Source organism: Melitaea cinxia, chromosome 4, assembly GCF_905220565.1.
Source record: "Melitaea cinxia chromosome 4, ilMelCinx1.1, whole genome shotgun sequence".
NCBI classification, from domain to species: Eukaryota; Metazoa; Arthropoda; class Insecta; order Lepidoptera; family Nymphalidae; genus Melitaea; species Melitaea cinxia.
The window spans coordinates 18,884,903-18,992,543 of NC_059397.1; the positions used below are offsets into that span (position 1 = coordinate 18,884,903).

General features: G+C 34.1%; 1 protein-coding gene across 1 annotated transcript; it reads left to right on the forward strand.

The window, feature by feature from the left end:
- Positions 1-28,386: 28,386 nt before the first annotated feature.
- LOC123670467 (protein O-mannosyl-transferase TMTC1-like) lies at positions 28,387-96,594 on the forward strand. Its single transcript, XM_045603961.1, has 3 exons — positions 28,387-28,676; positions 96,014-96,191; positions 96,580-96,594. The coding sequence occupies exons 1-3, from the start codon at positions 28,387-28,389 to the stop codon at positions 96,592-96,594; spliced, it is 483 nt and encodes a 160-aa protein (XP_045459917.1).
- Positions 96,595-107,641: the final 11,047 nt, after the last annotated feature.

The window sequence follows — 107,641 nt, forward strand, 5'->3', positions numbered from 1 at the left end:
AGGTCTATATCTACACTTATTTGCTAGTTATCATATACGTACACTTATTTCCTAGTTACCAGATACGTACACTTATGTTCTACTTACTATATACACTTATGTTACTGTTAGTAAGAGATTTTTTTATTATTATTTCTAATGTACTTATTTATATATAGTTATTATTTATATTTATCTATTTACAATTTATTTATATAATACGAACATTATTATAGTCTTCCTTTCTTAAAACGTTAGTTCTAGAGGCTAATCGAAAATATTATTTAAATTGGGATAGGTTGTTGGATATTCAACAATCGCTGACAAACTATATAAAATTAGCGATCTTAGACTGTCTAAATGGCTTATATCAACTGTTCAATTTAAACACCGTATTTCGATTTATTATAGCTTGATAAGGGGCTTGTTTAAGTTCCCTGACAGCGATGATACAGGATTTTTACTAGGCCTTTGGCGCGGTTTGTAGTGGCCCTGCTTTATGTCCCGCGGGTTGCGGGTTCGATTCTCGCCTGAGTCTGGGTTTGATATTTGTATTTATATTTATATATGTATAATTTCTATGTATATTTATCAAAAAAATTGTCATAATAGTCGGCTGTTACCTGTAACACAAGCATTAAGTTGCTTACCATAGAAACAGACGACCGTGTGTGTTATAAAAAAAAATTATCTTACTATGTTACTTTCTTTATGCAAATAGACAATAACTATGTATACATTTTTTTTAGTAAAAGATCTCTCATATAGGCCCGCTTTTGCATATATTATAATATACTAGCTGCGCCATGTGGTTTTACCCGCGTAATTTCCGATCCCGTGGGAGTATCGGGATAAAAAGTAGCTTATGTGTTATTCTAAATCTCCAGCTATTTAGGTAGCAAGTTTCACTGAAATCGGTTAAGTAATTTTTGTGTGAACGATTAACCAACATACATACATACATCTAACACTTTCACATTTAAAATATTAGTACGATTATTTTTTTATTGTTTTTTAAATGCAGTTTCTGTAGTTTCTTTATTTGTGGAATGAACCTTAAAAGTTATTACCTTCGATGACAGCAAAAATTTCATTTTAAAAATAATAAAGTTATCCGTGTAACCGTCGAACGGTTATTGGAACCTAATAACTACAAGATGTGAAACAATTTGTCAAATTGCGTCCCAAATGTGGCCGACAAATGGCTCGTAACGCTCCCGAGCTCGCCTGCTCTGAATTAGTCCAATACGTATTGGATATCTATTTAAGATAATCGTGTCTTGACTACAGTCGTTTTATCTTCTAGGAGAAATTAACTGGTAATGGTTAAGCGTTTACTTGCCTGTATAACCAATTTAAGAAGTGGGTAATTGTGGTGTGATTATGATGATGCTGATTTTAATGATGATAGACTATAATAGTTATACTATTTAATACCTAGATTTTGTTTGTTTAGATATAGTAGTTTTGTTGTATTAGATTACACTAAACAAACGAATAGAAAAAGGTGATTTTTTCTTCAATTTAATAAAATTACTAGAATGGCAAAATTATCATACTTTTCAACCGCCTTCAAAAAAGAGGAGGTTCACAATTCGACCGCATTTTTCGAAGTAAAAGTTCTTTACGCACGCTTGACTTGGGAGTCAGTTGGTGAATGCGTGACGAGAGGGTTACGAAAAGTGCGATCGGGTAAGTTGAATGGAAGTTGAGAGGGAGCGTTTCGTAAGTTTTACTTCAGTTGTGTGGTCTAAAGTACACTCGTTTTTTTTTTAATCGGAAGATAGCGCTTTTTGTGTCGACCCATTCAAATTTAAATAGGATCTAACAAGTACCTTTTGATTTATCCCTAATAATGCGTATTTACTTTATTTTTCATCAATCATTACAGCCTATACAGTCCACTGCTGGACATAGGCCTCCACAAGTTTACGCCAAAAATAACGTGAACTCATGTGTTTTGTCCATAGTCACCACGCTGGGCAGGCGGGTTGGTGACAGCAGTACTGGCTTTGTCGCACCGAAGACGCTGCTGCCCGTCTTCGGCCTGTGTATTTCAAAGCCAGCAGTTGGATGGTTATCCCGCCATCGGTCGGCTTCTTAAGTTCCAAGGTGGTTGTGGAACCTTGTTATCCCTTAGTCGCCTCTTACGACACCCACGGGAAGAGAGGGGGTGGCTAAATTCTTTAGTACCGTAGCCACACAGCACTTTATTATTTTTACCTATGTTGTATTATTGGTTGATGTAAATCAAGTTTTTTTTCTGTTTGTAGGTAAACGCAATCTTACCCTCCACTTATTTTCTTATATAACTTCTACTCCCTTTATTGGCTTTAGCCACAAAATCACTTTCCAACCTGCAATATTATGCAATATTATAAGATAATAGACAACCTGCTGGCGTTAACTCGTTATTTCCAAAAACAAAACTAGCGAAACAATTACCTCGATCCTTACCATCCGATCAAAATTCAAACCTAATGTAAACAAAGTAACAGCTTAACTAACTGGAGTTATTAAGCTGAGACCTAAATTACTTGAAGCTAATTAAATTTAATCTAACCACAAACTGATGCTAGATAGTATAACTGAATCTGAGGTTTAATTATTTTAGGGAGCTCTCTACTGGGTGAAATCCAGGTTCACTGCACCGAACAGATTCACTAGATACAGGTTATCTTGGTCTAGATTTACTAACAGATCCAAGATCTTAATTACTAGAATTGAACTGAGGCGTCTTCGTAAGTAATTTAGCTCACTGCGAGCTACTAACAAATGGAATGATTTCACGAATTGAAACCAATTGGAAGCTGTACGCTCTGTGTTCAATTTTATAAGCTATGTAGCTTATGTAAGCGGAAGACTACAGTTTTGGTGTGCATCTCACCTAAATTATGGCGGTTGCACGTTCGAGACTCAGGGTAAATATTTGTATTTCTATAATAATATATATAATGAATGTTTCTGTTCTGAGTATATGTTGTGGTGTCTCCATCGTGCCTTATAGAGTACGTTATCTAGACAATTAATAGCGACTTTTGGTAGTAGGTAGCAAGTTTGCGGACAATATCGTCTGCCTGATTATGCTACAAGCCTTTTAAAATCATTGCCAGCATTTTTTTAGGTAACGTCACAGGCCGAATCAATCGATCATACACAAATTTTTTTAATTAAAACTTTTATTTAAAACGAAAAATTTCAATTTCGATGAACGATATTTTTAAGAAAAATTATAATGAATTTTTTTTAAAATATTAATTAGTTATTGATGTTATGGTACAAGTAAAGGCCAAGTGGAATAATGAAAAGAATGTTGTCAGCATTTTTCCGTTTTATCATAATTTCTTTTTAGGGCATAAAATAAACTAACTCTCTTGGGTGTTCACTACTGACTTAAGCATTGTAGAATAATTTAACTCATCTCGAAATCAAAATCAAAAATAAGTTTATTAAAATAGGCTTCAAGAGCACTTTCAAATCGTTATTTTACAAATCAAAACTTTAAAAATCAATTATTATATTTGTAGAAGTAAAGCTACCACCGATTCGGAATGTAGATTCTGCAGAGAAGAATCGGCAAGAAACTCCGCAGTTACTCTTTTGAAATTAATAAATAAACTGTGTTACAAAAAGAGTAATGACATCAATCATCATCTGATGATATCTTGCATGAAATACACCGTAACAAAGTCTATGCATCACTATCAACTATATAATCCTGTAACGATTAATACGCTTTATCTATTACAAATTATTAAATTTATGTTAAGGTAACTGCAAAAATGTTTGTGGGACTTTATTATACATTTATTAACAATGTATATATTACAGCAATAAAAAATTGAACCTCTGTTGCTTATTGTACGTATGTATTGTATCATTACGAAAACTATGTCAATGTAGTAAAATTAGACAAAGTTATCCTAATTATATTCCTGGAAGACTAGCTTAATATATGGCCTACCTAGGCCTTATCTTAATATATAGGCCAGATTTAGTAATTTAACCATTAATGTAAGTTACAGTTCAATTTCGAATTCCACGTCGTTTGTAAAAAATAGTATTTCCCTACAATTCAACACAACGTTAATTTAAAGCTATAATTTTTAAATATCATAATATCACCATAATTGTATCTACCAATTGATTCACCAAGCACAAAATGTACAAAACAATTATTTACGTAACAAAATGTCTTTCAATATCTCCAGTTCTCCAGGTATAATGTATTTGTCCGAAACATTTCAACTCTGAGACAAAACCAAATATCGTTTTCACATTACACAGAACAAAAGTTCCGAACGCGTTAAATTCAAAGTGACAGTATCACTGTCAATTACCAGTTCAAAAATTCTCGCACGAATTATTCCCTGGCGCGGCACGTGAAGTACAGAATTGGGTCAGGTACATTTGGCATGAGCGTTGCAATTTAAAGAAACCTCACAGCTCCGAGCTCTGGTCAGCCGAGCTCGTGTTTTACACTATAACAACACAAATATTGGTGTTCATGCTCACTGTATCAGAAAGTCATACAGTTTCGTGTTTGGTCCAAGTTAGAGGTAAGTTGGCATACGATTTAGGTAAACTTTGTTTAGTTTTTAGAACAGTTTAAAGGAATATTGGAACATTACTACAGAAATGTAAATTTTGGTACCGTCTCTCACTCCCTCAATCTCTGTGCTAACATATCTCGGTATAATTTGACGACTACCCCACTCACACAAATCAAAATTACGTTTTTACAAGTACATGGTTGATAAGTATTGTTTTTGATTAGATTGAGAATGACAAATAACTTTGAATTTATTTTAATGTTCTCATTAACTTTTTGATTTGAGGTAGGATGTACTAGGAAACATTTTGCTTCAAATTTGGAGCAATTCTAGTTGGTAAAAGTCCCAATCTTGTTAAAAATCTCGGCCAAATATTGCCCTTCTCGAAATTGAATTTAATATTTGAAACAATCAAAACAGCCAGATTTTAGAGATGACCTGTTTTATAGCGAGGTTAAGATCTGCCTGCACCTTGCATGTGATGCTTCTGATGTTTCAGAAGTAAATAGGCTACGGTAACCATCAATTATTAGGTGAACCGTAATCTTGTTTACGCGAATGGTAAGAAAATATATCATTAAATAATAATAAATGGCTCACACTCAACGGCCTCGACTGGGATTATCACGGCACATGGCAAAGACTTGTTTGCCATGAGTTGTTATCGAGTCAGCGTTTACATATATTTAGATTAGACCTACATCTTCAACTAAGGCACAGCAGGAATTTCCTGCTCAAAATTTGGAGCAGCCCGACTGGGGTAGTACCTCGACCTTACAGAAGATCACAGCAAAATAATACTGTTTTCAAGCAGTATTGTTTCCCTGTTGGTGAGTAAGGTGACCAGAGCTCCTGGGGATTGGGGATTGGGTCGGCAACGCGCTTGCGATGCTTCTGGTGTTGCAGATGTCTATAAGCTACGGTAATCGCTTACCATCAGGTGAGCCGTACGCTTGTTTGTCGACCGAGTGACATAAAAAAAAAATATATAACTAACGGAAATGATGTCCTCCCAAAGTTCCACTCTTACGTCCGTCGCCAAACCGTTCGTCCGTATAACAGATATGAGTCGAAGTTTGAATTGCAAAACTACGCCGGATCTCGCCTCTCCTACTCCACTGCGCTTTGCACACGAGTGCGTTCGAACGTCAATGATACGTGAAGTTCTTTTGTTCCACTTACAATCTAACCGAACTGCTTTTGTTGGTTCGCTTTGTCGTGTAAACATAGCTTAGTTTTCGATTTTGAATAACGGTTGGCGGTGTTTGCTTCGAAAATACGTGATATAAGCGATCATTTCGCTTTTCACTATTTAGGATATTTTTTGAGTTTTTTGGAATAGGTAACTGTGTGTAGTTATGTATTTATGTAACTAGTGTTGTGTATGTACATTATACGAGGATGTATGTACGGCACTATGTGTATTATCTGGTATGTATTGCATTGTCATTATATCTATAATAATATTATAAAGAGGTAAAATTTCTCACTTTGTTTGTTTGTTGTAATCTTCGTAAATACTGATCGGATCATGAAAATTCTTTCACTAACAGAAAGCTACACTATTCAGGAGTGATATCAACTATATTTTATTGTAATTGAACAAAAAATTCAGTGAAAAATAATAGTGTATGTAAATAAAGTCAGAGAAATGCGGTCGAGATTAATGCTTTACCGATGTGCGCAGACTAAACGGTTCAGTATAGTAAAATAAAACTCTAAATAAAATTATAAACAATGGACCTGATGAACCTGATAAAACTTAGTATTAAAAAAAGTATACAAGATAATTGTATCACAAAAATAATTAACGCTAAGCGAAGTGGGCACGGGTCGGCTAGCAATAGTATATAATTACATATTAATTCTTCAATAACCTGCCCAGCGTGGTGACTATGGGCAACACACATATTTTCACGCCGTTTTCGGCGCAAACTTGTGGAAGCCTATGTCCAACAGTGGACTGCGATAGACTGAAATGATAATGATAATGATGATGATGAATAACCCTGAAGTATTGAAAACAAGACTACTGAACTTTTTTAGTCTGTTTTATAAGATAAATAAGTTTTTACTACTGCAGGTTAGTTGGAAGAGATCTCTTCTAGAGTATTAAAGCACATAAAAGATGTAATACACATACTGTAATTATTGTTTTTTTACTGTTTTTACTGTTTTTTTTTTTTTAAAGTGAAGTAAAGAACGTGTACTGATCATTAGAAGTGTAATGAATCCAGAAATAATAACAAAGTATAGGTTAAAGGCGACTGTTACACGTTTTTTTAAATAAATATAATTAATGAACCCTACGCCCAGACTCCGGGGTCAATAATCATTGAATACACGTAATTTGTTTTGCTATAAAATATAAATGTCACGCTTAGCATAATTAAATGTTAACTAAATTTTTATATACTTCTCAGAAACTGTTGGTAATATTCAATTATATTTTAGTGTAATTTAATATTTTCGACATTTACATCGCATATTTGTCCTTCGTTTGAGATGTGAAGCTATTTTTAATTTTGACATTGTTTACGAAAACTGTGAACTTTTATTTACTACTTTCTATTTTAATTACGTTTAATTTAACATTTATAAAGAAGTGTAAACGTTAAGCCGTCGGTCCCGGTTGTTATCATGTACACCTGATAGCGATCGTTACTCATAGTAGGGAATATATCCGCCAACTTCCATTATTTTAAATATGGCTTTTGTTATTACAATTTTTAGTTTTGTTAGTAATCGTTACTTGGTACCTAAACTACTGCAGCTTACATTAAGAAAACCAATTATTCTATCTTAGTGTCCCTAATGCAGACGTGTGTCCACCGAATAAAATTACGCTAACTTAATTGATATCTTACATGCAAAAAGATATAGATTTTTTTTCTTCAATATTGTTATTTTTATTTTTATTTATTTATTAATTGCACCTTACCTTAATTATTATTGTCATTATTATTATCCTGAATGTCACTCCGCCCGCCCAATATATAATAGATACATAATAGATACATATATTATAATAACTACTTATATAAATAATATAGTAAATTTACTTATACTTACATATATAAATATAAGCGGGTGGAGGAATACGCCCCGGCAGGGAGATCAAACGGCCGGGGGTTAGGGCTGTAGGCTGAGAAACCGGCGGACAATCCTAGCCGAGTCAAGTAACACCGCCTTCTGCATCCTGGCTGCGAGCGAACCGTCCCGGATCCCCAGTTGCCTCAGATGGTGAGCGAGGCTAACCGGGATCAAACCGTTGGCAGATATTACGATAGGGATTATTTCAGCAGACCCCACACCCCACATGTCGACAATCTCGTGCGCCAGATCCAGATATTTACGTTTTTTCTCAGTCTCGGCTTTCACGAGGTTCTCGTCATGCGGGACGGTGATGTCCACTAAAAATACCCTCGACCGTGCCCTGTCCATCACCACGATATCAGGCTTGTTCGCCAGTATCGTCCTGTCTGTGGCGATAGGCAGGTCCCAGTAGAGCCGGACTCCGTCGCGTTCGAGTACTGGCACCGGTGAGTATTGGTAATACGGCATCCTCTGTTCCAGGAGACCGTACATAAGAGCAAGCTCTTGGTGGAGAATCTTGGCCACTTGGTTGTGTCTGTGCAAGTACTCAGTATTAGCAAGCGCGGAACAACCCGAAAGCACATGCCTGAGTGACTCACCGGGATGACGACAGGCTCGACAGAAGTTGGGAGTGCCATCCTTCAGGACGTGCTTTCGGTAGTTGTTCGTCTTGACCACCTGATCTTGTATTGCACAGACAAAACCTTCGGTTTCCCCAAAGAGGTCGCCGAATCGCAGCCACTGCACGGAGGCCTTACTGTCGACGTGAGGCGCGTGAAGCGCCTTGTAGAACCGTCCATGCAATTCCTTCTCCATCCATACGGTCTCCCGGTCAGAGGTGCTCAGTACGACCGGTTTCTGCCAGTTCTCTTTGGCCAAGGCTAGGGGGGTTAGTCCTTTGTCACACATTGAAACGTCGCCATGCAAAGCGCTGTCCCGTCTCGTCTCAAAGTAGGCCCTGAGGCTGCACACCTCGCGGTTATGCATGGTCTTAGCGCTTAACATGCCTCGACCACCACACTTCCGCGGGATGTACAGTCTCATGACCGACGACTTAGGGTGATGCACGCGATGGTACGTCATAGTTGTGCGGACTCTTCTGTCCAGGGCGTCAAGTTCGGTCTGAGTCCATCTGAGTATGCCAAAGGTGTACAAGAGAGTGGGCATGACCCAAGCGTTATAGGCTCGGACCTTGTTGGCTCCAGACAAGTAGCTCCGGAGAACTTTTGTCAGCCGTCCAAAAAAGATTTCACAAACTGCCTGTTTCATGTCCACTTCCTTCACCCCTATGCATTGTGACATGCCCAGATACCGGTAAGATTCAGCTTCGGAAAGGGTCTTGAATGATGTTAATTCGAGACTAAGCTGCGACGATTGAGTCACCTGACCCCTGTCCACATGCACGACCGCACACTTATCCACTCCAAGCTGCATCCTGATGGAACTGCTGAACTCCGTAGTGATTTTCAGCAGTTCCTGCAGGCGTGCAGCGTTAGGTGCCAGCAATTTGAGGTCGTCCATGTAGAGAAGGTGGGAGACTTTAGTACCTCCTCTCCGAAACTGAAAGCCTGTTCCCGAACGCTCCAGCAGGGTGCTTAGAGGGTTCAAGGACAAGCAGAACCATAGCGGACTCAGGCAATCACCCTGGAAAATACCCCTCCGTATCCTGATTGGGTCACCCGCACCCGTCAGTCGCTCGCCCTGGAGACATAGGATCGTGCTCCATTGCCCCATACATACTCCGAGGAAGTCTCGAACTGCCTGGTCAATCTTGTACAGCTCGAGGACCCTCAGGAGCCATGAATGAGGCACCGAGTCGAAAGCCTTTTTGTAGTCGATCCAGGCGGCCGAAAAGTTCCGACGGTTGCGTCTGACAAGCTGGCCCGCCACAGAGTCGATGAGAAGGAGCTCCTTTGTACCGCGACCGCCTCCACGACATCCGTTCTGAGCTGCAGACAAGATATTAAACTCACCAATATGTCGTGAGATCTTACAGCTCAGAACGGACGTCAGTGTCTTGTAGATGGAGGTCAGACACGTTATGGGGCGGTAGTTGGTGGGATCTGCGGTGTTGGTGGACTTAGGAGCTAAGTGAGTGATCCCGGTAGTGAAAAGGTTCGGGAGTGTCTTCCGATCTATTGCCTCTTGGTATTGTCGAGCCAAGGTCGCATGGCAGACCGAGAGCCCTTTCAGCCAGTAGTGATGCAGACCGTCGGCCCCCGGACTTTTCCAGTTCGGAGCCCGCCGGACCGCACCACTGACGTCCTCCGTAGAGATGGCGATTGGGTTCATCGGTTCGATTTTAGCACATGCGTCCTGAACCGCCGCAATCCAAGGGCCCTCCTCGTGCTCCACCTCCCCTGACCATATGTTGCGCCAGAAGGCGACGAGGTCAACCGTACTCGGTTTTAGGGAAGCAGAGCCCGATATCGGGTTCTCCAGCTTTCTATAGAACCTTTTCTGATCACTCACGAAGAGGCGATTTTGTCGAAAGCGCTCAACTCTCTCAGAGTACCTGCGAATGCGCTTTCCCCATGCCGCGATTCTCTGCTTCAGGCCGTCGATGCGCTCCGTTAGTTTATCGGCTATGTCAGGCTGATCGAGGCTGATGCCTAGCCCGTTGAAGGCCATTCTAACAGAGCGCACAATCCTTGGCCTTGTGTTGCCCGACCTGAAAGCTAGCAGCCTACCAATGAGGGCCCTGGCCAGGTTGATACGGCGTTCTATTCTCCTCTTCCAGGCTGGTACGTCGCTATTCTTATGAGTAGCGCGTCCAGACTCCTGGGTCTTGGCTCCGACAAGGCGGTGCACCGCTAGAGCGGCGCCGAAGAGAATAGAACCCGTATCCTCCAAGCTGAAGCTGGTTTCCAAATAGGGAGGCAACAGCCTGTTAGCTGCCTCAATGGCATGCCGCGTCGCGGCATTGAGGGGGAGGCGAGAAAGTCGCGGTCTCATTTCCAGAGGAGCGCCTCGAGTCTCGGAAATCGCCTCGTGCAAGATCCCTCTCATCTGTTCTACTTTTTGGGCGACTGCTCCCTCAGTGATCGCCTCCACAGGCGCTTCGCTACGAACGCCTTCTTGTTGCGTTGACACTTCGTTGCGCACCGTGGACACGGGTTCGACTTCAGGAGCAGCCTCACGTCGAAATCGTTCGAGCTCGGCGGCGTCAAATATGCCCTTTCGTTGGATGTACCGAGCTCGATCTGCCAGGTTCTGTTCCGTGACAGTTAGCGTAGGCTCAAGCAGTAGGAACTCGCGGTGCATTACTGCCCGGTAGCCAGTCCGCCCGGTCTCTCGTCCTACAGCCCTATAGTACGCACGCATGACATTCTCATTCATCTTCGGTGTCCATCTCATGCGACGTACTCCACCAGCGGCGGGCAACGAATGCTGAGTCCCTTGGGACTCTGTCGTCGCCAAGCCAACTGGTAGGGATGGTGGATAAGCCGACATGTCAGGTGGTGGTGCCGGTCGGCGGGGTTGGCTGGCGGCCCGCATGCTGCCACGTCCAGCGCCAGCTCCAGACGCGCCCTGGCGTCCCCCAGGCAGCGGCCCTATGCGCCTTTCTAAATTATCCTCCATCATAGTATTTTTTTGAGTGCTAATATACTCACTTGGAGAGGCACTCACGCTCTCCAAGGAGGCTGCGCGGGTGTTATGCAGCTTTTGTTGCCCTTAGTCGCCTTTTACGACACCCTAGGCGTAGGAAGGGGTGGTCCTATTCTACTCTGCCGGGAACCACACGGCTTTCATTATTATTATTATTATTATTATTATTATTATTATTATCTATGTTTATATATACACTTACTTGCTATCTATAATATAATTATGTACACTTATTTTCTAGTTACAGTATACGCCAACTTCCATTAGAGCAGCGTGGTGGATTAAGCTCTGATCCTTCTCCTACAAGGGAAATGGTGTTATTACATAGTATAGGTACCTAAGTTAATATCAAAAATATCTGTTAATTATAAACTTTTTCAAAAAATAATTTCAAGCTATTTTTGTTAAAAAGTTAAAACTGTAATGGTTTTGGTTTTCGACTTTATCTGCGACAACTTTGAAACTATATTGATATGATCCTTAAAAATACGCTAGGTTTACAAACTATTAAAATTATATAGAGAATTCGTTTCGGGAAAATTGTCTTTTTTTTAATTCTTTACCACAATCTTAAAAATTTGCAAAATTACCCTTTTTTATTTTACATGAAAATTAATTTACGACGGGTCCAGGTCTATTACCTTATAAATTTTTGTAGAACTCGGGACTTTTGTGTTTGTGTTTTTCTGAACTCCACACAAAGTCTCATCCTACTGAAAACGTTGAGCGTTTATTTATGTAGTAGAAAACTACGTTTCACCTATCAACTAGACTAAAATCGGTCGCGCATTTTTTGTTTACGCGGTTGGTCGCGTGGGGTCTCTTAAGACCCCAAAAATAAACTGCCTAAAAAACTACTATCTAATTAAATTTTCTTAATTATCTTAGCAAATTATTGGTAATTAACCCAATTACAATATAACTACAACGAGTTACGTAAAAATATTCTTATATTTCTGCCTTCAACTTACAATCTAAAAGTAGGAACCTAAATTTCTCTCCTTGAGATCACAATCACAAAAAAAATGTTTTAATATAACTAAATGCAGGAACTTCTCCTTTTAATAAATCTATATACAATAACACTAAAATAACAAAGACAGTTACGTGAAATTTGGAAAACACAAACAAAAAAAAAAAACATAAACTTTTACCAATTGAAGTCAGTCATTTTTTTACCGATTATCTTTTTGGACACAGTCGGTGTTTACCTCTTAATACGTGATAGGCATATGTTACCCTTACAATAATGAACAGAGAAACAGATTTGAATTTTCGATCTGATGATCTTGGACAAGGAATGCAAAGGTGTCTTCCTCATTTTTTTTCTTTTTTTTTTATGTCACTGCAATTTATCAATCAATTTGCAACTTATTTTGTAGGTCCCATTTCTCTCCCTCTTTTTGACGATGAAAAACTTTTGTGACGATATATTTATCAATGGCTCTTCATCATCATCTTTATACGAACTTTTCAAATCTATGTGTTGTTTATTCGATTCCACAAACACATGCTGTTCGTCCAACGATTCCAGAACCTGACGATGCTCACGCAAAGATTCCCAATTCTCAAGCAGTTCGTCCCGAGATACCTCAGATTATTCTGTAGATTCATCTTCACATTTCTGCTCAGAATCAGTGTTATGCTCACTCCTTTTATCCGGATATATACCGCCTTCACCATCTTCATCATTACTACCACCGTAAACATCGTTATTTTCATCATCTAACCAGCTTGATATATGACGTTGTTGTTTTTCGTACATTTTACCAGTTAATTAAATTTAAAATAACTAAAAAAATACATAAAAATATGTTACAAATGAAATCTAAACTAAAAAAATCAATTAAATTTTACTTACGCGGTTAGTCGCGTAGGGTCTTTCAAAGCCCGTACGCACAAAACACGTTTGTATCTTACGCCACTTACACACGAACTGAAGTTAATGGGTATACGCAGCAAGTATAATCCAAATTAGGAGGGTACCCAAAATATTGAATCGCTGATATGGTTTTAAATGTTAACATTTTACATTTCTGTAACTTAACCTGGGCTTTCAAAGACCCCACGCGACCAACGGAGGGTTAAAATAGATTTTTTTTAACAAGTAACAGATAAACAAGAGTGAACCCTTTATTCACGTAATAAAGATCTGAATAGATTGTTTTACAAACAAAAAGCGATATTTAACAATAATCTAGGTCCTAATTGGCTGAAAGGCAATTGTATCGCTGAAATTGATAAAGAAGGTAATTTATCTTTTGTTATTTATAGCGTTCTGCCAAGGTTTGGAAGTCGATTGAATCTAAAGCCAAAACAGTTGATTTTATTGATCGCTTACAACGAAACCCTCATTTGAGCAGTGATTATCTCGTAACGAATAGGGATAATTGTGTTAGCTAGCAAACGAAAAAAATCGACTTTAATTACATCGACAAGTAATACAACGTAGGTAGACGAAAAAATTAACAAACGCACTAGTCGTCACCACGATTTTAGAAGGTCCCCCTATATTTCTCTTGAATGTCATCATCAGATCCTGGTTTCGTTCATCATAGTACCACTCTTGGATATCTTCTTTTCTTCGTTATTTGTTTCGTTTATTTACCATTTGATATGGTATTAATCTTTTTCTTAGACTAGTAAGCCTTTTTGTGTCTATTTAGACAATCGATCTGAGGGAGTAAACTCCAGTCGTGGGTCGGAGCTGACACATATTTTTTTTTAATATATTGCCTAAATACTTCAAATGGGAAAGTTTCTAATCCACGCCGGATCCAGTTGCTCTTATTTACTCAGCGAGTCCGGCTGTAACAGAATGTTACTATTAACTGAGGAAGCTCGTAACCTGGAATGAAATTCACAACATTAGCATTTCAAATCGAGTTCTCCGAGGGCGAGAATGTTTGAACCTGATTCATCAAAGCGTTGAGATAAAAGTCAAGAATTTTGAAACTTGCATTAATTTACGAAAATTCTGTCTATTTGAAGTTAGATTATAAATTACTTAATTATAGTAAAATAGATAAGTGTTAGAGTTTTTGTTTCTTAATATTATCTTGAGATTGTTAAACGTTATATTATTTAAGTTACAGCGGTTTTGTGAATAAGTTACATAAATTAGGCTGTATTATGTAAGTTTGGATTTAAATTGTTGTAAAGTTTACAACTGTAATAAGATAAGGCGAATTTTATCATGTTTCTGAAGTTTAGGATATTCTGAATAATTAAACGTTTTTTGTACAAGTTATTCTAGATAATTTCTGTAGTGAATGATACTTCTTTTTCTATTTCTGTTTTCGTATTTATAGTGTTTATATTATTTATCTTGATAATTATATCTTTTTTGTGTACATTATTGTCAGGAAAAGGCTTTAATTATGAAAAAAAAAACGAACGCGCGGAACGAAATTCGGCAGATAAACTAACGACTAGTAGATATATATATATATATATATATATATATATATATATATAAAGTATAGTATAAGCCAGCATAGGATTTAATTTTTATTTGTTGGACATCATTATACGGTCGTAATTTTATTTAAATACTTGACACACTTCATATACAACTTTACTTAATTTATATACTCGTAGTCCTTATTTATTTTCGTGGAAGTGAGACAGCTGAAATAGATTGCATTGTATTCTGATTAAATCTTTCTGAAACACTTTAGCATTAGTAAATCGGAAAGCTATTTGGCAAGCTTAAACATTGTGCATACGTTGCCAACTGTCACACCTAAGACAGAGCGGCTCTAGAGACTGTGAATGGGAAGTGAAGTGATCGCTTATCATCCCGTATCTATAACAAATATGTGTTAAATATAAATGTTCTGTTCTGTTTATGAAATTACGATCTTATTTGAAATGATATACTTACCCGAAAAAATAAATAATTTTGTTGATAGGTTTTAGAATAGTAAAAAGTAATAAAGTTAAATAACTAGTTTGCATTTTTTTTCTATAACTAGGTCAATAAACAAGCGTACGGCTCACCGATGTTAAACGATTACTGTAGCTTATAGACGTCTGCATCACCAGAATCGCAAGCGCGTTGCCGACCGTATCCTCAATTTTCCCCAGGACCTCTAGTCACTTTACTCGCCAACAGGAACACAACACTGCTTGGAAACAGTATTATTTAGCTGTAATCTTCTGTAAGGTCAAGGTACTACCCCAGTCGGGCCGAAAAAAAATTGTTCAAAAACACTACTACAATATTTTTATGTACAAGATGATCCTATGCAATTTTATTCTTAAGATTTTTTATCCTAGCATACTAAACTTTTAAAATAAATTTGATTTTTTAACTTATTGACTCCTTTGTACGTATAATAAAAACAACGCCTCCCTACGTATTACGAGTGATATTTATACACTGACATTTAAACTTTCCTTAATATAAATGCCAAAGAAAATTTTTCAATTAATATTATATATTTAAAATAAATTAAAATTTCATCAATCAAGTAGGCTTCAAAGCAATATTTGATTGCCACTTTATATATTGTTATTACAATATTGAATGTGGTAGCTTTACATTTCCTTCAACGATTCGCTATCATATATTTAGAACATAAAATCTTTAAAAAAAAATCGACCAAAAACTCAACAGTTACACTTTTTTTTTGAAACTACTGATAAGATAAATTCTGACTGATAGATACTACTACTGATAAGATAAATTCTGACTAAAACTGATAAGATAAGATAAGAGAAATTTCTGGAATTTCAAAATGAAAATCGCGATAGCAAATAAAAAATGTTTACAGTTACTTTTTTCAAAGCAAACTGTCAAACATTTCAATTTAAAAACAAATCTAGTATCAATTAACCTTTCCGTGTCGGTTTCACCAAAATCCGGTAAAGTATTTGAAACAACGACGACATCTGAGGACTTTGTTTACAGTCACGATCGCGACGTAAAACGGAATAAATTACTCAGAAGAGATTTGTTTACGTCGTTTATCTTAAATGAAAAAAAAAGTGCGATCATTCTCGCTAACGATGCTATTGACGCTGAGTTACTATTTTTAGATGGAATTTATCAATCTCACTTTGAAGTTCTTGAGATTTCTGAAACATTTTATACCTTCATAATTATATAACATGGTACGTTAACGAGTCTTCTTTTAACATTTCGTACAAAAGTTGTTTTTTTTATATAATATTATTATATATTCAGATTTTGGAATGAGGATTATAATATTTGTTATATAAGTTTTGAATCCTTTTTTTTAAATCACACTCAATGAGCTTTGAACTAAAAGACGTTTTGGACCTTAACAATTATATCTACCTAATCTGTTATCTTGGTTTTGATTTAATACTTGTCTAATACAGACACATAAATATATACAAAAATAAACATCGTCACACACACACACACACTTCAGCCTAATACAATCCACTGCTGGACATAGGCCTCCACAAGTTCGCGCCAAAAACGGCGTGGATTCATGTGTTTTGCCCATAGTCACTACATCGTTATCTTTAGGCTATTACAGTAGTTACGGAACCCTGATCCCACGAAAATGCTGACGAACCAAACTGATGGAATCTTCCCAGGTGACCACCTAGTGACCACCCTACGAGCTTCCCACATTGGCCGAGTTCCCCGTAGTAGCCTTTCAATGTCCCAATGTTTTAATTTTTAACTTTATTGTTATTTTTAACAATCACTGTATTGTTTTTTTCAACATCCTGACTGTCGCAAACGTAATTCAGTTCACTACTGGATGTGAGCTTCTTCACAAGGTACGCCATAACACGATCACCCACTTTAGCTGTAGTCTCTACCCTGTTCAAATCGTTGGTTCATCTGAATGGAAAACGTCTAACACTACGTTTGTTGACCATAGCCAGAAATAAACAAACAAGTCTTTATCGATAAATACAGAGAGATATAAATTGTATTGTGAACAATACATTAAGTTACGTTTGGTTTTAATTAAACCCGACAAAAATACCACCATTAGCAAAATTCATAGGCTCATCTGCTGTTAATCGAAAAACTTGTATAATAAGCAAGATCGCGGTACCGTTTAGTAATCAGCCCGAACAAATGAGTGGAGTGATTGATCATGTTCCTAGCGTAGCGGACGTTGGTGATCCCCGCGCTATATAATAAAATACGTACATACGGGTTAGAGAAGTATTGCGTTTAGTTCTTAATGTTACTTCAAAATTATTACATTCATTTTTAGTCGTATTATAAACCCGTAACAGATTCAACTTTGTTGATTGTACAAAAATACCCTATAATCAATATTTAAGTAAAATGTTACTTTTTAGGGTTCCGCACCCAAGAGGTAAAAACGGGACCCTATTACAAAGACTTCGCTGTCTGTCTGTCCGTCCGTCCGACCGTCCGTCCGTTTGTCTATTACCAGGCTATATCTCAAGAACCGCAATAGCTAGACAGTTGAAATTTTCACAAATTATGTATTTCTGTTGCCGCTATAACAAGAAATACTACATAAAAAATAAATATTTAAGGGGGGCTTCCATACAATTAACGCGATTTTTTTATTATTTTTTGATCGATATCAATAAAGGAAACAGATAGGCATTTAAAATATTCACAAAATACTCCGTTTTATTTTTACTTTAATAATAAATAATAAAAGTAAAATAAAAAATATGTAGTTTAAGCTATCTGTTCTATAAAGATTTCACTATAGACGGCGCCACGGTCGCTTGGGACCGAATATAAAATCATCATATCAAAAGTTTCGATCTAAGGGGGGGGGGGGTTGTTCCATAGTTTAATTGGCTAAAGCACCGACACAATCAGTCGGAGATGCAGGTTCGATCCCGCTGGAACGGTCAATTTTTGATATGATATTAAAAATTGTTTGAATTCCCTAATGTGTGGGTAACACAAAATAAATCGTACGAATTTAAATCTGACAGTGGAGTTGAGTGCAAACTCACGTAAGCCATATAGTTTCAGGCTACTATTTTGTGTTATAAAACGAGCGTAACTTTTATTCAAAAATATATCGATACAAGCTAAGTTTCTCTTAACTTTAAAGATTTATTTAATTTCACAAGTGTCCATAGCCGCTAAATTCACAACTGAGCGGTATAGTGGAAAAAAACTTTAACCTTCCTCCGTAATATGAGGTAAGACTTATTACCAGCATTTAGACGTTAACTGACAATCACAGAACTATACTATACCTTTTGATCTATAGGAAAAAACTGGCCAAGTGGGAGTCGGACTCGCGCAACGAGGGTTCCATCCAAACCTGTAGGTATATAAGTAAAAGTTATGGTATTTTTATTGCTAAATGAAATATATGCGTTTCGCAATTTTCCCTTTATCTGTGCTATAAGATGTTTCTTCGTACAAAATTGCAAGATTCTGAGTTCACGGGAAGTACCGTGTAGGTTTTGATTCCCTTTCGAGTGTCGAAAATTTGCAGCATAAACGGCTATATCTTTTTATTGCGTTGGCTTAGAATTTTGGTTTTTTCACAACTCCAAGGGACAGTAAACTTGAGTATTTGAAATAAATTTCACCATGATAAGTTCAGTCCATGCATTCCTGAGAAAAATGGTCTTGGGGGACAGACAGACGGACAACAAAGTGATTTTATAAGGGTTCTGTTTTTTCCGTCTGAGCTTCGGAACCCTAAAAATCTTACTAAGTATTTGAGACAGGGTTGTCACAGGGTTGTCGATCGGAAATCATAAATCTAATTAATCTTCTGTAGGATAAGGATAGTTCATAATGTTTTAAAAAAGACAGGGACAACTAAGAACTCGTGAATAACATAAAAAATATACTTTAATATGTTTTGTATATCACATTCGTATTTTGCGTCTGTTTTCACTTTTACGTATTTCATCATATTGCTAAAATGATAGCATAAGTAAGCACAGAAAAGTAACATCATCTCCGTTAGACCATATTGAGCTAACAAGAACAAAATGAAAGTAACGTAATTTGTAGACGAATTAAAATTTTCAAGTCGTCTCACGAACGGTTTTAGACGTTTCTAGAAACGCTCGAAATTAAATGGGAATTGTAATTAGTAATTTTGCAAGTTTAATCGAATTACGAAACACTTCCTGATTAACATCTTCCGAGGCTTCAGTTACAGACACCGAAGATTAATGTGGCTAATGGTCTTTCTAAATCTTACTTGGTTGAGAAATTTATATAAAGGGTGAGGTCAGAGTATCGCAAAACCTTTTACAGAACATATTAATATGTATTAGTAGGGAATGCGTTTTCCAGTGTGGCACACGCTCCATCTTGCTAGACTGACGATCTACGTAAGATTGCCGGTGTAGGCTGGATATGGTAAGGGTAAGCCGGGATGTCTGGCGCGAACTTCGGGAGGCCTGTCCAGCAGTGGACTGCAATAGGCTGAATTAACTAACTAGTAGGAAATTATTGGAGGATGGCTGAAAAAATAGGTCAGGTTTTGTAGTAAATAAAAATCAAAATTCGAAATAACTTTATTCAATCAGGCTTCAAAAGCATCTTCGAATCGTCATCTCACAAAGTTTTAATTAAGTATTTTTAAAAGTGAAACTATCACTGATCCAGAATGTTGAAAAATCCTGCTCAAAATCTAGAACAGATGATTGGTAAAGTACCTCGACCTTACAGAAGATCACAGCTAAATAGTACTGCTTTTAAGCAGTGTTGTGTTCCTTAGATGAGTAGGGTGACTAGAAATCCTTGTGGTGATTTAGGAGTAGAGTTAACAATGCACTTACGATGCTTTTGGGATTGCAAGCGTCTAAAAGCTACTGTTATCGCTTACCATCAAGTGCACTTGTTGCCAACCTGCTCAGCGGTTTTTCTGTATATCACAAACCTAAAGTATTGAAAGCAATTAATTTATGTAAAAACATACAGTGGAGTCTCGAATATTCGTTTAATACTGTATTCGATTTTAATTAAAATCAGCGGATAATTAAAACGCGTTAATTACATTAACCATAATTAACACCGCACGATACTATTTAAAGACCAAAGCATTATATCATCGGCTGTATAAAATATTATTTTAATACTAATTAATAACAGTAATTATAAATGAACAATATATCTTTAGCTGGCTGTACTCTGCGGTTTCACTCGCGTTCATTTGAGAAAATAACGTACCGTCTTTCTCGGTAAATGGGCTATCAAACACAATATTTTTTTTCAATTCGAACCAATAGTTCCTGAAATTAGCGCATTTCAACCGGCTCTTCAGCTTTGTAATATTAGCATAGATATTATGTAGCAAAGGTGAATTGATTCAGCCTGTAACATCACACTGCTGGGCTTAGGTCTCTTTCCCCATGTAAGAGAAGAATAAAGGTGAAGAAAGAAGGATAAGAGAAGGAAAAACGTGAATAGCTCGGTTAGTAAATTTAACGAGTTCATTTAAAGAAGAGAAGTATAGAGAGTTTTTGTAGTTTTTTCTCAGTAGAATCTTCATTCGGAATCTGGTGGTTACTTAGTGTACTAACTATTATTTAACGTTTATTTAACTATTATTGGAACGAAGTTCCTTACGGCAGGCTTGACATTTGGCTGGGCGACCGAATTGAAAAAAATGTGATACACCGTAAGAAAAATATATAACGGAAGTGACGTAATATCACTCACACGACTATATAATATGACGTTTGTAAAACTAAAATATTACTAGTAAACTTTTTTAAATTATTTATGTAATTTTGTACTGTCGACAAAAAAAATAAAGACACATGTTTTTTTTATTTCACTTAATAGTTTAAATATTATTATTATTATTATTTTGTTTGGTTTATTCTATTTTACGGTATTTGTTATTTTCTAAAATACTAAATTTCCTAAACACTTTTATGTACTTAATTAAAAACCAATCAACAAAATAAAAAAAATTAAGAACTAGAAAATATATAAAAAATTCAACTTTTTTTTTTTCAAATTGTGTCGCTTCTATACTATCCGAAGGAACTTCGTTACTACCTGGTGACACCAAATAATTTTTCAAAGTATTTATAAAGCCTATATATGCTTAAGATATTTAAAAAAATGTGTATTGAAAATATAATTTGATTGTACAGCTATCAAAACAATTTTATGGAAAATTAAACGACACACTAAAGTTTAGAAATAATTTTTATAATTACTACAGTAATTTCAACAAAAAATACTATTTTAACGATAAAAAAATGAGGATTAAATAATTTCATAAACATTAAATGAAAAGTAACTCAAGCTAACAGAGGCTTATTCTAATTATATTTGCCGTAGCGTTTCATAAAGAATTTCCTAACAAAGGACTTTATACACGGTTTCATAGATCAAAGAAATTAACTTAAAAATTTGTAAATTGTGGTTGACCGTCCTTTATCTTGTATTTTTGTCTGTATTGTGAATCAACTGCGGTCTCACGATTTTAGTAATGTACGGAATAATTATAATTTGTATTTAGTTAAATGTTTTATTTTTTATGAAAAAAAAATAATAATAATAATTTAAAGTTTATTTTAAATTATTGTAGTTATAAGTATGATATTATTATTTTATTTATACACGATTTTCTGTTATAAACACAAGAGGAATATTTTTTAACAGTTAAGTCAGTAATTGATATGCATAGTTTTAATGACAAAAATAGTACAATCAATATTTTAGGTTGTCTACAGCCGATGGATAGATAAATGTGTGTGGTAGTAATGTTTAAATTTGCATGAGGAAATTTGTTATGAGTTTATTTGCAAAGTTTTTGACAGTTCTTCTTTACAGAATAATGATAATTCAAAGGGCTTTTACAGATTACTCAAAAAGAAAAAAGAAAAACATATTTATACATGTATAATAGAAATATAATTACCTCTAAAATGCACATTAATTTAATACAATTAAGGCTAAATTTGTAATTACTCAAACTTGATTAGAGCTCATGACCCTCGATTCAAAGCCAGGTGTTCCAACAAGTGGGTCACACCGTCTCTAATATTCATAGTTATTACCGGCACAATGAAATTGTCGTATATTACCGGGCCAATCTCAAGAGGTCCAAGTTTTCCCATCAGCCTCGCATTTCCCACAAACTCTCAACTTTATCAAGATAAGCGATTTTTAAAAACAATTTACGGCAGATAACGCTTCAGAAATGTTCGACGTTGAGTTTTCTAGTTCGATAAAGTTTTGTAAAAATGTTGCATGTTTTTACTTTTATTTTTTATTAGCAATAATGGGTGAAAAATATTTTAATAAAATGTAGTTTAACGAAATAGTAATTCCTGCAGTTTTATAGGCAGCGTTGCAATGGCTGCGGTTCTGATATTCATTAGTCAGACCATGATACTATACTGCCTAAGTTGGTACCGGTAATGACTTATTGCCTATATGTTACTACATGATAATGTAATTACGATTCAGTCTGTAACATCCCACTGCTGGGCATAGGCCTCTTTCCCCATGTAGGAGAAGGGATGGATCTTAATCCACCACGCTGCTTCAATGCGGGTTGGCAGATATATTCCTTACTGTGAGTAACGATCGCTATTAGATATTAAACATAATAACGGGGACAGACCGGCACAGTGAAGTGACCTACAAGGACAGTCATTCAAACCGGAAAGAAATATTTTATATTGCATGTTTTAAAGTTTCAAATAAATAAATTAAATAATTTTTATTAAGCTCGAAACTATATATATATACCGTGTAATACAAAATCGATAATGTACTGTGGTATGAGATGAAGCCTTCGAAACAGTAAATTGCTTTTCAAATATAACTGTTTAACGTTATTGACACTGCGATTGACCTGAAATTCTGCTTATATTGCAGTTTCAATCAAAGCACTATTCGATTCGTTTCCAAGAGTTGAAATATTCATTATTATTTTGTAAATAATCATTTGCGATTGTGAAATTTCGTATTGACAATTCGTTATTGAAGTTCTATTGCAACGTATATCAAAATGACAAAAGAGGGAAGATCTGTATAATGTATATTGACACCATTAAATTCTCCAACACTTTTTTCTTTACGTTTGATTGCAGCAGTTTCTTATTATTTGTTAAAAAATCGTTTTTCGATTTTCTAGCAACCGATATTGAAATGTCAAAACTTAAAAAAAATATCTTGCCCGCAGTTGGAAGTTCATCAACAAATCACAATTTCTTGAGTTTTGAAGAAATCGTCCATTTTCGATGGCTTTATTAACAACCGCTCTGGTGTTGTGGTGCGTGTATTTGCCTAAAACATTGACGGTTTGCAGTTTCGTCTCGTAGTTTCGACTTGTTTGAACGTGTTGTTTAATTAGTGTTGAAACAAAAATCTTATTAGCCTTCTTTAAGATTACACTGTGTGGCTACGGCACTAAAGAATTTAGCCACCCCCTCTCTTCCCGTGGGTGTCGTAAGAGGCGACTAAGGGATAACAAGGTTCCACAACCACCTTGGAACTTAAGAAGCCGACCGATGGCGGGATAACCATCCAACTGCTGGCTTTGAAATACACAGGCCGAAGACGGGCAGCAGCGTCTTCGGTGCGACAAAGCCAGTACTGCGGTCACCAACCCGCCTGCCCAGCGTGGTGACTATGGGCAAAACACATGAGTTTACGTTATTTTTGGCGTAAACTTATGGAGGCCTATGTCCAGCAATGGACTGTATAGGCTGTAATGATGAAGATTAACGACTGTTAGTAGTGTCAAAAGAGCAGAGAGGATTTGTTGAAGGAGATTGAAAGATGAAGTCAATGTTACAACCTGACTTAATTCACATAAAATATATAGGAAATAATCAATAGTCTACTCTACACCAAACAGCAATAATGACGTCACTTTGTCAACCCCGACAATTAAATTAGTAACTTATTACTAAAACAATACAGTTTTCCAATAAATATAGATATTAATATATTCCGGAGAACGGACCCCAACATTAAAGACGACGCGAGACGCCGTCCCCAACTCTTAATCAATCATACATAATCCGATATTGCCCGTAACAGTAATTTAGAGTTGATTTATATAAATGTACTTTGATTGTTATGTCGTTTGTTACTATATGGACTGGGTCAAGTTATCTTTGAGTTAATCGATTTCGGAATAGAGAGGAACTGTGGTAACTATGTGATTTAATGGGTAGCAAGCAGATGTTGGTCATACACAGGCCGAAGACGGGCAGCAGCGTCTTCGGTACGACAAAGCCAGCCCTGCGGTCACCAACCTGCCTGCCCAGCGTGGTGACTATGGGCAAAACACATGAGTTCACGTTATTTTTGGCGTAAACTTGTGGAGGCCTATATCCAGCAGTGGACTGTATAGGCTGTAATGATGAAGCAGATGTTGAACTGTAATTTTTTTGGAGTTACACCTTGAGAATCGTATAATATAAAGCTCCGGGTATGAAAAAAATATGAGGAGTTAAATCTACTGAACAATGACCTCATTATGTTTTTGTGCGCAACCTATTCTGAGTACCTTTCACTTTTCGGTACGTACGCGTCGTTTTCGTAACGCCATCTATCGGAACCCTATGGACACACACACTTTTTTTCGATTTTTGTTGAGTGAATTTAACAGGTGAGTATGGTCTTTTACATTTCAGGTGCAGTAGTGTGAATGCTTTACGCCTGTACCTGTGTACCAGTAAATTGTACAAATTTTGTGGTTTTCGTCAAACAAACGTTTTCAGTTGTTATTACAGAAACCTGATAGTGTTAGTTATTCAAGTTGATCGGAAATATACGCCAACCCGTAGTGGAGCAGTGCGGTAGTTAGGGTCAACCGTATTCGGTCAACTGGAGTTGGACGTATATTGGCTAATTCATGTTTTTGATTCAAATCTGGATTTTTAACTAACAGAAATATTCCCCTTTAAATCGATGACAACGATATATTGATTTTTAATAAAATAAATAAAACGTATTAATATTTTGCTTCTAGTAATTACAAAAATTTATAAATTGTGTCTATTTAATTGATTTGTGAAAATATTATGTCTGTTTTCTGCTTTCTTTGACATTTATTTTATTTGAATGTAGCAGCTAAATATTAATCTATTCCCATCCCTTGTTTCTTTTGACATTTGATAGTCTGTTGATTAAAAAAGTTTATGACGCATAAAACTTACGGTATGACTAAAATTCGGAACAGTAACTATTAACGGCAACTAATTTAAATTCATCTTATGTTCTATGTACTTTCTCAGTAAAAAAATAAAAAATAACGCTCTATATCAAGTGCTCCTCAGCAGCCTATTGGACCACTTGACTTACGCCAGACACTCTAGTCCATAGGCCACATTTTTTGCGTACAGAGAACGAACTCGCCACCGCGTAATAGTCCGCGCAATTTATATCTAATATATAAAAATATGAAACGAATTTACAACGAACTTCATTTCAATTGTTTTATTAAGGTATACTTAATTATGTTTAAATAATGATTTAAAACAATACATACTGATGTATGAAACTATACTCAACATTTTGTTTTTTAAACGGTTTTATTTAGCTCACCCCGTTTGTTTTATTTTTTATTTATTATTTATTCTTGGGTCAAATTTAGTAATTCAAATTTCACCCTCTTCCTGTCAACCGATTAATCTGAAATTTTGTATACACTTTGGATTTTGGTGACAATACAATTATGTTTATTCATTATCATTATAAATTCAAGATGGCCGCCGCTACAAAATGGCGGATAATTTATGTTTTATTAATCCCATCAATATGGGTATCAAATAAAAGAGCTCAACAAGCAGAATAGAATATACCATAAAAAATTGAAATCCAAGATGGCGGCCGCTACAAAATGGCGGATAACGTAGGTTTTATCAATCCCATCAATATGGGTATCAAATGAAAGGGCTTAACAAGCAGAATACAATATACTATAAAAAATTGAAATACAAGATGGCGGCCGCTACAAAATGGCGGATAACGTAGGTTTTATCGATCCCATCAATATGGGTATCAAATGAAAGGTCTCAACAAGTAGAATACAATTTACTATGCAAAATTGAAATCTAAGCTGGCCGCCGCTACTAAATGTCTGATAACAATTTTTTATCAATCCCACCAATATGGGTATCAAATAAAAGGGCTTGACAAGAAGAATACAGTGCACTATACAACCTCAATATTTAAGATGGGCCTTGCAATAATGAAGCACTAAATGAATTAAACAGAATGCGAAATAAAAACTAAAAACTAGAAAATAAAAATAGGTAAAAAAACTTTTTAAGTTAAACGGTTTTATGTTAAACATACATTGCAATGTTTAAGATAAATGTACTAAAAACCAAAAAATAATAAAATAGATACAGTCGTGGGAATTATAAACACATGCATAGACTAGACTAAAATAAAACCGTGGGGCACGTCAATTGTCTACAAATTATCGACTTAATGTGCGATAGAAGAATCGCTTAATTCGTCGTTAAAATAGGCAGTTGGCCCGCAGACGGTGAGGAAATTACTTACTATTTTCTTGCTCATGGAAATTCCAATAGTTATACACTCCATGTAAATAAAAGAGATGTTTCAACTAGTTTATCGTTGGACATTCACACTGCTGGCTGGCGAGGAATCGTTTCACTGCTCGTAGTTTGTCTTTAATCGACAAAACATATGATAAAAGTACTACTCGCTCACCACTATGAAACCCTAAAACTCGCTTATAATCGAGCTTGCTAGCTTGTTTCCACATTCTAGCCCTACTTATCACACGTCCATCTTTGTCGGTTGAACAACTGCCTAATTATAGTGTAACATTACAAAAAAAACATTTTAATCAACGATTGTAGACAATTGACGTGCCCCACGGTTTTATTTTAGTCTAGTCTATGCATATGTTTATAATTCCCACGACTGTATCTATTTTATTATTTTTTGGTTTTTAGTACATTTATCTTAAACATTGCAATGTATGTTTAACATAAAACCGTTTAACTTAAAAAGTTTTTTTACCTATTTTTATTATGTGATAATTATACAATAGATCAGTCTATGTGAGATTTTGTATATTGGAGACCTAGGTTAAAATAGACTACATTTTATATCATAAAAGACTTTAATCGTAAATGAATATTGTGGAGTGATTTTTACTGAAAAAAAAAAAAAAAACTTGGCGCTCAAAGCCGTAATTAAAATTTTGATTTAGCTAATAAATCGCGATAAATTCCGAAAAAAAAATGTTACATTGTGATATTTAAAATTTGCGTAAACATTATAACACAATATAAAAAATATAAAATAAAGACAAATCGACCTTTTGTACCCTTGTATTATTTCAAATTACTAACAATGTTAAAGTTTAATTTAAATTTCTGATCAAAATTTTAATCAAATGCACTTTACATTACCTAATCAAATCGATCAAATATTCATACAAACTTGAATCGATTTATCGTAAGTATCGAATATCGAGTCGTATGGTTACTTCACTGTTTATGTTCCGATGACAAATGTCAAAACGGGCCTATATTTTGTGACGACTATAGTAATAAATAATTTTGTGACAGATGTCTAGTTAGGATTTTAATTATAACAAATTGAAAATACACCACAGACACGCTATTTTTAAATATTTTTTTTATTTACTTCGAAATAGCATTTTAATTTTTTTTATCTTTAATTTTTTTTTAATAATGGTAGTAAATACGTACACGTTATTAAAAGGATTTAATTTATTTTATTTTGACAATAAACAAACTTTTTATATTGCCGTCTAAATATTTTTTACGTTTACTAAACTTAATCTTTCTTTGTTTCAGATTAACTCCAAGGAAGACAATTTATTAGATTTCGTAACAAAACATCAAGTTGAAGATATCATACAAAAACTACATATAGAAAAGGGCCCGTCTTCCCGGCCATCGTTTAGCTTCGTTACTCATGAATATGACATCAGCGGTCCTCTGATCCAATGTTGATTTATGAGCCGGTGATCTATCATACTTGACAAACGTACCCCTAACTCTGTACATATCAGAAACTTTTAGATAAATCTACGTGATACTACCCGGATTTAAACTACCCAGATTAGAATAATCCAAATTTCAATTTCGAATTAACTAGCCAAACATTGTCAACCAAAATATGATCTTTCGATTTACAAAAAAAATTCAATTTCGCGTTTACGATTAATTATTTTAAATATGGAATAGAAGTGCCATAATGCGTCGTCGTCCACTACCGGTGCGTGAAACTACTACCAAATCGTGGCGTAACTTGTGCGAGAACGAATGGGCGGTGTACGCCATTGTTGCGTCAGTTGGTGCTCTGACGTACTCGAATAGTTTGAGCGGTGAATTCGTACACGATGACATTCCGGCTATCGTGACGAATAGTGACGTGACGGGTGCGAATCCGGTGCTGAGGATATTCGAGAATGATTTCTGGGGCACGCCGATGTCGGACCCCGGGAGTCACAAGTCATACCGGCCGCTGACTACATTGACGTTTAGGTGAGTATTACTAGTGTATACATATTATTTATGACAATTTAGTTGTCCTTTCTGATAAAATCTTAACAGTTAAAACCTGTAGCTTACCTTAAAAAAATACTTTTTGAAGGAGAATCTGATTTTGAGTCCACGGCTCTAAAACTTTCTCTCTTTCTTTCTATGATTTTTGGTATTATGTTATATATTGAGTTTAAGATAATCCAATTTTAACGTCGTTATTTGTAAATGAAATATCTAATTAATTTGTTTCAATACATTAATAAACAAAATGTGGTACGAATTAGCCTTAAGGAGTACAAGACAGTGATTAGTTCGAAACGAGAAATTGAGTAAATTACAAAACATATACATATATACACATAAACAAAAACCTAATATAATGTAATTATTTTATTATAAGCAACTATTTCAATATAAAAAATTTCAAATACCAGAAAAAATATAATTGCCCGTCATTCGAACGTTCGAGAATAAAATATGTCGTCGGAAACAAGATGTAAATATTTGCGTCATTCCTCTTTCTCGGGTCACTACAATCCTGCTAAATGTGAAAGTGTCTCAGTTTCCTGGAAATATACAATAGAGCGTACTTTTTATTTTTGTCGAATTATGTTGGGTGGGCGTTTTGTAATGAGTCCCTTTTAGTAATCTTGTGTCCTTGGTCTTAACCACGACTTCTCCCTTGAGAGAGCCTGTCTTACAAGGGTCTGTGTATATTATACAATTTGGATCACCAGAAATTAATGAATTTGTATGTATGCATGCGTTTGTTTATTCAACAATACTTTTTAAGTTTTTTAATGTATTTGGAGTAAAGTTAGGTTAGGATTCGTAAGGTCATAAGTTTCCATCGAATGTAGTTACTATAAACATCCAAACATGGTAGCTGAAGAATAAAATCATGACTTCCTTTCTTAAGGAGGAACCTGAAACTGTTTCTTTGAAAAACAATAACTAAGTACCGTCACGGAAATATTCAAGGAAATAATATTCAATTATAAAATTTCAATTGCAAATATCTTGTAAGATTTAGATTATTCGTAAATCATAAATATAATTAATGTATTGTGAGTAAATAGCATACTTAGCAATGTTTTCTGTAGTAATATTATAAAGCTTTTTCTTTGTTTGTTTAAATATATTACGTCTTCAAATAAAGGAGCAGTAAATAAAAACTGTGATCACTGTAACGTTTTCTTAATTTATAACGCAAAATTTATAAAATGTTTATAAAGGCTAAACACAATAACTGAACTTCATAAATAATAAACAATTTTTGTGTTCCATTTCATTTCATTTCTATAAACACTCGTTTTTATTTATGAATCTTCAATTGTAACTTTGAAATTTCTCGAATAAATATTTTGAAATATAAATTGTAATTTTCAGGCTATATTTTTCAAATCGGTAGTTTATATTAATGTTTTAGAACGTAACCATCAGATTATTTATGAACTGATTAAATTATTCTTATTATTATTATTATTAGGAATGTATCGAATAATATATATTTTACGCGGTTAATTAGAAAAAAAATCTGAAGCCTAACAAGTTGTATGTAATAAAAATTAATGTGGATTTCTATTTAGGTCGACAAAGAAAAAAACAAATAAAAATAAATAAATAAATTATATTCTAAAATAACAGCATTGACATAATTATCAGTGTAATTAACTACAAGTAAAAAAAATGTATTTGACTGGATACATAAAAAAATGTTTATTTAACGGCTAAAATTTTTAACTAGATTCTTTAAATCAAGAGTGAATAGGCATCTTCTAGGCAAGCGCGCACCACCTTAGGCTGCATCTTCACTTGACTTCAGGTGAGATCGCAGTCAAGCGCTAGTCTATATATTTAAAAAAAAAAAAAAAAAAAAAACTAGATATATACATAAGATAGTGTAAACAAACAATAGGAATTTAAAGAAGTTTTAGACAAATCTTACATTAATAAAATGTGTAATAGACTCTGATATCTCGACTCCTCTCCTGTTAGGTTTCTCCTACTTATAGGGTTTTCAGTTATCAAGTATCAAGAATGAAACATAATATTCCACAAAGCTCAAATGATTTTTTCCCGAGAGTTCCGAGAAATTTATTGCTACAAAACTCAACCGTACTAGTTTGGATTCGAAATTTGAACTCGTGATTATTTGAGATCCATAACTTCTGTCATGTGGATCAATTTAGCAATTAGCAGTTAATTTACTGCATTTTTCTTGCATTTGACTATTTTTTTTATTTAACAAAACTCATACATGCACAACGTAAAAAGTAACTAGTTAACAAAAAAAAAATGTAATAATAATAATAATAATAAATATTTAATATGTGGTGTGATGGGACACCAGGTAGGAACGAAGTTCCTTCGGAAAGTATAGAAGCAACACAATTTGAAAAAAAAAAATGTTGAATTTTATATATATTTTCTAGTTCTTGATTTTTTTTATTTTGTTGATTGGTTTTTAATTAAATACATAAAAGTATTTAGGAAATTAAAAAAAAAAACTATTAAGTGCAATAAAAAAAACATGTCTATTTATTTTTTTCGACAGTATAAAATTACATAAATAATTTAACAAAAAAGTTTACTTGTAATATTTTAGTTTTACAAATGTCATATTATACAGTCGTGTGACTGATATTACGTCACTTCCGTTATATATTTTTCTTACGGTTTTAGTACCTTACATTTTTTTCAGTTTGGTTGCCCAGCCAAATGTCAAGCCTGCCGTAAGGAACTTCGTTCCAATAAATAAACTGTTATACTGTTCTTACGGGCTGTATATTTACTCAAAATATACATATATTTTTTTATAAATAATCAATTCTGTGGATCACATATATAACCTACGGGACCATTGCAGGGTTAATCTCTCAAAGCGTGTGATTATAAAAATAGAAACAGGACATTTTTATTTCACACTTCTAAGTAACACCCACGCACACGCCTTTGAACCTGTATCTTACGGACTCTCGTGCCGCCTCGAACGCCAAGACAGTTTGTTTTTCAGACATACATGATTATGTTCTTAGTTTCAAACCACTTAATGTTCCAATTTTATTTATTTTTACAGAGAATCGCTATTTCTTATTCCATCACAATGACTACAGTCAACCGCGCTAAGTAAATAGTAACTCATAGCAATTACGATTCCTGTGTGTAGGGCTTACTTCAACTAGTCAATTTGAACATGGCGATCTAATTTGCCGCGATTTAATTGCTCAAAGGAGGTGTCCAATCTAAGTGATAGCGATAATTAACGGGAACATATAGACTTAATATACTATATTTCTTGTAATAAATAAATCAAAGGCTCGAATACAAATTTTAACGTTAAGCCGTGGGAACACCATTTTTATTAATTATTAAAAAAAAAAGTGTGGTGTCGTGGGACACCAGATGTGAACAAAGTTCCTTATTATAAAATACTAGCTGACCCCGCAAACGTTGCCATATATTTTATTAACATTCTCAATACCCCCCAAACTTAACACTTAGGGGTATGAAAAACTTAGGGGTATGAAAAATAGATTTTGTTCGATTCTCAGACCTACCCGATATGCACACAAAATTTCATGAGAATCGGTCAAGCCGTTTCGGAGGAGTTTAACTACAAACACCGCGACACGAGAATTTTATATATTAGATTAATTTCAAGTTCTATTCGAGGTATAAAAAAATAATTATTCGGGTATATATTTTTTATTGTGATTTATTTATTGACAAAACAAAAACTACTTTACAAAATTATCTTAACACCTTTATTTTTTTAAAATTATTTATAAAAATATATAATAATTATCAAAAGATATAATAATAATAGCAAACTGCAATAATAATAACAGTCATCACGTAGACTATACATTACAAACTGTATAGCCATCATACATGACAATACGTAAGAATCTTACGCTTTTATTTAACGTTACGGACGTTCTTGCCGGCTAGGGTACCCCTCCGCAACGCCCCATGAGGAACTTTGTTCTAAAAAACATTAAAACAAACATATCTAATATATTTAATATTATGTTCCAAAATGTCTATAAATACGAGTTTCAATAAGCAAAAGTTGGCGCATCGCAACTATTGGGTCTTTCATACTACCAACAACTATATAATGTTTAATATTGGAGAGTAGCTTGGGAGCATTTACACTTCTAAAAACTTACCACGCTATAATGAGCTCTACTAGTAACTAATATAGCTGATATTACTTTACATATGTGCTAAATTAACTGAGACGTCTATGTTAAGGGGTTTTTTGCGTGGGAAAAGGAAATGGGACGTGTAATGTGTAACTTTAGATATCTTTTTTATGGGTTACAGATAATATGGGGGTGAGAACTTTTGAAAGATACGGATTTTTTTACTGGTTTTTCTCAAATTTTCGTGATAAAACGATTCTCTAATACCTTTTCAGGTAGAATACAGAATTTGGGGAAAAATCTACGTATAGATTTTGTTGAGAAGAATCATTAAGAAACATAATAAATCTATAAAAATAAATAAAATTGGAATGTTTGTTTGCAATATTAAATTAACCGTTTTTTACTAAATGCATTGGAAAATATTATTTTGGTATATGTATCGTCTATACACACGATACATATACCAAAATAATATTTTTTATAATTTTTGTGTCTGTCTGTTGTTTCCGGCTAATCTCTGGAACGGCTGGACCGATTTTAACGGGACTTTCAATGGCAGATAGCTGGGGTAATAAGGAGTAACGAAGGTTACTTTAATTTTAGATTTTTTTTTTATTTTATAACTCTGCCAACTAAATAATAATTATTTTTATTAAATTTCACGCGGACGCAGCTAGTACATAATAAAAATGTTAATAAATTAACTGAAAATTATATTCTTAACTATGTCTGAATCAAAGCTAGCATTAGTTATCTCTACACGTCATTATTTAGGCGTGTATCATCTCGTAGCGAGCATTATATTTTAGTTATTGAAGACGTTTTTGTATAAAAATATTTATTCACCCTCATCAATGCTAAATAATTTTTTGAATCTTATTCCAAAAACGATTACCTCAACACATTAAAACCTTTTTTATTTTGAAAAATCAGAAATCTGGGTTGTTTATGTTTGAACACTAGAACGATGCGTGCAATGAGAGCATTAAAAGAAATTCCATCTACAAACTAAACACATTTTGATTAGGAATATATTATTTTATTTTCTTGGCCGCTTTGTGATAGTGTACATTTTGTATTTATCGATTTTTGTCAGTAATTTCAACCTTATTTGTAACGTATTAAAGTTTATATTTTATTCAACGTGACTAACTTCGCACTGACCCAATAAAGAATGAAGCATATTAAATTTCTTTCGTGTGAAGGTTTCTTTGAAGGCGCTGATAAAGAGCGAAGCTTTGTATGAAGGTAGCGTAATTTCAAGCTAAATTTCCATATAATGTTGTTTACCGTGACGGTTATAAAGACTTTGTAAATAGTATACACCGTGACTCGTCTAACGTTAAAGGTCAAAGGCTCTTATCAATTTTGTCGGCTTATTTGCTTTCAAAATATATAGTCATGTAAGAGTCCGTGGAAATTTCACCGACGTAGAATGGAATTTTTTATTTATTATTTCATATTATTAGATTTTTTCGAATTTATTTTGTCAATCTCATTTGCATCGGTTTGTTAAGTACACGTATCCAAAACTTCATATGAAATATTTTTTGGGAGTCTGATTTAAAAAAGAGGCGACCTTTTGAAATTGAATGAAACATTTTGGTGGACCAATAAGGGAGTCATCAGTCATTATTACTTCAGCCTGTCGCAGTCCGCTGCTGGACATAGGCCTCCACAAGTTCGCGCCAAAAATGGCATGAACTCATGTGTGTTGCCCATAGTCGCCACGCTGGGCAGGCGAGTTGGTCACCGCAGGGTTGGCTTTGTCGCACCGAAGACTCTGCTACCTGTCTTCGAAGATGCTACTGCCCGTCTTCGGCCTGTGTATTTCAAAGCCAGCAGTTCGATGGTTATGTCGCAATCTGTCGGCTTTTTAAGTTCCAAAGTGGTAGTGGAACTGTTTTATCCCTTAGCCGCCTCTTACAACATCCACGGGAAGAGAGAAGGTGGCTATATTATTTTTGGCTGAAACCACACAAAAAGAAAGTAGACGTGTCAAAAAGCAAAAATTATTTTATCAACTTTGCGGGTTCACAAGTATAAAATGAATATATCCATTAAAATGATAAAATATTAATTTGGAAAATTGAGACACATATTAGGAAGGAATACAAGAATTCTCTGAACTAATTATCAAGAACGCATAATTATTTACTGAATACATACAACATCCAACTTTGATGTTCTGCCATCTTTGTCATCCTGATCTCGACTTTAACTAAAACAAATAGAGTAGCTTTTAGTTTAAACGGTATTAGACAAAAAACTGTAAGACTCAAGTATGAGGAAGTAGGTCACAGAGATTCTCAAGACAATGGTCGTGAAACGCTCTGTGATAAACGACACGGTGATGAGTAGGTGGAAAACCCTTGGAAATTAAATACGTTACAGTGATAAATGAATGCTGCTGTCGACTAGTTTTTTATTTAATTCAATCGGATTTTAACGGATTAAAACGAACAAAATAAAATTGTATTTGTGGAAACATTAGGAATCTTTAGATGTAACATTTTAAAAAATAATTTTATTGTTTTTAGAATAATAAATGATTTTACTCGTAGAATAATAAATGACATTGTAAAAGGAATTGACACAGGATTAGGTTAACATTCATCCCGAAATTATATTTCATCATTCTAAGATCGAAGTATAGATTTGAAGGAAATAATTGTGATCACAAATTATTCTTTCGTATATGTGTATGTGTGTGTGCGCGCGCGCATTTGTGTGTATGCGTCTTTGTGGGTGTATGTGTGTGTGTGTGTGTGTGTGTGTGTTTTTTCGTGTGTGTGTGTGTGTGTGTGTGTATGTGTGTGTTCGTGTGTGTGTGTCATGTTATGAATCGTTTTGTTTTTAGATTAAATACTGATATTTAGGGGTAAGCAATGACTGACAAAATTTTAATGATTCCAAGAATCAGCGTACCAAAGTCTGCGTTCCAGATTCTAGATAAAATCTAAATTTCATATCCTCTTACGGCTTTGTCGATTTTTTAAATTAAAACCCCAATAAGTTACTCGGCTGAAAATATCAATATGCGACATCGATGTTAATTAAAATGAATTTAACAATATTTACATAGTACGTTGAAAACAAGTCAGTTTGGCGGATTAAGCTTTATACAAAAATATATTTTCAGTTTTTGTTTATGTATTTAAGCTATTTACCTACTGAACTGGTTGTTGTATCGGGAATCGCAATGCGGTAAGTTTGTAACACGCGATTGTATTAACATTACGTACTTATGGGGAGAGGTAATCCTTTTCATTATTTCAAAACTTTACCACAATATATAATAAAAAAATGTGCGTGTGTCCGCTGCGACGTACGACTGGAGTTGACTCCTTCTGATCGACTGTCTAAATAGGCACAAAAAAGGCTAACTAATCTAAGGAAAAGATTAATACCATATCAAATGGTAAATAAACAAATCAAATAAAGCCAGTTTCCAGGGTTCCGATAGATGGCGTTATTAGAAAACGTCTTCGTCTATAGGAACCTATTTGGTTCCGATAGATGGCGTTACGAGAAATGTAACGAGGTAATACGTTCAGTAGACTTACTCATCATACCGGGGACCTTATATGAAAATCAATTCTTAAGGAGTAAACTCAAAAAAAAAACAGTGAAATATTAAATATATGAGATACAATTATATTATTCTTATTATTTTGAATGGTCAAAAAGAAGCTTTCATGGAAAATATCTAAAGAAACAATAATAATTTTTTGTGTATAAATAAATATCTATGACAATATACACACACGGTCGTCTGTTCCTAATGTAAGCAACTTAATGCTTGTGTTATAGGTAACAGCCGACTATATTACATATATTACATGCATAGGTTGTTCGATTTTTAATTGCGCTCCTTCAAATGGAGGGTTCAATAGATGTTATAAATTACGTTCCACGCATTTTTTTTCTAATTTACTTTGTCTTAATATACGAGCCACTCTGGCAATTTCCTTCTTTTTATTTTAATTATTCATAAACAAATCAACAAAGGAAAACGTGAATACTAACTCCCGCATACAACTAAAGAACTGCATATGGGAACAAAATTTTCTTCTAGAATGTTTTTCATTGTTAACTAAAGCCACGCTTATGCGCTCACGAAAGGTATATTGCGGGACAAGTATATAAAAATATCTTGTCTTTTTAAACAACTTCAATTTTAAAAATTGACTAGATTTTTTTTCACACGGAACTTAATCTACCACACCTACAGAACCCTTTATTTGAAGAAACAGACTCAAGGTGTGAATCGAACCCACAACCCCCGGATCAGAAAGAAAAACATTATAAACTGTGCCAATGGGCTAGTTCATAATGATATAATTAAATATGTACTGGTATTTTTTTACATAGATTTTGAATCTAACCACCCAGAGGTGGACCTGTCAAATTAACCGAGCTAGTTGCGAAATAAATTTAATGAAAAATTAAGCAAAACGAGGTGGAATATGCAACGCAATGCGGTGAGAGGTCGCACGCAACCGTCACGTTGCGGATTTCCGACTGACTCCGAGGATTTTCGCTCTAATTACTTCAATGCACTTATTAGTCGAGCGACACGTACTTCGTATAATCTAATTATGATTATGACTTTACCTTATATGCCTGATGTTGTATGGAAGAGGTCACTCCTTTACCGCGAAGAATGTTTTTTTTCTTTATACACAATTTTTTGTTGTAAAATGTCCGTTTTTGGTGTGCAATGTATGTGTATTGTATACAGGCTGAATAAATCATAACAATGAGTTTATTTACTTGTTCAAAGTAGCTGAACTGAACTGATCTGAATCAGGTTATAAGCGATAGATAATTGCTTATTATAGACACGAAATTCAAGAACAGATAATTGTTTATTAAAGACACGAAATTCAAGAATAGATAATTGTTTATTATAGACACAAATTCTTATACAGAGTGGTATTCGAATCAACGATCGTGGGTGTTAAAGTGACTTTCACATACCGCTACGGTAAATCGGTTTTGAAAAGGTTTTTTTGTATTTTATTTAAATAATTTTAAACGTTTTTGAATCAAAATTTAAAAAAAATAAATTATGACTTTTATAATAATTTAAATAACGTTTTTTTTTTTTAAATTGTCTCTACAATACATTAACATATTAAGAGATTTACAAAAACTCCATATTTGTTCCTAGGTTATACTCAAAGTGCTTTTTGTAGATATTCATATCTTGATTAGTTTGAAAAATTAAATATTTATACATATGTAGTCGTTTTTCAATAAAAAATACAATTGCTTTTTAACCGACTGCCAAAAAAGGAGGAGGTTCTCAATTTTTTTTTTGTAAGTTACCTCAGAAGTTTTGATTGGAAGAACCGATTTTGATTTTTTTATCGACAGGTAATGCGTGCCACGTGGTCCCATTTAAATGTAATCGATATCTAACAAGTAATTTTAGAGCTATATCTAATAATGCGTATTTAATTGACATTATTTTCGTCAACCTACGTTGTATTATACCGCATAACTTTTCACTTGATGTACCGATTTTGATGATTCTTCTATTAATCTAAAACTGATATTTGTTTTGTAGTTTCACCGCTGATTACCTTCACCGCTGAGTATAAGATTATTTTAGTGAAGATTTTGACATTAGGGCACTTTTTTAATTTACTGACACGTGTACGATACACTGGGTTGATATATTAGGTCGCAAGTTTAATCCCCGCTCACGACAGACATTTATTTGTCGTGGTCTGGGCGTTTGTGCTTGTGTATTGTGTGTTTCCGGAGCCCCGACAAAATCCTAGTGGGTCCGTTAAGTGCGTAGCGATTTATTATTATTATTATATAGATCTACGTATTTACAGTAAACGAAGAGTTAAGCATACTAATGAATGCTTAACTTTTCGTTTCAAGGTACTCAAAGAAATTCTGAACTGTGTACTTAATTATCTGGAGTACTCCGTAACTTCACTCGAAGTGTATAGGTTGGAAATTAAAGATGTACTGAAAAGCTCGATTCATGTTAAAGAGGTTCTCGTGGAGAGATAAACCGCGGAAACACGCCTCAAAAGGATTGAATGGAAAGTGCTAGAAATCGGATTTAAAGTGCTGTCTAATTATGTTCAATTTAACCTTTAAGTACTGACGTGGGTGTCTCACAGACGGTGACAAAACAAATATGAGCCTTATTTCGACGCCTTTAAAGTTACCCCCGCGCCCTTCCCTGTAGCTTACGGATTGAATGTGACGATTGGTCAGTCGAGCGCTCGCAAGCGGCGCATCAGCACGTTCGGCTGTGGGGCTGCGCAGTGTCTCTGAGACGTAAGGTCAGTATTAATGTTTCGGGTCTGTTAGACGTCAGGTCATTATTAGTGTATATCTTTCTAAGTGTCTATTAGACGTCACCTCATTATTGATGCTATTTTTTAGATGGATCAACCAAGTACTTCAAAAAATTGTCCCAAAAGAAGAAGAGTGGTTGCAGTTACTAGTGAGGACTTCGAAAATACTCTACAAACTTGGTTAGAAAAGGAAACGGAGGGTGATTTTAGCGACGTTGACGATGATCAGGCAGACCCAGACTTCTTCTTGCAATCTGATCACGAAACCGAATCCGAACAGTCAGAAGACGAACAAGAGCATGAGAATCAGCTACAAACTAGACCGACCAGTGTGCCTCTTGTTGATGTCAACCGAACTTCAAGATCCGAAACTACGAGTCCTATTTCAATTTTATCTGGTAATCAAAAGTATTATTACGGAAAAAATGGGTACAAGTGGTCATCTGAAGAACCTGTTAACAGATCAAGTCGTACAGCAAGTCACAATATTGTTGATATTCCACCACGTCAACCCAAAACATTCATCGACTCGGAATCTTTATGGCTTGAGCTATTTGACACGAAAATTGTTACTTGTACTAATCAAAAACTTTCACAGGTTTGCACAAAGTACAAAAATCCAGACAAAGTTGAACTTAGACCAACCGATCGCGAAGAAATGAAAGCTTTCTTGGGTTTATTATTTTATACCTCAGTTTTCAAATCAAATCACGAAAATACCAAATGCATTTTTGCTACTGATGGTTCCGGGCGTGAAATTTTTCGCTGCGTAATGTCTCAATTCCGATTTCTCACCCTCCTAAACTACATTCGTTTCGATGACAGTAACAGTAGATCACAACGCCTTGAAACGGACCCATTGGCTGCAATTTCAGAAATTTTTGGGCTGTTCATTGCCAATTGCAAGAAAGCATATACTCCCGGAGCATACTTATGTGTAGATGAGATGCTAGTTCCATTTAGAGGCAGATGTAAATTTATTATTTATATGCCCAAAAAGCCGGCCAAGTATGGCCTAAAAATTTTAGTTGTTTGTGACGCAGAAACCTTTTATGTACATAATGCATACATCTACCACGGAAAAGACTCTGATGGGCTAGGACTACCAGAAACCGAGAGAAAGCTTGCCATCCCAACTCAGTCTGTATTACGTTTGTGTAAGGATTTTGAAAAAACCAATAGAAATATTACAGCCGACAATTGGTTTAGCTCCATAGAATTGACGGAACGGTTAAAAGATAGGGGTCTCACTTACGTTGGAACACTGAAAAAAAATAAAAGACACATCCCACCTGAATTTCAAGCATCTAAAACTCGTTCGCCTGAATCGTCGCTACACGGCTTCACGAAAGACTTCACTATTGTGTCTTACGTCCCCAAAAAGTCAAAAGCAGTGTTATTAATATCTTCTATGCACCACACAAAGCAATTGGATCCACTAACAAAAAAGCCGGAAATTATAATGGATTATAATAAAACAAAAGGGGGTGTTGACGAAATCGATAAAAAATGTTCGAATTATTCATCAAGTCGTAGAACCCGACGTTGGCCTCTCGCTATTTTTTTCAGAGTCTTGGACTTGAGTGGAGTCAATGCCTATGCTCTGTACAAGACCTGCACTGCCGTTCCTAATATTTCTAGAGCTCAGTTTCTCCAGGATCTTGCTCGCAGTTTGGTCTTACCACACCTAAAACGTCGAGTGTATAATAATCGTTTACCAAGAGAGCTGCGATTGACAATATCACGCGTACTAGGTACAGATAAACCACCAGAACCTGAAATAACTGCCCCTGAAGATACAGAAGCAGCGAGAAAAACATGTAAAATTTGTCCATCAAGACTCAAAAGACGTACTAAGTACAGCTGCATCGAATGTCGCAAGGCTATCTGTCTCGGATGTTCAAAAACAGTATGCGTGGAATGTGCAGACAATAAGTAATTTTTTTTTTATATTTTTATTGATTAGAGAAGTAATGATTACTTAGGCAATACTACGATAAAGACTGATGTTAAATTATAAGAAATTTGCCAAAAAAAGTACAAAATAATTTAATACAGCCTGATTATAAATACTATGTTTCTAAGAGAGCGAAATATTAGTTGTTTGATTAGTACCTAATAAATGTTGAACTCATATGAAAAAATTGTTGTTTTTTACACTTCCTTAGTAAATTAATAATAAACGGATCATATTGCAATTAAATAATGTGGATTCAAGTGAATAGCAAAAACTCATTTTAATTATTTAAATAACCGTCTGAGAGACGTCACGTCACAATTTATGATTTGACTACACCACCTCAGTACTTAAAGGTTAAGGAGGAAAAAGATTTGATAAATTTGTGGAAAATACGTTTTAAATTTATTAATTTATACTCTTATTAACTAATTTACCGTAAGATCCTAGGACCAACTAAAGGGCAAGAGGGTAGCTGGCGAATAAAAACCAATGCTGAAAGTACAAACCTGGTGTTTGAGCCAAACATCATTGGAGTTACCAAATCCCACATCGGCTGTAGTGGCTCGGACATGTCGAACGCATGGGGGAGGATCGAGCAGTTGAGAGAGCGTATCTGGTGGGTGGGTGGGTCGCCCCAGATGGAAGGACGTGGTTGAAGCAGACTTGAGTGAGATGCAAGCCAATAATTGGCGGGAAATCGCACAAGATCGTGCGAAGTGGAGAAATCTTATTTCGGAGGCCTAGACTCACTTCGGCTCACTGAGGCAGATAAGTTAGTTAGTTATTTATACTCGTTATTGTACACAACAAAAATCAAAACAATAACATATTAATAATAAGGAACAGTGTACAAATGCAGTCTTTCAGATCTCTTCCAGACTACCTTTGTGCATGAAAGAAGGCATTGTGAACGCGGTAAGGAAGGGCACTAACAGAAGTGACGAATATTGTCAACTAGGATGATTTCAATTAGCGAGTAAAATTGTATAGACTTATATATACAACAATATATATATATATATATATATATATATATATCTTAATATATATAAATCTCGTGTCACAATGTTTGTCCGCGATGAACTCTTAAACTCTTAAACTACTTAACTGATTTTAATCAAATTTGCACACCGTGTGCAGTTTGATCCAACTTGAAAGATAGGGTATATTTTGTTTTGATATATGTAATTATTATATTTAAGAAAAAAAAATAAGGCGATACGAAGTTTGCCAGGTCAGCTAGTATATATATATATAATTCTCGTGTCACAATGTTAGTTACGATACTCCTCCGAAACGGCTGGACCGATTTTTATCAAATTTTGTGAAAAATCCACCTTGAGCGGGAATCCAACCCGTGACATCCAGTATTTAGGATGGCTTTATGCAACCCTTTCAGATCGGTTGTCAATTTTCATTATATATGTATTATGTAAAATGTATACTTAGTAAACATAGAGAAGCAACGCCTGCCTCTATCAATTATTATCAAAATACAAAATCTCTGTCGTTAAAGTGAATCGAAATGTAATTTCACGGATCGGTGAGCCGTACCAGGAGTGTAGCTCGTTTGTTCGACACTCGAAATAATGACGGTTTAGCGGCGATGTGTCAAGCTCGACACGTTCTGTGGTTACCACGTTTGTGTAATCTTTGTGTAAGGTGTTGAAAATACAGAATGCGGTTCGTTTTATATTGTAACCGTTAATAAAGTAAGATATGAGATAGCTTTTCCTATTTTCTGATGACATATATACTATAGGGTAGTATTTGTGTGTAAAGTCCACGTATAATAACCGCTAGTTTAGCCGTTTCATAGATATCAGCTGCTTAATAACGTGCTAGGTAACGTCTGCTGTGTGGTTACAGCAGTAAAGAATATAGCCACCCCCTCTCTTCCCATGGGTGTCGCAAGCGGCGACTAAGGGATAACAATAAAGGAGCAACAGTTCCACTCCCACCTTGGAACTTAAAAAGCCGACACTTTTGAACTCTTTAAAACTATATTGTAAAATTACCTTTTACCTTTCTACGAATATAATTTATTAAGTTTACATTAAAATACTTTGCCACATTATATATAAGATTCATATCGTCTGTGTCATCAAGGTTAAATTTCTCTCGTAACTATCTTAGGCTTTTAGTTTTCAACAAATATTTTAACACATACGGGGTAATGGACAAAGGGACGGGGCGAGACTGAAAGCAATAATTTACAGTCATTAAGATAGGACACGTCCGAACAACATAGCTTAACGCCAAGCTTTACCGTTTCAGATACCGTTCTGTTCGTAGCACTTGTAGCGTGGTGAGCGTTACGAGCTACGACAATCGTAGCAGTGCTACGATATAAATAAATTATTTTGCATGTAGCTCGCTACTAAGTTTTATTTTAATTTGTATTTCAATTGAAGAAGTCTTAAGTGTACACAATTTTGAGAGATGGCTGTGAATGAAATTTTCTAACATCAAAACAAAAACAAAATGTAAATAAAAGTAATTCATTTCTGTACAAGCAGTAATTATACCACTCTATTTTAAAGGATTAAATTAATAAAAATTAAGTATTTCTTATTAGAATATAACAGAAAAAGTATTAACTTAGTGTCTTATAGGTAACATGAAAAAAAAAGTATTTAAAAGCTATATTATACAGTACAAGGCTTAAAATATTATATGGCAGTGTAAAATCTCGTATAGCAGATAAAACATAGGAATTTCGTCCGCACGATCAAGAGTTTTAAATCCGATTAGCACTATTCGTGTTGAGCGGTCACGAAATAGTTTAAATCACTGTACTTGTAGAAGCGTGCACACAATAATCCACACTGAGACTTCAATCAAGAACTAGATTCCACGCTCTTTTAGAAACTAGAGTCTTGCTCACAAGTAGCCAAGTAATCATATAAATGTACATTCTCACACTTTCTATATCGGTTTTCTGCCCAAAAGTGGCTTGGAAAAAGTCACTGCATTGGCGATAAGGCCGCCTGTACTGACAACCGATACAACTGTGTCACTTACAAAAGTAATTCTGTATTTTGTCAACTATGTTTTGATAACTATGCAAAAGTTTAAATAAATTAAATATATAAATAAATGTACAGTTATTACAGAAATTAGATTTGAAATTTATATAATTATACTAACTAGTGGTCGCCAATAATCGAAAATAAAGAACCCTTTTAAAAAATTTCAATTTGAATTTAGACTTTGACAATCAACAAAAGACTATAATATGCGTGTGTGTCTATAGACTATAATATACATAGTAGTGTGTGTAATTTTTTTTATTGATTTAATATATTTTTATGCATATTTAAAAAAATATCAGCATTCTGCGCTCCTTTCTCTATATAAACTATAAGTGTACGAAATTTCATACTCCTCCGTCAGCACAATTTTTTGTAAAAAAAAAGGGTACAAAGTTTTTGCTTCACGTATTACGAGTAATATATAGATAACAGCTGAACGCCTCAGATATAAGCTTTATTTTTTTTATATATACAACCTTTATTCGCAGACAATTTCTAAATCAATATTACCTTTGTAGCTTACAAAGTAAAGTCGTAAACAAAAATACATAAAATAAATGTTTTGCAATTGATAAATTAACAATAATTATAGCACAAGTATCAAAAACGTTTTTCTAAATTTACCTGATTCAAATATTTAATCATTTTGAATTTCGAAAACGTACTTTCGTTAAGAGAGACAAGGATTTCCTTTACTTTTTGTGATAATCTTGTAATATAATTAAAAATAATTTTAGATTAAAAGTAAGTTCAGTTACTAGTAAATAATAATAGGTATTGAAGTTTCACAGCGGACATTCAAGTCTAGACCGCAGATACATTTTGTGCTTTAGCTTTTCATACTATTCATAGGTGTTCCAACTTCTGAGCAAAGTTGACAATTCCATTTAAAAACATTTCGGTTAGTTCCGAAACTAGATTTCAGAATACTGTTTGTTTTACTTTAAAGCAAGTCTTTTTCTAAAATAAATAAAATTGGAGTGTCTGTTTGTAATATTAAAATAACCGCTTTTTACTACATGCATATGGATGTATACACGGTACATATACCAAAAAAACTCTTTTTTACAATTTTTGTCTATCTATCTGTCTGTCTATTTGTTCCGGCTAATCTCTGAAAAGACTGGACCGATTTTGACAGGACTTTTACTGGCAAATAGCTGATGTAATAAAAAGAGTAATTAAAGGTACTTTTATTTGAGAAATTTATTTATTTTATAACTCTGCGAACTGAAAAACAACTTTTTTGTTAAATTTTACGGGGAAGAAGTCGCGGACATAGCTAGTGATTATCTAATAATAATTATCTTTATCATTGTAACAATATTATAATATATGTAATATTAGCGTCTATTGAAGTCTGTTGATTTTTATTGAATTAAGATATTACTAAAATTATAAATATTTATCAATATGACCATCGCTCTGGAATATCGAGTTAATCCAGTAGATAGAACTATAGTGACACCAGATGATCGTAATTTTAAGTCCAATAACTACCCTCGTATTCGATAAAAAAATAATTCTACAAAAGACAGAAAAAAAATGATGATAATAAGAAAATTTTTTCTTCTCTAATTTCGTGTTTCCTTTAACGACACTATTTACTAATTCAAACTAATCTCTACTAGTTTGAACTAAATTCATGAGCGTGCATATGCACGGTTCTAAATAGAGCAGTTTCGTCCTATTCACATCAATTTACACAATTCTGAAAGCGGAGCTCCATGAAGGACTAAGTGATGAAATGAATGAATTCTGCTTAATCAGTTCTCCGAATAGAATTCGAGATAAATCGCTGAAAGTCAGAATTGAAACGTTAAGTATTCATATTGTTATCTTTGAAGATATTTCAAGCAGTTAGTGACCATTTACTATTATTACACTATGAAGAGAATTGTGACTGTCATCATCATCATCATCACCTCCGGATCAGCTTATTGCAGTCCACCGTTGGAGATAGGCCTCCACAAGTGCGAGCCAAAAATGGCGTGAACTCATGTGTGTTGCCCATAGTCACCACGCAGGGCTGGCTTTGTCGCACCGAAGACGCTGCTGCCCGTCTGCGGTCTGTGTATTTCAAAGCCAGCTGTGACTATTACATAAGCGCCAGTTGTGACTGGCGCTAAGTAATTAAACATTTTTTTATACTACTAGGTCGGTAAAGAAGCGTACGACTCACCTAGTGGCAAGAGATTACCGTAGCTTACAGACGCCTGCAAAAGCAAAACTATTGCGAGTGCGTTGCCAAATCTACCACCCACCCCTCCCAGGAGCTCTAGTCACCTTACTCACCACAGGAATACAACACTGTTCGAAACCTATACTACTTAGCTACGATCTTCTGCAAATTCGAGGTACTTTCCCAGTCAGACTGCTCCAGTTCTAAGCAGGTTATTTCCTGCCATGTCCCACCTCAGTCAAAACATTGCATTAACACGAGAAAGAATGATAAATTTTAAAAATAAACATTCCAACTTTACTAAGTGAATGTTTTCTTTGTTGACTTAAAGTGTTCGTAGGTATAAAATTCCAACCAACAATGTTTATTATCTTTTTCAGGATTTTAAAAACATAGTATTTGCTACAAATATATAAAGTATCGAAATATTTCATGACTGCAAACTACAAAGCATTTTCCTAGTATCAGTTTAAGTTACCGTTGAATTCTGAGTTGTATCAAAATCACTCTTTGATGTGTTACTATATTATTTCCTAACTAAATGTCCATTGAGAAACTGAGATTTGTTTTTTATATTGATTACTACTTGTAGTTTAAGATTGACATGAAATTTAGAATAGTAATGTTCTCAGTGTTATACTCGTAAGTTTCCATAGGCTATCTTAGAAAACTACTCACCATCAAAATGTACGCTTGCTGGCTCTTCACTCACTTACTTCAGCCCACCGCAGTCCACTGCTGGACATAGGCCTCCCCAATTTTGCGTCGGATATCTCGGTTTTCCTCAATCCTCATCCAGCCTCCACCGGCAATCTTACGTAAATCGTCGGCCGGAGGACATTTCACACTGCGTTCGCCAGCACGCGATGTCCACTCCAGTTACAGCGGCCATCGTTCCTGTGACATAGAACAGCCTACCACCACATCAACTTGCTAATTATGAGGCTATGTCGGTTACTTTCGTTCTTTCGCGGATATCCTATCTTTGAAAGAGACCCTAAGCATAGCCTGTTCCACTGCACGTTGAGCGACTTTAAGGCACACATTAATACAAAAAAAGTATGTTTTCTTCTAACTAAACAATTACTTCTCTTTGTTACACTTTGACCATCTTTCAACGTTATTTAGCCGTGTAAAAACATACAAAGTCTTTACAACAGCTAAAGTACACGACGAGAATTTTTAATCGTGCGATAGTTCAGAGTTAAACGGAGCACTCTTTTATTAGTTGCAATTAAGTTGATTTTATCGTCTCCTGTTTTTATTTACCTGTATTTCCTACTACTAATCGATGTACCATATTTCCAAAGATATAAAGTAGTTTAATTTTTTTTTGGGAGTTTTTTCTGTGTTATGTAAATATTATCTATTTTTAGTGTTGAAAAATATAGTGTTTTGTATTTTTGTTGATATTTATTTTTGTTTACATTGATTTAGTCATTGCTACTACAAGTAATATCTATCATCATCATCATCATCATCATCATAATTATAATCATCATCATTATCATTGTCAACCAATAGACGTACTACCACTACTGGACATAGGTATCGCTTGATCCAGCGGCTGCTAGCGACCCGTTTGATGTCATCTTTCCACCTAGTTAGGGATCTTCCAACGTAGCATTCACCGATACGAGGCAGCATTTCCAACACATTGGGACCACAGTGTCCATCAGTCGTTCAAACTACGTGTCCCGCCTATTGTCACTTTTTTTTCTGCGATCCGTTGGGCTATGTCGGTTACTGTGATTCTTCTGCGTATCTCCTCATTTTTGACTAGAGAGACTCGATAAAAAAATAATATATTATTTTAATCTAAGGTTTATTTAATGTTTTATTAAACATAGTCATAAATGTGTCAGCTAGCGAACGAAAAAAAAAAAAACTTCCATCTGTATCGATAATTATTAAGGTAGTCGAAATGGAGATATATCCGCCAATCCGCATTGGTGCAGCGTGATAGATTAAGCTCTGATCCTTCTCCTATATGGAAAAGAGGTTTTTGCCCACCAGTGGGATATAACACGCTGAAGCGATAGTAGAGATAATCAAAAAGCACTTGTCAAACACGACAGTGCCTTTTTTGATTCAAGAAGTAACACACATAAAAAAATGCAGTCTAATCCATCAACTCTTTTTTTGAAGTTAGTTAAATATAAAGGCTCTGTCGTAAATTTAATTCAATGTTGCAAACGGTAAAGCGATGACAACTGTTGCTATTATGAGATGCTATATAATGAGTGAAACTGTGTAACCAAACTTATGTTATTTCGTAACTTTGAAAGAATTGAACTGATATAATTAAATATTAATAAAATGTTGTTAGATTAGTTCTGAAATTTATTAATTTAATCCCTATTAATATTATAAACGTGAATATAAGTTTTTTTTTGTTACGCTTTCACGCAAAAACTACTTAACCGATCATCATGAAACTTTGTACGCATATTTTTGGAGGTTTTAGAAATCGCTTCAGCCTGTAATATCCTACTGTTGGGCATAGGCCTCTTTCCACATGTAGGAGAAGGATCAGAGCTTAATCCACCACGCTGCTCCAATGCGGGTTGGTGGATATATTCCCTACTATGAGTAACGATCGCTATCAGGTGTATATGATAACAACCGGGACCGACGGCTTAACGTGCTCTCCGAGGCACGGTGGGGAGACCCACAAGGACGAGTAGGATACTTTGTATCAAAAAACTTTTTTCACGAAAGATAAAATCTATATCTGTTTATTTAATAGGTTAAATGCAAGCGAAGCCGCGGGTACAAGCTAGTCATTTATAAATATACATACTAAAAAGTAAATATGCAATGATTGTACATTTTTCAATTGCGACGCATATTTGAACGAAAACATTTTAAAGCTGTTAACATTTTTCATATCAAGACTCAGTTATATTTTCCTTTCAATTTGAAATGAAATACCAAAGTGGAATACTTTTATTTGACATAAAAAGGACAATAAGTAATGTTTTACTCACGTTGTAACGGTTAAAAGGGTTTTTAAATTTCAAAAAATAGAGGGTATTCAAATATAGCTTTATATTTTCCAACGTTGATACAACAATGGTTATTAACAAATAGAAAGTCGTGAAAAAATATGTATTATTTGAACTAAACTTCGTTCAATCCAATTCAGTCGACCGCAAGCACCGAAAATTCTAAATCGAGAGTGGCAAAAACATCACTGTACCAATATAGCAAAGGTTTAATTTCCTTTAAGCGTATTTCATCAAAGCGACGATATACTACTATATACTAGTGTGCTGGTTTTGATGAATGTTTGGTGAAATCCATCACTGCCATTCTCGAGTATACATACGGACTTGATGAATTATTTTAAATCTCCATATGGAATAATACTCATGTATTCTTGAATGAAACCTTTTAATATCGACTCTGCATTTTTTTTACTGAATTTAACATAATAAATAGCCGGTTAAACTAAAGTCGATCATGCTATTTGACTACCTTTCACTGGTGACTTTGTATCTCTAAAGAAGTTGTTATTTTATGGCTTAATATCATGTACCGGTATTGACTGGCTACCCTTAATTTATAAAAATATTTTTTCTTTATAGATATTTATGTTTTTAATATAATTTTAATAAAGTTTTATTGAATAAAAAATTGGCATAAAAGTAATTTTTGATGAATATGATTTATACATATGAACGAGGACAAATAAAATTTTGTATAGAGTATTGTGTATCAATAAAGAAGATAGAGCTAAATACTTTTGAGTTAAGTGTAGGTATGTATATTGAAAATTTCAACACCAACTACAACCGATTTTAATGTCAACTGAGTAAACAGCTAAAATTGGTATCTCTTGTTGGGTCTGCCATTAGTCTCTCCAGAGTGTAAGTGTTAAGGCATAATTATCATCAGAGCTTTCAGATTTATAAATATAATGTGAAAACTGAAGGCGCCTATCGTCAACGATAATGAAGGCTCTCAGAACTTTTGCTTATAATATAGTTGTATAAAAACATTTTTTAAATGTAACCAGGTCGGTAAACAAGCATACGGCTCACCTAATGGTAAGCTATTACCGTAGCTTATAGACCTCTGCAACACCAGAAGCATCGAATGCATGATGCCGATCCTATCCTCAATTCCTTAATTACCAACAGTAACACCACATTGCTTGAAAGCAGTATTATTTAGCTGTGATCTTTGTAAGGTCGAGGTACTACCTCCGTCAACTGCTCCATATTTTGAGCAGAAAATTTCCTGCTGTACCCTAACTCGGTAAAAAAGTACTACCTGAAGTGAAATGACATTTCTCTACATTTATGTTGATGCCAAGTATTTACAAAATCTAGAATTCAAAATTCAACGATGAACTACAATTAGCCTGAAGCCTGAATTTAATGTCTCTGTTACACTAGCTACAGTTACAATAGCCTTCTAATGTGATATCAGTAAATTTATGTTTTAAGGAACATATAATAAACATCCATTAGTAGTATCTGTTCAAAAGTCTGGACCGATTTTTATAAAATTTTGTGTGCATAACGGGTAGTTCTGAGAATCAGCCAACATCTATTTTTCATACCTCTAAGTCATAGGAGGGGCGGATTAAGGGAGTTAATAATATATATGGCAAAACAACGTTTACAGGATCAGCTTGTCTATCTCTAAATTAATCAGTAGCAGTAGAGATAACATGTGCCGGAGACTAAGGTCGCTTTTACTTTTATAAACCTGAGTTTAATATATGGAATTGGAACTCAATTTGCATTATACACTATACCTGCACATTTTATTAATTTGGTTGACTCTCGGCTTATTATATATTCTATTAGTGAGGTGTGAATGTATGCATAGTAGCTATTTTGATATACTTAATTTTATCAATGTACGTAATATAATACGAGAGCAATACATATTATTTTAAACACTAATTTTATTTAGAAAAATTAATCAATCAAAATTTATACCAAGCTACTTATGTGATAAAATACACTGTCAATCATTACATTCTTGCAAGCAATCGTGAAGAAAACGAAAAAAAAAGAGGAATATATCCACAAGATACTGTACCGTGTATTAATTAAAACTCTGTGTACGAGAAGCAAAGTGCCCCGTCACGTGATTGACGCCGGCGTAGGGGGCAGGGGCAGGAGTTGGGAGCCGGGGCAGATCGAGGAGCGGGGCATTTTGATTAATTCGTTTAATTAAAGCGGACGGCATCGAAACGTGTGCTCCTATATCGAGAATTAATATTTTTTACCCGAACCGGTTCGGCTGTCAATCTAATTAATGACCGTCATTGTACGGCTAAGGGTTACTGCTTTATTGGTTTTTTTACATGGTTTTTAATGAAATTAGGGAGTTTCGAAAGCAATTAATCTGTCTTGCCTCCGTCAGATACGCCGATTTGTGGGGATTTATACAGACGTTATATGTTCTTGTAATTATTATCTATAGGTGTACCTTATTTTATTAGAGGATACCTACCTTAAATTATTAAAGGTAGAGAAGGTCGGATTTTATTCAAGGTTTAGCATAAAATATTTTTATTTGATATCCAACACTTCGAGATTTTGCTCTCAAAAAAAAAAACAGTGTACAACTATTAGTGTTAAATTTATATAACATCAATTCTTTAAAGTACAGGTTGTTAGTCTCTGCTTATTTTTTATTAATTTATTTATTTATTTATTTAACATTAACACCAACAAGACATACACTAACAAGAACATAAAAAGAATGAATTTTTACGAAAATATTAAGTATAAGTGTTGTCTTAATTATAGGTGTTACACACAATTCGCAAAAAGAAAACAAACGCACAATATACAAAGTTACATAATTGTAACTAATTCATATTAAATTAAATCACCGAAAAAAAAAAATTCTACTGTATCAATCATAAAATTATTTCACAGTTATAATTATTATTATAATTATTTCACAGTTGTATATAAGCTTTTTAATCTAAACTTTTTCTTGTATCTTTTACTTTCTCGTATTTTTACTTTTTTAAATTTTTTTATTGTATTTGTGCTCTCATTGACGCCGCGTTGGCGCAACGGTTACAGCCATGGATCGTGCCTGTTGCACTGGCGGTTGCGGGTTCGATCCCCGCACATGAAAAACATTTGTATTGCCCATACATGTGTTTGCCGTGGTCTGGGTGTTTGTGCAGTCCTTGTGGGTCTCCCCACCGTGCCTCGGAGAGCACGTTAAGCCGTCGGTCCCGGTTGTTATCATGTACACCTGATAGCGATCGTTACTCATAGTAGGGAATATATCCGCCAACCCGCATTGGAGCAGCGTGGTGGATTAAGTTTCCTTCTCCTACATGGGGAAAGAGGCCTATGCCCAGTAGTGGGATATTACAGGCTGAAGTTCAGGTCAAAGATATTTATTCTCATAAGAATTAACAATTCACTTATATGAGAAATACATTAGAAAGAATACATTTTTAAATATCTACAAGTTTACAATAATTCTAGCCGAGCGTGTCGGTAATAAACAAAGTTCATTATACAATATCGTCACAAAAACCAAAAAGTGGGTAGAAACGCATTACATCAATGGTAAGACCGGTCACTATGCATTAAAAAAAAAAAAAGCAACAAAAGCAGCAAGCGACGAAACACAAACAAATACATAGATCTTCAAATGTTAAACTAGATGCGGCCAGGCGAAATATATATTTACTCGTATGTGTGTGATTTTAAAATTATATAATTAAGGTTTTTATTTATTAATTACTTTATTTTTTATTGAGATTTTGTAACCTATTTCCTAGTTATTTTAACGTTATTACTTTGATTTAAAGTGAGGGTCTTTTAAACATATACATATGTAAATAATATTAAATTGACGTTTTTTTTTTATAATATTTTTTTTTTTGCAGACTAAGAATTTTATTTTGATATTTTGTAGGTATATTTTTTTTATGTATAAATTTGTAGTTTTTTTTTATTGTTTTGCAACCTATTTCTTAATTATTATTATTATTTTTTTTTTTCATTTACGTTATTACTTCCACTCATTATTTTAGATGATAAATTTTGTTTGTAGTTTTTTTTGTTGAAGTTAAACTCTCATTGTGTTAGTTGTATGTCTGTAAGCAGTGTACGTCTCAAATAAATGTCTTTCTTTCTTTCTTCTTTGATTCGTATCTTTTCTTCAGTTAAGATTTGCAATGACAAATTTATTTGCTGTGATACAGCGATCTTTCAGTTTAGGTACCTACGTATTCCTTCCAATGAGTCGTCTCAGCTTCCAAAGTGTATCCCGGAAGTTTGTATCCGGTGCGAGTGAGAGTCGTGACGACGGATTTTTGATATCGTTGTTGTTTCAAGAATAGAAAAAGAATACGGTTGAATTTCTTGATCGACTTATTAAAACGCGAAAGAAATTGACGGATATTTTTGGATCCTTTGTTAGGAGGTCATGTTTCTTTCCTAGTTATCTTTATTTTATTTTTTTCAAATCTTTGAGTTTCAGTTTCTCATTATTATACATATTATAATTTCACAAAACGTTTCATGACAAGTTTTTTGAGGGTATCGTGTCAAAAATAGTAAAGAATATAGTTTTTATACACCTATATAAAATTCTCGTGTCACAATGTTAGTTACAATACTCCTCCGACACGGCTGGACAGATTTTTATGAAATTATGTGTGCATATCGGGTAGGTCTGAAAATAAGCTGACATCTTTTTTTTATACCCCTAAGTTATAGGGGGGGGGGTTAAGGGGGGTTAATAACATATATGGCAAAACAACGTTTGCGGGGTCAGCTAGTAATGATATAAAATTGACACAGTAGTTCTTACTATAAATTGTCGATCCTATATATAAAAACCCTTTATTTACTTCTCAAAAATTATATTCCAAAGAGCAACATTGCTTCTATGTATGTACGCGTATATCTTTACGTACATGTGTGTGGAATTAATCACAACGCACAAGTATAAGAAGTATCTACTACAAATAAAAGATGAAAGTTAAATCATCAGTATGCTAACTACAGATAAATAAATTCCTTTGATGATATATACAAATTATCTATATATTAATACGTGAAGCAAAAACTTTGTACCCCTTTTTACGAAATAAAAAGCTTTAAAAAGCGGACGAAGGAGTATGAAATTTCGGACACTTATAGTTTGTATAGAGAAGGAGCGCAGAATGCTAATTTTTTTAATTATGCATAAAAATATATTCAACCTATAAAAAAAAACACTACACACTACTACATATTTGACACACACACACACACACACACACACGCATTTTATACTCTTTTGTTGATTGTCAAAGTCTGTAGTAGAATCGAAAATTTTTTAAAAAGGTTTTTTATATTCATAATTTTTTGGTTTTTTTTAATTTATTTTTTTTAATTATAGTCGAGTTTCGACCTCTGGACGACCACTGGGACAGATAATTACGCTGCTGCGCCTATCTTTTCAGTGCATGTTTTCCTCTTTATAAAGGTTCTCTGGAAGAGATCGCTACTAAGCGATAATACCGCCTTTGTGCATTACCATATCTATGTGTAAATAACTGTTTTATTTGAGTGGTGTACAATAAGTATATTCTATTCTATATATTTCAATCTAATAAAAACACGTATATAGTCTTAAAAACTAAAAAAGTAGTAGATTTGCATTTCAATAAGCTGTTGAAATAAGTTTTACGTTTTAACAAGATAAGCAATATCTTAAACAAACCGGAATTATTAAGAAAGTTTCCTTGCGACGGAACGCCATGTTATTCATACCGGAGTGGTCGTTCCAGTCGAAGTTTTAGTTGTAGCTGACTAATATTTATTTATGTTTATTTGCTTTTGAACTCTAATTGACTTAATTTGTTTTATATTAGAATTCAAACTTGTTATGATGTTCGAAGAAATTATTATAATAATTTAAATACGTAGGATATCAATAAAGTTTCATTGTAATAAAATTATGGACGTCTTAAACTCAACTAGTCCAAGTGGTATGAGGATTCTGTCTCGTGAATCTGAAATCAAACGACATAATCATAAACGCCTAGACCTTGAGATGCATGAGTATAACTAACATAATTATTTGTCATAGGTGTCAAATCCACTACCGTCAACACTGTCAATTGATGTGACAACTCCTCCAAACTTAAGGTAAAGAAGAAGAAGAAGAACTTAAATTGTTGATGCGTTATAGATAAAAATATTCGCTATTACTCTGCCAACTAAAACAATGCGTCCTACATCTTCACCATCCATTTACATAAGTGACTAATAATCAGTCAATAATATGAATTTTGTAGCGTTATTATACAGAAATAATAAATAAAATATTAATTTTACAGACACTAATTTCAGAAGCCGACACAAATTCCAACCGTAAATTCACCTTACAAATTACTCCATAGAGTCGTTTGTAATCAACAAGATCATGAAACGCACTACTGCAAGATATTGTTGTGGTATTGGATTTGGGTGCTGCATGTTCAATCCAGTGTTCTATTGGCCTACCACTTGGAGTTGCTTGGCTGGAAACATAAAGCCAGATGTCAAATCCATTAGCGCTAAACTATGTTGCGGTTTGCCTAACATAGCTCCGACATAGCCAATATTCATAGAAATAGTATAGTTTCGTCCAATTTATTGTATAAACGTTTAAAGTATTTTTTGTTACGATATCGTGTATCGTATTCGTTTTTATTCACATTGAAATAAATATAAAAAGTATGGCTCCATTGTTTTAATGTTTTTGTATGTTATACGAATATCCATTTCGTACGAATAATAACTTTCAAATGAAATATGTTGAGCAACATGCACCTCTTCTTTACAGGTTTTCTTTAATCTGGTTTTGTCTGGGAGAAATCGTTATTTAGCGATAAGACCGACTTTGTACACCGTGTTGATTTAAAATATTTATGGCAATTCATTTTAAGTGGTGTACAAGAAAGTGTATTCTCTCTCTGTTTCTCTTTTTCTCTCGTTCTATCTCTGTTTTTTTTAATACTATAATTGTCAATTTGTAGTGTTTTTGTTATTCAAATTTTTGTAGTTAATGTACCACCGATTTGGTATGTAAATTCTGTTGAGAAAAATTTACTTAAACCTGAATAGGTAATCAAAAGTCTATTATTATCAAGTTTTTTATATTAAAAAAAAAAACGCTCTAAGATGCATATTATAATGAAATAACTCTTTCGGATGTTATCGCGGTTTATTAAGTTTTTTACATGCCCGATGTTTCGGGTGCTTTATAGCAACCATGGTCGCGGGACAACTCTTAGATGTATAAATATAATTAACCTACAGTGCAGTTAAATGTTTACATTAAACGGTTATTAAACCAAACCCAAAAATAATCAGAAATAGACTTATCATTTTCATTTTAGACAACGTCTAAATGGTATTTGGTGTACATAAGACTTCAAGCACCAAGTAGGTACAAGGTCAGTATAATAATATTTTAGCAAATAGCACGCTCCTCGTGGTCGGAGGGACTTCAGAGGGACAGAGGAGGGATGCTCGGGAAGCGACCCTATTATGTAATCTAGTTCATCTGCGCTCGTCTATGACAAGGTCGAAAGTTCGGGAACATTGTCCGTCAGCTGTGCGTATTGTCTTGTGTTGGTTTCGTTTTTATTAAACAGTCACCTCTGACATTTAGTTTCGATTTCTTGTAATGGTAGCCAATATTTTCTTTGTCTTTTTATCTTTTTTAACTGACTTCAAAAAAGGAGGAGGTTACTCAATTCGACTGTATATATATAATGTATGTTCGGGGATAACTTCGCCGTTTATGAACCGATTTTGAATTTTTTGTTGGAAAGGAGATATCCCTGTTGTGGTACCATGATAAGGAAAATCGAGGCAAACTCTCGAAAATCCGCATAACATTTTACTGGGTGTACCGATTTTGATTATTTTTAATTTAATCGAAAGCCGATGTTTATCATGTGGTCGCATTTAAATTTCATCGAGATCTGATTACAACTTTTGGAGTGATCTTTGATAATGCGTATTTACTTGACTATTTTTCCGTCTACCTACGTTGTTTTACTTGTCGATGTAATTGAAGTCGGTTTTTTTCGTTTGCCAGCGAACACAATTATTGGTCCTAATTATAAACAATATAAATGATTAAGCTTTAATCCTTCTCCTACATAAATATTACGGGCTCAATTTCTATAAAAATACACAATTTCACGTGTTTTAGATTTGAATAACTCAGCTGTGTCTTGAAATATTAAAACACATAAAAACACTAACGAGCGTAAGACAATACTCACACACACAGACACAAATGTAACTCTAAAGAGTAAAATAATATTTCCATAATACGTAATACGTTTCTTAGCTTCCGTATCAAAGTTTTTGTTTTTATTCATAAGAATAATCCATCAAGTTATTATACAAGTACATCGTACTGTGTGTGAACAAGTATATGTAAGTAATAGAAATACATTCTCTCTCCTATGTATCGTTTTAGCTTTATCGTAATCATATTTTATGAAGCTTTGAAAATTGAAAAGTCTTTTAATGTCTACTATGCATAGAATACTAATACTATATCTATTATATTTCAAAAATAACGTAAAAAGTATTGGCCCAATAATCAGCCTATATTTTAAAGCACATTATAGCGACCCCCGAAGATCACAGTTGATTTTTAGTTACCATCTTCTACGTAAGATGCTTCAAGAACAACAGCGGCCGTTATACCTAGATTAATTAAATAAGAACAGTCTTAAACATAATGTTTTAGTTTTAATAGTGAAATAATTATATCTAATATATAAAATTCTCGTGTCGCGGTGTTTGTCGTTAAACTCCTCCGAAACGGCTCGACCGATTCTCATGAAATTTTGTGTGCATATTGGGTAGGTCTCTTCTAAATGTTAAGGGTAGTCCACCCCAAATTTTTTTTTTAATTTTTAAATAAATTATTTATTCTTTAATTATGATTTGGCGTTGAAAAATACATACCAACCCTAAATTTTCACCCTTCTACTACCGACCCCTATTTTTAAATAGCGTTTAGCGGCAAGACAACGTTTACCGAGTCAGCTAGTATCGTTATAAATATACAATTTAGACAACCTTGTTTTTATATTTAATTTTTATACTTCTGTTTTTCATATCGTTTTATATTTTGAAAAAATATTTTTATTTATTTTTATACAAGTAGGTTGGCAAACAAACGTATGGCTCACCTGATAGTAAGCGGATTATAGACGCCTGCAACACCGGAATCATTGCAAGCGCGTTGCCGACCGTACTCCCAATCCCCCAGGAGCTCTGGTTACCTTACTCACCACAGGAATACAATGCTTGAAAGCAGTATTATTTAGTTACAAACTTCTGTAAGATCGAGGTACTTCTGCAGTTGGGCTGCTCCAGGTTTTGAGCAGGGAATTTCCTATTGTGCCCTACCTCAATTAAATCTTCAGTTTTGTAAAAGGGCTGATTAAGACTATATAAAGAAAGGCTTTTAGGATTAAAATGTATATAAAGAAGGGCTTATTAAAACTATATAATAAAGAAAATGTCTGGTCCTTTGAGTGCATTATGATGTCAGTTTAAAAGGTAGAATGTAGCCAACAGCATAGAGAAATGTAGAAATATTTAAAATTATTATATTACAAATTTCTAATTAAATTGTTATTTACTAATTATATTGAACGCATTATTTTAAAGAAGTTGAAAGCAGTATTATTTATCTGTGATTATTAGAGTATCTGTTACGATTAGAGACTATACTTGTACATTCCTTATGTATTATAATAAACATATAAACTATTTCTATAAGAGAAAAAAATAAAATACAAAGCCTAAAATACGTAAAGCAACTCATTTTATTTCTAATACAAATACAGATATCATATTCAGCAATGAATATGATTTTCAGCACAAACAAGTTACGTATGGCAATAACAAACATATTTTCATATATCTGACGTAAGTAATGCAATAAGGCGGGTACGGATTTACAAAAACGAGCAATGCGTATTCTTGTCTTGAGCTCCGAGAGACACGGCGACGAGTTTTATTGGCAGAGAGCAATATTTGTATATTTGTGTTTTAAATATACGCTGACGTTATTATTGACTACAATTCTGGTGTAATTGTACATGGAGTTTTTTTTTTATATACAACTGCAAACAAGCGTACGGCTCACCTAATGGTAAGTGGTTACTGTGACTTATGACGCCTGTAACACCAGAAGCATCGCCAGGGCGTTGTCGATCCTATATCCGATCCTTCTGAGAAGCTCTGGTCACCTCAATCACCACAGGAACACAACTGCTTGAAAGCAGTATTATTTAGCTGTGATCTTCTGTAAGGTCGAGGTACTTCCAAAGTCGGACTACTCCAGATTTCGAGCAGCACGTAGCATACGTTATGTTTACAATTACTTAAGTTCCGTAAATTCTTTGAAAATGTTCGACTTAAAGTTGTTGGTATGATGGTTATCTTAACAATTTAAAACCCATGGTCGAGACCCGAAAGTTTTCCGGTTTGATCCCTTGTCGAGGCCTCGTGTTTCAGAAACACGTTCGGGAAATTCTTTGGTTTAGTAAGTTTGAAACAAGGCCTAATTATGGCTCGCTGTTTAATATAATCAATGAAGTTGAAGAGCGTTGTAGTCAAGAAAATTCTATGTGATCCGATTAATGTTCAGATGAAGGCTGGTTAAATCCAATAATTCTTATGATCGGTAATTAAAATACACGTTTTTGAGAATAAGACTTGTTGATTTGAACATATTTACTCGTATCGTTCGTCGACATGCAGAGGATTTTTAAAATTACTGACATTTCTTAAAAATACACTAAAAGCAAGAGTTAAATATTTCAGATACGGACAGAGGATTTAATGAATTCCGATTATAAAATTATCAAGAAATACTCTCAATTTGGAATTATTGCCACCCAAAGAAGTACATTGATTTCGCGAACGATTTTTGAATACCATTCATTCTCGAAATATTTTTATTATTGTTCATTTAATTACGCAGTCACTTGAAACATTTATTAAACGTAGCTTAAATATGCCGTGAAATTTGTTAAAGATCTCTATTATTGTTACAACGTACTTCACTTCACGGCTTCTACCAAATAACTTGAAAAATTGGAAATAAATAATTAATGCGAAATACGTAACAAATATATTTAATTATACTTTCATTTACCTAATACAAAAAAAATGTGTAAACTAGAATTTTAAACATTTATTTTTAAGCGACTTAAAGAAAGAAGGCGGTTCTTAATTTGAATGTATTTTTTAAGTGCGTTATTTCATAACTTCTTACTGAGATTACCAAATTTAATGATTTTCTTTTAAATTGAAAGTGTTGCTTCTTTTGTGATCCCATTTAAATTTGATCGCGACGACTTTTTGAGTTATCCCTAATAATGAGTTTAATTGACTGTTATCAACTTTGTATTACTTGTCGATGTAATTGAAGTCGTTTTTTTTTTTCGTTTGTGCTTACAATTATTTACTCGTATTTTTTATGTTTTTCTACAATATCAATAAAATCTAATAAAGATTGGAGTCATAAAGTAATAGGTACTTCTATCATAAATTATAACTTGAAACGAAAATGGTGTTTTTAGATTCCAAACATTTCTCTCTCGACGTCACGTCTAAAATAAAATGTTTAAAATGAATTATGAACTGTTCCGTGTCTTCGCAGAAAAGTATAATTATTAAAAAAAAAAAAACATTTTTTTTAATTTACTCTGTTATAATATTTTTATGAAAAGAGAAAAAGAACCGAAACTTTCCGTAAAGTTGTACGAAGTTTGCTGAGACACGGATTTCGTAACTGAATCCTGTATTTAGAAATTAAAAGTTGAAAGGTGTAACGACATCGCAAACTTTATTATTAAAAATATGAGATGTTAAAAGAATTAGGCGTCAACTTTATCAAAGTGATGAAAGTGTTCAGATTTTAATTGATAAAATATGATATAAACTATTAAATTATAAACAACGTAAAAGTGTATTAAATGATATTCATTTTAAACATCAATGCTTACGAATAAACTCTTGAGGTGCAGAATTTTACCTCTAAAAATAAGAACTTGCGCTTAAATTATATTTTTATCACGGAGGAGGTTGACTGGTCATCCTTAACATAGATTATACCAAACATTTTTTAATTTGTACGATTTAATTTTTGTGTTACCCACACATTACGAAATTCTAAATGTATTTTAATATCATATCAAAAATCGACGGTTTCAGCGGGGATCGAACCTGCATCTCCGATTTACCGTGTCGGTGCTCTAACCAATTAAGCTATGAAACGATGTACCCGCTAGATCGAAATTTTTGATTTTATATTTAGTCTAAGCGACCAGATTATACTTATAATCTATATAGAATATTCAGTCTGAACTCATTTTTTTTAAACAATCCTTTGCATAATAATGCTTTGTAATTAATATCACTTGTTAGAAATGGATATTTAAAGAAACAAAAAAAAACAAACCATAATTATTCCTTTGTGGTTTGTTTATTTCATTTATAATATTTATTTGAAAAAATATAAGTACCAATAAGTGAAATATGAAGAATAAGCATGTCATTACTCTAAATGCTATTCGTCACTGTGTCTGTGTTACTTGTTTCACATAAACACACACATAAAAATGCAATAGTTTCAATCTTAAAACTAACACATACAAGTTGGTTAACAATTTATAGGACCACAATACAAATACACAGGACCTTTGACAGAAAACCCACACAGACAAACTACTGAGAAAAAGTTAAACTAAACTAATAATAACTGACAAGTCAATCCCATCAGGTACAAACACAAAAAAGGCACAGTAAAATTAAGAAAGACCTCTTTCAAAAGAAATTGTAATAAAACAAATCAATTCGAGTATAATAAAATATAGAACAAAATATAATCGTCTAAACTTAGGCAATATTATGCCATAAGCAACAGAATAATCGTTTTAATAATAATAAAGGTGAGAACACGTGTGGGCCCTAATTGTGAGGAAAATGGACCTTCATTGGGGTATTGGGCTAAACGACCATTTGTAAGGAGGCTTTAATTCAGGTCTCAGATTAAAAGCTGCCATTCAGTTACAGATTTCGCATGTGATCTATAACTTTAGATTTACAAAAAACTTTATAGTCTTTTTGTATTTCTACTAATATTCTAAGAAAATAGTTTTTGACTGAAATAGTGAAAACTATTTCACGGTTTCTTGGCTTTAATCTTCTATCTCTAACTCCGACTTAGGTGTCAGGTCTTGACTTGATATTTCACATCGCTCTGTAAAACAGTAACGTCTTAAGGAATCTGTAAAAAAATAAATGTATTCTAGGCATAATTTCTTTATAAATACCTACTTAACGGGTGACAATGATGTCAAATTCTTGGACATACTTAGCTTAAACAGAAACGTGTTGAAACAGACAAACATCCATATAGGCTACACAAGCCATGACAAAATGTTATGCGGACATTGACCCTAAGACCAGCGTTACAAAAATTTCTGTTTTAAAAAGTATAATTATTGTCGTTGCTCATCACGTTTTCACTTATTTTTTTTTTTTTAACTTAGCACAGCACGAAATCTCCTGCTCAAAATATGGAGCAGCCTGACTGAGGTAGTACCTTGACTTTACAGAAGGTCACAGCTAAATAATGCTGTTTTCAAGCTGCGTTGAGTTCCTATGGTGAGTTACGTGACCAGGGCTCCTGGGGGGATTGGGGATAGGGTCGACAACGCCCTTGTGATGCTTTTGGTGTTGCAGGTGTCTATAAGTTACGGTTATCACTTATCATCAGGTGACCAGTACTCTTTTTTGCCAACCTAGTTATATATTTTACAGTAAATACCCTTTTTTACGTGGGGAAAATCTATTATGGATACTCGCCGGCGCGGGGGTGCCAGAGGGTTATGTCAGACTCTTATTGACTAAAAAACCACCACGTGTGAGCAGTCGTCGGCCTGGGTGGGGCGAGGTGGGGTCGCGCTAGCATTCGCCATAAGCCAGGCTACAGACAAAAATGACAATCGAACATGTCAAAGTATGAGACACGTTCGTAAGACAGACGCGCGTAACGTCAACGTCCTAACGTGAATGGCTTTATTGTCTCAAATGCCTGTCATACACACACATATACTACATACACAGTTTAGCTAGTGCCTTAACTACAGGTCAACACTTAGGTATTAGGATTAATTGTTATTTGACTAGTTTGTGTCTATTGTAGCAAAACAACATGATGTTATTAGTCGTGTTAACATTCTTCTGTATCTAATCTGTATAATTACAACCATTCGGTCGACATACATCAGTAATTATATAATTGTGTTTGCTCGCAAACGAAAAAAAACCGACTTCAATTACATCGACGAGTAATACAACGTAGATCGACGAAAAAATAGTCAAGTAACTACGCGTTATCAAAGATTACTCAAAAAGTAGTTATCAGATCTCGATGAAATTTAAATGTGACCACATGATAAACATCGGCTTTCGATTAAATTAAAAATCATTAAAATCGGTACACCTAATAAAAAGTTATTGCGGATTTTCAAGAAGTTCCCTTGATTTCTCTGGGATCCCATTATCAGATCCTGGTTTTCTTATCATGATACTAAACTAGGGATATCTTCTTTCCAACAAAAAAAGAATTATGAAAATCAGTACACCCAGAAAAAAGTTATTGCGGATTTTCAAGAGTTTCCCTCGATTTTGTCTGGGATTCCATCATCAGATCTTGGTTTCCTTATCATGGTACTAAACTTGGGATATCTCCTTTCTAACAAAAAAAGAATTATCAAAATCGGTACAACCAGTAGAAAGTTATGCGGTATAATACAACGTAGGTCGACGAAAAAGCGTCAAGTAAAAACGCATTATTAGATATAACTCGAAAAGTAGTTGTTAGATCTCAAATAAATTTAAATGGGACCAATTGACACACACCACCTTTCGATTAAAAAAAATTGTCGAAATCGGTCCACACGGTCAAAAGTTCTGATGTAACATACATAAAAAAAAATACAGTCGAATTGAGAACCTCCTCCTTTTTTGCAAGTCGGTTAAAAATACATAAGTTGATATCACTTTATATCAAACGTACCATATACTTGTTTGACAGCTTTGTAGTAAAAAAAATCGTGTGGTGTCGTGGGACGCTGGATAGGAACGAAGTTCCTTATTATAAAGTATTAATTTCAACTTCTTTTCCAGGTATATAGAAAATAAGTATTTGGGTATAGATTTATTATTATGAGTTTTTTAACGATAATAATAAAAACAAACTGCTATACAAAATTGACTTAACACTTTTATTTAATTTTCAACGATTTATCTAATATATAAAATTCTCGTGTCGCGGTGTTTGTAGTTAAACTCCTCCGAAACGGCTTGACCGATTCTCATGAAATTTTGTGTGCGTATTGGGCAGGTCTGAGAATCGAACAACATCTATTTTTCATCCCCCTAAATATTAAGGGCAGTCCACCCCAAATTTTTTTTTAAATTTTTATATATAATAATAAAACAAATCGAATGATATAATAATAATAGCAAACTGCAATTAAAATAATAGTCATCACGTAGACTATACATTAGAGTATTAGGCACTGTATAGCCGTAACTATACGTAAGAATCTTGCGCTTTTATTTAACGTTACGGACGTTTTTTGCCGGCTACCCCTCCGCAAAACTCCCATAAGGAACTTCGTTCCAAAAAATTATAACCTCTTTATTTATTTATTATTATTTTTTATGTCACTAGGTCGGCAAACAAGCGTACGGCTCACCTGATGGTAAGCGATTACCGTAGCTTATAGACGCCTGCAACACCAGAAGCATCGCAAGCGCGTTGCCGACCCAATCCCCAATCCCTCCCCAGGAGCTCTGGTCACCTTACTCACCAACAGGAACACAAGTCGAGGTACTACCCCAGTCGGGCTGCTCCATATTGTGAGCAGGAAATTCCTGCAGTGCCCTACCTCAGTTATTTATTTTGAAAACTCATACTTCATAGTGTTGTATTGAATATATTTTAATTCAACAGGTTATAATTTATTTATATCATACTAATATTTAACGACACATTTATTAATATCATAAATAGGAATAATACGATTCAATAATTTTATTATTAGCGTCAAAAGTGTTAAACTTATTTTTCTAAATGATTTATTTTAAGTTTTTCCCCACAATTTTTCTCTAAAACCACGTTTTTCCCCACCATTTTTCTCTAAAATCTCTAAACACTTGACTAAAAGAAGAAATAGAAAGCAAATACAAATCAAGCTTTACCTTCGCTGTAAACTGTTTAAATGTTACAGGTAAGCTTCCTAGGGTGTCATAAAAGCTTATTTCCTCGTATCTGTAAGTCAGTTCCAGCCACTCGCGAGCACGTCTAACTACAAATGAAACTTTGAAAGCACTTTTGAATTCTTCATTGAAGACTTTAATTTATTTCTCGGGTAAAAAACGACGAAGGATTATTTTAAACTAATTTATTTTTAATACACTTACGCCTCAGCTTGTAATATCCCACTACTGGGCATAGGTCTCTTTTTCCATGTAGAAGAAGGATCAGAGCTTAATCCACCACGCTGCTCCAATGCGGGTTGGCGGGTATATTCCCTACTATGAGTAACGATAACGTAAGACGCCCCGTTGGCGCAACGGTCACAGCCATGGATTGTACCTATTGCGCTGGCAGTTGTGAGTTCGATCCCTGCACATGATAAACATTTGTATTGGCCATACAGGTGTTTGCCGTGGTCTGGGTGTTTGAGTACTCCTTGTGAGTCTCCCCGACCGTGCCTCGGAGAGCACGTTAAGCCGTCGGTCCCGGTTGTTATCATGCACACCTGATAGCGATCGTTACTCATAGTGTCTGTTTGTAATATTAAAATAACCGCTTATTACTAAATGCATATGGATGTATACACGGTACATATATATACCAAAATAACATTTATAACCAATTTTATCTGTCTGTCTGTCTGTCTGTTGGTTCCGGCTAATCTATGAAACGGCTGGGCCGATTTTGATGGGACTTTCACTGGCAGATAACAGATGTAATAAGGAGTAACTTAGGCTACTTTTATTTTAGACATTTCTTTAATTTTATAACTCTGCGAACTGAACAAAAACTTTTCCATGCGGATAAAATAGCGGGCACAGCTAGTCTTTTTAAAAAATTCAAACAGCGATAGAAAAAGAGTGTCCGTAAAAAAAAAACAACGAAATTTTAACGACAACCGCAGTCTAAAACTTTGGTGAAAACAATTGTAGAAAAACTTTTCAGTTGAAATTTTCAGAGAGAGAGTTTGAAATATTTTTATTAATTTTAAAGCATATTGTCGGTCTGATTATAGAGAAAATTGTTGCTTTATTTTATTCTAACAATTATAATTCAGTGCAGAATTACATATATGATAAAGATGTGTGGAATTAGTGACGCTGTATTTCATGCAAGACATTACTAATTTTGAACTAAAAAAAGTATGTATATATTATTTTCAAAAGAGTAACTGCGGAGTTTCTTGCCGATTCTTCTCTGCAGAATCTACCTTCCGAATCGGTGGTAGCTTCACTTTTAAAAATAATAATCACTTAAAACATTTTATTTGTAAAATGATAATTAAAAGGTTCTTTTGAAGCCTAATTGAATAAAGTTATTTTGTCTTTATAAAATTATAAAGCCTATTTGAATAAAACGTTTTGATTTACCACATTCTACAGGTTCTTAAATTGTTTGCTACATCGCATCCTGTTAAGTTATTCGAAGGTCTGTGAGCTAGTTTATATGTGCAAGCGTTTTATGTTTATCGACAGAGGAATGTCTATGGTTTAAAAATAGTCTTAATGTTGTCTAGTTTAGTGTATATTGTCATCGGTATCATTAGCAGCTATGAGATTGTCAATATGTAATAGATAATTTAAAAAATATTTTAGTAATTAAACTTGCGGTTTTACTTACGCCTTAACACATTCAAAGAACAAATCGAAGGAGAAACTTTTATTTTACCTCAAAAATTTCAAATAATCTTGGTAATTAGTCTCTAAACATTTTGGTGTAACGATTCAGCCTGTAACCTGTGTGTGTGTAAATATTCGTGATATTTCAAATAATAATTTTTAATATTACTCATAATATAATCAGTTATGAATTAAATACAAGAAAAAAATATATAATTTGCTTTTATTTAATTATTTATTTTTTATTAGGTTAGCTTACAGCTTACTGCTTATTATAACTAAAACTAATACAGATTAATAATCAAAAAAAGCTAATAACAAGCTACCACATATAGAAATGAAAAATAGCGAACAAAACATCAAAATGCGTTTGCAACAGATTTCTAGCAAGAGTAAGAATTTAAACAAGTAGCTTTTGGTATGTTTATAAACATACTTAAAATACCTAATTCAACGCTCAATAGATAGACTTAGAGATACTAGACTTAGTACTACAAGTATAACAATACAAAATATTATAAATGAAAAAGTGTATAAGGATGTGTGTATGTTATGTATATACATACATAACTAGAGATCTAGGCTACGTTTCATCTCGACATTCCCAAGGGGTCGGAAATTACGGGAATGACACTGCATGGCGCAATTAGCCATTAGTAGTCAAAACAATACTCTTACTATACCTTAGATCCACGACATTGAAATATAATAAACTAAAATGAAACAATTTTTATTTTATTTTTTATAAAATCTCTGTAAATTAGACTAAGAAATCTTTTGTTTTTTTATGTTTGGTGAATAAACGTCTTTATTATTATTATTAAATGTATATAATAAGGAAGGCGTAAAATAATTTACGATGTCATCTTGTAGTCAATAAGGTACGATATCCTTTAGGGAGCTATTTCGTGATCGCATTGTGCCGTTACACAATTTAAGACTACAAAATTCAGAAGTTTAATCGGTTAATTGATATATTTTATGTTATTATTTGGCTTATACTAGACTATAAATGTCTTATTGTTGAATAAATAATACTTAAGTCAAGGAAAATAGTTTGAGTTTAAGATACGATACTTATCACACACAAAACAATGCAATTATTTATAATTTTAAGCAGTAGTGGATGTCACGCGATTTAAGTTGTAACTTGCCTTCCTTGTGATCTATGCCATCAGCCATGTATTTAATTTTCTGTATATTTTAGTACAATAAGGTATTTATACATATATTATAACTATAGTAAATACAATATGAATAAATGTCTTATAACATACACACACGGTCGTCTGTTCCTATAGTAAGTATCTAATGCTTATGTTATAGGCAACATCCGACTGATGTAGCTATTTTTTTTTTTATAAAGATACTTAAAAATAATTCATATATAAATATATAAATACATATATTACACCCAGACTCAGGAGGGAACTGTAACCGGAACCCGCGGAGCAGAACTGCGCCAACGGGCTAGTCAATATACAGTCTTATATCACCTTACACTAAATGGGTGAACCGAAAATATTCAACTTAAAATGGTATGTGCATAAAACTTTTCTTGAACGAAAGCAAGGCAACTAAAAACAGTGACAACGGGCTAGTCGAATACAACTTCTTGCTACAAATTTAAATAAAAGTAGAGATAATTTAATAATAATAATAATAATAATAATGCTTTATTCATAAAAATATTTACATACTAGCTGTGCCCGCGGCTTCGCCCGCGTTGAAATCGGTGTGACGCAAAGTTTTCCCGGCAAACTTCCAGTGAAACTCTCATCATTGGATTAGCCGTTCTATAAGCCTTCCTCTTGAAGCCCTCTCTCCATTGATGAAACCGCATGAAAATCCGTTCCGTAGATTTTGAGGGAATCGATCACATACATTTTTGGGGACTTTGTTTATAATACACTAACTGTTGCCCGCGACTACGTGCGCGTGAAGCGCGTCGCGTTTAACAAAATGGTTTGTTGAATTCGTCAGAATTGTGGTATGAAATAATGTAGTAATAATATAGTATTGTAGTGTAAATATGTTTAAATATACTGCATGTAATTTAGTTTTTAATATAGTTCTACGTAACTATATGCCACAGAATAGCGTAACGCACGCTCCTTCGTGACTCCGTGACGACAGGGGTAAATAAAAAGTATTCTAGTAACGTAAAGGTTAGTTATTGTAAAAAATATATTTTTCTATACTACTGCGTACGGCTCACCTGATGATAAGCGATTACCGTAGCTTATAGACACCTGCAACACCAGAAGCATCGCAAGCGCGTTGTCGACCCAATCCCCAATCACCCCAGGAGCTTTGATCACCTTACTCACCAACAGGAACACAATACTGCTTGAAAACAGTACTATTTTGCTGTGATCTTCTGTAAGGTCGAGGTACTACCCCAGTTGGGCTGCTCCATATTTTGAGCAGGAAATTCCTGCTGTGCCCTACCTCAGTTAAAAGTTATAAGTGATCAATATAAATGTTTCTTGAACACATAGGGTTGCAACGCGGTTATTTAACCGACCCCGCTGTATATGTTTCATACAAACTATCAACCCCAATTAAACCCCTTAGCGGTGGAATATCGCAAAATCCGTTCTTAGCGGACGTCTACTAATTATAATCTACCTCCCTGCCAAATTTCATCTTTGTCCATCCTGGATGAATGGACCATCCAGCTGTTTTTGAGTTCTCGTGATGAGTGAGTCAGTGATCTTTCTCTTTTATATTTATAGATTACGATGCATTATTTGGACACCTCCTCGCCATCTATAGAGCACACATTTTAAATTTCAAGTTTCTTACTTCAAAAACATAGGACTTGCATAGAAACTTCCAACCCCCGTTTCATCCCCTTAGAGGTCGAGTTTCATAAAATTCGTTCTTAGCGAATGTCTACTTCCTATAAGGAACCTACTTGCCTAATTTTAAGTTTGTAACTGTTATAATTTCGGAGATTTCGTGATGAGTAAGTCAACCTACCATCCCCCGTTTTAACCCCAAAAAGAAATGGATTTCTAAAGATACATTATTTGGACACCTTCCCATCATCTAAAGAGCATATATTTTAAATTTAAAGTCTCTTACTTCAAAAACATAGGACTTTCATACAAACTTCCAACCCCCGTTTTATCCCCTTAGGGGTCGAATTTCGTAAAATCTGTTCTTAATGGATGTCTACGACCTGTAAGGAGCCTACCTGCCAAATTTCAAGTTTGTAGGTGTTATAGTTTTGGAGATTTCGTGATGAGTGAGTCAACCTACCATCCCCCGTTTTAACCCCAAAAAGAAATGGATTTCTAAAGATACACTATTTGGACACCTTCTCACCATCTATAGAGCATATATTTTAAATTTCAAGTCTCTTACTTCAAAAACATAGGACTTTCATACAAACTTCCAACCCCCGTTTTATCCCCTTAGGGGTCGAATTTCGTAAAATCCGTTGTTAGCAAATGTTTACGCTCTATAAGAAACCTACCTGCCAAATTTCAAGTTTGTAGGTTTTATAGTTTCGGAGATTTCGTGATGAGCGAGTCAACCTACCTAACCCCGTTTTAACCCCAAAAGGGAGTTGATCTCTAAAGCAACATTATTTTGACACCTTCTAACCATCTATAGAGCTTACATTTTAAATTTCAAGTCTCTTACTTCAAAAACATAGGACTTTCATACAAACTTCCAACCCCCGTTTTACCCCCTTAGGGGTCGAGTTTTGTAAAATCAGTCCTTAGCGGATGCCTACGTATTATAAGGAGCCTATTTGCTAAATTTCAAATTTGTAGGTATTATAGTTTCGGAGATTTCGTGATCAGTGAGTCAACCTACGATCCCCCGTTTTAACCCCAAAAAGGAGTTGATTTCTAAAGATACATTATTTGGACACCTTTTCACCATCTATAGAGCTTACATTTTAAATTTCAAGTCTCTTACTTCAAAAACTTAGGACTTTCATACAAACTTCCAACCCCCGTTTTACCCCCTTAGGGGTCGAGTTTCGTAAAATCCGTTCTTAGCGGATGCTTACGTCTTATAAGGAGCCTACTTGCCAAATTTCAAGTTTGTAGGTGTTATAGTTTCGGAGATTTCGTGATGAGTGAGTGACCTTTCGCTTTTATATATATAGAGATAAAATAATGAGTTCCCTGGTTCTTGTGATAGGCAAGGCCTGTGCCACAATGAACCAGTGTGCTCTTCTATTATTGATTTCTAAAGCAAACTTTAAATTAACTAATATACCTTTAAGCAAACTAGACATAATCAAAAAGTAAAAAGTAAAATATAGTACAGGATAAGGTGCATTTCTATGTGTGCATATGTGTATGTGTGTATGTGTTTGTGTGTGTGTGTGTGTGTGTGTGTGGGTGTGTGTATGAGTGGTGTGAGTATGAATGTTTTTATGTCTGCGCAATAAAATTGTTTAAGAAGTGCATACTAACTCCAGCATGCCTTGAGGAGATCTTCAGTTTTTTGGTAGTCCAGCGAGGACAGCCACTTGAACACAATCGCTTTAAGTTCTTTCAGGCATAGAGTATAGTAATTTAATATTTTATTAGTCCGATTGTACAAATAAATGGACAGATAATTGCTCTGTTTTCTAGCCAGAGCAGTGCGGACCTTGAGAAGCACAATAACATTCCTAAATACGCACTTTCTGCTGCTCACACTAGGTTCGTACGGCGTGTACTAATGTTGACGAACAATAGACTGCATTATGAACAGTTGCCTAACAGTTAATACTGAGCATTTCTTATACAATTCCACAGTAGGAAATCTGTAAGGGCTGTATGTCATAGTTTTAAGCAGTGACCTTTGAGCTCTCTCAACTAATATCATATGTGATTTAGAGGCACCCCCCCAAACAACCACGCAATAGCTCAAAACAGATTGTACTAAAGCATAATAAACGCTACGCAAAGTATCGAGGTCAACTACATCTCTGAGTTTCTTGAAAATCCAGATGAGCTTGCGAATACGCGTTGTTAATAATTCAATATGCTGCTGCCAGCCAAGCTTATCATCTATTAGAACACGCAAGTATTTGATCGTAGAGGATCTCAAAATAGACAAGCACGCACAAGAATCAGTCATAGACGGATGGCATGTATGGACCCTAAGTTCCACGTCAGGGGTACTAATTTTAGCTGTAGTAAATTGTAAAAACGTTGTCTTTTTAATATTTAATGTTAAGCGATTTGTCCGTAGCCAACTAGTAATCCTAAGTAACCCTTCCTGAGCCCAATTAAAGTAATCATATAACAATACCCTTAGTTTACCTACAAACCTTTCTCAAATAAACTTGAAAACTAAATCATAAATTTAAAACATTAAAATTATGAATTTCTGTACAGAAACAAGATTAAACGATAAAGCAGAAAAGGCAGACGAAGTTTCTAGTAATGGCAACGTATAAACATGCAGGCACGAACAGCGCATTCCAATACCCGATTACTCAATTACGTATGGATACCGCACAGTTCTACAGCTATTACTGCTAGAAATACAATCATCTTCGAACGTTATAAATATTCATATAATAAGTACGGAAGAGATCAGGTCTTGGTTTTGCTTTTTTTTACATAAATAGGTTGGCAAACAAGCGTACATTTCACCTGATGTTAAGCGATTACCGTAGCTTATAGACGTTCGTGTTACCAACCCTACGCCCGATTCCCCCCAGGAGTTGTGGTCATCTTACTCACCGACAGGAACACAAAACTGCTTGAAAGCAGTTTTATTTAGCTGTGATCTTCTGTAAGTTCGAGGTACTACCCCAGTCGGGCTGCTCCATATTTTGAGCAGGAAATTTCCTGCTGTGTCCTAACTCAGTTAAACTAATATTAAATCAATCTCGTTTTTAGCTTAGCTTTAACAACCTAACTGACCGAGTAGTTTGTTATATTTACAAAATTAAGTAATAAAATGCATCTGTTTACTAATCTAGACTAATGTAAACCACACTAGTGTCCAAACAAAGGAAAAAATCGTCGCAACTCTCATCCGTCGTCTCGTTCGTCGAATGTTTCTTTCCGAGCTCGAGACACGAATACATATAACCCTTATTTGTAAATCCTCGCTTTTATTGCTTCACGCTTTGTCAAACTCATAAAAATATGTTTGTTATCGTCTCCTTCATATGGTATTTGTTTGAGTCGAAAATTATATTCATTGTCATTTGGTTGATATTTGTTTTTTACGAAGATTTCAAAAGGAAATTTTTGATGATTCTATCTATGAATAAATGCGGAATAATCAAATTACAACAGAACAGAATATTTAATGAAGTGCAACTAAATCATTTCATAAATGGTAAGACGATATTACATAATTTTTTAATGTATAAGACTTTTTTTTAATGTCACTAGGTTGGCAAACAAGCGTACGGCTCACCTGATGGTAAGCGATTACTGTAGCTTATAGACGCCTGCAACACCAGAAGCATCGCAAGCGCGTTGCCGACCCATTCCCCAATCCCCCCAGGAGCTCTGGTCACCTTACTCACCAACAGGAACACAATACTGCTTGAAAACAGTATTATTTTGCTGTGATCTTCTGTAAGGTCGAGGTACTACCCCAGTCGGGCTGCTCCATATTTTGGGCAGGAAATTCCTGCTGTGCCCTACCTCAGTAAAGACTTTCGGAGACCCGTAAATGGATCGCTTTTTTATCCAACGTTAGTTATTAAAGTCATCATTCTAAAAGAACTATCTTTCAGACATACATATACATATTGATATTTGCAGCTTAAATAGCATTATGGATTACTATTGGATACTTTATTCGTTTAATTTTGGAAAAAAACGATATTAAATTAGTCTCTCAATAAATAAACAAGAAATATTACGTAACCAAAAACGGTTTTCGAAATTATAACCTTTTTTTATACAGCTAGGTCGGCAAAGAAGCGTACGGCTCACCTGATGGTGAGCGATTACCGTAGCCTTTAGATGCCTGCACACTGACCTTATTCTTTATTTTTGTAAATTTATAAATCATAGTAGTATTAAGCAGATACAGATATAAGCACATGAAACAACTAATTTACATATGCGTTCGTTTCAGCCTGTAATATCCCACTACTGGGCATAGGCCTCTTTCCCCATATAGGAGAAGGATTAGAGCTTAATCCACCATACTACTTCAATGCGGGTTGGCGGATATATTCCCTACTATGAGTAACGATCGCTATCATGTGTACATGATAACAACCGGGACCGTCAGCTTAACGTGCACTCCGAGGTACGGTGGGGAGACCCATAAGACTTAACAACCAGACCGGAAATGTTTGTATAAACACAAACATTAACTCCGAGCGGGAATCAAACCCGCTACTGTCTGCGCACCATTACACCAGAGCGGTCGTCATACTGCTGCGTCCACATCTGCGTACCACCTACGAATATCTAAATATGTGTTAACGACCTAAATCATATGTTTTGTGTCTAATGATTTACAGCAAAATTTCGTAAATGTACATTCATACGAAGTCCGTGAGAATGAGCGAATGGAAACATAACGGCAGTAGACTTAATTGGTAGTTATATACATAAGTTCATAAAGTAAAAAACAAGAATTGGTAATCTCTATATTAAATCGCACCTATCCTTACGAAGAAGATGGTCGATGTTGATATGTGCGTAGAATGTGACTTAGACTTTATAGCTTTAAGATATACAAGTTCTACTTATATCATGTTGTGACTCCTGTGCTAATATGAAAGATTATTTAGCGCTTTCCAAGCTAAAAGACACCCCGCGTAGTTTCAACAATGAAAACGTGATTTTGATGTCTATACAAATAAATAAAATTGGGGTGTCTGTTTGTAATATTAAAATAACTGTTTTTTAAATAAATAAATAATAAATAAATATCTTATAACACACACACGGTCGTCTGTTTCTATGGTAAGCAACTTATTGCTTGTTACAGGTAACAGTCGACCGTTATAACTATATTTTTTTTACTAAATACTAATGGATGTATACGGTACATATACCAAAATAACATTTTTTTTATTTTTGTCGGTCTGTCTGACTGTTTGTTCCAGCTAACTAGCAGCTGTGCCCGCGAGTTCGTCCGCGTGGAATTTAAAAATAATTATTGATCAGTTGCAGAGTTACAAAATAAATAAATTTCCTCAATAAAAGTAGCCTAAGCTATTTCTTAATAATGTAGCTTTCTGTTTATGAAAGAATTTTCGTGATCGGATCAGTATTTTCGAACCCCCTACAAACAAACAAAGTTAGAAACTTACCTCTTTATAATATTAGTACAGATAAAGTAGAATAATTTTCAATTACCAATAGAATCTAATCAAGTGCTTTTATTTTAAATAAATTTCGGCTTTGATTAGAAAATCAAATTAGCCTACACTTAAGATATAAAAATATTCTGTCATTTACTCTCTGGCTTAGATTCTAAAGAATCTTATACATTATTTTCTAATGTTTAGGCGAATTTCACTCTTACGATGAAAGAACTTTTCCCCCCGTGACCACGATTGCTGTAAACTATCCGAAACCGCAATAAAATCTGAAAAAGTTGTTTTAAATGTTTATTACAGTTAGATTTAAATATTGATTATTATAATTATATATTTATTAAAAAAATATTAAAATGTACTATTATTGAATTCAAGATAAATTTATTACAAATTGAAACAGAAGCCAATGATAACAATTACAATAACATCACTCGCCTTTTCCCGTCTTTAACTCTGAAAGGAAATTTTAATATTTTTCCTTCATTCATTAGGAATCGTAAACGGAATGGTAACAAAAAGGAAACTCTGAGCTTAATACAACTGTATTGTTATGTGTTCTCTTTTTTTATTATAATTTATAAAACAAAGGATACTCGGGTTGATTTGTTTTTAGCGGAATTATTTAATTTTGTGTTTAGTAAACAATGGGATTGTCCAATTCATTCGTGCTCACTAAAACGTACAGACGCGGAGCTCTACCCGCGTCTCGGGATGAATAATAATTAAAAGATGCTTTGTTATGTCATTATTTAATCTTTATTTATTTAACGGTAAATATACAATTTTATACCGTATATAAATACCGTATTAAAAAGTCTGCTAAAAAAAGAACAATTTATAAAGAATTTGTTTATTTAGCGTTAAAATATTCATTTTCCTTTTACTTTACTTTTTCATTATTTAAGTTAAACTATTTTAATTTCTTAACAGTTTATTTGTATTTTGTTGTATGACTTTTTTTTTAAATTTATAACTAGGTCGGCAAACAAGCGTACGGTTGGTAAGACTGATGGTAAGCGATTACTGTAGCTTATAGACGCCCGCAACACCAGAAGTATAGTAAGCGCGTTGCCGACCCTAGCCCAATGCCCAGGGGCTCTGGTCACCTTACTCACCACAGGAACACAACACTGCTTGAAAGCGGTATTATTTAGCTGTGACCTTCTGTAAGGTCGAGGTACTTCCCCAGTCATATATAAATTATAAAGAAGAATTCGAAATACAAATTCTTGACATCTATTAAAAAATATTTTTATAAATAAAATAAAAACAAGAAATGAGGTTTCATTATTATTTCCAAATACAAAGTCTATATATGTGGATAAACTAGTATAAAGCTATTGTATATTTGTTTGTCCAAAATAAAAAAGTACATAGCTGGATATAGGCCTCCACAAGTTCACGCCAAAAATAGCGTGAACTCGTTTGTTTTGCCCATAGTCACCACGCTGGGCAGGCGGGTTGGTGACCGCAGGGTTCGCTTTATCGCACCGAAGACGCTGCTGCCCATCTTCAGCCTGTGTATTTGAAAGCCAGCAGTTGGATGGTTATCCTGCCATCGGTCGGCTTTATAAGTTCCAAGGTGGTAGTTGAACTGTGTTATCCCTTAGTCGCCTCTTTCGACTCACACGGAAAGAGAGGGGGTGGCTATATTCTTGCTGCCGTAACCGCACAGCAACATAGATATAAGTTTACATTTTCTCAACACGAAAAGGTATTTAATCAAAAGCAAAACGCTTACGGACTTCAATTTAAACAATATAGTTAAGTAATTTCGTATAACGTAAAATAAAATAACTAATTAAAAATCTTATTTCGAAAAGCAAATCTCTTGAATGGCTCGCTATTTTTACCTGAGAAATTAATTAAACTTTTCAAAGGGCAATCTTGAGCTACTTCCAAGTTGCATCTTTAGTCAAATTAGTTTTCTTATTCGTTTAACTCACTAGAACTAAGTTACAGAAACGTTAAAATTAGTTTTCACAAGAATTCTCGCTTTTTTTCGCGTCTCCGCTTGCTTTATTTATAAAACTTGAGTACAGATACGTTGTACTTTAAATACTATGTTTTATTAATTATATAACTTTTTAATTAATTAATATATATATATGTATGTTTTTTAATGTATGTTTGGGGATAAATTCGTCGTTTATGAACCGATTGTGATAATTCCTGTTTTGTTGGAAAGGAGATATCCCAAGTGTGGCACCGTGACAAGGAAACCAGGATCTGTGATGGAATTCCAGCGATATTGAGGGAAACCCTCGAAAATCGTAGTGACGACTAGTTCGTTTGTTAATTTGTTTCGTCTACTTACGTTGTATTACTTGTCGATGTAATTGAAGTCGGTTTTTTTCGTTTTGCGAGCAAGCACAATTATTGTTTTCGTTTCCTGTTAAATATCTGAAGCAGTTCGTGGAAGTACCACAACCTTACATGATAACATGTCTCAATAACACAGAGGATTAATACTGGTCTCCAGCAGTCTTGTGTTTCCAGCGCTTCCGAGCTAGAATCAGCAACGCGCTTGAAATACTGCTAGTGTTGCAGGCATCTTTAGGCTATTAAGTAGGCCATACGCAACTTAGTCATATGAAACATAATAGTTTCCCGACGTTATTTCATTCGTCGTCTACATGAATTATAGAAATTATTTTATTTTTTACTTTATTGTACACCAATTGTCTTTGCTCGGAAACAAAAAAACCGACTTCACATCGCATCAATCCTAACTGTCGGTAAGAAAAGTATACAGCATTAGTTTAGGAATAAGATTTTTTTGAAACTGTACGTAACTTACTGCTGTTAATTGATTGAAATTTTGTAACTATTCATCCTGAACATCCCACTGCTGGGCATAGGCCTCTTCCTACATATAAGAGAAGGATAGGAGCTTTATCTATCAGGGTGCTCCTTTGTGGGTTGGCGGATATATTCCCTACTATGAGTAACGATCGCTATCAGGTATTTATAATACCAATAAGATATATTGTATTAAGCCTACAAATTGCATGTAGTATATGTGGATTCATTTTATAACTATCGTTTGTATTCAGCCTGTATACTACATGTCCAAAGTCTGGCTAGTTGCTAGTATAAGGCTAGCATATTCCCCGTCAATAGGCTTTATAACTTGAAAGGAATATGGACACTCATAGGCCACCAATAAAGTTCTTAGGTGCTTGAATCTATTTAAAGATTTTTGCTCGGAATTCGTGCAGAACTAAAAATGCCTCTTTATTAAATTAATTTTTTTTTCATATTTGGGATACAGTTGATAAATTTTTTCAACAAAAAATATTCATTTTCATACATTTTAAACTTATTTTACTTTTAACGCACACATGCCGTCAAGTAAGCAACTTAATGCTTGTATTGATGGTAACAGCCGACTGATATAATAAATATCATTTCTTTTTCATGTTACACCCAGACTCGAGGCGGGAATTTTTTTTTATGTCACTAGGTCGGCAAACAAGCGTTCGGCTCACCTGATGGTAAGCGATTACCGTAGCTTATAGATACCTGCAACACCAGAAGCATGGCAAGCGCGTTGCCGACCCAATCCCCAATCCCCCCAGGAGCTCTGGACACCTTACTCACCAACAGGAACACAATACTGCTTGAAAACAGTATTATTATGCTGTGATCTTCTGTAAGGTCGAGGTTTTTACTACCCCAGTCGGGCTGCTCCATATTTTGAGCAGGAAATTCCTGCTGTGTTATTAATTAAAACTAAAGGCGCCAAAAATAAACGAGGTGTAATGAGATAAATCTTTTTAAGAAAAATTTGAATTGTTGTGATAACGAGAACCTGAAAAATTCTCGCAATGATAATAATTAATATACACATGTTCAGCGTTATAATCAGAGAAAACGCTCGGCTCAGCGACCGTGAAAATGAATGCCTTCTGCGGATACGCGTTTATCCCAATTAACCGGAGGAAGGCCTTATTTCCTCACAATTACACATGGAGCGCGCGTACTTCGTTCTATTGTTATAGACGCTATTAATATTAAATGAAAACTCCCCTTCCTGTTGTATGTTTACTTGTAAAATGTTTTTGCAGGATATATGAGTTGGCTTCTGAGGGGATTAGGTGGTAGTGTTGGCTACAGGTTTGCGATGCTTCTGGTGTTGCAGGTGCCAATAAGCTATGGTAATCACTTACCATCAGGTTAACGCGCACTTGTTTATTGACCTAGACTTAAAAGTACGATTAAATCCTCAGAACATATTGTTTGGTAAAAATCTAGCTTAAGCCTGGAATAGTGTCACTTAGTCTTTGAAGTTTCAAGAATTATCTGCATATTTTAGGGGCAAACTCTTCAATATTGTCGTCCACTTATCCATCGCATAGCGTGACATGTTCATTATCTTAAATTTTTCATAGTTTATACGTTTTTTATAACGCTAGGGGGAAAATTAGTATATGAATAGACTGATTAATTATCACGAGACGCTTATGTTCGCGTATGTTATGCGTTACGTTACGTGTCAACGGGCTAGTCAATCTTTTTCTGTGCTACGTTGTTCCAGATCTTGAGTTATTTCTTACTGTACTCTAATAAACCTAACGTAGTATATAAACTATTCTTAATCACCAATTACACAAATTATATTACATTAAATCACCGTTCTATTATTTCTGCTCAACTAACCATTAAAGACGGAAATTACAAATTCTAACATTAAAACATACAGCGCTAAGCTCATAGTAATGGGGAGTAATGAGGTCCAGTTCCAGATAAAATGTACTTACCATAATATAAAGTTAGAGTGCCGCAGCATTGTTAGAGATATAACTCCTGCTAACACGAATTACTGGTGCTTTCGTTGTGAGCGCCTTTTTTATGTGGAAATGCGTTGGAATTTATAACTATTTAAACATTGTTTTTTTTTTTTCTTTTTTTTTCATAGTCGACACACACACATACACACACCCACATCTATTTTTTATAACGCTGTTATCGCATGACTGTTGATAATGTATACAAGTTTTTATAAAAAAAAAAAAATCAAATTTAACTATTTTTTCGAAAATCGAAAACATTTTTTTTTTTCGTCAAGTGCTACTTCAAGCGCACTACATGTACTGGCTGTAACATATATTAAAAAAAAAACAAAATTTAAATTCATACTCTTGTATTAATTTAAACTCCTAAATATCAAACTTTATTTAACCCTTACTTTTAAAAAAATCTTTTAATGTTCCTTTCTTACGGCTCTGAAATCATTGAGCAGTATTTATATGTTTACACTCCCAAGGCGTTTGACTTCTCATGCATATAAAAATACACTCAAAGCCAACGGTCCGCTTCTTTTCATGCTTAAAACGGCTAACAGCTCGTTACAAAAAGTTTCTACACACAGATTAAACCTTATGAAAACGTTCTAACACTTTTTTAATTACGATAAAAATTTATTAAGTTAAAGTTTCTATACTCGCATAAGATCGGAGTCTAACACACAAATTTTTAGACGATATCGTGACTTTTACCATTGGAGTCCTTTTTAAAGGTAATTTTAAAACCATTTTCCACATCTGCGATTTTTAATCTACTTTAATTAGTTTTAACTTGTGAACTGAATATTAATTGAATATAGGCTATTTTAGAATAGTTTTAAGTGTCTATTTTTAGCCTACAAAAAAAAGAGTTAAATCCTTTTTAAACTATTTATTTAAAATAACACATTACCGAGATTGTCGAATATTCAAAAATTACCTATACATTGATAACGTGGGCGCAGCATAACAGACATTTGTAATCACCATAAATATCATAATTTGTGGTTTGAGCGTGTCCTCTTGTATAGTGAGTGGTTTGGACCACAGACACAGAAGTAAATATATATCAATGGGGACTGCTGTGTGTGCTTTTGCCAATGTCATTTAACCTTTGCGTGTGTGCGTGCGACCACTTTGCACATCTTTCTCCTCATACGAAGGAAATTATTTGGTTTTCTATGAACGAGGCTTGCTAATTATAAGTCGACGAAGCGTTGGCGCAACGGTCACATCCATTGATTGTACGAGTACCTGTTGCGCTGGCGGTTGCGGGTTCGATCCCCGTACGTGACAAACATTTGTATTGGCCATACAGGTGTTTGCCGTGGTCTGGGTGTTTGTGCAGTCCTTGTGGGTCTCCTCACCGTGCCTCGGAGAGCGCGTTAAGCCGTCGGTCCCGATTGTTATCATGTACACCTGATAGCGATCGTTACTCATAGTAGGAAATATATCCGCCAACCCGCATTGGAGCAGCGTGGCGGATTACGCTCTGATCCTTCCTCTACATGGGGAAAGAGGCCTATACCCAGTAGTGGGATATTACAGGCTGAAGCGTAATTATGGGTCTCTTCCAGGTTGGTGGGTTTGTATCGTAATGTTTAATTTTTACCTTAGCTGTTAATAATCTATAAACTAGTATAGTCACAACATTTCTTTGGCGCTGACTATAAGAAAAACTTTCATGGACAGTCTTAGCTCTTTATAAACCATCGGAGCCAGGTCAAATTCTACATTACCAACAAATTATTTTCTACTCTGTCATCATCTTCCTGCCCTTATCCCACTTGTGTAGGGTCGGCACATGTTTTCCTCTTCCATTCCTCTCTATTATTCGTCGCTTCAGCGCTTACTCTTTTCTTTCTCATATCCTCACTCATACAATCCATCCATCGATTTTTTGGTCTGAAATACACTGAAACTATATAGTATGTTATAAATTATACAACGTTGAAATCATATAAATTCCTCCCTTGATTGAGGAGCACGCCTCCCTCATCACTCGTAAAGAACACGCTAAATATAGACAGGGAGACGATAGTATAAAATGCCGTATCTATTTCATTAATGCGTTTTCACTTTTTTAACCGGCTTCAAAAATAGAGGAGGTTCTCAATCCAACTGTATGTATGGTTGGATAGATTGCGACGATTTTTTTTAACCGAAAGATGGTGCTTTTGCACCTGGTCCCATTTAAGTTTAATTGAGATCCAATAAGTACTTTTTGAGTGGTCTCTAATAATGCGTATTTAATTGACTAGCTTTTTGTCTAACTACAATGTATTCGGTCGAAGTAATTGATATCGGGTTTATTCGTTAGCAGAACAAAATAATTATTATTCAATTACGTGACTGCGTCAGAAAAAAAAAGAAAAATATTACTAATTTATCAAGCTAACGGATGTGGCACCAAAATGTTACTGATTCTAGCCTAGGCTAGCGACAAAATCTTTTCATGTTCTTGTCTAAAAAAAAAATTTTTCTCTTAATTTCTTGGTCCATTAAATCATAAAATTTTTAGTGAAAGATCGTGAATATATCTTTACCTTTCTATTGCGCATTGATGTGGTTAAAAATTGTATAATTCCTACAGTTTTTTTGCGCAATAATTTAGTTAAAAGAAATCATGATTATAACAAATATAATAATTTCAAGATTACAACAGGAATATATACTAACGGAACTGGCAAGCAAACAACTGAGCCAGATGGCATAAAATATGTTTAAACTTTGTTTTTATTTTATTTGCGTAAAATTGTAACTTATTTAGTTATTATTATTATTTATTAATAAAATATACATATTGACTGTAAATCTCCTTCTGACTCCCGAACTATACCGCGAGATAACACACGCGTCAATCATACGTCAGGATGGATTCAGCTGAGTTTCGGAGATGACTTTATTAAGACGAGGGTATTATAAACAAGTTGAGTTTACGACACAGCGCTATTAGGCGCAGGCTGATAGTACCGCGTTTAATGATATCTTAAACGCACATGTGGCAAACGTATTTTATTTAATAGCCATCATCTTAACATTGGTAATGATATTGTTATTAAATACATAAAGAGAAATATGGATCTCGTGTAAGCTGTTATTTATTTTCTAGTTAACATATTTAGATTGGGAAGAAATATATATCATTAAATTAATTTAGTTTATTTGAAAAACATACAATTATTACAACAATTGCACATAAAAAAAGAAAAAAGTAATAGTAATCAATCAAGTTTCCACATAAAATTATTGTATTTAACATTCACACACGGTCATTTGTTCTAAAAGAAGAGTAGTAATTAATTAATGCCAATATTATAAGGTAGCGGTAGTATAATGCAAGTAGTCTCTCAAAAATTTGATATAATGATGCATAAAAAAAACATTAACCTATGTGTCATAATAGCGAGAGACTAACAATAGCTTAGTTGTACAAAGTTCCAACGATTTTACAAGCAACCGGCTTACTACTACTATACGCCTCAAAATGTCATAAAACTGATGAAATAACGGTCGGTTTACATAGTTTGAATCACTAACGACCACCTGTTGGTCGTTACTGCTCCGTACTTTTGGAACAAGTTCTTTAAAAATAGTATGGACAGATCCACCAAAATGGAAATGTTTAGCGACGCATGATAACAAAAATTAGATATCTATGTAGAAGGTTTATGTTTAGCAATATATATATAGTATATAGTATATATAGTATATATAACCTTCATAACTACGGTACAGCACTTTAAAGTAGCATAATATATTGTTAAGCCAAAAACTTATCCTGAAAGTAAAGTATGCGTTCAAGATGTAAATATTTGCCGTAACATAAATACCGCAAAGTACTTAACTACTCATAATTCGTTCTTATTTTGTAAGACATATTTCACTCCCAACCTTTGACCTAATCGAAGGTCAAAAACAGTCCACCTAGATGTCCTCTACTGGCAACCCCAATCTCACTTAACATATCAAAAGAGCCCTTTGACGGGTCATAATCGAATTTTTTTCGATTGTCAAATGTTAAGTGGTCTGTCCGAGTTATGTTCTTGATACAGAGGATTAATTTTATCTCGAATTAAGATTGAAAAATTTAGTTGATAATCAAATACTTGCCTGAGATTTAACCAAATAATGCCTTTGTGCATAATATTATTTTGTAAGGCACGAGGTAGGGCACGGCAGGAATTTCCTGCTCAAAATACGGAGCAGCCTGACTGGGGTAGTACCTCGACCTTACAGAAGATCACAGCAAAATAATACTGTTTTCAAGCAGTATTGTATTCCTGTTGGTGAGTAAGGTGACCAGAGCTCCTGGGGGGATTGGGGATTGGGTCGGCAACGCGTTTGCGATGCTTCTGGTATTGCAGGTGTCTATAAGCTACGGTAATCGCTTACCATCAGGTGAGCCGTAAGCTTGATTGCCGACCTAGTGACATAAAAAAAAAAGTTTTATTTTTAAGATACCTATTTTATGTTAACTTGTATGCAGAGTAAAGTATATTTCTTCTTCTTCTTCTTATTCTACTAATTATATTAATTAATTACGTTTATTATATGTAAATCTGAATTAATAATAAGTATAGTCAAGTAAATTTCTAACCAGTGGTAATAGTCTATTCAATAACATAACTTTTCGAATTATTTTCTGTTTGCAATTCATCTCATGTTTAGTAATAACGTAGAACTAATTCTGCCATAGTATGGGTATGGAAATTTAGCTTACTTAAATATTTTTTTTTCAATTAAGACACGATTTGTTCAACTGTATCGCGATAGAATGATTTGCGCACTATACTATATTTGAAAATAGAAATCATTAAATTGTATTAACAATATGTACTTAAATATACAAACTATAGTTAAATATAACAAAACATTTCATAAACAATATACCATCCAAGCAAACGGGTCATATAAAGGAAAAGATGAAAGCCCCTTTGAATATCATGTTCAAGTGAAGAGGAACATAAAATTAGACGTCTTAAAATAAAACGTCACGACATCACAGCTATCTCCCGAGCGGGTTTTGTTCCATCGCCCCCGGCTGCATATCTCACATATATCGTTTTGACATCAACAAAATGTTAAGCACCAGACGCTTACTGGGGACAAAAGGGAAATCTTCTGAAACTATGTTAAACGCGCCACTCGAGACTTTGCTGCATTTAGAAAAAATTTCGAGAAAATTTGGATGTTTTTATTTATTTGTTCGTTTGAGGTAATAATTTTGAGGATGGTTTTAACCCTAAACTTGGCAGCGATAAAAGTGATCGATTTATCATATTTTTTTTTAATCTATATAGTTAATAAGGCATAATAATATATGAGAAAAATCTAAAAAAAAAATATTTTTTTATATATTATGATATATAGCATGTATCTTATAAGATACATTGCCAAGTCTTCTACATTTTATTTGAAAATCAATGTGTGTCCTTAAGGATACATTGCCTAGGGAAGAGAGAAAAATATTTTTTTTTAAGACAAAGTACTTTAATATGACATGACTTTTTAAACATGAAGTATGAAGAATAATAATGCTTATTAACATCTTTTTTCACGTCAGAACAATTACAAAACAAAACTTAAAAAATTAACGTACTTTTTCTATCATGGCACACATAAAATGTGTTTTCTGTGGCTTCTACCTTCCTTCTTCCTACGACCTTCCGTCATAAATCGACTATCAAACAACTAAGACGAACACTTTCAAGAAATGGTCGGATTTTGTAATATCGATCACCGTTGTCTCGTAGATTATCTGCAAAATGCAGATATCTTCGAATTTGCTGGAACCGTTTAATGCTCATTACATCAGCTACTTTATCGAATCTTAAAAAGGCTGACCAATAGTCAGTAGTATTGTACGCCAACAATGTACCTTTTAATTGGAAATGGTACAAGGTCGTTTGTTCCACCATCATTTGTATTATATCGTCAGATAGGAAGATAGGAAAATATTCTGCAGGAGACTGTGTATTAGGAGGTTTGCTAAATATTTTTCGATTTCTGCATTCCCACGAAAATGTTGGGTTGTCCATTTTTTACCTAGGTTTTTTGTTTAAAGGTTTTTTTATGACAACTGTAGATTTTTTTAAATCCGGACTGAGTTGCATTAGAAGAGGAAACGGCCGGACAACTGCTCAAGCTATTTGTTGCAACTGATGGTAAGTGTGGATTTATGTCAGAAACTGCTACATTATGTTGGAACTGTACATTTCGAGCAGCTGGAGAATTAGACTGTACTAATGGAGTCAGAGGTGAATGTGTTGGAGCCAGTGGACTACACGTAGTAACATCAGGACAAGACGAAGTCGATGTAGGTAGAACGACTGATTGATTTCCATCTTTAGTTGATACTACATTTTCTTCTGTTTCGCTATCATTGTCTAAAAGCAAATGTAAGTTTTCTGACGATGGAGCTTTAGATGGAACAGGTGAGCTGTCAGAATCAGATATATGTGCAGGAAGTTTCAATTCGTCTTCCGAAGTTTCGCTTTTTTCTAAATATGAATCTGCTCCTGGCTTAGTTACTAATGCCAAAATTCGCTGAGATCTTGTGATTGATTGCAAACCATGAAATTATTTAATGATAAAACAACGTAGAAGATTCAAACAAGACTTAATTAACTAAATAGTGTTTATTTTATTAATTATGTCAAGAAAAAGATAAAAAAATGTATTTATTTATTTCACCGAATCACTGGCAATGCATCCAAAAATGCACATTACCACTCCCAAGCAATAATATTCATAACATGGCAATGTATCTCTAAGTGCACACGACAAAATCAATGTAATCCGTCAATGAACCTGGCAATGTGCATTTATGGATACATCAGCAAAGACGTCTGTATTTTACCAGGAAATTAAACTATTTACTATCAGATACAAATTAAAACCTATAGTTCAATTATTGAACTATAAAATAAATACATTAGCTACTGCCTAAATAAGCAAAATAAGAAAATTTAGTGAATTCTTGCCTTGAGCCTCGTAGCCGCACGCGCAGGGTCCGAGATCTTGCAAGCTATTGTCAAATTGTGTAACCAGGGCACAAAAATATATTTATTGGTAGAAAGTTTATAACTCATGCTACCATTATATGACAAAAATATATTATAAAACAATCGCTGTAACCCAGCAGATTTTTTTTAAATAAAATGTGCATTATTAGATACGCTGCCAAGTTTAGGGTGTAATAGTTGATGGAACTATAATTATTTGTGTTTGAAATTTTACTGTTGTTTTTTTATATGTTGCTTGGTCAACAAACAAACGTACAGCTCACCTGATGGTAAGCGATTACCGTAGCTCATAGACGCCTACAACACCAGAAGCATCGCAAGCGCGACCCTATCTCCAATCCCCAGGAGTTCTGGTAACCTTACTGAACACAGGAACGCAGCACTGCTTGAAAACAGTATCATTTAACTCTGATCTTTTGTAAGGTCGAGGTACTACTCCAGTCGATCTGCTCCATATTTGAGCAGGAAATTTCCTACTGTGCCCTACTTCAGTTGCTTTGTTCATATTTCTTTAATGAAAATACAAAAATAATGTTGATTCCCTCTGTCAAATAAAACATACTGTCACTGTTCTTTGAATACTTACTGGAATACTATACTGGAAAATATTTTACATTGTAATATGTAGCCACTACTTTGGCTTAAAAATAAATTTGGTGTCTGAAATAACATGGACAAAATTACAATAAGTTCTATGTAGTTAAATTACATCCAATTTCTAAATAAAGGAACGTTTTAAATAGTTAAAAAATTTCGAGTGAACTTTTACTTTATATATTTGAGTCCTTGTCTTTCAATTATTCCTAAGCGTTCACTATTGTATCTGTCCTCTTAAGTTTAAGGCGACATTTCTCACGGAAAGCAATTTTAGCATTAAGAAAATCTCTGTTTTAGCCACAAAACCATTAGAGCTCTGCGACAGACAATGCAAGGCCCATTAAAGATGTCGCCCATACATCCTTGGAAGCGCAAAATTTAGGACGCAGAGCCTTAAGTTTTGTACCGTCTTTTCCTTGAATTTTAGAATTTCTTGCGCAAAACATTTTAAATGTTTCGAATTTAAGATTTTATGCATTTTTAAAGACGCCTGCAATTTTGCAAATTATAAATACATAGAATGTAACATAAATATACCAATCCATATGATCAAATTACATTTTTTTAACCCACTTCAAAAAAGGAGGAGGTTACTCAATTCGACCGTATATATATATATATATATATATATATATAATGTATGTTTGGGGATAACTCCGTCGTTCCTTTTTTGTCGGAAAGGAGATATCCCTAGTTTGGTACCATGATAAGGAAACCAGGATCTGATGATGGGATCCCAAAGAAATCGAGGGAAACTGTCGAAAATCCGTATAACTTTTTACTGGGTGTACCGATTTTGATGATTTTTCATTTAATCGAAAGCCGATGTTTATCATCTGGTCACATTTAAATTTCAGCGAGATCTGATTACGACTTTTGAAGTAATCTTTGATAATGCGGATTTACTTGACAATTTTTTGTCTACCTACGTTGTATTACTTGTCGATATAATTGAAGTTGGTTTTTCTTCGTCTGCCTGCAAACACAATTATAGCAAAAATTACTATCTTTGCTTGATATTTTGCACTCTCTTTTGCACTGAATTTGAGTATGTTATACGTCTTTATGCAACAATTATTGTTTATTTTGTGGATTAATTAAAAGTACATCACACGGACTAAATAAACCAACAATAAGTGAAGAAACTGTATAAGCACACATTAAAACTAAAAAAAAATGAGTGTACTTTAGACAACACAGTAACCGTACACCTTTAGACAACACAATAAAACTTACGAAATCCAACTCTCTCTTTTCTTATCTTCTCTAACTTATATCTCCTCCTCAACATCCGTTCACTTCGTCTGATCACACTATTCGTAACACGCTCGTCACACATTCATCACCTAACTCCCCAAATCAATTGTGCGTAAAGAAATTTTTCTTCAATTGTACACTAGATCCCGTAACTAAACGCAGCAGTAAAACTCCTGATATTACATATTTAAATTTAGCGGAGTATATCCCGGCAAAAGATATCTCAAGGGGAAGTCAAATAACTTTATATCAATATTCAATGTCCACAGTGATGTCTGTGCAATTCGACAAAATTTTGAACGTAGCTCTGATCCCCGGTGTATATTTTATTAATAATTAAGTCCATACCAATTAATGTTTGCGTTCGTATCTTAACTAGGAATGTAGTTCTGTTACATTAATAGAAGACAGGGAATATGAACTGTATTTATTGAGTATAGCGTCAATGCTTTGATTCGGTTATGAATTTTTAATGTAAAACTTATTCTTCTGTCATTGTTCCATTATATCCTATATTTCAACCATTTACAATTTCTTACTGTAAATTTAATAATCCCTCGATTCAGACCGCAAATCCTCAAATTACGTTAATCATAAAATAAATAAGTTTTGCTCTCAGCTTTTATTAAATTAAGAAAATAAGTTAGCGACATTCCTTACGAAATACAGTTTACTGTGGGTAGTCACAGAAATAAGAAGCAATTTTAGTGTGCTCCTAAATTTTTATTTACTTTATATAGTTTATTTACATTTTTTTGGCAAGATTATGTGTTGATTGTTTGTGTAACTCACCGATACTCATTATCTTAATAAATTTTCCTGTCAAATTATTATCAAGAATCACTTCTTCTTTTTACCGATTATTTTACTATGGATTCATACAACCTAGAAGCTCTGGGTAAGCTGTTTGAAACACGTATGCAGGAGTATGAAAGGAAACTACAGAATGTAGCAGAAGGATCATCTGTGCATACTGATGTTACCATGCTGTCCCAGGATTTTTATGATTTTAAATCGATGATCTGGCAATTATTTAATAATATAAAATCACAATTAGAATCTCTCTCGCTAGGACTTGATAGACATGAGATGATCATGAGAAAAAAGGTCCTTCTCTTCCACGGCATTGAAGAAAAACATAATGAAAAGCTTCCTGAGGTAATATACCAGGTAATAGCCGAACAATTAAAACTGCCTGATATTCCAAAGAGCGATCTTCAAGTCTGTCATCGTCTTGGTGTCTCTGCGCAAGCTAAATCAAGACCTGTCTTAGTCAGGTTCACTGCCCTTGATCCCAGGCAGGCAGTTTGGGATGCTAAGACATTACTTAAAGGCACTGGTATCACCATTTCGGAGTTTTTAACCAAAACTAGACATCAGATTTTCCTATTGGCTCGTAAACATTTCGGAATCAAAAATTGTTGGTCAACTGAGGGAAGGATAGTTATTAATCTTCCCGACAAATCACGACGTAAAATCGAAACCATGGCCTCCCTTCAAGATATTATCTCCAAATTTCCAGTTGGTAGCGGCGATGCTAATGTTCCTATTGTTCCTGTGCATGTATCTGACTCTAAAAGTGCTAAAACAACTAGATCCAATCGACGTAAATAGTGTGCTTAGACGGAGTTTGTGTCGTCATTACTTGTTAGATATTTTTTATTTGTATTACAAGGTCGGTATTTAGAAAATATATATGTAGGTACTTTAGAATCCAAACATTGTTTAAGTCGGTGGTTTAAATTTTACTATGTATTTAATTTATACTTTGTTTTGGCTTTTATTTCTATATGTTGAGTGGTTGACATTCGACTGCTGTCAGTACGCCTGTTGGCATTGTTTGTTTTACCTTTTTTTAAATAGTGACACTGACCGTCCTATATGTTTATTTTTTTTTTTATTTTTCTTTCTTGCAATTATTGATAATATAAGTCTAGTTGTAATATTTCCTATTATTATACTGCTACTTTTCTTTTATATTTTAATTATTATTATGTGTTTTGTTTTTTATTTTGTTCATGTAAATTAAAGTACCAAGTTGTAATATTTCCTAATACTCTGTACTGCTACGCATTATGGTTCAGCTATATTTGTAACTTTTCTTTTATATTTTATTTGTTTGTTATTTTTTTTTTTTTTTTATTTTTTTTTTTTAAACTTTGTTCATATATATTTGTTTTGAGTATAATTAATGCTGTAATTGTTCCTAATATTATAGCTGCTAGGTATTATGATTTAGCTATATTTGTAACTTTTCTCTTTATATATATATATATTTTTTTTTTTTTTAATTTTGTTATTGTAAAATTGTTTTGAGTATAATTAATGCTTTTTCCATCTGATGCTGATCTTGGTTTATTTTAGGTAATTATTTTTAATGTGTTTTTTTTTTTATCCTCTCTTGCATGAGTGGTGAGTTATTACATTACTGTTGTGCTTTGAGTTGTATTAAAGTATATTTTTTATTTATTATTCTTATTGTATATTTATTATATTTAATTTTACGTGTTGTTAATCATATATTATTCGTCCCAATACGTTATATATGGATACTAATTATATATACGATCTTGATGATAGTTTTTTCTCATGTTCTTCATCCAGCAGTTTTAAAAGTGTAAACAGTATATCTTCTTCGCCTTATACATTATGTGATCAACTATCGTCGGTATTCTGTGATTATCGCTCTTTTCTAAATGTAGTGCATATTAATGCACAAAGTGTTCCCAGCCATTATTCAGATATACTGGCTTCCTTCAGTAGTGATTCTATTGATGCGATCTTAATTTCAGAATCATTTTTAAAACCATCGCTCCTATCTAATCAATTCGCAATACCAGGATATGTACTGATTCGCAATGACAGAGTTGGTAAGGGGGGCGGAGGGGTGGCTATCTATCTTCGTTCTGAAATTAAGTATACGGTCGTCGACACGTCTCCTTCAACTTATTCAGAATCAGCTGAACACCTAGCTGTTGAATTATTTTTACACCATAGCAAACTATTACTTACAGTCTTTTATTGCCCGAATCTTAATATTGATTATTTTAATGGATTTGATACTATCCTTAACAATTACCGCACCATTTACCAGCATGTCATTATAATGGGTGATTTCAACACTTGCCTAATGAAAGATAACCTTCGTGCTCGTAAACTACGTGCCTTACTATCATCTTACAATCTTCATCTCTTACCCACTGCTGCAACTCATCATTTTCCTGATTGCACCCCTTCTCTTTTAGATTTAATGATTGTATCTTCAATTGATAATGTTCCAGTTCATGGCCAACTTTCTGCTTCTTTTTCTTATCACGATCTACTTTTCCTGTCCTATCGTGTGCGTCCCCCTAAACGTATACCTCAAGTAATCTTTCGACGTAGCTACAAGAATATTAACCAGGAGGCGCTGGAAAGTGATGCTTCGAATATTGATTGGTCTGATGTATTGAGTGGCATCAGTATCGACGAAAAAGTTAAAAACCTTAATGCGAAGATTTTAGACCTTTATGATCGTCATGCACCACTTAAAAGAACCAAAGTCAAGCATAATCCCGCTCCCTGGCTTTCCGATACTATTAAGGAGCAAATGGCATTAAGAGATCGCGCTAAAAGGAAATTCAAAATTTGTCCTTCCGGAAGTAATCTCCAAAAATTCAAAATTCTTCGTAATCGATGCAACCGTCTTTGTCGTGCCGCCAAACGTCAATATTTTCACTCTTCTCTCCAAAATAGAAGTACTTCAAACGTGTGGAAATTTCTTAAGTCCGTGGGTATCGGTAAATCACCTATCCTTTCACCTAGCGATTTTGACTTAGATGCTCTCAACAATTTTTTTTCCCATTCTCCTACGAGACTGTGTTCTAACGTCAAAAAAGGCACTCTAAAATATTTATCAGAATTACCATTGTCCAATACTCCTTTCTCCTTTACACCTATAACTGATTCAGATATTAAAACTGCAGTCCTTTCAATTTCATCGCAGGCCGCTGGCAATGACAAGTTATGTTTGAAAATGATTACGCTGATTCTTCCATTCTTATTACCGATTCTTAACCATATTTTTAACTACTCTCTTACCACTAGTACCTTTCCGAAAGCCTGGAAACAAGCGAATGTTATTCCTTTGCCTAAAGTTACCAATCCTTCTTCTTTAGCTAATTTCCGACCTATTTCCATATTGCCTACTCTCTCTAAAGTTTTTGAATGCATTGTCCGCAAGCAGTTCTCTTTCTTTTTATACTCTAATGATCTTCTCAATTCACATCAATCTGGCTTTCGTCCAGGCCATAGCACAACTTCGGCTCTTATCGACGTAACTGATGATATTCGCTTAGCCATGGAGAATAAATCGCTTACAATCCTTATACTTATTGATTTTAGTAATGCTTTCAATTCTATCGACTTCGATATCCTTCTTGGCGTACTAAAATCTATTAATACTTCTTTATCCGCGTTAGCCTGGTTTGAATCCTATCTTCGGAATCGTTCACAGCGTGTTCAAGTAAATACATCGTATTCCAACTGGTGTAACCTTACTGTGGGAGTTCCCCAAGGTGGCGTACTTTCCCCTCTTCTTTTTTCAGTTTTTATTGACTCGATCACTAAGGTCATATCTTCCAAATACCACTTATATGCTGACGATCTGCAAATTTATCGCCATTGTAAGTTACATGATGTCGCGTCTGCTATTATCTCCATCAATGATGATCTAAGGCGTATTACTGAGTGGGCTGATAGTTTCGGTCTTACTGTTAACCCGGGAAAGACTAAAGCATTAATCGTAGGTAGTAAACGCATTCGCTCTCGACTTGATATAGCTGAACTACCCCCTATTACCATCAACGGCGTTCCTATTACTTTTTCCGACTCGGCTAAGAACTTAGGTGTTGTTTTTGACTCCAATCTTAACTGGAATGCTTATATCAATGAGATCAGTCGTAAGGTATACTTTTCGCTCCATTCTCTAAAAGCACTACAAAATTTTTTACCCTTCAAGACTAAAGTTTCTCTTGTGCAAACTCTCATACATCCGATCATTGATTACGCCGATGTCACTTGCTTAGATACCACCGAAGAATTGCTTAACAGACTTGAGCGACTACAAAATTTATGCTTGCGTTTCATTTTCGGCTTAAAAAAATATGATCATGTAAGTCACTTTCGTAAACAGCTTCAATGGCTACCTATCCGCCATCGTAGAAATTTTAGAATACTTTGTTTCCTTTTTAAGACTCTTTTTAATCCTCGTTCTCCTTCGTATCTACGGGACCGCTTTTCTTTCTCTCACGACGATGATTCTCAGTGCAGATCACTTAAACGTTCTCTTCTTCAGATGCCCACCCACCGTACCGATTTTTATTCTTACTCCTTTACTGTACATTCCGTTAGACTTTGGAATTCCCTACCATATGAAATTCGCGATTGCAAAACACTATCGCTATTTAAGAAAAGAGTTAGAAAATTCTACCTTAATCAATCCTAGTCTAAAATCAATTTAATTAAGTGTCCTTATGCGTATTGGAATTTATTATCGTATGTATTATATTATGTATCGTATATGTGTATGCGTGTATGTATAAGTATCGTATTATTTGTATCTACATGTGTATAAATTATTATGTATTTATTTATATATTGTATAATTATGTATTTATATTATATTTTTATTATGTATATGTTTAGATTGTACACGCTAATTTTGCGACTGTTTTATAAGTTTCCTGTAGCAGGACTACTGGAAGAGATTCCATCATGGGATAAGTAGTGCCTTTGTACCAGCATTGTTTATAAGAGCTATTTCCTTTTGCTTTCCTAGTGTACATAAATTGTTAAATAAATAAATAAATAAATAAATACACCTTAAATAACAAAATGGTGCCTAATCTAGGTCTTATCTTGCATTATTGGTCTTAGCTCGGTTTTAAAGTATTACGGCACGAGCCAGATAGAAACGAATGCTAAATTGAACATCTTCAAAACAGCTTACGGTACAATACAAAATGAAATAATGAAATTATTTCACTTTATAATATAAAATACTAGGTCATGGAATAATTTTATACAGAACAAGCAGTTGCCTGCGGCTTTGCTCGCGTAGATATTAATAATATTCACAAAGAAGGGCTAAAATAGTGTATAATCTGGACACTTACTACAAAAGTTTAGGATCTTTTTGTGTACAACATTTTATGGTTTAACTTTCGTATGTTAAAACTACCAGATTGCTCACAGAGCTGGCTTCATGGAACAGTCGTGAGAAAAATAGTTTTCCCTTAGGTGTTCTCAAGCCATTTTTAGTTAATATCAGTAATACGAAGTAATCTCCTATTTTACCAAACAGAATTTCCACAAACACTGGAATGCTTATTTATGTTCTATGTAATCAAAAACTTAGGTTTAATGCTTTTAATTAAAAAAATAAATAAATAACGGACTTGTCATACAAAATCAAAATAAATTAAACGTGAAAACCTTTTGTACGCAACTCATTGTCTATTAGCTGTGCCCAGCGGTTTCACACGAATAATTTGCCTATAGCTTTACTCGGTAAATGGGCTATCCAACACAAACATATTTTATCGATATCGATTCGAACTAATAGTTCCTGAGATTAGCAACAAAATTTTCACCTTTGTAATAATATTGTTAGCATAAATATTTCAGGTAACCGTCTGCTGATATCAAACCCCATTTTTGTCATAAATGTTCATATTATTTAAGTTATACACATAAACAAAAAGAAATACAAGACGATACTTTTATTTCAGGCTAAACTTCGCATTATGCGGGCTTTCGGCGTGGTGGTGGCATGCATGCAACATCGCGTTGCACGCCGCTTGTTGCGCGCTTGTCGCTAGAGCGGGCGCGGTTGTCGCTCGCTTGCAGAGACCGTTCGCCGCGCTTGCCGCTTTGCTGTTCGCTGTGCACCCGGTACACACAGAAGCGGTAAGTAAGAAATATTTATTATGTTATTATGAAACGCGTGATTATTTAAAAACGGATTAATTACGTGTAATTAAATCATATAGTATATAAATCTATTGTTTATTCAATTAAATGATTGATATCTAAAATTATGATAAAAAGTTATTTTTATACAAACTATTTTAATTATAGTAACATAAAATATATACTATGTGATAGGATTTATAGGAATACTTTCCGAAATATAAAATTTTATAAGAGACAAATAAATGATGAATGAAATTAAATTATATCAATGAACTCAAAAGACTAGCATTTGTTAAAAATAAAATCAATAAATAAAAAGTATGTGTGTGCGAATTACATAAACACAGTTTTTATTAATATTTCACTATATCATTGTTTTTAGGGCTACGAACAATAGTAACCCTTTTTGAAACTATTTGATAGTTTTTATACTCTAAAAAATCCATTTGAAATCGCAATTAATTTAAGTCAAGTAAATAAGGTTTATAATTCTGTAAAAACGGACTTAAATATGGATGACTAATTATTCAACTGAGGTAGGGATTTCTTGCTCAAAATATGGAGCAGCCCGACTGGGGTAGTACCTCGACCTTACAGAAGATCACAGCAAAATAATACTGTTTTCAAGCAGTATTGTGTTCCTGTTGGTGAGTAAGGTGACCAGAGCTCCTGGGGGGATTGGGGATTGGGTCGGCAACGCGCTTGCTATGCTTCTGGTGTTGCAGGCGTCTATAAGCTACGGTAATCGCTTACCATCGGATGAGCCGTATGCTTGTTTGCCGACCTAGTGACATGAAAATATATATATATATATATATAATTTACGGAGGGCCATAACATGATTCCACCACACAGCATTAGATTTTGAATAAAAAAGTGTGTGTGTGTGTGTGGTGTGTGTGTGTGCAAATAACACATGGCAGAAGTGAAACTTCACCGTAGGTAGGTTCAGTCGTAGGAAGGTAGGGTGTTGCGATTTCGTCTATCGACGATGGTCCCATGAAAATGTCGTAAGCGTCATGCAAAACACGTCGTTTACGCGTTTTGAGCAGTAATGTATTTTGTCCCATTTTCTTCTATTCATAAATGTTTTTGTTTCTTTATCGTGACTTATTATTGTTTCATCGAGTTGCAAATCACACCGATTCTAAAAAAGTTTCACTTAGAAAATATTTACATTGTTTTCGTTAATGTTTATTTATATTACACCATTATTCCTATATTTCTAGTAATTAATATTATTTATACAGATTATAAAATAAAAAAAAAAAAAAAAAACACAAATGTCATTAAAATATTAAGACATTGTTTGGTATAAATATAACATACTAGTTCATATGATATTTTATAAATATGAAAAAGGAATACATACGACCATATTCCGTATATTTTTCTTCAATCTCGTAATTGCTATGGATACGACAGACCCATACAGCAATGTGCATTTCAAATAGTTCGTACATTAATCTGAAAAGACTCGTGCGCTAGAAAATTATTGTGGAATTAGTTGTGGTATATGTTATTATAAAAGCTAATTTATCCAGGTCAGATGGCTTTATTTAATTATTAGAGATTAACATACATTTTCTCTTCATATTTATAATGAAAAATCGACCAAATGCATGTAGTTTATGTTGTTGAAAATTGTATTTTATTTTATTTATTTTTTTGTTAAAAACTACATCAACTGAATAATTCTGCGTATGTTTGGTAAATATTATTTATTATATTGTAGAGACTATTCATCTTTGTATATTTTTTTTATAATTTCCTCCTCAAAATATAGAGCAGCCCGACTGAGGAAGTACCTCGGTCTTACAGAAGATTACAGCTAAATAGGAATAGGAATCGGAATAGGAATTATATTCGGTTCGCTTAAACCGAATATAAAAATCATCATATCAAAAATTTCGATCTAGCGAGCCATAGCTTAATTGGCTAGAGCGCCAACACGGTCAGTCGGAGACGCGGGTTCGATCCCCGCTGGAGCGGTCAATTTTTGATATGATATTTAAAAATGTTTAGGAATAGGAATATAGGTTTGGAATCAGAAAATAGGTTTTATCCTTTCAAAACGATAATATACGTATAACTGTCATTATTTTAAGTCGTCTCGCTGTTTAACTGCAAGATGGTGACGATGGTAAAGAAAATCTCCAACTATGAGCAGTAAATTTAACATTATTTGGCTTTTGCCATAACAATATCTTAACTAAAAGCTTACATACAATCTTAGGAAAGCAAAACAAAACTTTGTAAGTAGTAAGACCACCTTAAGCTGTCGGTCCCGGTTGTTATCATTATTATCTGATAGCGATTGTTACTCATATCCATGCCTACTATGGCAGGGAATATATCCGCCAATCTGTAGTGAAACAGCGTGGGGGATTAAGCTCCAATCCTTCTTCTATATGGAGAAAGAGGCCTACGCTCAGAAGTGGCATATGACAGGCTAAATAAAATCAAATAAACATCCATTTAAGCAAAAAAACAAAATATCTATAGGTTTTTACAAGTCTAGCTAAGTCCACTTCAGTCCACTAAAAGCAGAATACACGTTTCTAAATAACAGCCAAAACATTCACGTCACGATTTCGTTCGTTAGGTAAGAAGGAGAGCTGCGATAAATCGCAAAGGATCTAGAATATTCTATTCGAGTATTTGTACACAGACAATAACAGCGAACACCTCGGCACTCGTTAAAAGAGACGTGCCCGGCGACAAGTTCGTTACAGCTCCGTCCGATGCAGGAAACGGCTATTTATAACGACGAATTTTGACAAAAACTATATTAACATGGATATACAGAGAAGACTAATTTAATTTCCAGTAAACTAACTTAATTGGATGATATGGAAAAATAAATTTAACCACTGTTGTACAATAAGGTTGCAATTATCTTCTAATATATAAAATTCTCGTGTCGCGGTGTTTGTAGTTAAACTCCTCCGAAACGAATTGACCGATTCTCGTGAAATTTTGTGTGCATATTGGGTAGGTCTGATGATCGAACAACATCTTTTTTTCATACACCTAAGTTATAAAGGGGGGTGATAAGGGGGTTAACAACGTATATGGCAAAACAACGTTTGCGGGGTCAGCTAGTAATATTATAAATAGCGATTCCGCTTATAGGTTTGGTACAAAGTCAAAATATAATATGAAAAACAATCAAATTATATCAATCAATTTATAACGAAATTAAACATTTGAATATTTAAAAATAACTTTAATAATAGACGAATTGTACTTTATCTTTATGTTGTCATGTACGAGTATTGTAGCAAAATATTGAATTATTTTTTTTTAATAAATTCATTTTTACTTCAATTAAATATCTCCGAGAGAGTCAATCAGTTAATGGAATGATACTGGAAATTAAGTGCATTACTTTATATAATTAAATTGAAAACTTCAGTTATCATTAGTACCTAATTATTTTAATTCTGTCTTAGATGAGTTGACTCTAAGGTTAATAAACTACCAAACCTTTTTTTGATATATAGCTAAGTCGGCAAACAAGTAGCGTAGCTTATTGATGTCTGCAGCACCAGAAGCATCGCAAGCGCGTTGCCGACCCTACCGCCAATTCGCCCCATGAGTTCTGGTTCACCCTACTCACCAACAGGAACACAACACTGCTTGAAAGCAGTATTATTTAAAAATTGTGCAAAATCGTTGTTAATTTTGTTGTAATTATAAGTGAGAAGCGAAAACGTACAGAATAAGTAGTTTAAAATCATAAGATCGTGTATTCTACTAAATCTAAAAATCATTTTATTTTCAAATTTTTGTCATGTGTTAGAAGTTGACCTGTAGCTAGTAATAATATAGGCTGTTGGCGCAGTTTATGACCCAACTTTATGCTGCTCCGGGCGTTGTGAGTTTGACTCCCGCCGCCGAGTATGCGTGTAATATACATGTGCATCTGCTTCTGCCCGAGACTTCGTCCGCGTGGAATAGTTACTTTGGGCCTTTGTGTGTCTTTATATGTGTGTCCTTAATGTGTCTTTATATACTTATTTACCATTTGTGTGTACCTATAACACATGGATTAAGTTACCTTAGGAACAGACAATGGTATGTGATTAAAAAAAATGCATGTAAAAATAATATACATATTGCTACTATCCCGTCCTTAACAATAGATATAAATAAACGAGAAAAAATATAACATATTATATTGCCAGTTTCACAAAGCACTGAAAAAAAAACTACATTTTGCAACTTCCCTTTATTATATTAAGATTATTGTTGTAGATATATTTTATATTAATCCAGGCATGAAGTTGAAAAGAAGAAACAAGACGGAGGAGCACAGAAAAGGTCGAAGTTGTAAAATGTAGTTACGCCGTTCGTAGCCCGCGGGTAATGCGGCATGGTTTCATTCGAAAGATAATAATCCCAATGCTTTAATAAATAAGGCTTATATTCCCATAAATCGATACTTTAAAGGTAAATTCAATATACGATGTATTTAAGAACCTGAGCTGTGTAAATATAAAGATGTGCGGAGTCAGTGGCGCTATATATATTACTGATTTTATTATAACAAAACACGGTTATTTTAAAGAGTCAATTCGAAGTTTCTTGTCGATTCTTCTCCACAGAATATAAATTCCGAATCGGTGGTAGTTTCACTTTTAACCATAGATAATTAAGTCAAATATAATTTTAATTTATGAAATGATACAAATGTGTTTTTGAAGACTATTTAAATAAACTAATTTTTGATTTTGTTGTCTTGACTAGCTAAATATCTCACTCAGAATCGTAAAATATCCACGATTCTTTGAAATTCCTGTCTTTAAATTTAAAACTACAAAATTTTGTTTTACTTTGTACGACATATTCTCTGAACAGTCACGACGAAATTTATAGTTTTACTTTAAAATTCAAACATTAAAACTGTATCGTGAAGCTTAAATAAACTATTTTATATCGTTCAGTTTCACGTGAAGGCATTTTTCGTTTACGTTGCTTTATAGAGACTTAGAATGCTTGTATTATATTTAAACGCAAAAAAGTCAAACTTATTTAGATGTTCATATTGAAACGTAAATTTACATAGATCGATAGAATATACTTTATTGCACACCACTCAGATTTTTTTTACATAAAACAGTTATTATCACATAGAGATAGTAATGTACAGAGGCGACTAGGCTAGCTTTAATAATATTTCCTTGGAAGTACATATATTAGCTTGTTGCTGTTGATTTTTTTATATAAAAAGCCAAAATAAAGTTGCATTGCTAATGTTGGCGTATTATTAAAGAGCTTACAGAGGATACAAGACAAAAAAATATATAAACTACCTACAACTATCTATATAACATAAAAACACGCTCGTCTGTTCCAAAGATAAGTAACTTAATGCTTGTGTTATAGGTACGTAACAGCCGGCTGATATAGCTACAAATTATTTTTTTTAAACATATTTCACACTCAGTCTCGAGATGGCAATCGAACCCATAACCCCGCAGCAGAAAGCAGGGTCACTACAAAATGCGCCAACGGGCTAGATATCATAGCCAAATCTTTTTTTTTTCGTACAGAGAGAGCATTATAGCAGTCCTACACTAAACAATATATTCTAAGTAGGTATCCTTTATAGTTCATCAAATACACAAAATGTGAGAAGAAAAATGTTAAAAAACCATCATATGTTAGCCACACCACAATTTGTGAGCGCTGGTAATGTATAAAAAAAGTTTCTAAAGGTTTTTGAGCTGCCCTCCTTGTTTGCTTCGCTAACTTCGACGTTTGTTCTCTTTTGCCGTCTTTGTCCCTTTATTTCTTCTGTCAAAATATTCGTTCTAAATTCAAACTAACTAAATCTCTTTCCTAATTTGACAAGCCCTCGCACATTTCAAAAAGGTCACAATAATGTTTTCAATTTCCATTTCAACGTTACAAGATGCCTTTACCCAATAACAACTCTTGATAAATTCTGTGTACAAGGCATTTAATTTGCGGGCGGTATACAGCGAGAGCTCAACAAACAGCATTTACAGAGTTGAAATGCAAAATGGCGCGGTGTTTCTTTCTGAACAACTCTCTAAGCTGCGCGATTTATTTACTGTCTGAATTTAAATTGTTCCACTCCGACGTAGCCTATCTTTGTGTCTGTTTAGTCAGTAAAGCACTTAGCTCTGTACCGCTGCTTGCTTATAACACTATATATAGGTTTGAGTAGGGGTCGATGAAAGTGAAGATGCTTTGTTATAATCTAAATATCAAGATTGTGTTTCTAATGAGTAAAATCATAAAACTTTTATTTAGATTAGGTGCACAAAATTACTTTAATCTTAGGTTCGAAATTGATTGACTTATTAAGTGATTAAAAGTATTGGTTTTATTAGAAATGATGGAAATGTACATTTTTCATTGATTGACTAAGGTGTTTCCCTTTTCTATGAAGCAATCTTCAAATCTTCTATATATTAATCCCACCAAAAACATTTTCATGTAAAATGTTGCCAAGACGAGATCATATGGCTCGCACTGTCAAAAAGTTATTAGATCTCATATAGAGCCAAGCTTCTAACTCTACACGCCCTAACTCTACAAGCCCTAACTTCACAAACTCTACACCTTAGTCAAAATATGTGGCTTGGCCGTTTCGCTACCGTCACGTGGGCGTAAGGTGAAAATTTTTTTCACTGATTTTTACTTTTCTGTCATACAAAAGTTCTATTAAAGAAAAAATAAAAAGAAGAAGAATAATTGATATACATATAATACAAATAAAAATAAAAAGAGAAAATATATTTATATAAATGAGACAGGAAAGTCGTCATCTACAACATCGGCAGCCGGCTACAAACGGCCAAGCCACATATTTTGACTAAGGTGTAGAGTTTGTGAAGTTAGGGCTTGTAGAGTTAGGGCGTGTAGAGTTAGAAGCTTGGCTCTATATGAGATCTAATAACTTTTTGACAGTGCGAGCCATATGATCTCGTCTTGGCAACATTTTACATGAAAATGTTTTGGTGGGATTTCACTTCTTTTTGTAAGTTGCTTATGACAACATTATAGTTGCATTTTACCTCCGACACATTTTATACCATAAATATCATCCAATCTTCACCATATTCGGTTTAAGCACGCTGTTTTTGATTTCATGTTGAACTGATATGCAAACAGTAATCACCGCCAAAACTTAAATACCAAAATTACAAAATGTAAATTTTCGACATAAACTAATAACCAATTTTTATTTTTTATCTATTTTATTATTATTATTAATAACAAGGAGTCCCTATATCAAATTTTCAGACCTCTAGCATCAAAATTTGCGGAAGTCTCATACAAACTTCCATCCCCTAATTTAAGGGGTTGGGGGGTAAAAGTTCCAAGTTTTAGAATTTTTTTGTTGTTTGTGTACTAATACTAGCTTACATACCAAATTTCAGCTTTCTGGGACTTCAGGAAGTACTCTAAGAATTTTGATGATCATCAGTGAGTGACGAAATCGGGGTTTTTTAGATATCAATAAAATCTAAAGTATAAGAGCTATGCAATTGAAACTTTATATGTTTAATAAGTTCACTATTGACATCATATCCCCAGAATTTTGAATATCTAGTATAATCCAAACCCAAGTTACGAGGGTTCAAAAAAACGACGAAGCACTTCGAGAAAAGATAGGTAGTGCTTTTCGTTTTTTTTTTTTTTTTTTTTTTTTGTTCGTCTTGGCGGGGGCACTACCGTGCCCCCAGATACGTAAAACAAAAACTTTGCACCCCTTTTTACGAAAACTGTGTGGACGGAGGAGTATGTAATTTCGCACACTTATAGTTTATATAGTGAAGGAGTGCAGAATGCTAATATATATATTTTTTTTAATTACGCATAAAAATACTTGATATAATTGAATAAAAAAATAATAATAAAAATGTATCAATAAAAAATATTACACACACTAGTATATATTTGACACACACACGCACATATACTCATTTGTTTAATGTTCAGTCTTATAATTTAAATTAATTATGGTCAAATTTTGTCAAAAGAACAGAACATCGGAGCCACATTACCGATCGTAATTCTTCGTCTTATCTCCCGAATTCCTCTCGAGAAGTTCGAATAGTGAAATCCACGTAAGTGATTTGCAATCAGGGTCGCGTGTCGCTGATAGCGTGGTTTGGGCTGGAGTAGAATTTACGACCTCAACGATATACGTAACGTAACATCCTGTCGGCCTTTTCAGACATTTGGAACGAAATCTTGAAACGTTTGGTCATTGTTTTTTTTTAATATAAAGTTATGTCCACAGGCTTATAGTGCCCGTGCTTTTGTTATTCCGATTTTTAGTTGGTCATTGGTTTTTAGACATGCTCAATTTTACTAGATGGAAAATTTATAGGAATAGAGATAAACGTAAATATTTTTTTCTTTTTTTTTATAGATTAAGCTACATAATTATAATGAATTGATAAAAATATAGTAGTGTTTCAGAATTTCTGTTGAAATAATATAATCATTTTAAAGTGAAAACTTTTATTCTATCACTACAAAAAATTTCGTTCATCTATCGCATGTCGCATGTCGCATGTCGCAAGTATTCCGCGGTATTTGTGTGTTTTGATCTGTGTATTTATGTAAATGTTTTTATTCACTAAAGTTTTCACTTGCATCGCGGTTTCATAAAACCGCACATTTTCTTTTATCCATGAAACCTAAACCTATAATTTTCGTGTTTCAATCAGTTTTATTGCATTTGATAGACAACCACTATACCACTACTACCACCTCTAAACAGTGCTTGAAGATGAAAATGATATATTTTTGTTATTAAGGCAATTCAACTTGCGACAATATTATGAATAGAGATTTTAATTATATTTGCGCTAACCTAACCTAACATTTTTGCTTTAAAATATTACACTTTAATACTTTGAATTATATTTAAACATTTTTAAACAAGATAATTATATATTTATAAAAATTATATAATTATGAAAGTTACATTATAATCACCATTTTACACCGTTATGTATGGGATTTAATATATAGATAATAACCTAAGTTAACCACTTCAAAAAATGGCAGGTTCTCAATTACACTGAGTATTTATTATTATTATTTTTTAACGGCCCACACTAAAATTTACTCCTTTGTTAGGGGGGACACTAAATCATAAGCACCCCGACCACGGCAAACATCTGTATGGCCAATACAAGTGTATGTCACATGGGGAGATTGACCCCACGACCGCCGGAGCAATTACCGTTAGCCAGTTTTTTTTTTTTTTTTTTTTTTTTTTTTAATGACCGATGCTTTAACTAACTGATGCTTTTAACTAACAATGCTTTTGGTAGTGTCGTACATTGTAGTATACTTGTAATATGTAAATTGTTATCGATATTTTTACACAATTATTTTATAATGTAATCATATTTACGTGATTTCAATTAAGGGTGATTTCAAACGAAATTTAAAGAGAGTGTTAAACAATCCGTCAAATAATTTCCAAAAGGGTTAATAACCCATATGTCTACTTGAGAGTTATTATATCCTTTGACAGTAAATAATTGAGTTAGGTAGAAGAGACTCGGTGTTCTTAACTGATTCTACGAAGCGCAAGATCAATTGCTCGATTAATTACAACCTTCTTCTACAAAAAAGCTTTTCAAATAGAAATAAAACAGTTGAATGAATTGTTTTCTTAAAGGTTACCAATGGAATCCCTAAATTAAGTTACAAGCAATATTATTAGCCAAGATTTGAATTAAAGATCTGTTTCGTTGTTCTGGTCTCCGATTAGTTTTGAATATAAAACATTACAAGGAACAATAAACAAAACATGAAAACTGATTCCTTAATTAGTATAATTGGCCCATAAATATTAGCCATTGATTTAAAACGAAATTGCAAGATTTATATCATTCGAGCTTAGATTAAGTTTAAAGCTGCCATCTTGCTGGTGGAACTGGCCTTAAATAATTTAGACGAAACTTTCCCGTCCATCAATTCCACGGCATCGAGGGAGAAAATCTCATAGCAATCACGTATACCGTATGCACAAGTTGAAACTGTTAAATAATTCGTACCATGATACGTGGGAACTTTTCCTAGGGGGTGATTTAAATATCAGTTTTGCCTCGCAGTTTTGTCGGTATTAAAGTTGTACCAGTTGCTAACAGTTTCCTCTGCACTTACATTCAGCTGTTCCGCTGCTATGTATAGGAGCGTGGCGATGTGTAAGGTACTGTCGTATAACCAACGTTCCAATGCGAAGCCATGCGACATGATTCATCATTGATGACAAAAATAGTAAATTGTTGGACATTGTGGTTTTTGAATGCTAACTCAACGAATATCTCCACGATGCGTATATTATTAGTAAAATAATGGAATATGACATAACTGAGAAAAACTAAGAACCATTTACGCATAAATCTGTAAGTAGATGACGACAAAAACCTTTGGATAGGAACTAAATGTTTGCTATGTAAACGACTGGAACAATTCTATGATATATTAAAATTACTATCAGTTGTTTTAGGACAGTAAATTTATATAAAGGATTCAGATACATTCGAGTAGCATCGCCTCTAAGGTTGCACATAACACTGGGTATATGAACCTAATTTTGCAATGTACCCAATGTTAAGATATAAATTTTATTTTATTGTTTGATTTTTTTTGCTACCTTTACTTTCTTTTATTAATCTCGAGGTTTTTTTTAAATTTATTTGTATTATTATTTTTGTAAATGTCATTATTTTGAATTTCGTTAAGTGTGTATATCACCTTATGACGAAATAAATGTTTTCATTTTATTTCATTTCTATTAATCTGTTTATGTACCTTAGCCTTATCGAATATAGCAACTAAACCGACGTTATTTAAAAATCGACTTAGTACCTTTGAGAATGGTGTATTCAAACAAACGAAACAAATTACCTAATATTAGTAAAGATTAAATACAGATAACGCTATGCGATAAGCTCGGATTACTAGATCTTAGGGTTAAGCCTTCAAATAGAAATCGTTTGAATCTTCAGAGCAGCATTATTTTAAATCTGATGGAATTTAAGTCGTAAATCAAGATCGTAAATATTAAATAAAATGTAATTCTGAAGTCATTTTATAATAAAGTAATATTTCAAGCTTATTTAACAAGACAATAATAGATTCCATTTTTGAAATTCTATGACTATGTTTTTATATAACTAGGTCAACAAACAAGCTTACGGCTCACCTGATGTTAAGCGATTACCATAGCTTATAGACGTCTGCAACACCCGAAGCATCGCAAGCGCGTTACCGAGCTCTGGTCACCTTACTTACCAACAGGAACACGACACTGCTTGAAACAGTGTTATTTAGCTGTTAACTTCTGTAAGGTCGAGGTACTACCCCAGTCGGAAAGCCTCAGCTACCAGGGTTGGCGGATATATTCCACTTTTATAATTTATACTATGAGTTAC

What these genes read in the sequence shown, in the direction of transcription:
- LOC123670467 (XM_045603961.1), top strand. Translation starts at nt 28,387, where the DNA reads ATGCGTCGTCGTCCACTACCGGTGCGTGAAACTACTACCAAATCGTGG. An exon ending in CTGACTACATTGACGTTTAG is followed by an intron (nt 28,677 to 96,013) that starts GTGAGTATTACT and finishes CTTTTATTTCAG; the next exon opens with GCTAAACTTCGCATTATGCG.